The following is a 125,927-nucleotide window of genomic DNA, read 5'->3' as shown; positions in this document are numbered from 1 at the left end:
ACTAAAATCATCTTTTGTGACCAGTAGTGGAAGTTACAAGTCATATGGTTTGATGTGGGACATTTTGGTGCCATTCCAAAAAAAGGGGAACCATCGATCATTTGATTTAGGATAGGACAGAAAAAAATGTCAAATCTACTCTCCACACTAGCATTTCTTTTCTAATTTTGCATTGGTCTTGCCCATGCAACCATCTATTTTCAAGGGATCCTATTTTCTGGAGCCTTCACAGCTGACCTTGGATGAGAGGCAGGGCAAAACCAGGATCACATCACATGCTTGCTTGCATCTCATTGCCTCCTTATCATCCCAGACTGGAGTGCCACGAAAGACTGGAAACAATCGCAGCAGCAGGAAAGTGCTTCGGAGGGAGAGGTGGTCTGGAATGATGAAGAAAAAAAGCAGGACAGCCAGCAGAGCAGACAAGAGAGCCAAATCACCAGCGCCCAACACCGGCCGTCTCAGACAGGAAAGGGGAGGGAGAGGTGGGAGGAAGGCAGCCATTGCAGAAATAGGGGGACGGACGGGGCTGCCTGCACAAATACTTTTCAGGGCTAGACATCTGGCTTTGATTAGCAGGAGCGGAGTGGAGCGGAGCGGGACAAGCCGGCCTTTGCCGCTTGTTTTGACTGGACCTTTCAGGAGAAGCTGATGTTGTTTGTTTTTTAATAAGTGCCTCGTTAATTGATGAACATGCGCTGCGGCCACAAGATTGGGAGCGTCTGTGTACGGCAAGGGCGCTTTTTGCAGAACCGCTAATCAACACATAGCAGCCGCCCTCCCTTCGTTTAAATCATGTACTTACTTCCATCCCTTTGACATGTATGTCATCATCAGTGTGATCTGGAGCCTGGCAGGGTTAGCCCTGGACTGGACAAAGATTCCGTCCATCCATTTCATATAGCTTCTTATCGAAATTTAGTGTCGGGGTTGATCTGAAGACAATCCAATAATGGGCCAGAGAAAGGTGGTATTGCATAAGCGCAATCGTCACCATAGGACATAGACAAATGACCCGTTATGCCCAATTTAGCGTCTGATGAATCGAACGTATATATTTTTGGAATGTGCGAGGAATCCAGAAAAAAACCCACGCAAGCCCCAGGAGAACACTCCACTCCACTCCACGAAGGAAGGTCTTCTCGACTGTGAGGCCGACACGCTAACCACTACTCCACTGTGTTGCCTGGTATTGTAATTAACTTGAAAAATGCTTTAGTAGACAAGAAAATTCGAAGACAGTAATGGGTGCAAGTGAAGGAAAAAAAAAAAAAAAGAGTGGAAAATTGATGACACGTCTAAATGAAAAGTAGAAGCCAATTAAAACAAACTCTGTTAGCGCCTTTTTTCGGGGAGCGGCTTTATTTCTTTTTCTCAAACTGCGGTGTTGGCCCGCTTTGAAAACGGCCTCGGGACCGGGAACCTCTTTGCTGTCACGACGGCGCAGACATATTGAGTGCGAGAGGAACCTCATGGCACATCATCCGCCGCCACCGCTTAATATGCATAAACCATCAAGTGCGGCCACGCCGGCCAAGCCAAACTCAGTGTGCAGAAGATGAGAGCAACAGAAGCGGGCCCGGCCGGCCCGGGAGCTCTAACTGACTCCCCTTGTATTCCCAAAGTCAATTGCCCATCAAAAACAAGCCAGAAACAAAAGAAAAAAAAAAAAAAAAAAAAACACGATCCCCTGCCCTTGCCGGCCCTCGCTTGCCCTCGCCTGCCCTCGCCCTCTGATTTGAGAAGTTGCGAGGGTAGGAAGCCTTTGCATTCCAGCAGAAGGAGAAGACCAAAACACACAAGTTAATGAGAATCAGAGGGAGCTCCACCAAGAAGTGAAACCGGAGAGCGGGAAGTGACGATGATTGGAAGCGACCGATGCCTGGTAGCCGCCGATTCCGCTCGCCGCCAATGTCAGGGGGTTCGGAATCCTCTAAGGCCCACCTTAGCGTCGCTCCCCACGTCGAGAGAGTGAGTGATGTTTGTTAACCGCTGGCATCCCGGCCCATTTAATAATGCAATAGATTGATTTGAGCAACCGACGGAAACAAAAAGCAGAATCAACTTTTTTCTGCTGAAGGACAATTTTTAGGTGCGCCTGCAATACTGACTAGAATTGTTTGCATTTTATATGCGCGGGGTCAATTGATATGCATGTGAAAATACAAAGCATGCCATTTGTAACTGGAGTTATCAGAGTCATTAGCAGCCTTCATTCGACTGTCAGGGTCCCATCATCCAATCATAGGTGCTGACTGCAGCTAAGAGCCATGGCTGTGCGAGCGTGCGTGCGTCATTATCTCATCAAGGCATCACTGACAGTCGGCGCGACGCCCCCAGGGGAGGCTTTGCCAATGGGCGCACAGGTGAAGCCTTAAATCAGCTTTAATTGGGCTGCTGAGTCACAAGGAAGGTGTGGGAAAGAAAGGCAGCCCAGCCAGCGCCGAGATGGATGCCTTTACGAGCCTACAAAAAGACATTGCTCCTCATTTTGGCTTGTTCACGTCAAATACTTTTGATGCATGATTGATATTTATATACGATTCCACTTTAGACTGGCGTTTGTGCACGATAGCACCTTTTTTGTTTGCGATCCATTTTCATTTCAAAGACAATTTACAAGCGAAGCGAGCCGCTACCTCCGTAAAGTCGGGCCTGCCTCAGTTCCCAGAAGGAACATTTGATGCAAGGCCAGGCGCAAAGAGCCTGATCATAAACACGTGTCTCTTCCAAAGGGCCCTCAGAGAGACATCAACGGGCCACTGAATAAATGTGATGCCTAATTTTCCGTGTGTCATTTTTAAAAGATGGTCTTTAAGATAAACCAACAAGTTTGACTTTGAGCTCTACAATGTTCAGTGACAAATAGTGAGAAAAAACGGACAATTTTTAGCAACATGTTTAACATCAAGGGTAATTCTGAAGCAAGGCTTCTCAAAGTCCCACGGCTGACAACCCATACGCTCAGTGATTGGCCAGTGAAGTCCAATTCAACCATTCGGTAAATCAAGTGCGTGCCTTTCTTGTCTTTAGAGGGACACCATATTTGAGTTGCATTGGCCCTGTAGAAGAGCATGAGCCCGGAGTAGGATTCCTGATCTCCTTTGAAGCATCACACATCAATTATTAGTACAAATGAGAGGAATGAAGTACATTGCGAGTGTTTTCTTTTTGCTGACTACATACATGTCGGGTGAGTCGGCGGCTGGCAAACCGCAAGCGCAAGCTGCCTCTTCCAGGCTTCGGCTGCTGCTGCTTGTTTGCTTAATGGTCACCACGTGCCCCCGCCGAGTACACAAGGCAGCCACAGGTATGTCGCCGTCACCCGGGGCCACAGCAGCCCATGCCAACATGCTGTCAGAACCTCTCGGCTGTCCGATCACACTAACAAAATGTGAGCCAGTCTGCAGCCAGCCAGCCAGCCAATAAACATTTGTTCCGTGCATATAGCATGCACTGGTGTATGGTGACTGTACCTCCATTTATCTGTCAGTGGCTTTGAGGCTGCAGGCTGCGTCTGCCTCGCCCGCCGCAGTGGAAAAGAGCATCGCAAACTGGCTGATGCTTGGGGGAAAGAAAAAAAATGGCCACCTGGACACATTTCACCACTCTGTGCGGGTGGGTCGGCAGTAAATGAATCAATGTTGTATACATTTAGCAGAGTAGCTGCTGACAAGCTTGTGGAACAAATTAAGAAAAAAAAGTCTGCAACTTAAGTCCGGGTGACGGAGTCGGACCAATTGCTCGACTTCTTGACTTTACCTCTAGGAATCGTTTGGACCATCTCGTGTTCCAATCGGCCAATTTATGCTGCCGTTGCCGGACATACAACATACTATCGTAATGGGTGGAGCAGCGACATCTTCATACGTATACGCAGGTCTGAGAATATTTTTTTAAAAAACTGTTGGATGAGAAAAATGCTCAGTCATGGCGATTTTTGCTACACGTGTTGGGAATGTAATAGGATCGATCGGTGGTTTTTGAAAATAAAAATCCTTCGTTGTCCTCATTTAGTTTTGTGATCGCAAAGGCACAAGTTATGTGTGAAAATGGACCCGACAACAAAGATCCTCGGGACAGAACGATTGACTGCACCCGCCGCTTCCAACTGACACAATTGGGTGTAAACAGGAGAAGGAATGAGAAGAGAAAATAATTACTGTGCGTCTGTGTGTGTGTGTTTTCAATGTGCTGTAATTTTTCCATGGTTTTGGATTTCATGTTATGCAAGAGGTGCACAGAGCTGGGGCGAGAGGTACGCTCGCAACAACTGGGCAAGTTTACCTCGAAAAGGCTTCTGACACGTCATATGAATTGACCAGTAAAGCGCTCAAAACAACGGCCGAGCTTTTTCTTGGTTCAAAGGAAGTCTAGCTTGGGTTTCTTCCTCCATGGTGCTTTAGTGTGACTGTCTGGAGGGGTCCATCTCTGGCAACCAGCGCCAACATAAACACAGAAATTCCGCCCCAATTAGAAACGCTAAATGCATTGGACTCGGTGCGCTACAAGGCCCAGCCCGGCCCGGCAATTAACGCAGCAGCGTGCGTTCCCTCCCGCCGGCCGGCTTCCTCGGATGGTAAAAATGTATACGGTTTCAGTTCAAGGCCAGTCGGTGCTCTGATTGGGCAGGTTGGACTCATCATGGAAATATAAACACAAGGGCTTGCGGTTCCGAGGTTTCCTTTCGGCCGGTCCTGTGGAGTTTGAGCCGGAGGAGAGATTTGCCAGGTGAGGAACAACAAGCAACGGCCTCTTCACATTCGACAACACGAGGGAGGGAGGGACGGAGGACGTGCGCTCTGAAAAGTCAAGCCACGCTAGAGGGCAGGGGAGTCCAACTTGGCTGTTGTTATGCTTGCCCTCAGGCAAAGGAGGGCAAAAGTCACACTTATTTGGTGCAACAACAACAACAACAACAACAACAAACAGAGCTCAATAAACAAGACTCTACAACAAATGACGCATGAAAGGAAAACAGGCTTCCATCTCATTTCTTCTTTCAAAAAGCCTTCACTGAAGCTAGCCTGTTGGGTGCGTCGGGGATTTGATGGAAAGAATACGCAAAACTCTTTCAAAATGTGCTTTCAAGGAGGAGGAAGCACAATTGAAGGCCATTGTCCTCTTGTACAGTGGCCATTGTGCATTGTTTGCTCCTCACTTGTAAGCTCCCTCTCAGCCCTTCCTCATCCCTCAGAAAGTTTGCTCACTCCATGGCCTCTGATGAAAGAAAATCCATACAAAACATTTAGCGTCGTGTGAGAAAGCGTGGAAATTCAATAAGATGCTTAACGTGATTAAGGAATGACAGGAAGAGCCAATCGAACCTGGATGCAAAAAAAAAAAGATCGTTTTTTGTGCCTAAATGTATTCTTTTGGCTCGACTCTGCTGACTGAGCAGGCATTATGGCGGAAAACGTTGTCCGTGGGCCAAAGTACAGTATTTTCCTTTTCCCACCCTCACTCAGGCCGTCCGTCAACAGAGCGAGGTATCCCCCAAACTAATGCTTTGTGTTGGACGTCGATAGTAAAGCAATCGGCAGGCACAGGAAGCCCATCACATTAGCGCTCATTGGACTGTCTTCCGAGGAAACTTTCTTCTTGAGACAGTGGGCCCGAAAGCCGCCCTAATGCCACTTACTCGCTCCGGCTTTAATGGTCCACTACCTAATGTCCAATGGAAGAATGAGCCGTGAACGAGGGAGTGAGGTCACCGGGAGTTTCATGCGTGCACGCGTGGGCGACTGCAACTTTCTGAGACCTTGTTGATGATGGCATCATTCAAATCAGCATGCAGACATTGCCCACAAACAAGAAAAACACATTGGACTCCTGAGCCATTTCGCCAAAGTGGCTTTGGCTTGCCAGGCTACCATTGATAAATAAGCCGAAAAGTCGTCGAGCAATACACTCACTACTATTTGTACTTTGGTAATTCACCCACTGGCTTGTGCAGAAAAACAGGAGCATAGGCCTCAGGTATCATCGGTCGTTTTTGGCCAAACAGTGCCACCTTGTGGTTTGTTAAACCTACTTGACCTACTGAGCAAAACCAAATGACTGAGGTGTTTGTTTGGTAACAACAATGAGTGACAGTGAAAGTGGTAAAGGCAATTAAGGTATAAGTTTAATCATTTTAAGAATGCATCATACAAAGAATAAAGACCTTTGACAAAAGCATTTGGTTTTTCACCAAAACAACAGGTTATAGTAATGATACTGACATGGGCTGGATGGATTTCAACCCAACTCAAAGCCACCAACCAAAAGGGCAAAACCAAGCAGTGAAGGAATGCCAGGTATAATGTTTATTATATTACTTACAAGTGAAACAATAGGTCGGGCAGGGGTGGCAGACAAAATGTGTGCTATTAACAAAAGGGGTGAAAAGAAAATATCGGCCTACAAATGGAACGTGCGGCATCTCACGGCCACTTTACAGGCTTGAGCATGGTCCGTTTGGCGTGGGGCTTAAGCTCATCGGACTCTGGACTGGCTACGAATCAAATGTGACTATTCACACATGCGGGCGGGCAATTTAGTCTTCAATTCACCTTTGTGTTTTGGAATGTTGGAGACAAAATAGCAAATGCCACACCGGAAGGAAGGTAAGCAGACACTCGACAAGCCGGCCGCATCTTCAAGAGTGAGGTGACAGTTACAGCGCCCGCCCTGGGCGAAAGCTCTCGCTGCACTCTACAATGCAGGAGGAGCACCTTTCATAACAGTTCAAGTTCCCTGCATTTAAGGACAAATATTCATGTGGGAATATTTCAACCAGTTGTCTCCTCGCCGTAAACAAGTCAAGATAAATAAAGTGAATAATGTCAGATAACATTGTTGAATTCAACGGACTACTAACTGTATTGCCGACAGTTCCCTTAGTGGTTAAATGTGTGGAACAAGTAATAAATATTAGTCAAACTATCAAGTGGGGGGGCGTTGGCAAACAAAAACAAAACAACCAGTAAACGCAGAGGGAATACCAAGGAGAGCCTTTTTCTTTTTTTTTCCGGTGGTGCCGAGACAATTAGGAAGGGACTCCACCATGGCTGAAGACAACTAGCGGAACGCGTTTGGGCAGGGCATTTAATAGCGAGCATCACTGATTGCATTTGAAAGCTCAATAATCCTATACGTACATAAGCTGGCTATCTGAATCCCCATCGATCTGTGCAAAGCCTGCATAAGCTGCTACCCCCAAATCGGACCACTTAGGGGTGAAGCTCCTTATTGCAAAGACAGTTAAACTTGGGTCGGCTGGAATCATTCTAGTCGTGCCATTGGAGGTCTATCGGCCTTAGCAGAGTCGTGGTAATGTGGTTGGGCTCGGGTGTCGGGTGGACAATATGTATGATGCAAAAGTACGTGTTAGACATGTATGCTTTGAAAAAGATGGGCTTCTCATAGCAGCACACATTTGCGCTTCTTCTTGGGCTCTGGGGGCTCCAATGCAGCCAATATCGCCTCATCAAACACATTCTTTAGGCCTTTCTGTGAACAAAAACAAATACACAGGCTAAATAAGGGGGAAGTGCAAACATGCAGAGGACAAACAAAGGAAAATGAAGTGGGCTAAAACATCCTGGCATTTTTCTTTATTCAAAACTAAGACTAGACAATAAGGTGACTCAGTGAAAAGGGAAGAAAAGCCATGTCAAAAACATTTGAAGAAAGGTGATGTTGGTTGGATCTCAACTTATCTTTTCATGACTGTGTCAGGGCAACAGCACAAAGAGGGCAAATCAAATTGAACACAAGAAAGTGGAGGGGGGGGGCGGAGGAACAGCATGTGTTCTATTTTGGCCAAGTCACGCCATCACAGACCGTCGAACCATCTTCCGCTTGTTGATTAGCCATATATGGAATCCAAGTTCAATTTCATTTGCACAATAAACAGATACTTGACACCATAAAACGTGCCATTGGATTTATTACGTTTTGATAAACTCCAGAAAAAGATGGGAGCAGAGAAAGTGTAGATCATTTGTATTTTATTATATGTTGGATTTTTCTTTTTTCGTTCCACACAACTGTAATAACATCTTTACGTTACAACAAAAAGCAATGCAAAGGTTTGAAGAATAGTTTCAAATGGTCCTGGTCAAACGTTGACATACATTCACCATGGCATGGACATAGTGTCACTGTCAATGCTTTCTTTGCATTGTTTCGTTTTTCTGTCTGGGGCATAACAATAAAAATAAGTCATTGAGGGGTTTCTATCAATATGTTTGGTTAGGTATATTTGTCGGAGTTTCCAAAATACCATCATATCCCACTGATTTAAGAAAAAAAATGTCTCGTGATGACAATGTCAAGTATTATATAAGAAATACAAGTAGGGCTGCCATTGTTAACATTTTGTAGTTGATTATTCGATCCAATAATTGGACGTCAGTTACAAGTTATTGGTACTATGACTGAAAATAGATCTTTTAGATGTACTTTTTGCATGACTTAATTAGACAGTTACTGGTTTGGTCTGGAACGGAAGGGGAAAATGTCCATCAATGTGTTCCTCTATTTGAATCAAACACAACATTTACCTGTGAGCGGCTGAAATCAAATGATTAAATAGGTGTCTATTATTTTACTGATCAGTGTTTTGCGCTATTGCACATTTTGTTATACATGCTGGTGAAATATTTTTAGAACTGACTATGCTATTGATTATTCCATCCATTTTATTTTGCACTTAACCTGTCCATCATTTGCCAAAGCAAAAATGTCTTCTTATAATCCGTCTGCTTACAATAAGAACGAGAGAAATTCAAGAATAATGACCGTTTTGAAGCTGACATCAGGTTTTGGACAATTGTAATCATTTGATGACTCTATGAAATTGTCAATAGTTTGAGAATGCAGAAATGGGTTCTTTCTTGTTTTCATTTGCAAACAGTGAAAGAAAGGCTCCTTCCTATCCCTTTGTTTCCAGCGCCTGTTTGCAAATGCGGCTAGTGTCCGAAGCACTTTCTTTCTCTTGGCTGTGGATGTCAACAGATATTTTGGAAGCCACAGACAGTGGACAGTTAACATCCACACATAATGATAGATTGTGTTCAGTGCCTTTGCTTTGTTGCTTCTGATGTGGCGACCAAACTATTTGATTGTCACCAGTTACAGACGGGGAGTGTCGGTTACCTCTCGAGGTTACATTGTTCTGCCCCTACTAGGTATGTGTTTAAAACAAGTCAAAAGGAAACACATAATAGACCGGATCAATATGATAGCGTGCATATCATTTCCCTACTCTTGTACTAAAAGAAAACTACATAACGTCCCCTTGCGCTCAAGATAGCTTTTTTTTTTTATGCTTTCGTACATTTTTCAAGGATTGAATGAAGTACAAAGTCATGCCAAGTTTAGTCCACGACGTCATTGTGTCAACTACTAGGGGGAAAGAATGCATCCCAAATTCCTGCTATACTTTCACTTGAATAAAAGCCAGACTGAATCATCGTTCTCTTGTCAAAACAATAATGGACATCTGGTCAAATTTGGCTAATGACATGTTCTACTAGTCTCTCATAAAAGAGGACATGCATGCTGAGTGTTGCAGAATGGTGTGCTGACACAAGTGTGGGACTTGATTTAGCCTAGCCCTCAGTACTACCACAAACTACAGCCAGGCCCGTTTACAAGAGTGGGCTGCTGCTGCTGCCGCTGAGCGGCGCGAGCAGTACGTTTGGGACTCCCCGCGTCTCCCGTTTTAGTTGAATTTAAAGTGAGTAAGCTGCCGCTAACAGGGAATGACAACTTTTGGAACATAAACAAACCAGTGACCAAAGACAGAAAGAATGACCGTTAGCAGTGAAGCATTGTCAATACAGCCTTTTGAACTGGATAGTAAATATGAATGTGCAAATGGGTTGAAAGAAGTTTCTAGAGGAGAAATTCCTACAATTAGCAGTCAACACAAGTCGTAGCACTTGCACATTGTTTAAAATATGCAGCATTTTCTTTGTCTCTGCAGCTCAGGAGGTTCTAGGGCGGCTAGGATAGCTTCATCAAATACATTCTTCAGCCCTCGCTACAGTGGCAAGAGAGGGAAGACAACAATATCTCAGTTAGCACACAAAGGTGTGGAAAGAGAGGACAGGCAGGATGAACATGACAAAAGAAGGAATTGGAGGTAACGCTTGACCACTTAGGTACATGCACAAACCCAAAAAGTTGAACTCTACTCCTACCACTCATTCAAGGAGGAGGACTACAGGAAAAAGGAAATTACATCAGCAAATTAGCAAATGGTGATAGGAAGGAGGGAAGGAAGGAAGGAAGCAGTGTGGCAGGGCCAAAATGGATGTCGCTGTATTGTTGGTGTGAGGTTGTTGGAAATCACAATACCTCTGGCCCTTTCCTTCTTAAACTATACCATCAGAAGATGTGTGAGTAGAACAAGAGTCCTTCTCAAATTGGGGGGACAGATGTGTACTTAGCACAACTTCATAGGCAAATGATCCCATTTATGGTCACAAAGGACAGTTGGGGGGGTGTCAAATATTTATTTTCTTTCTTGAAGGAGGCCAGGACACATAAGAGAAACCACCAACAAGGATTCAGTAGTCCAGGAGTGAACTCCTTTCCATCAATCAATTTCAGTCATAACTTTAAACCAAATATTGACAATATCCATGTACAATTCCTCAAATACTCAGTGTTTAAAATGCAGTAAAGAGGCATAGTGACAAAGGTCGTGCCAAAAAGGATTTCATGATTTTTTTTTCCCCTTGCGGAGCAGTTTAGCAAATCAATGGCTTCATTTGAGCAGCAACAATTTAACAGTGTTGGCAACCTTTTTTTTTCCCCAGGGACCCAAAGTTAGGATCAATTAAAAGTTTCCTCCCTCCCTCCCTCCCTCCCTCCCTCCCTCCCTCCCTCCCTCCCTCCCTCCCTCACTCACTCACTCACTCACTCACTCACTCACTCACTCACTCACTCACTCACTCACTCACTCACTCACTCACAAAGTTTGTATTTTCCTACAACTATTTTCTCCTACGGCTCCGTTTGATTTGATGCACTCGCATTTTGATTTAATACTGATTCTTTTTGTTCAAATAGTTTTTTGTTAACCCTCTATCTAAATATGACGATACGCAGACACAGGGACAAAGTCTGAACATCAGCTATCGTCATCTTTGGTGGCTAAAAAAAAACACATTGTAGACATCTAATCTATTCTGCTGTTTGCTGCACTGAGGAAGAAATGTTTTTGCTGAATGTGGAAGAAGGTTGTGCATATATCAGATTAATAATAGCTCAGATCCAAAGACCAGATCTAAGCCCTCTACTCATTGATACTAAGTACACAATGAAAAGGTCCCACAACAGTCATAGGCTATATTTTCAAGCCACTGTCCTTCAAACCTTGTGAGCCTACATTTACGAATCTTTTTTCTTTTCTTTTTGTCAATAAAATTTGACAAAACCTCAAGAGACGAGTACTGATTCTATTTCAATAAAACCGGCGAGGGGGGATCAGAATGTCAGAAAAAGCGTTTCAGGCATTGTGTGCAAACGCCGGGCTGGGATTTCCACATGCACTTTTCTTTTCCCCCTCCATTTTCTTGCCAAGTGCGGATTATGAATGTTGAAAAGTGTACGTACGTATGTATCAAGAATACATTACCTGTGTGAGGGCTGAGCACTCCACATATTTCACAGCCTTGAGGTCTCTGGCAAGCTTCTCTGCTGTCTCCGGAGTAATAGGTTTTTGCTTGTTCTTTGCCAGCTTCTCTATAGTTGAGGGGTCATCTCGTAAATCAATCTGGGTGCCGACTAGCAGGAAGGGGGTCTTTGGACAATGGTGTGTGATCTCTGGAACCCACTGCATACACAAAGGCAATTGTGGCAACAACACAAAATCTCATTTGGATCCCATTCGGACTTGAAACTGGATGGCTCTTTTGGTCGTATGAACAAGACATTCTTAGCTAATTCAGGTTGACACACGATCAATATAGCCATAAGAAGACGGCGGAAGGAACTTGCCTTTTCTTTTACGTTTTCAAATGATGAGGGGGACACAACGGAGAAACACACAAGGAACACATCTGTCTGGGGATAACTCAGAGGTCTTAACCTGTCATAGTCTTCCTGACCTGGAAAAAGCACATCAAATATGTATATTTTCAGAGGTCGGTAGGGAGCCAATATCGGACTACATTTGTGTGAAGCGGTTTGAGTGAACCACACACAGGAAACAGGCAAATATAATGTTTGTGTTCATTGATGTACTGTACTGTATGCATTACTTTCCTGACCTTTGCCCCCGAACTACCTCAACAGCTGCCATCATTACAAATTTTACATGTAAGCAGATAACGTGCGACTCTTGCAACATGCCGTACACATTGCACTAGACTAAACACAAAGGAATGAAATTCATGTAAATTCTCTGGATGAACAAATGTGAATTAAATGCGTACCTGCGGTATCAAATAAGCCCAGTGTGTAGGGCTCGCCTCCGATCATTACAGTCACAGCATAATTATCAAACACCTACAAAACAAACATGGGGGGGGGGGAGAAATTTACCCATTTGTGTCCCACATCCTAAAGTATATGAATACTTTATAACCACAGATTCACCAAGAAATCAACTGTTATGATCGAGCAGAATTTTGATCAGGTGTTGTTAATTCAATCATTGACTTTTCAGATTCCCAAATACTTACTGTGGGGACATATTCGGAGGGAAATTTGTTTGTGGTGTACGAGATGAGCAGGCAGGTTTTACCCACTGCACCATCCCCAACGACAACACACTTGATGGTCTGCATTCTTCACAAATCATTCAATACCTAGAAGAGCAAAAAAAAAAAAAGGAATAGTTCATGTGCAATTGTAATAGTAACAAACTGAAGGCAGTACGTCATGTGCATTAGCGCATGCCAGACAGAGCAAACGCCATTTGGGAAGGGGACCGAGCCCCGGTACTAAACTAGCACCAGAACTAAGACTGGATTCCTTTTACATTTTTATCTGGCTATTCTGTACGGGGGGGAGATGCAACCGAGCACCCTGAGAGCAGACCATCCTAAGGATTTGATTTCTCAATTTTATACTCCTAAATAATCCATAATCAAGGAATAGAAATGTGCACCACAGGCGATCTGTGGCGTATTCGGGGAAGAAACAGTGTGTCTGTCCCATGTTTACGACAAGCGAAAGATCACAGAGAACGCTTAGTTTAGCCTAGTTTAGCTTAGCTTGTGTGGCCTCAATCTGCCCCCACCCCCACTCCCCATCGGCTGATATCCATCCAATCGAAGAAGCATCGCAATGATGAACCGATCAGTGGCCGATCATTTTCAACGCCCTGTTTCTGCAAGTTTTCCGATGAAATCTTTCAAACGTTTCACAACGACGACATCCTAGGCTAGCGTCGGCTGATAAAACGGCTTCATAGGCTTGTGTCCAAATGGCCGCTTTCCTGTCAAGATGTATATTCGAAAAGAATCAAGCCTAATCGAAACTCCGTATTCAAGCACACGCGTAAAGTCGTTCTAATGCCGTTGCAGTAGTTGAAAGTCTAAACGGATGTCTTAAAGCGTCTTACTTCGCTAGCGAGTGGTCACGTAAATTAGCTTGCTAGCAAATGCAAGGGGCTAATCTTAAAGCGATGCAACGGACATTTCCCACCGCTTCATTTCACGTCAACACAAGAATTCAAAGAATATCAAGCTAATCCAAGGAGAGAATCAAATATATATACATTGGTGTCTTTTTCCTTACCGTATCTCCCGATGGTGTTTTTGCGTCGGGCGTTGGCAGCTCCACTCACTCACTCACTTAGTCAGTCAGTACTTGGGGCTTCCCAGGCAACCGAACAGGGACACGCACTGCACTGCACTGCACTAGAGCAAATGAAAGAAAGCCGTATTCAATTTGGGGGGAAAGAAAGAACGCCGTATTCAATTTGGGAAGACTCCACTCCACTTTGGACAGTCTACTTGTATTTCAATAATAAAAATGAATAAAACAGGTCAGATAATATCACCAATTATCTGCCAGATCAGCAAATTGAAATAATCCCCGGAGTAGTAGAAAAGGGTGTAGTCATTCAAGTCCAAATAACACCTCAAACGCCACTCACCAGTTTCAGAGCAGACAATGCAATTCCTCCAAAGTTATTTGGACTGGATTAGCTGGCTGGCCTGCTCGCTCATCTAGTGGGTTGACCTACATACTAGATGGATTACGGTTGTCTGCCACAAGATGGCAATCTAAGCCAATGACCCTAATGATTAGGGTACGTCTAAAAATTCCGAGATAATTATGACAAACTTTATTTTCAAAATGAACATTTGCTGTAGAAATGGACAATTTCCATAAACACGTCACAATAAAGGAAACAAAAACATGTTATTCATCATGAATGGTTGGGATTTGCTGATGTCACTTGGACACACTCTGCAGCAAGGTTATGTTATCTCCTTTCAACATGATCCTTCCTGGAAGAGGCAGAAAGAAAGACGGATGCGGATCAGAAAAGTAAAGTAAAGTGAGGTTCATAATGCAATACTAAAACTTACAATTTCATTGTCGTCATGTTACAATATCAAAAGCAGCAAAAGAAAACTTTGGGCCCGGTTCAGTCCAACACGACATTGTGAACTGAATTGATGATGACACTGCACTGCTGAGCAGGAACACGTGATGTAATAATTGACCAAACACATCATAATATGTGGTAATATTGTATTTTTGAAGTTCAGATTATGGTTAATACTTCCCTACTCTGATAGTGCAACAAAACAACGTACTTATGCAAACCTTGATCGCTCGGTGCGATACCCCCTTCAGACAATAAAGTAACCTCTTACCCAGTGGCTTCCTGTTCCTTGTCTTCATATGGACCTCCTCAGAATCCTCAAGAACCAAGTTCATGTACTCATCAAAACCCTAAACATATCAAACAGAACAGTCAAAAACTGCAGACAAAAATAGAGTCTTTTGTTGGCAACTGTTGCATTTCTTCTACATTTTAAATAAAACTCAATTTACATTGGTACTTTATTTTACGAAGCAAAATATTGGCCATGACAAATACAGTTGAAGCTTGATTTGATGCGACTATTCTGTCCAATGTTTTTCCGTTTTCAAATAGCATTTCGTTACTGTGATGATGAAAAATAAATATATGAACTATGACTTGAAATCATTTCCCTTGCAGATAAAATGAACAGTGCAGAGCCCCAATTCTTGCAGCAGAGCAGTACTGTATATGAAGTTGGCTTACGATGATACAGCCCTCTATTCTGATGTTGACCTGCTCATACAACCACACCTGGATCCGCGAGCGCTGTGAGTGAGTGAATGAAAGAAAGAAAACAAATTGTAATCTCACACAAAGCATCAACAGACGAGCAAGAAAACGGTTAAGTACTTACATTTTGGAGATATCGGAAGATTAAGTTCTGATTGTTGTGGTCAAAGAATATATGGACGAGTAGAGTGATGCAAATGAATCACAGAGAGCAGAACAATCGAATATATTCAAAACATGTATTTCATTTGTGTACAATCTATTCAGTCAGGTTCCAGTTCACACGTACCGATTAGCATTTTGGCGCTACATTCAATTTGAATACATACAAATAGACGGATTTATTTGAGCATACAATTTTAGTTGTCGGCGATCCGAAATATGTATACCAAATACACTACAAGAGCTGAATGTTTAAACAACAACCGGCTTGAAATATGCAGCAAAATAATAGAATGGCTAACATCTCCTACGAAAGCGTTAGCTTAATTGCTAAAGCTAAAAGAGGGAGTTCTGTGTCGTTCACCCCAAAAAAGAGAAGGGGAAAGGATACAATGGGCTGAACCATAACCTTCTGAACCTTCTGTCCTTGGCCTCGGTACGCCATTCTTCTAAATCGTTTCGTTAGACGAAGATTACTGGCCTTGCTCCTTATTCGAATCACACGCGTTTTGGTCAATGGCGGGCTTGAACTTCCGTTGGTTATCGAGAGACAGCTCAGTTTCACAACAGCGCCACTCCTTGTAGGAGGTCATTACTACATTGAACCCAATAAAGAAAGAGTTCCGTGCTAGTAAACCATTTTAACGAGCAGGATTTTCAATGAACATTTATTTTCTATGCACACATAGTATGTTTCAGTCAATGCTCTCAATGATGATCAGATTCTGAAATAGCAACAGATGTATAAAAAGCCTGCCTGACATTGATGAATGGGTGATAGGCTGGCTGCTCATTTAGGAGGAAAGGGAACGTTTGGTTTCAAATTATACATTGGTTGTACAAGCCCAATTGGGATCTTGCGTTCAATGTAAATAAGAACAGAATGCAATGATTTTCAAACTATATTCAATAGAACACACTACAAGGACAAGGGATTTAATGTTCAAACTGATTAACTTGATTGTTGTTGTTATTTTAGCAAATAATCATTAACAGAATCTTTGGGCTGCAACACGTTCCCAAAAAGTTGGAACAGGGTCATGTGTTACATCATCTTTTCTTTAAACAACATTCGATAAACGATTGTTTAAGCTTTGAAAGTGAATTCTTTCCCATTCTTGCTTTACAGTGACAGCTGTTGTGAAAGGGCTATATAAAGAATGATCTATTGTATTGTATTGTATTGTATTGTATTGTATTGTATTGTATTATCGTTGGAATTATTGCAATAACGTTATCATATAAAAACACATGCTTGCTGTAAACACTATTTAAAGCAAAGCAGCATACTGGCCTATCAGTGTTGCAGTGCCCGCACGCACGCACATATCATTGAAAATTTCGTTTGCAATTCTGAACAAAAAAAATCAGCAGAGCCACGCCAGCATCATCAAGTGAAGTTGTCACTGTTCTTGTTTTTGCAGATGCAGACCTCACATTTGTGCCAAGACTGTCCCTTATGAATCAATGGACTGTTTAAGATCTATGTAGGTCATATGAATGTTGTTCATTGCGCATAACAGTTGCATTTTGATAGGTTTACACGCCGCTGATCAATTCACAAACACTGATGAATGTTTTCACTCTCATTTACACTTTACACATGACATGGTGAAGTGTGTCAGGGAGGTCATCCATGAGTGGAGCTGATTAATAACTTACAACACAAGCCTAACAACACACACACGGTTGTCAAAAGCAACACTGTGATCGAAATAAGCTAGCGTGGACAGACAAGAGTCTGCAAGTGCAAGGAAAGAAAAGAAGCAAGGAGGCCATGGTGTCTCCTTTCAGGCTTTCTGCTGCAGCAACTTATGGAAGCTGGCGTCCCTCATCGGGCATGGTTGTCAAGCGCCAGATGCTCGGCTTTGTGCTGCTACGGATGGCTGAGCGACTCTCAATGCTCACGAGAAGACTCGGAAAAGGTGACGCAAGCCCTGGAGCCAAAAAGCAAGGAAGCAGGTTTGAACATGCACAGGGTGGTGCCTTTACAGCCATCATGGCTGGTAATCGTCTTCATTATGGGCCCAATTGTCCATTATGTATGTCATCAAAGAGAAACCTGCTATTAATTGCCCCAACCCACAGCAGGACAAAATCTGACGAATGAAAAGGTATGGCCCAGCCCTTGCCGCTGAGTTTGTGTTTTTTGTAAGCAAAGCCACAATTGAATGGGATCATGTCATAATCATCACATGGAGAGTGGAGAGAGAGAGAGCAAAACATGACCTACATCATGCTGTTGTGAATATATTGGATATAGATTGATGTTATTCTTTGTAAGACATTATAAAACAGTATCAGTATCCGTTTTAGAATCAAATCAAATATTATATCTCAATATTTTGTTTTCAGTCTCATGGCCACACCTGTCTTTCCCACCTTTACTTGGCTCATGGACCCGTCCGTCCAAAGGAATTGTGCCCGAGTTAGCTGAACCTCCTTTCTGCATCACTTCCCGTTCCTGTTCCTGTTGGTGATTGTTCAGTGAAATGGGGAAGGCAGACGGGATGGGGAAGGGGGCAGGCTGCGTGTGTGTGTGTGTGTGTGTGTGTGTGTGTGTGTGTGTGTGTGTGTGTTCTAAACTCTTTGTTCCCTTGTCTGTCTCACCTGCTTGACCTTCACCTGACAAACCTGACCCGTGGCGTGGCCCTGGCAGACAACCAACGCAGTGACTGTCTGTTTCCTGTCCCATTGGCGGACAGGACAGGATATGATATTCAGAGTCAGGAACATGCTCTATGGCAATATTCTTTTTGGAGTGAAAATGCACAAAAACCAAGCGGCAGAAAGACAAATGGTTATTTCACTGCTTGGGTCTGGTCCTGTTGTGCTTTATGGCAGAAGATTGTTTCTAAATATTGAGCGTGTGTTAGCATTATTGCACCGTTAGTGTGGGTGGGCTGGCCGGCTGGCTGTGGAGAGGCTTCCCATTTTAGTGTGCTTTTGTACCAAAGTTGCTTGGAACATTCCGTCCATTGTGACTTGTTGTGGGCTCTAAAAGTCAAGGTTTGAATCCTGCATTGAATGAAAAAAAAATTGCTTCCAAGCAACTGTCATGGTGCCCTTGAGCAAGGCAACACACACACACACACACACACACACACACACACACACACACACACACACACACACACACACACACACACACACACACACACACACACACACACACACACACACACACACACACACACACACACACTCTTTCTCTCTTTGTCTGGGATCAATTCAACAAGTTGAAAAAATGTGTTTTTTATATTGCAGAGCCTCATTTGCAAAAGCTACCAATTGTGTGTACTGTATATCAAAGAGGCGTCGGGCATTATATGAACTGACTAACTTGGTCTTGTTTTGTTTTGTATAGTAGTATGATGTGAATTTTTTTCTTTGTTTTGGTGTCCTCTATGTGATATTGCTGGCTGAGTTGACAGCAGGCATTAAAAGCATTAGAAGCAAGCAAAAGCAAAGAATTAAACAAACATCCTTGATTCAAAGTCGACAGTCTGACTTGCCACAGTGTGACTCATTATTTTCTTAACCTTTGCTGGAGGAAACAAGCCAACATCATTCTAGTTAGACTGTTTCTGTCACCACTTTGCCAAAAAAGGGACATTATTCACATGACTCATCAACTAGTATTTCTTTGAAAATGTGTTTGTCTATTGCTATTTGGATACACAGAAGTTGCAAAATCAGATTGGTGCCAGTCGTATATACAGAAGGTGTCAAATCAGGATAGAAAATTGAAGGAGGGATGGATACATAATCCAACTCTGCAGCAATACAATACAATACAATACAATACAATACAATACAATGCAATACAATACAATACAATACAATGCAATGCAATGCAATGCAATGCAATGCAATGCAACGTTATTTCTAAAGCGCATTTGACAACAATAATAACAAATTTGCTCAAATGACTTGTAATAATGTTTTGTTCTTAGTGATGAATGATATACAGACAGATATGCAACAATTTATTCCAAGCATATATGGCAAGTGCCTACCTAGCAAGTGACGGAATCAGGCTTATGACACAATGAAATAAGAAAAGGACAAAGCATAAAGGATCAGCAAGTTCATGGAGAAAGGACGAGTCGCCGACGGGTCACGACACTTTACACAAAGGGATCAAACAAAATGCTCAAGGTGTGACAAACGGCGGTGCCGGCCGGATCTCCAGCTGATGATGCCTTTTGGTACTACTGCTGTTCCCTTCAAAAGCGAGCTGGGGTTGTTGCTATTATTTGTGTTGTGCCCATTATTGTCTTTTGTTATTGCTTTTCCTTCCTTTTGTTTCTGTCAAAAGCATGCACTGGATTATTTGGGCTTGTTGTTGTTGCTGCTGCTGCTGCTGCTATTTGAGCTTTCTTTTTTCTCTTTTGTGTTGGTCCTGCCACAGAAAATGTAGTCTGGCTCAATAAGGCATCGAGATCACGACAAAGTTGGAAAACAAAATGTCGAAAAAGAGTCACGATTGATGAATGACACCCACCTCGGTCGGTCGGTCGGTCGGGGTGATCAGGTTAGTCATATCGGCAATGGTATGATTTAGCAGGAGCAGAAATGGAAAAACACCTTTGTAAACAATTGTTCTGTCTGATTTGCTCATGCAGGTTCTTATCTTGTTTTAACAGCAGCGGCGAGATGCACAATACATGTATTTTTTTCTGTGTCCAATTAACACCTTCCATAATACACAGGTCTGATAAGAGCTTTTTCTTTCAAACAGTGTTTGTGAAACGAAGGAAATGTAGAGGCATTTTTCATTGTGAGCTTGTTTGGCTGCAGTAACGTGACGATCTGATCAACATGTCGGCCAAATTTGTTCCAAAAGGGTCGGCAGGGAGGTCAGCCAGTATGAAGAACAAGACGTAAGTGAAAGCTGCTTGGCCACATAACTGTCCTCAGACTCATCCGTGCACAATGATGTGTGCAAATGTTCAAATGTACCCAATGACCAATTGACTTGAATGAATTATGAAATATGATGCATTGTTAACAAGCAAGTAGGAAAAAAATGGAAAAACAATCATATGCTTGATCAATTCTATTGCTTCCTCTCAACCAATGATTGATCATCCAGGTTGTCTTATCAGTAAGGACAGATTGTCACGGTAGTATCCCTTCTTTATCACTTCTGAGATCGATTTCCAAAATGGTTGACCTCAGAGAAGCATTTTGCCGTGTTTCCTGTTTGGATCTACTTTTGAAACCGACACCTGCTCAGACACACTCCGGCGGACACGCACACTGGCACTAGGTCCAAATGAAGTGGTGAACAAAAGGTTTGATGGGGAGTGAAAGGAGAAGCGGAACAAAAAAAAAAAACAAGTAATGAAATTATAACAATACAGCGAGAGGGGCAGATAGAGAGACAAAGCAAGAGAGTACGGCTGCCGCCACAATGGCAAGGAACAATCATGCCGCGTCAATGGGAAAAAAAGGAGGCCGGGTGGGTGAGGGCTATCTGGACAATGGAGCTGGTGACAGGAGCACAATGGCTCCAGTGTTTTCAATTAGACATTATCTGATAGACAGAGTGGCAGGTCTCATTGTGAGAGGGGGCTATTTCAGGGCTGCCTTTGTGTGTGTGTGTGTGTGGGGGGGGGGGCAGTGGCAGACTTGCCCGCCCCCTTCTCACTCCTCAACTAACTCTATGAATCGGAGGCCTCTGTTATCCTGCGTGTTTATGTGTGGCTTGCTTGTTATTTTGCTTTCTATTAGTGAAGGGCAGGCAACGGTGCAAAAGATGACGACCCATCCACTCGCAGTATGGTGCTAAAACTGACCGACACTGATCACAACAATCTCTGCAACTATCTGAGAAACTTTGCGCACAACACTGTGAAGGTGGCAATCAGCTCAATCACTTTTTTGTGGTCAGCGTGTCGCTATAGGGTGATGTTGTTGAAGAAAAATCTTCTCACCTTTGGGCAAACATGCTTCCGTTGTGGCTCAGAATGGAAGATACTGCAATGTGCTTGTTTCTGAGAAATAATATCAGCTTCTTTTTATTTTTTTTTATCGTCGAGGAGGATCTGACGCTGACACACAAAACGCACGTGTCATTGAGTCGCCTGTGTGCGGCGTGCCGGCGGGTGGACGCTAACTGGTAAAGAGACGTTACACCTGATCAGATTGCAAAGATATTGAAGGAGGGCAAATCTCATGAGGTTTTTCAAACCGATGGTGTTTCATCTCACAGCCACTTTCAAAATGAAGCCGAAATGCTTGTATTGTTACTACTCACCAAAGAAGCACTCCAAAATCAATCCACACGACTGGGGTCCCTCATTTGCTAGCGGGACGTACTTGCGTTATTTGCGTTTTAGACATCTGAACGATCTTTCATTTTGAGAAATGGACCGGATTCGACGTAACATGACTCCTGTTCTGAGAACGCTGCGAGTAAACCTGCATCCACAATTCCCCCACGGAACAAAGGGTTGAATGGTGTGTCGGGACGGACCATGGTGTTGGTGCGGTACCGCACTTGCGTCCTTCTTTCTACTCCTCGTTTTATGAGTATGTTCATAAGATTCTTTTTGCGACACACCTTCTGCGTGCATCTCCTTTCCTTTCCTTTCCTTTCCTTTCCTCGATGACACTTTAGTCATGGCGTTTGATTGGCTGGAAGGTCAGTCCAGGCTCGCCAGAAGAGCTTCCAAATGCGAAGCAAGCGGTCGACTCGGCCAACTTTGGATCAGACAGTAACGTCGGGCTTGCGGCATGACGTATGACGCAGCGTGTGCGTAGCCACCAGAGAGAAAGAAAAGATAAAGAAAGGTTAGAGGGAAGGGGAAAGAAAAGCAAGGTGGCAAAGAGGCTTTTGTAATGGCCGTATGGCGGTGGTGTGCCGTCTCCATGGTGACTGGCACAAAGGCTCATGGTTGGCCATTGATGGCCAATTGTATTCTTCACAGCTCTTTTGTTAATTGTTGTCTGCCCAGCTCCCACTTCCTGCTGGGCCCCAGCACAAAGCAAGAAGCAGGAGGGATTAGGAATGGCACATCAACTCTCCCCAAGTGCAATCACCCTCTCTCTCTCTCTCTCTCTACCTTTTGCAATTCTGCCACCATTGAGCCGCATCCTTTTCGATCTTATCCTCCACGCTCCCGTGACCGACCCATCGCGTGTTGACGATTTGCACAGAAAATGCATTTTTCAGTGATCGACGTTGCTTTTCAAAATGACATAGGAAACAGCTTTTAAGCGTGTACAATTTTTTTGTAATTGCCTGCCCTCCCGTCAAGAAACCAAAGCAAGCAAGTCATCTTTTGTCTTCCCAGTTGGACAAATGTGTCTGAGCGGTCTGTTTTCAAATAAGGCCAAAGGCTCACAAATCGGTTCCATCAACAAGGTATCGACGGATGCTGGACTTCTCAGAATCATGTCAAAGCTAAAGGGTAAGCAGAGCTGCAGCCTAAGCTAACAAACTTCCAATAACAAGCACAAACACGTATTTTCACAAACAAATCTCGTCTCCTTTGTCAACAAGAACAAAGACGCATTGCCGAATAAAACGACAGGGTTGTTTTTTTTTCCATCTGTAACATTCTTTTATCGACTCTGTCGATAGCTTACGTTGTTTCCGAGTTGTATGATGTGACTGGAAACCATTTACACTGCCATACCATCGATACGCGCGCTTGTGGAGAGTGGAAACAAACCGGTTTAAAGTTAGTCCTTCCAAATTGTATGGACATTCTTCTAAAACCTCATGAAATGTTCTAGCAAGAGTGTGGCGCTGTGAAACCATTGAGAGGTAAACGGGTCGGCCCAGTGCTCCACCAGATTTAAAAGAACTGTTATCGGGAGAAAGTATCAAACTTTTTTCACCGACGGACAAGTAGGTAGGTAGGTAGGTAGGTAGGTAGGTAGGTAGGTAGGTAGGTAGGTAGGTAGGTAGGTAGGTAGGTAGGTAGGTAGGTAGGTAGGTAGGTAGGTAGGTAGGTAGGTAGGTAGGTATCATTACCTGGTAGAAATCTCTAGCATTTACAGCTGTTGCTGCTGCAACCCTATGATAAGTGAAATTTTACGGAGGCATCTGAACTGAAGTGTAAAGGGCCACCCACCGATGGTTTGGTTGCTCTCGAGCCATCCCAAACTCGGGTTCTTGTCAGAATCACCTCAATGTGGAGGCTCTCGCCCTTTAAGTGGGAGGTGAGCTGTGGGCGGTCGCGGACTGACTGGCTGCGAAGCCAGGTTGGCTGGGCTAAGGATGACAGGACGGAGGGAGGGAGGACGGCACCGCCGCCGCCACAGCCACAGCCACCGCCGCCAACAACATTTACGTGCGTTCGTGCCGTGACGTTGCGAGCACGAAACCGACAACAAGATCCTCTGCGCTCAACAACTTGGATGCTTCATCAGCTTGCCACATAACCAATAAAGAGGTCGACGGAACTTTTGCTTGCTTTTCTTCAGGAGTTTACAACGCGCACGGACGAACGGACTGCTAAGGGTGAGTTTCGCGTTGCGCTCTCTCTCCTCCCCCCCCCTCCCCATTTAAACAGCAATTATAAACATCAATCAAAATGATCGGCTTAAAATGTTAATAATGACCTGTATAATTTCTATTTTGCACGTTTGTTTTTTGCATAATATTCGTGGCACTATTGCGTCAACACGTGCACAAGTATTGGCACTATTCGTGGTATATGTTTAAACGTGTGTATGAAGTATATGGTTGTCTTGTCACGTTTTGAGTTTTGCTTGTGAATTTGGCAGAAATATGAGGCTGACAACTTGGCCACCTAGAATTTTGGATGATGATGATCATCATGATGATCAGATAGTTGGCAGACGTCCACCAAAATCAAGTTGCATTGAAAAACCTCTGCTTAGTTTCCTTTAGTTGAGTTGAAAAATGATACTTGTCTTATTCTACGCATATTGTGTGTTTTTCTAGCTTTATAAACTTTGTTCAGCGTCATCTAATCCGCGTATGTCACAAGTCCCTGGTTCAGGGGCGCATCAATCAATTCTGTGTATCGACCCCCTGCAACCACTTTTTGACTTTTTAAAAAGGTTTTTTCCCCGAATTTAGCAACAACAGCAATGTCATCAGTAATAACTCATATGCAAAGCATGTTGGAAAGTCATTTCGAACGTATTTAATAATGTACTTGAATACATTTCAAATTCAATGATTTCAATTCAAATAATTACTTTTTATTGAATTGTCGTCTGTCCATAAATGTCCCAGAAATTGCACAAGTCCGTCCAATCAACAGATGAAACAAATCAGAGTGATCACAAATAATAAGAAATGTTTTCGATATGTTATCCACGATGTGAACCGCTTTGACGGTCTCGGCTATACTGGTGCCTAGCCCGACTGACTCCGAGCGCCCTAAATTGGTTAGCGGCCAATTATAGACATTTGAACTGATTTTCTTTTTTTCAATTCTTGAATTCTACAATGTTTTTGCCCTTGTGATATTACACCCAGCTGAGCGCATGCAGCTACCTGATGACTCATTTGAAAATTGCATTTCCTAATTTGAACACTCAAAGAAGAAGAGGTGCTGCAAAGCTTCCCATTTTCCTTCATGTGTACCTGGATAGTGGATGCCTGGAGCATAGTACCTCCATTTTGTCTCTGTGACTCTGCTTCATCATAAAGGTCTTGCATTGTGTGTTGTGGTTTGTTTTTGCATAAAAATAACAAAATCCATCAAAAATAGCTCCACGTGTTTGTCCATTATGTCTCCTTCTGAACCTGAACAACTACTAAGCACTGCCTCTGCATTTGACGCATTATGCGTCTATTAAAAAAAACCAAACCGCATTTGGACAATCCACGAGTACTTTCACCGATAATGCAATTCATTGCCTTGAATGACTGGCAGTATTGAATTTTGGAGCATGAAGTGGTTTTGTCGTAGCTTTTGAGAGTTCATAATCAATCCGCAAATGAGCTGGCGATTGCTTCCTCATGTCTTTCTTTCTTTCTTTCTTTCTTTCTTTCTTTCTTTCTTTCTTTCTTTCTTTCTTTCTTTCTTCACACACAAAATGACCAAAGAAGAGGTAGGTATTTCACCCTTGACCGCTGCTCCCCCCCGTGCATTGTGAAGTTTTGTCTTCTCAGGTGGACGGGTTCAAACTGGTTGAAAGGTAAGCGACTAATAGCCCCGCCTCTTTACCACCCATACTCGCTCATTAAATGAAAATATGGGTGGTTTAATTGGCGACAAGGGAATGAAAGAAGATCCGTTTGCAAACAAATTTGCTCCTCAATGTCATTCACGGGCTAACGCTATCTGCGCTACGTCAAACTGGATGAATAATATACAGTAGCAGTAAGAGCTTGCCTGGCTTCATCACGGAACATACACTTGTGTCACCACTTACTCGATTGCTGGGCGTGAATGATGTCATCATCATCATGCAAATGACAAATCCATCATGAAATCTAACAACACTTTGAAATAGTCAGCCTGAATGAAGATACACAAAATATCAGGCAAGATCACACATGTCAATCATATCAATTGATTTGATAGTTATTTACACTCTTTTCCAAAACTTTGTGCAATGTGTGTGCATATACGTAAGTACCATTTGTGATACACTGAACACCGACGGCCATGATGGCATTAGAGCAGACTCTCCCCCCTCGCCCCCCCCCCCCCCCCTCCCATCTCTCATCCTGACCTCCTATATCCTTTGGACATTGTTCTCTGAATCCTATTGAACCGGGAGTCCACAGAGAACACCACAATAGAGTATAATTGTGTGTCCGTGTGTGTGTGGCTTAGTCCTTGAGCACAGTGTGAGGCCGGCCCAGCCAATCAAAGAGAACAATGGCTTTTGCGCGGAAACCTTGTGATCTCTTGAAATAAAAGCCTCTGGCGGCATTGTCTCTTTGAAAGAATCACAAGGAATGTGGACGTTGAAACTGAAGTGCTTGACTGAGTGATCAGCGCGGTGACATTTGACAACTTTACCCACATTGAGTGAAAAAGCCTCAACCCTTATCTTGTAGCCGCTGATTTTGCTCTTTGCGGAATTGCTTGTGAGCATGACTGTGTGCAAGTGTGCATGGTCAAAATACCTACAAGCTTCTACAGGACTAAGGTGTGTTTCATGAAAGACTATTGAAAAGAAAACTTTTGTAGGGAACTCTTTGGCGGTTGCTGTCGTTTCTTAATGAAGCTTAACTGCTTTCTCTTCTGACGCACTTCCCATAGTGCTCATCACTTCTATTATTTGTATCATAGACACGTCTGTGCACGTTGATGTGCTTCAAACACTCGGTGGCCGTAGCATTTGTTACACCCTTGATAAGCAGAGATGGGCAATAACCAAATAGCCAAATCATCTATTTTGCGCCATATACTAGAAATGACCAAAAACGTGATTGCGCTAATACTAATCCATTGGTTGGTGGAGTGCAGTTTTTTGGAGATTTAAAAATAGTAACTGCAGAAGACGTCTAGTGCTTGTGTGGCAACTGCAAGCAACTTCAGGCATGATTTCTGTCTTATTGGTGCTGGTTAAGAACTGTGCCACCAAGTTGTTTGCAGCATATATCTAGTTCTATGAACCCGCACACACAAAGACTAATGGCCTCCTGTCATTCCTCACCGTGGAGATGAACAGGCCCGCCGCAGTTGAATCACCTGTTGTGCTCAAAGGCGTTTCCATAGTAACGCCTCACAGCCTTGGCCCCTTGCCCCGTAAGACCCTCAACAAACACTTATTTGGAATGCCATAAAATGCGCGCACACACACACACACACGCACGGTTTGTGCACACGTGGCTGCTCTTCAGAAGAAAGGGTGAATGTAGTGAGGATGGATATAAAGTGTGCCGGGAGCACATTGTGAGAGTCCGGCTTTCTTTGTGTGTGCTACCCTCAAGGAGCCCAGGGTGGGTGGGATGGTTGAGGAGGTGGGGGGCCTTTTGTAAAGTAAGTAAAAAAAAAAAAGTGGCCTTCATACACATCCATTCTTCCCTTTCTCTTTATTGGGAGCGTGTTTTGTCTCCTCCCAGGTCCGGCCGTCTTCCTCCTCAACCCTTCTTCTATAAATGCCACAGTAACGTCTTGCTAGCTACCACAATAGACGACCCATTTTATGGACGGTGTGTGTGAGTGTGTTTGGAGGGGCTTCACGGAGAGAAAGCAGGATGCATCTGAAAAGAAGCCTAAGTGAGTGATGATGTCTCAATGATGGAGGGGCCTATTTTGACTATATACAGTATACGCTCTCCTTTTCAGCCAGACATTCAACTTGGCTCTACAGCATTTGATGGACATGTTGACATCATTATTTTTTTCGGACGGATGCCCAGAGGCTGGAGGATGAGAATTTCTTGCAAAAAGGACGGGCCAAGCAAAGATGGTAGTAGCTTTTCCTCTGTCTCTGGTGTGGACGGACGGATGGACGGACGGATGGACGGACGGGGCCCTCAGCCAAAGGCTCCATCCATCCATCCATCCATCCATCCATCCATCCATCCATCCATCCATCCATCCATCCATCCATCCATCCATCCATCCATCCTGGCTTGGCGTGCTCAACCGTGCCAAGATTGAGCTGAATGATTATTATTAGGGTAGGTGGCACCTGGACCCGGAGAGGGAAGTCCCCATCACTAGTTGTTTTTGTTGGATCCAGGCGGATTATCAAGGTTTGATATTTTCTCCATGCACACAAATTGAACTAGTGAGCATCTGTTGTTGAGGACTTGATTCTTTGGACTGTCCTCAATGTTTCAGTACCCTTGACATCAAAAGGCCAGGAGAACAGAGGAAGAGGGGGAATGGAAGAGTGAAGAGTGAGAGGCTTTTGTGTCTCCAGCCTGGAGAGCTCATTTTCTAATGAGAGGGCGGGCTGTGCATGCCAGCTTTTTACTCACCATTTTCTAACATCCATCCATCCATCCATCCATTTTTGTCCCAAAAGCAAATTGGTCCAGAGGTCCGTAGGCTATAATTCAATTTGTTTACCACCACGAGCACCTAGCTACCGCATCAACAGTTGAATCTGCCACTTGGCTCTCTCTCACTTTCCATTGTGCTTTTCCGCCTCAGGCACTTGAAAGGAGACAATGTAATTCCAACAAGTTGCATCGCTGTGTGCGGGGGAAAAAAACTCCAAAATGTACAAGAAAGGAAGGAAGGGCAAGTGCCGGTCGGGATGACTCCCAGGCGTTTGACGCGTTGCGACTCGTAACTTGTAAAAGTGTTTCTTGTGACACGGGCGGACGCTTTCCACGGCTGGAGTTTGCGTTGCCGAATGCTGGTTCCGTCCCCAGTTCATCTGTAGCCCAACAACAAGCTTTTTAAAACTTCAAATCCTGATCTCGTGTATGTTTACACACAAAGCTGTAGATTGATATCGGCGTCACTGCCTTAATGACCGCATGTACGTATAAACAAGTGTTGAGTGTTTATACAACCCTGGACCTTTTGGTGTGCTGCCACATTGGGATTGGAAATTTTTAAGCACATCAAATTAAAAGGTAGTGTGAGAGGCTCCCCCCTTTCAGGACTTCCAGACTGCAATGGATATGGAGTGGGCAACGTATGAAACAATATGAAATCCGTGGAATCAATTGAGGGTGTCCAAAATAAATTGCTTCATATTTCTATATCACCACTTGATTGGATCCATTCAGCTCATATTGCTGACTGTCCTTTGGCATTGCTCATTCTGTCATTTTATAAGAAGTCCGCTTTGTGTCTTCTTTGAAGCACACATCTCTTTTGTGTCAGGAAGTGAAAAACAACAAATCATGTTCAATCAAAATGAAAGGTGGAAGATGGCAACTCTATTTATAATGGTGCCAAACGCACTGTATGTATATGTCAAGCTCAGGTTCCACTCGGGTGTGCTCAGCTGCAGATAGCTAGCTATCTGTCTGTCTGTCTGTCTGTCTGTCTGTCTGTCAATGTTTCAAGCCACGTGGAAGTAACCTTGGCTTGCATTGTTGCAGTTGAAGGCATTGTTTTCCAAATTCACCTTGACACATTCCTGGCTGTCAACAAGTGAAATTGTGCGCATAGCATTGCGGCGCCGGATGACACAGTCGCTCGCTCGCTCGGTCGCTCGCTCGCTCTCCCTCCCGGGGAGCGTGTGAACACCACGTGTGACAGCTCTACTCGTCTGACTTTGTGAAGACCCGGGAATAAGTATCAGCGTGTGTTAGCACGCCCTTCATTCACCAAATTGCACAATCAATACATCATCTTAAGCACAAAAGGCTGACGTGTATTTCTTGGCTAAACATTGTTTTCATCGTCAACGCTCTTTACTTAGTGAGAACAATGCTTACAACCAGAGTAGACAAGCAGGTGCATCTGTATTGCGGCTCTTTTTATTATTTGTTCTGTCAAGCTTTCGTTGCTTGAATGATTTCATGGTTTAGTTTCACAACACACACACACACACACAGATCTGCTATGCATACTGATACTCAATTTCCACGTTTGGAACAATTACAGTAGGTGAAGCGACTTTTTGAAGAAATGCGGCTAACAGGACAAGACAAACGATAAGACGTATGCTATAATTGCTGAAAATCCAGTCCAGTCCATTCTACAATTTGTACAAACATTCCAGAAAACATTTTATTTTCCTTTTGTGGGCTGTCAAGAAATGATTGAATCGCCAAGATAGTGGGGCTTTTACACCATTAAAACTAAAAAGGAAAAGTAGCAGCACACACACACACACACACACACACACACACACACACACACACACACACACACACACACACACACACACACACACACACACACACACACACACACACACACACACACACAAAAACATATATACACGCACACCGTCATTTCTGGACTATAAGGCGCACCTGAATATAAGCCGCACCAACAGATCCCTTTTATCATTTGTGTGAAGAAAGAGTCATTCTGACGATTTTTTTTCTTTTGATCTCAAATGAATGCAGTTCTTTGCTTTCAACAATAAACAGCAAACTCATTTTGAAGTTCTCATCAATAGAAGGAAACCACTCATGAGTAATTGATATCCTATACGTGCTGCTTTAGTTCATATCGTGTTGTTGACAAAGAATAGTTAGAGTATTGATACTAGTCTGAAATGCAGGCAGGCAGGCAGACAGGCAGACAGGCAGCCACGCAGGCAGACAGGCAAACAGGTGGCTTTGTTGAAAATCACAATGCTGTTTTGGAGAAGGAGGGGCTCTAATCATCATTGTGTTTCTGCAGAACGCTTTGCATTTTTTGTCGTGTTCCCGAGTCGGTCGGCACATTCCGCTGGCATTGTTATCCGGCCCGTTTCCTACGGCCGGCGGCTTTTGTCTGTCCCCCCCCCATTGTCCTTGCTTCCTTTGTTCCGCAGCTCCAACAATGTCTTTTTTTCTGCCTCTTTATATATATATATGTGCACTTTTTGCCCTTGTGTGTTCACTTTGTTTTTGTTCTGCTGTCTGCTCTGTTTTTCTTTCACCCAGTTGCAGAAGTGGCAATTGTAAACATACGGCTGTAAATGGACACACCAGTTGAAATGTTCTCACTCAATGGTTGATTGCAAGCCCCACACCGAGGTGTGTTCTCTTCTCTTTTGTCTCTTATTATGACGCAGACTCTCAGTGGTTTTGCAACAAAACCGTCAATTAACCCTCAAGCGTGAGTTGCCATGCTTGAGAGTGGCGTACTTCTAAACACGTACTTGGAGATGTGGAAGTGATCTAGAAATGGCCACAATGACCAAAACCTCCCAGGTGCAAAATGTATTTGGCAAGTTACTTTGAAGACTAAGTGCATAAATGAATCATAAGGCCATTCATTCAGTCACACCCAGTGACAGTTAATGGTGTGTTATTGTTTCAAAGGAATGGTTGAGCCCAGCCCTCCGGCGCTAGCGCTGCGCCTCCTCTCCGACGTGGACGGCAGCATGACATGTGTCAAAGTGGAACAAGAGGAGATCGCCCGAGAAAGCGGGCTCAACAACACTCCAGCTACTCTCAAAATGTCTCCCTCTCGCGACTGGCTGGGGAATCAGCCTCTGGTGGCCCGTCAGCTTACGCCGCCGCTCTCCTGTTCGCCTTTGGTAAGTAAGCGCACTCCAAATGCAACTTGGCAATTTCATTGATCATAGCAAAATGTCGAATCGATAGCACGTTTGTACAAACGTTTATTTTGAAGCAACTTTTCGTGTCTGTTTGTGTTATGAAGTCCACACGTTCATTCATGGAACTTAAAACACATGTTAAGTGTTGAGCAGGCGCAAATTTGCTCAGCAACATTGCACTTACTGTGTACACAGTTGTTCCACGTGTTGCTAGGCAGAATACTATGTGGTACACGCATGCAATCCAACCGGCAAATGTCAGTCACACCCACTAAGGGCAAGGCTGGAGCGAGGGCAAGCCGATTGCCTTTGTCGGGACGGGACCAGGGCATTGATTTCAAAATGTTGATTTATAAACAAGAATTGAGCAGATTGACTGTATATTTGTTGAAAATGTGTGTGTCCTCTTGTCAGGAGGATTCTCCAGGTAAGGACTTGCCACACATACAAAGCCCAGTGACAGTCAAGATGCAGGATCTGCCAAAAGGACAATCTAAGGAAGGTGGGTCCAAACTCTTTCAAAGTCCCCACGAAGCCATTTGATCAGTCCACGAGTGATTCTATACAGCTTGTGTGCAGACATGTCCGACCCAGGTCCAGAAAGGTAAATGAGCTCCCGACCCCGCCTCTTTTGCAGGGAACCCAGACTCTCTGGCCGAGAAGGAGCTTCAGTTGTTGATGATGATCAACCAGCTGAGTGGACTGAGGGAACAACTCCTGGGTGCCCACTCTGAGCAGAGGAACATGGCTGCCTTGCTTCTGGAAAAACAGCAGCAGCAAATGGAGCTGGCCCGGCAACAGCAAGAACAGGTAGGGATGCTGACTGGCGCACTTTGAGCACCGGATGCCATAGGTGTGTTTCAATCACACGGATTGTGTCTCAGATTGCTAAACAACAACAGCAGCTGATCCAGCAGCAGCACAAGATCAACCTTCTTCAGCAGCAGATTCAGGTCAGCTGACATTTCTACTGCCACTAAACAACACCCACAAAAACCAAGGCCTGTCATGTAAGTAGCAATTGTGAGTTGATTTTGTCCTCCCTCCCCTCCAGCAGGTTAACATGCCCTACGTGATGATCCCCGCTTTCCACCCCAACGCCCAGAACCTTTCAGTGCCCTCTGAGCCACAGATAAGCTTGCCGTTGCAGCCCATCCCATGCAAGCCAAGTTAGTCAATGCTGTCTACACGTTACAAAACATTTCAGATGAAATACGGTTTACTTCACCATATTTCGCCATTTTGGGAAGTGAGAGATGGCGGGAGACTGCTAAATAAGTCATGTGTCACAAAACGCAAATCCTCTTTGGCAAACACGCCCATGACACGGCCAATATGTACCCCCCCCCACACTCTAAATGTGAATCTGTTTTTTCTTTCTTTTTCAGCTGTAGACTTTCCCATGCAGCTGCTGTCCGCACCTGCCAAGAGGAGCGCTGGTTCCTTCCGACAGGTATCATCATGTTCAAATTGCTGCTCTTTCTCTTCATTTCAATTCTACTTTTATTATTTGGAAATCGTTTCTTTTCATCAGAAATGTAAGGTCGAAATAGCATTGAGGAATGATTAAAAGTCAGCGTTATCATACTTTACATCCAGATAGTGACTCTCAAGGTCTCGCACACCGCACCGCACCGCACCCCACCGCACCGCACCGCACCGCACCGCACCCTGTTTTCAAAGGCTGCTGTCTTTTGTTCATTTGCGTTTGTGGGGATGACATGTTCTCAAGTCAAAGATGCTCCAAAGGGCGTGACAGATACGCTCAGACCTGCTTGCTTGTCACCCACCGAGCAGGCGGGGCGACGGATCTTTATTTAGGAAAAGGAGGAGAGCAAGCAGGTGCGTCCCGGTGGCAAAGCAAGCTCGTGGAGGACGTGCCTGCGTGCCTGCGACCATTTGCTTTTGACATACCTGCGACATATCTGACACCTTTGACTCAGTCCGTCTCTTCCGTTTTAGGAAGCCGGTCAGCCCTTGAACCTGACGTCCAAGGCTGGGAAAGCCCCCAGTCCAAAATGTATGGAGATGGCATTTGTGGGGATGCAGAGCGTGTACAAACACAGGGATCTGCCAAAGGACGCATCAAGCAGCCCACCACAGTCCACCCTCAGTGAGTTGCACTTATTTCACATTGGAGCAAAACTCATGAGTAGGTTGAAGTCTTTTAAGGAAAACATTCTCGCTCCCAGCTTTACTCCGAGACAGTGACGTGGTCACCCAGGCCATTCATGATGCCCAGCAGCTACTGAGGACTCACAACGCTGGAGGGCACGAGCGAGAGAAAGAAACAGACACCAGCAGAAAAGTGGTCAGCCAATCTCCAAATCCAATCCTCTTTTTCTTGACATCAGCATCAAACTGCAACCTATAAAATCTTGTTTTGTTTTTTTCAACACGACTTCATTGACGTAGCCACCTGCCTCCTCCTTTGTCTACTGTAACATTGTAGTCTTCCTCCAAAAGATCCAGCTCCACCTTTTTACTGCGTCGTCCTGCAACGGGAATCAAATTCCCAACACCCTGGTCTCCTTCAGCCACCTCTCTTCCCTCCCTCCGACAATAACCACCATTTCTTTGTCCCATCTTCTCTTTCTTGTCATTCCCAGCTCTGCTTTTGAACAGCTGCCGATGTCGTACTCGTCTGCTGTACATTCTGTACGCCAAAATAGCTGGCCGGCCGGCCTCGACCTTCTCCTAACCTTTCGAGCAGCTACTTCCCCTTTTTTCTTGGGTGCCATTACGATTGAACTTTGTGCCTTTTCTCTACAGGAGTGCAAATATCCTCCTTGCGTTCACTCCGAGCAAGGCGACGAGCGCCACGCGTCGCCGTCCGCTGACGACCACCTCAGCAGTGACTCCGAGAGTAAGTGGAACCAAACGGGCACGACAGGACATCGTCAGTGTGACGATGACAGAACCATTTCTGACAAATCCAAAATAGTTTCAATTTTGTATTGGATGAACTCAATTTGTCTACGCTGTAGGTGCCATGCAGGTCGCAGGCAGTTACTCTGAAGCCCGCCCCCTTCCGTCCTCAGGCCACATCAAGAGACCCATGAATGCCTTCATGGTTTGGGCCAAGGATGAGCGCAGGAGAATCTTGCAGGCCTTTCCCGATATGCACAACTCCTCCATTAGCAAGATCCTGGGTGAGGATCGAATCTTTGCGTTCATTGAAAAGTCGAAACTTGAAACTTCTTCACTCCTGCCCACTCTAGGCTCCAGGTGGAAGTCCATGTCCAACCAGGAGAAACAGCCCTACTATGAAGAGCAGGCCAGACTGAGCAGGCAGCACCTGGAGCGCTACCCAGACTACAAGTATAAACCCCGGCCCAAGCGCACCTGTATCGTGGAGGGGAGGAGGCTGCGGGTGGGTGAATACAAAGCCATGATGAAGAGCCGGCGACAGGAACAGAGAACAACCTACACCAGGAGGTAGCAATACCACCCGCACTTCATTTGAGTTGTCACTGGTATACTCAGGACAGAGTGAGATGGAAACGATTGGTCTGCTGTGGCGCCCCTTAATGGTAGCAGCCGAAAAAAGAAGGATCATTGAAAAAAAAACAAAAAACCACTATCTGGCCCATAGCGGGAAGGAAGACATTGGTCAGGCGGTTAACACATATTCACCTCACAATTTGAAACCGGGCGATGTATGTGTGACGGGTTTTTTTTTTTGCTCCAGGTAGCAGCATTTAGTTTCGCATTTTAGGGACTTTGGTGTTTGCGCTGCAGATTGCTGCCGTGGATTTGGGTGTGGGCTCGCTCACACAATGCCAAGGAGGAAATGACCTTAAGAGAAACAATCAGTGCCACACACCAATTTGCTCATTAGTGTCATTTCTTCATTTACGTCACTGGAGAAAAAATCTTCCTTCACCTTCATCTTCTTCCGCTTATCCGGGGTCGGGTCGCGGGGGCAGCAGCTTTAGGAGGGACTCCCAGACCTCCCTCTCCCCAGCCACTTCCTCCAGCTCATCCCGGGGGATCCCAAGGCGTTCCCAGGCCAGCCGAGAGACGTAGTCTCTCCAGCGCATCCTGGGTCGACCCCGGGGTCTCCTACCGGTGGGACATGCCCGGAACACCTCCCCAGGGAGGCGTCCAGGAGGCATCCTGATGAGATGCCCGAGCCACCTCATCTGGCTCCTCTCAACGTGGAGGAGCAGCGGCTCTACTCCGAGTCTCTCCCGGATGACCGAGCTTCTCACCCTATCTCTAAGGGAGAGCCCGGACACCCTGCGGAGGAAACTCATTTCAGCCGCTTGTATCCTGGATCTCGTTCTTTCGGTCATGACCCATAGCTCGTGACCATAGGTGAGGGTAGGAGCGTAGATCGACCGGTAAATCGAGAGCTTTGCCTTTTGGCTCAGCTCTCTCTTCACCACGACGGACCGGTACAGAGTCCGCATTACTGCCGACGCTGCACCGATCCGCCTGTCGATCTCGCGCTCCATCCTGCCCTCACTCGTGAACAAGACCCCAAGATACTTGAACTCCTCCACTTGGGGCAGGATCTCATCCCCGATCCGGAGAGGGCATTCCACCCTTTTCCGACCGAGGACCATGGACTCGGATTTGGAGGTGCTGACCCTCATCCCGACCGCTTCACACTCGGCTGCGAACCGCTCCAGTGAGAGCTGGAGATCACGGACTGAAGAAGCCAACAGCACCACGTCATCTGCAAAAAGCAGTGACGCGATGCTGAGGTCCCCAAACCGGACCCCCTCAACGCCTCGGCTGCGCCTAGAAATTCTGTCCATAAAAATTATGAACAGAATCGGTGACAAAGGGCAGCCTTGGCGTAGTCCAACCCTCACTGGGAACGAATCCGACTTACTGCCGGAAATGCGGACCAAACTCTGGCATCGGTGATACAGGGACCGAACCGCCCTTATCAGTTGGCTCGGCACCCCATACTCCCGAAGCACCCCCCAGAGAACCTCCCGAGGGACACGGTCGAACGCCTTCTCCAAGTCCACAAAACACATGTGGACTGGTTGGGCGAACTCCCATGCACCCTCGAGGATCCTGCCGAGGGTGTAGAGCTGGTCCACTGTTCCACGGCCAGGACGAAAGCCACACTGCTCCTCCTGAATCCGAGGTTCGACCTCCCGACGGATCCTCCTCTCCAGCATCCCTGAATAGACCTTACCAGGGAGGCTGAGGAGTGTGATTCCCCTGTAATTGGAACACACCCTCCGGTCCCCCTTCTTAAAGAGGGGAACCACCACCCCAGTCTGCCAATCCAGAGGCACTGTCCCCGATGTCCACGCAATGCTGTAGAGGCGTGTCAGCCATGACAGCCCCACAACATCCAGAGCCTTTAAGAACTCCGGGCGGATCTCATCCACCCCCGGGGCCTTGCCACCGAGGAGTTTTTTAACTACCTCAGTGACTTCGACCTCCGAGACTGGAGAGTCCGCCTCAGAGTCCCCAGGCCCTGCTTCCACAATGGAAGGCGTGTCGGTGGAATTGAGGAGGTCTTCGAAGTATTCCCCCCACCGACTCACGACATCCCGAGTCGAGGTCAGCAGCACACCATCTCCACTGTAAACAGTGTTGACCGTGCACTGCTTCCCCCTCCTGAGACGCCGGATGGTGGACCAGAATTTCCTCGAAGCCGTCCGGAAGTCATTCTCCATGGCCTCGCCAAACTCCTCCCACGCCCGAGTTTTTGCCTCAGCAACCGCCGAAGCCGCGTTCCGCTTGGCCATCCGGTACCTGTCAGCTGCCTCCGGAGTCCCGCAGGCCAAAAAGGCCCTATAGGACTCCTTCTTCAGCTTGACGGCATCCCTTACCGCCGGTGTCCACCACCGGGTTCGGGGATTGCCGCCACGACAGGCACCAACAACCTTACGGCCACAGCTCCGGTCGGCTGCCTCAACAATGGAGGCGCGGAACAAGGTCCACTCGGACTCAATGTCCCCCGCCTCCCCCGGGACGTGGAAAAAGCTCTGCCGGAGGTGGGAGTTGAAGCTCTTCCTGACAGGGGATTCTGACAGACGTTCCCAGCAGACCCTCACAGAGCGTTTGGGCCTGCCAGGTCGGACCGGCATCTTCCCCCACCATCGGAGCCAACCCACCACCAGGTGGTGATCAGTTGACAGCTCCGCCCCTCTCTTCACCCGAGTGTCCAAAACATGCGGCCGCAAATCCGATGACACGACTACAAGGTCGATCAACGAACTGCGGCCTAGGGTGTCCTGGTGCCAAGTGCACACATGGACACCCTTATGCTTGAACATGGTGTTCATTATAGAAAATCCGTGTCGAGCACAGAATTCCAATAATAGAACACCGCTCGGGTTCAGATCGGGGGGGCCGTTCCTCCCAATCACGCCCTTCCAGGTCTCACTGTCATTGCCCACGTGAGCATTGAAGTCACCCAGTAGAACGATGGAGTCCCCAGAAGGAGCGCTCTCCAGCACTTCCTCCAGGGACTCTAAGAAGGGTGGGTACTCTGAGCTGCCGTTCGGTGCATAGACACAAACAACAGTCAGGACCCGTCCCCCCACCCGAAGGCGGAGGGAGGCTACCCTCTCGCTCACCGGGGTGAACCCCAATGTGCAGGCGCCCAGCCGGGGGGCAATAAGTATGCCAACACCTGCTCGACGCCTCTCACCGTGGGCAACTCCAGAGTGGAAGAGAGTCCAGCCCCTCTCGAGAGGACTTGTACCAGAGCCCAAACTATGTGTGGAGGCAAGTCCGACTATGTCTAGTCGGAACCTTTCTGCCTCACACACCAGCTCGGGCTCCTTTCCAGCCAGAGAGGTGACATTCCATGTCCCTAGAGCCAGCCTCTGCAGCCGGGGATCGGACCGCCAAGGTCCCCGCCTTTGGCCGCCGCCCAGCTCACTATGCACCCGACCCCTTTGGCCCCTCCTATAGTTGGTGAGCCCATTGGAAGGGGGACCCACGTTTTCTTTTCGGGCTATGCCCGACCGGACCCCATGAGCGAAGGCCCGGCCACCAGGCGCTCGCCTTCGAGCCCCACCTCCAGGCCTGGCTCCAGAGAGGGGCCCCGGTGACCCGCGTCCGGGCGAGGGAAAACGACGTCCATTTATTGTAATCATCATCAGGGGTCTTTGGAGACGATGAGAAAAAATCTTTCACATGCAAAACATTTGACTCTTCTTTTTTATTTGCAAAGAAGTAATTTTTTTTTCTTTTTTTTTGGGATCTATTTAGTCCAACAGAACCACAGAGCATCCACTACTCTCACAATGATGCCTTGTACCCGGCCGGCGGCGGCGGCGGCGGCGGCAGCTCCGTCTCCGTGTCGTCCATGTCCTTCCACTCCTCCCTCCTGGATCATTACTTGCCGCAACCTCCGGCGGCGTCCCATCGAGTAGAGGGCCCGCCCACAGCCGCACCTCTGAGACAGACTGACAGACAACGACAGCAGGCACCATACAGCGAAGGGGAGGAAAGTGACAGAGGGGATCTGAGTGAGAGGGAACTTTTGCTCCTGACCGATTGAATTCCAAAGGAACTGGAAATAAAAGATGTCACTGAAGCCACATTAGCTTTATTCCCCAGTGACACACATCCAGTGGACATAAAGGCAAGCTCTTATCTCACTCATTTCACGTCAACAAAGACTTTCATTGATATAGACAAGTTGCATTCTTGTCTTGCTCCCATGTTGTTGGTCGAGGAAGGCTGTGGATGGATGGATGGATGGATGGATGGATGGATGGATGGATGGATGGATGGATGGATGGATGGATGGATGGATGGATGGATGGATGGATGGATGGATGGTCCAGGGAAAAGACACGCCATGCGCTTTTGTTAAGACGTGACTCATTTCTACACCAGCACTGCCTCCTGCTGATTAGGCCCGGTTGGCACAACACAGACAAAGCCTTCTTGCTGGCGTTTCTTTCAAATGATTTGGTCTGTCGCTCCATGCATAGCGTGCAGAACTTGGCCTGGTGTATTTTTGTTTTACCTCTGTGTTGACTTTTATGACTGTTTGCTGTGTATATTCTGGATGTCTGTCTTTGGTCAGAGACTTCACGAAAGACCTATATTACGGCTGCGGAAAGCATGAAAACACCACCTTTTTGCTTCACTTCCTTGTATTTCAAATGGCAAACTGATAGAAAATAAAATGTGCCTTAAAGCACCAGCTTGGCAAGCTACTTTATCAAAAAGAAAAAATGCAAAATGTCTCTATCAGTCTGTCAGGAGCTGTTTTTTTTTCTTTGTCCCAAAAAAAAGTACCTTTAGCTGTGCAATGCTTTTAAAATGAACCGAAGAAACAAGGGTGGGCTCTTCATATTTTGTTCGCGGCTGTACATATGTGGAATTATGATATTCTGGTGCAATCATTTGCCATTTTCTCAGACATTTACTAGTCAAAGTTTTGTTCAGTGACAGATTCAGTCTTATTTGTTTGTAATTCCTTTTTGGTAGGATTCCATATTGGTGTTACTCCCACATTTTGTTCATAGACAGACAAGTGTCCAAAGATGTCACGTTTGGCCGGCGTCTGTTTGACTATCATGAGGTTCTTTGTTTCAGACCTCCTGCGTCTTGTCCAGATCATCTGGCTTCTTCGCACACTCCCAAACACGTGTTAGCTCAATTGAAGCCTCTAAATTGCTGTGATTATGAGAGGGAAGGGTTTTTGTCCAATTGTGCCCCAAGTCGACTGGGATAGGCTCCAGCTCAATAGATGGATGGATGGTTATGAAATCCCATTGGAAGTGTCGCTATGGTTGCATCTCAGTGCTCACTTTACAGAGTAAAATGATACTGTTGACTTATGCTGGAAACCAAATGTGGACTTTTTATATTCATGCCATTTTTCTGTATTCTGTCTTTGCTGTTTTTCAAGTTTCTGATGGTCCATAATTAGTTGCTGTGAATGTGATGGAAAACCAACACAGCTGCTCCATTTTAAACAGAGTGGCTGGAGACGTGCATTACTTTGCATCTTCTATTGAATTTCCCTTTGGCCAAATTCCATCTTGACTCATGAAAATGGTGAAACCTCTGATTTGAGGATGCTGCACTGAGAAGAGCCGGCCGGACATCCCCACTCTTATTTACCTACAGACATGTTGATAAGGCACTGATCTTTACCCCTGCTGATGTAAATACAGAAAGATACTTTTATAATAATATTAATAATAATAATTTTGTTTTACAAAAGGTTGTGTAATTTAAAAGTGTACATTTCTGTTTTGTCAGGTTTTATCCTCTTCGAAAATAAAAAGGAAATAAAAAATGCCTTTTGCTCTGTGTGTGCACTAGTGGAACTTATCCTAGTCGAGTTTGCACTAGAGACGAGGTAACGCCTGCCAATCACAAATTGTTGTGTAACAATTATAGAATGTGGCGTACACCAATCTGTGCATTCAAGCTGGCAGAGTTCCAGATGAAAATCTTCCCACAAGAACTTGTCGAACCAGACACACACGTGCACACACACCTCTAGATGAGGAATGAGAGAATAACCGTAGGGCACTGCTGGCTCTTTGTAATTTGACATTTTCCAGTACAGCTGATCGTATTAGGCTTTCAAACTAGGGTTAGGGTTTCAAACTGGTCTTTCAAACTAGGCTTAGGGTTTTAATTGCTCAAGGATGCGATCAAAATGATTCCACTTGTGACGACTATATTTTGCTGTCCACACCACTGCATCATTGACACCAGTGGTCCCCAACAATTTTTGCGCCACGGACCGGTTAGGTGTCACAAATATTTTTGCGGACCGGCCTTTATACAAATAAATAATACATTTATAATCAATACGATGAAATAAAAGGATACGACTGGCATAAAACCAAATATAAACCACATAAAAAAAAAAAACCCTCAGCATTACATTGAATTAGTGGGGGCACTCAGCTTGTTTCCCATCTCGGCGTAATCGGACACAATGTTACGTTTTTTTTCTTTCCAAAAATTCCAACGGTTTGTCTTTTAATGCAGGATGCTTGCTCTCCATGTGTCAAAGCAGTTTTGAAGGCTTCATCGCCTCGTTAGCTAGCCTGTCGCCACATAATGTGCAGCGGGCTAGCCGCGTCAGTCACATGTGGCGATAAATCCCTATTTTAAGTAGGACTCCTGCAATGTTCTTTTCAATGCAGCATTCCTTTTCTTAGAAGTCGTAGCCTCTCTTTATTTATTATATACGTCTCTGTTTCTTGCTCTTTTTTGCTAGCTTCGCGGGCTCGACTGGGGTGACGCCACGTGCGCGCGGGACGAGCTTCTTGACCGGAATGAAGCTGTCAAGAGACACAGATGCACCGACGGATGTAATTGGGAGACAATCGCCAATTATTTGAAAAAACAAAACAAAAACACATTTCAAAGTAAAATCTTTTTGCTAGTTTTGCGCGCTCGACAGGGGGAACATGCCACGTGACCCGGACGAGCGTCTTGACCTGAATTAATTGATCGTCGATGATAAAAACAATATCGAATTTTTTTTCTGTGCGGCTTGGCGGCCGGGTACCAAGTGATCCACGGACCGGTATCGGTGCGCGGCCCGGTGGTTTGGAACCACTGATTTCCGCCTCACTGCCAATGTCACCTCACTAGGGCATCTCCCATTGCGTCATGTTTTTCTCTAGGTGGCCAAGCAAGATTTGGTGCTTTCTTCCTCAGCCCGGTGGCAGGAACAGACAGAAGTATGTGTGTGGAGTTTGTCGAAATGTAATCAATGACACAATCAACCGGCATGCCGTTTTTAATTCTATGCATTTTATGAAGCAACAGCCAAGAAATGTTAAATAGATCTTGCAACTCCCACAAAAGTGTAATGAATCAATCAATCAATGTACACAAAGATTTTACAGTATAAGACTGTTTACACCCTTCATCTTTACGTTCTTCATTTGTCACAGTCAATGAACCATTCAGAAAAAAGAAAAATAAATAATCCTTCATGTGTATAGTGATTCTTTAATGATGTCAAGTCTGACATCACATGTGAACCTCAAATGAAGCTTTTGCAAGCACACCAAGCGTTTCAGTAGGATTTCAACACCATGAATAAGACAAATCAAATGCACACGTTAACAGTATTTCACTTTTTCAATTTGTCCCCTGAGTCAGCACTCAAAAGAACAAGTGTTTGATTCATTGTCAGTTGCTAATTTAGCTGGCTTAGCAATGTTAACTTGCTTTAGTATGTGTGGGAAACATGTTGAACACCAAAAGTAAATCACTATCAGTGCACAAACCTCAACTTCCCTTGCCAACTGCATAAGTTGACAACACAGTAGTTCTTTTAAAAGAGGGGGGAGGGGGGATAAGAGCAGATCTCAGTGTAAAATTGAAAGCCCTCCCTGCATCTAGTCATTTACAACTAACACCAGGTCCCTTGCTTGCTCTTTGTGGTCCATATGCAGGCAGTGCAACATGAATGCCTTTAAAAATGCTGACTTAGCACACATATTGTGCGTTAAAAATAAAGCTGAAACGGTTTGCATCAAGGACCTTTGCAGTGTTGCGGGGGAGCCGAGGCGGTGATTTTCCATGGTCTGGAAAGTTCCGAAGGAATGTTCAACCAAGCGGCTCAGTGTGACCATAAAAGTCAAGATGGTGGAGAGAGAGAAGAGGGGGAAAAAAATAAAGCGCTTTAAGGTCAAATCCCATCTAACTTCATACAGCAGCGTCATTGCACAGTCCACGCAGTTGCTTGACCAGAGATGTTACACGAGTCTTCCAATAAATAAGCAGATGCGCATACACTGCTTTTCCCTCCTCGATCACTCCGAGGCATCGGAAAGCTTTTCCATTTTGCACATCTCCAAACATTGCACGTTCACATTCGGTACATCGACAAGTAGCGGTGGTGGATTGGCGGAATTTTAGCACCAGAAAAGGAAAGAATGGTGTCAAATGCACACTCCACTTTCTGAGAAATGTTGATTGGTCCACCTAAGCACTTCTTCTTAATGGCTGCTGAGGCACTCATTCTGAGGAGTTAAGTCAAAAGATCACGCAAGAGCTCAGCTGCCTGGATGCAAGACCTCCAGTGTTTGTTTGTAAGACAAATAAGAGAGACAAACATTGAGAGCTACATTTGGGGAGGAATCAAGTCTTTAGGGCAAAGTGCCATGAGGAAAAATCTGTGGTCCAAATCATCCATCGTTGGCCCCAACTGAATGAACAAGTGCCATTGTTGTTGTGGCTGCCTTGGTTTTCGCTCACTCTGGAATCTGCAAGGCCATCACCGCGGGCTTGATCTTGAAGTATTGGTTGAAACGCAACACAGCGTACCTGTGAGAAGCAAATAGCTTCAAGTTACCTTCCTTTTGATAGTGTACATTTGGTGAACTTACCCGAGGAAGTCAAAGTCGATGGAGGAGTATTTAGCTTGAATGAGGGCCCAGAAACCCCAAAAGAAGTGGGAAGCCTTCAAAGAGACAAGGTCGAGTTGAGTGACATCACAGTGCCTTTAACCAAGCCAATGTCGATTTGCTTCCTTACCAGAGCAAACTTGTTGACCTGCACATAGAGCGTCTCCAGTTCTTTTGCGCTGACCTCTTCTGTTTTCTTGGTGATAAGCTTAAAGGCTTGCAGGTAGAATCGGAGCCAGTCCATCTGCATCTCCCGACTCGGGTACAGCCCATAGTCCAGATCTGCCATGCCTAGTCACAAAATCAGAGCAGACTCTTATCATGCGCTTAAAGGCTTGCAGGTAGAATCGGAGCCAGTCCATCTGCATCTCCCGACTCGGGTACAGCCCATAGTCCAGATCTGCCATGCCTAGTCACAAAATCAGAGCAGACTCTTATCATGCACCGCTGGTCGCGATCTATGTCGTTCGTCGTTTGAAAAGGCAAAGGCAGGCTTAAACGAGTGGATTTGAATTGGGCCAAATATTTCCACCTGCGTGACGCCCGGCAACCGCACAGCCGCCCGGCTAACTCTAAACCGAACATTTGTGACGAGCATAGAGATTCAGCCACGCAGACAGTGGCAGCGGCATCAAATGAGGAGATGGAGGCGGAGCGTGTGCCCAAAAGATTTCGACCCCCTCCTGCCTGCCTGTCTGTCTGTCTGTCAGCGGCATCAGACATCTTCGTGAAATGAGGAGTTGGGGGCAGAGCGTATGCCCAAAAGATTTCGACCCCCTCCTGCCTGCCTGTCTGTCTGTCTCTCCATTGAACCTGGATGGAAAAGGTCACCAACCTGCAAATTCGTTAAAGTGGTTGCCAATGTCGAACGCCTGGTAATTGTAACTGGAGTATTCATAGTCTATGAAGCGAACATGAGCTGAAAGACACAGGAAGAAGAAGAGGAAGGCTGTCAGTGCATGAGTTCAGGTTAACTTGAAGTTAAGTGGGTGAGATCAGTACAGTAATTAATAGACATACTTCAACTAGAAGTTGGTGGGTTTATTGCAAAGCACCATCCGTCTTCAATAGAAACGCATATCAAATACGTTCATCAAATGACACAAGTACACAAATGTACCCTCTTTGCTGTTGTGTATGATGTTCTTGCAGAGCAGGTCATTGTGGCAGAGCACCACAGGCGATCCCAGGGTGGAGAGATGCTCCTTCATCCACACCATCTCCTGCTCCAGCACTTCCTTGCTGGGCACTTCTTTTTGGATTCTAAATTGATGAGAAGAAATTCAGACTTGCCACTTGAGCTACTATTCAAAACGAGTTGACAATGTCACAGCAATGGAGGACGACCAAAGTCCAATGAAAAAACGAGGATAGAGTACAGGAGGTCTTTGGTTTACGACGACGTGCCGGTGCTTACATAACCTAAACCTTTATGCACAGTAAAAGTCTGCTGGTCTAATATTGACCTAGGCTAATGCTCGAGTTGAAATCACAGTCAATATTTGCATGTAGAAAGCCATAAAGCAAGCAAGTCATTGGGTCAATTTAGGACTTCATTAGAACTTCAGCCAAGCCAATGACATTGATGTGATGAGGAGTTAATCAGGCAGTCCTCCTCGCTGCTTCTTTCTTGCCATCAGTGGAAGCTCCCAGACAAGTCCTTCTCATTTACCCAAACTATTGGGCACCGGTTGTTTATTTTTTATCTCACGAGTACAAAAAAGAAAGAAAGAAAGAAAGAAAGAAAGATTGGTTTAGCAATTACTGCATTGTAACATCTGACAAGACTCCAGAACGTTAAAACCTATTGTCTGAATGAAACTCGAGACTATAGTGGTGCTCAAACCATCTCCAAGCAAAATCCTTCAAGTAATATCGACTAAGCAAAGCAACATGTCACCTGATGTTTGAAGCTTGTTCTGTGAACTCCGTGGCCACAAGGGAGAAATATTTTTGCATCTTAATCCAGAGGTTGGGTTTGGGGATACAGCCGTTATGCGCATGAATGGCGTGGATATGAGCCATCTCTCTGGCTATCAGTCTGCGGGAGCGAGGCCAAATATTCACATTGACAAGTGAAAGCAGACTTTGACAATTGCGCTGTCAACATTGCGGCTATGGTTCCAACCTGAGCAAGGAAGGATCCCTGACATCTTGAGGCCCAAGCGCTTCCCCCTGCATGTATTCGTAACATATGCCATTTTGAAATGTGCAGTACAGGCGGGGAGCGCATCCGTTGGCATGCAGCACCTGAAGGAGAAAAAGAAAACATCATGCGAGACAATACCCATGCTAACTGCTTTGACGTGGATGCATGTACCTGAAAGCTTTTCAGCTCATTGTCTCTGTCCACTATTAGCTCCGTCTTGTTCCCATAGATGCGCACCAAGACCACATGTTCGGGACTTTCCTCCACATAGCAGCCCACCAGTTTGTTGGTTGTCCCTTCAGTGAAGAACTGAAGAAAGAAAGCAAGAAAATGTGGGTTCTTTTTCCAGACTCTCAAAAGTTGTTTTCATCACACAAAGTCATTCAACTGCAGTCAACACAATCACCCAGACACGGTCGGTCGGTATGTCACATGTCAGGTTGTCAATGAGGCATATCTGGCATTCCACGCGTGGTCCATCACAAAGGTGGGCGTGCGGCCATCCTTGTTATGACTGCCCTCAGGCCCGACGCACTGGCAAAAACACTGTTGTCTGTCTACTACATGACTGATCCTTTCCACCTGCTGCCACACAATACGCCGCTAACACCGCCCATACGTCCATAGACAGCAACTTTGGAAGCAGACAGACGTAAACATTGGGCCAAGCTTGGTTCACGTGAGGAGGGACGGACGCTGTTGGAGCAACTTTGGAAGCAAACATTGAACAGTGTGTTGCAGCTCATGTGTGCCCTGTCAAACAGTGCGGGGCGCCTGGTCTACCTTCCACAAAATGATCGACGGACTTTGGCTTGTAAAAAGGGTTTGACGTGGACATGTCACTGGCCTATTTTCATTTTGAAGTGTGTGAAGGGACAATTAGCTCCCACAGTGATACACAAGCTACTTATAAAACCAGCAAACAATCGTTCTTTATAAATATACTCATTCTTTATAAGTACAAGACATTTTGATGAACTCTCATTGTGCACTTGTTTTCTCTCGACTTACTTTGATGACTTGTGCTGCCAGGAATGTAGTTTGGACAGTAGACGCTAGCACACTTTTCAACCAACATCAATCACGTTGGAATGATATTTGAACATAATGTTTGGACTAATTGCTGCTCCCTATTTTTCTTCATGGCATAAGTGGTAGGTGGGGTGGCTCTTGGACTGTGGAGGAGTTGCAATCCATGATACAAATAACGCAGATCCGCTTTGGAAGCTAGATCGCTCCACTATAGTACAAATTGAATTCCCTGCCTGCATTGCAAGAGTTTCTCAAGACGAGCCTTTGCATTGAATTGTTCAACCCTTTCAGTCAAATGTCTTTTGCATAAAATGTAGTTAGTCGAGAATGTGCCCAAATACATTTCGGTTCCCTTTTTGAGAAACAACCGTCAATTTTGTCCATTTTCGGTGTATTGCACCCAAATGTTCACTAGAAATACTTTCGAGTCTCCCAGCGAGATCATTTGTTGGTAGAGTCGCGTGGGAAGAAAATAGCCCAAAGTCTTTTTTTCCCGTTTGTCCCTCGCGATGCACAAACACGGTAGTGAGTGTACTGTCAATATTAGTTTTCGCCTAGCTTACAGGGAGACAGGCGGCAGGCAGCCCATTGCTAGCTTGCTTCTCAGTTGACATTTTGTACCTTGGTCTTGACACGGTTCGTGTTCCACGCCGGTCTCAGCTCTTTAATGATCTTCAATGCTCCTTCCGTCACGTTGTGCTCGTCTACAAAAACGTGAATCTTTGGTAGAACCGGCGAACCGACAGGCACATGGATCTGCGTTTCCATCCCACCGTCTCCGAGTTGTTGTGAGCGATTGGGAGGTAGTGTTGCCAAGTCAACGAGATGTGCAAGTCAACGCGTTAAACGAGATGTGCCGTCCGTCCGTCCGTCCGGCCGTCCGTCCGTCTTCTTTGAAAGTGGGAAAGTGTTGTCGCTGTGAGGACGTGGGATGAAAGCCGTCTTTGGCGAGAAGATATACGACGCCGGGCGGGCGGCCGTCAGCAGCAGGAACAGCAACAGCGGCAGCAGCAGGGTTAATGGCGCTTCCTCCTTAATGTCTCCGCCCATTCGGCATCATCCGATTGTACCGCCATTTGAGACGGACGGGTGACACGGCCGACGCGCCCATTATGTCCGAGTTTTGACGTAGCTGGCCGAAGTTTGACGAATGGAAATACACTGCAGTATATTTTCTTCCCGTTAGAGGTCGCCACAGCTTCCGTATTGTACTTCCAACTGGCGAACAGATGGAGGCAGTCAAGTTGCATCATCGGGTTTGGAATGACCAAACTCAAATGACTGACATCGCAGCAATTTCAAAAGTAGACATTTTGAATTAGAAACGTGAAATGGATATTTGCATTATGTATAGCAATCTGGTCATCACTTCAAATAGGTGGATGCTTTCATGCGACACACTGTACAATAAGACTTGTAGTGCAGAGAGAGAGAGAGAAAAAAAGAAGCTGTTAAAAAAATAAATTGCAAGTGAGGATTTTTATCAAGACAACTCATGCTAAGTTGAGTGAGTCGCTTGGTTTCAGTATTTATGGTAGTACTGTAGTATTTCAATGTGGGGATTGCTGAGGGCTCAAGTCCATGTACATGAGTTGTTGATTTTGTGATTGTGTGTGAAGACAGACACACGTTAGAAGCCATGTTACTCAGCAGGTTGTCAAGGAGTCAGCTGAAGCTTTTGGGGGCCCGGTGCCCCCCCTATTCTTGCTTTCACTCGTTTGCACAGCTTTATTTATATTATACAAGTAGGGTGCCAGATGCTGCTTTGTCCTATAGCAGCCAAACTCTGACAAACTGTATTGATTGTAGTGACTGTATTTGTATATGCATGTTGGCCAGATTGCACGCTTGCAGAATGTCTGTCCGCTGAGAAATGGCCATCTGTAACCAAGATGGATGTGAAGAATGACTGGAGTATACTTTTAACTTCAAAGTCGCTGAAATGCATGTTTTTGTTGACCGAGTCTTCTTTTATTGCATCTGAAACCTCTTTTCCTTTTTTCATTGCTTGGAATGTTGGAAAAAATCTTCACATTCCAAGTTTTAAGGAAGATCATTTCTGGAACATCAGAGTATTTTCATAATTCTCATATTTGGAAAGTATCACTTGCCCGCCCTCCCTTCTCTTGAACATACCTAATCACATTTTTTAGTGACAAAGTGGAATGCATGTGATGCAACATGCATGGCGCGGCCTAGTCATGCCCAGGTGAGTGTCTCAAGGCAATCTTTACTTTGGCTGTCAAACAAATGACAAGTGGTGAGGTCAGGTATTTCCACAAAGAGTTCACCCACATTTACTTTGACAGGGAGGGAGGGAGGGAGCCTGCTGATGCCAATCCAAGTTTCTCTTCCACCTCAGCTACTGAACAAGCAAGTGTTCATTTGTGTGTCATTGCCACAATTGAATTCATGAAAGTTCAAGACACAACTTTCAAAACTGGTACAGTTGTCCCCCCCCCCCTTGCTGAGGGCTCAAGTCTATGTACATGAGTTGTTGATTTTGTGATTGTGTGTGAAGACAGACACGTTAGAAGCCATGTTACTCAGCAGGTTGTCAAGGAGTCAGCTGAAGCTTTTGGGGGCCCGGTGCCCCCCCTATTCTTGCTTTCACTCGTTTGCACAGCTTTATTTATATTATACAAGTAGGGTGCCAGATGCTGCTTTGTCCTATAGCAGCCAAACTCTGACAAACTGTATTGATTGTAGTGACTGTATTATTTTCAACATGAAGATTGTTTTCATCGGCCGCACCATGAAGAGGATTGCCAATGTGAAACTAGTTGCAGAATTGCAGAGAAGCATCGTTCCTCTGCGACGTACATTGCTATTTTGTGATGAAAAGGTCATTGAGAGACAAAAAAGTCAATTAGAAAAAATGTTCGCTGAACATACTGTTTGTTGATTGAGTTTTTCACTGACGGTAGGTAGGGGAAATTAAATCATTCTTTTGGGACTGCAACAACCACATTCTTGCCTTGATGACGATTATTACTACGAAACAGAATCTTTCGAAGTGAGCAGATACTGCTATGAAAAACAACTTGGACCAACAATTTAGCCCCTGATGCAAACACTAGAATTGTCCAAAATTGACAAATATGGAAAGACACAGAGACAGACATATATTAGTGTTTAGTCACACCCAGGCAGGCTCAATGTGGGAGCTCGCTACATGTAGCCACATGCCTCATCTGCTCTCCGTAAACTTCACCCAGGCTCTGCTCGCTCGTCTCGTGGAAATATTAGCGAGAGGGCAAATATTTCAAATGGAATGTACATTGATGCAGCTTTTCAGGTACGCATCCTGGACAGCTGAGAGGTCGACGTGTTTATCTGGCTATCTCAGGAATGAGGAAATTTGCATCATCACAGCAGATCATAAATCACATCTCCGTTGACGCGCTGAACTCTTACTAGCCTACTTCCATTCCAGCCTAATTTGTCACGTCAAAAGTCCTGTTGACACGCTCCTCATCTATCACTGATTGCATGATGAGTGTGTCGGAAGACTCGTGAAGAGTGATTATTTTCACACACACACACACACACACACACACACACACACACACACACACACACACACACACACACACACACACACACACACACACACACACACACACACACACACACACACGGACACACCCAAACTTATTCAATCAGGGACTACATAAGGAAGCATGAAATACGAATGAAAGGGTGGAAATCCATTCCCTGTGTATTTCATAAGTTACAACAGAGGCAAGTTCCACCCACATACTGAAACTTGAAGACTCATTTTGAGCAGATCTGAAAAGTATTATTTCCGTTTCATGTCCAAAGGGGATTCCATTATTCCTGGTGGGTGGATGAGGTTTTGTATATGCATGTTGGCCAGATTGCACGCTTGCAGAATGTCTGTCCGCTGAGAAATGGCCATCTGTAACCAAGATGGATGTGAAGAATGACTGGAGTATACTTTTAACTTCAAAGTCGCTGAAATGCATGTTTTTGTTGACCGAGTCTTCTTTTATTGCATCTGAAACCTCTTTTCCTTTTTTCATTGCTTGGAATGTTGGAAAAAATCTTCACATTCCAAGTTTTAAGGAAGATCATTTCTGGAACATCAGAGTATTTTCATAATTCTCATATTTGGAAAGTATCACTTGCCCGCCCTCCCTTCTCTTGAACATACCTAATCACATTTTTTAGTGACAAAGTGGAATGCATGTGATGCAACATGCATGGCGCGGCCTAGTCATGCCCAGGTGAGTGTCTCAAGGCAATCTTTACTTTGGCTATCAAACAAATGACAAGTGGTGAGGTCAGGTATTTCCACAAAGAGTTCACCCACATTTACTTTGAAAGGGAGGGAGGGAGGGAGGGAGCCTGCTGATGCCAATCCAAGTTTCTCTTCCACCTCAGCTACTGAACAAGCAAGTGTTCATTTGTGTGTCATTGCCACAATTGAATTCATGAAAGTTCAAGACACAACTTTCAAAACTGGTACAGTTGTCCCCAGTCCCCCCCCCCCCCCCCCCCCACACTACTAGTAACGCAATATACATATGTCTATCTTACTGTGATAGACATGCATGTACAGAAAACAATTCAGCGCACATGAAATGAATGCTCAGAGGGCTCTCAGGATCAAACCAAAATCCATCAGCCTGAATGAAACAGCCCCCCCCCGCACGGGGGGCATAGGCACCAACCTCCAGCCCATCGCAGAGAATTTGCATTGGAGGGTGGAGTCAGGCTTGAATGGGACTTTGTTTTCTCTCGTAGGGAGCAGATCTGGATTTGCTAGACTGGGAAAGACCTAAAGATTGTGCGAACTAGTCAAAGTGCGATCATGGAGCGCACAGCTTTTGCTTGGAAGTACGTCCAGCCTTGGCCGAAAGCAGCGCGGAGGAGCGAGTGGCTCCGGAGCGCCTTGGCCCACCATCACTGCCCCGATCCCGGCGTGGAGAACGAGATCGTCGTTCTGGCCACCGGAATAGACCAGTACTTGCAAGAGGTCTTCCACCATCTTGCCTACCCCAACCGGGACGATTGTGTGTCGGCGGAGGACTTCAGCACCCTCTGCGCCGTGCTCGGTGTCGCCGGAGCCCAGAAGAGCATTCAAGGAACCGGGGCTGCAGAAGGCGACGAAGACGAGGAAGACTTCATCGACGTATGCGCCGGGCTGCCTCGTCAGATGACTTTTAAGGACTTTCACTCGCGGCTGTGCGGCTTCTTTCGCGTGCGCTCTGCGCCAAGAGGCTCCGGGGAATGTGTGTGGCGACTGCCCGTTACCGAGGAGACGGAGCTGGTGGAGAGACACATCAGGCTTCGGTGGCCTCGTGTGAGAAGGAGGAAATTGGTCACTTTTGATCTAACGAGGAATCACAACAGATCCGCAGCTGGTCGAACTGCAGAGGAGACTTCTTCGGGTACGTACGCGGACGGAGTTGTGCACGTTGAGCCCCCCCCCTTCTTTGTTCTTTTGACATTCTGTTAAATCGACCAAGCCACAAACGGCATCTTCTATTTCAGGGCCGTAGATCTGAGGGCATGTTGAGGGACCGGTGATTCCCCCCCCCCCCGCACAAACATAGACCTACAGTTTTTGGGCTAGGTCAAATATCTGGTCTCACCCAGACTAGTTCTTCTTTGGATGATAATACTGTGTCATTTCACACAATGTCGCTCCTGCAATGGATCGCTATGAAACTTAGTGTTGACGACAAAAGAATAACGCTTCTTCATGTTCTCGCGACTTAGTCCTGAATGGACGTATTAAGGTCACATTCTAAGGTGATTTTCAGCAAGGGCCTATGCTCATCAGTTCCCTTGCTCTCTTTTCTCTTCCTTCATTTCCTCAGACGAGTTAACGGCGCTGAGGGAGTTGGTGGAGGACCTCCGATCGGCCCTGCAAGGCAGCGACGCTCGCTGCTTGGCCCTGGAAGTGGCTCTGAGACGAGAGAGGGGACGCTCACAGTCTGCGGCTCCCGTCGGCGTTTCGGCGCGCACGACTTCCATTTCCCTCATCCAAGGCAAATTGGTCCCCACGCGGCGGATTAAAGGACAGCTCAACGTCGCTGGGAGGAGGTTTGGGAGAAAATGGGACACGAGGGACCCGCTTTTAAGAGAGTTGCAGCTGATCCGCTCCTCACGTGACGGACAGCTGGAGGAGGCCATCAAGTTCAACCAACGTCTGGAGGAAGAGCTGCGATGGGCATACCGGGAAGTGAGCAAGCTTCAAGGGGTGGAGTCTACGCTCAGGAGGGAGAACGTCCAAATTAGGTTGGGTTTGGCTTCAATCAAATGCTCGCTCGCTCATCTGATAGACTCGAATGGCATCGTTTTCGTGACCTCCAACCAGGCGGCGAGCGGAGGAAGCCAGGGAGGCTTTGAGCTTGGGCCTGGAGCGGGTGCGATGGATTCAGGAACAAGCCCAATCTGTGCCACAACTCCAGTCCAAGATCAGCCAGCTGGAGAGTGAACTGCAGCAGTACCGGTATGTTCACATCTTGGTTGTCACGCCAGCGGAAGGGTCCTTGGCCCGAGGGCGTTTTCTTTTACACATGACAAGTCGGTGGCTGAACCTAGACTAAATATTCCAGCAGCTCAAAACGGCTCCAAGTTTTGACACATTTGGGTGGACATCTTTGGCAGGCCAAGATACTGCCAGCTTTGTGGGTGTGCTAGATGTCATCGTCAAAGTGACCGGCGGCTAACTTTCAGCGTTAAACTTGAGCGTGATCCAAAATATCAAGTGTTTTTCTCTTTCTCCTTCAGATCCGGCTGCAGTTGTCTTCCAAAAGGAGAAGAATTATGCAGTAAGACAGGTGAGGGAGGGACTGACAGAAATAGATCTGACATTTGTCATCAAACAACATGTAAAAACCAGTGTGATATACTGTATTCAGTCACAAATTTGGACTTGCCATCTTTTTTGTCCAAATCTGAGACACGTTCATTCTAACTTCCGAGGTTTCACTTGTTGCATTGCACATTGCTCCACGTCAGTCGGTGTGTTTGCAGATGCCGAGTGTCTGCAGAGAGCAGTGGAGGGAAGAGCTGCCTCTGATGAAGAGGAGGCAGCTGACGAAGGACAACGCTGCCTATCTGAGGTGAAGAAGCACATCAGGCCCAAAGGGTTAGCTCATTCTTAGCGTCCAAAGCAAACATTCTTCTTATCATTGCTGTGGTTCCAAAAACGTTCCTCTTCTGCTAGGTTTTCGTCCAGTCACGTGGTCTTGTTGAAGGGCCACCTGCACGACGGCACTGATTCGAAAGGCAACATCAGATGCTGCAGCTGGAAGGGACAAAAGCAAGCGGCAAGCAACAACGTGGGTGAAGTCGACGAGAAAAACGGGCTCATTGTGGCCATTCCAAAAGCTGTTATTGTGGAAACCTTTCAAGGAAGAAAATGGTGTCATCTGCATATTGGTCATCCCAGCCAAAGAATGGATTTTTTTGCAATATTGCTCCTTTTTAGAGGCCGGATCAAAAGGAGGAAAGGGCAGAGAGAAGGGAGAGTGTGTCTTTGACAGAAGGCAAGTTCAGAGATGCCCTTATGTTACTTCTGGAGTTACGCAATAAGGTGAATCTCACCGCCCCATCTCCATTTGCTATGATTTGTGCCAAACTTAATCATATTTCTTGTCTGTGTAGAATTTATCCCGCCGGGAGCTGGGAAGCATCATGATGGATACTCTGGATATGTGCACTCATGGAGATGGTACACAATGTTCCGCCAAGATTCTTTTCTTTCTTTTTGTCATTTGTCTTTTTTCCTCTGTCTAGGTCCATCCCAGGTATTGCAGGTCGCTGATGCCCTCTATGTGCAGTTATCCTCCACTGATCATATTAGGGAAGAAGGCGAGGCCGAAGGAGGCGAGAGGGAAGGCAAATCGTCAGGGCGTCAAACTAGCAGCGGCAGCAGCAGCAGCCCGCTGGTCATCTCCTGCTAATCAAGCTGAACTTTTTTTCTCTCGTCTACTTTTGCAGCAACGTAAATGTTATCAAATCAATGTACAATGTTGAGTTTTCTTGCCATCAGCATTTTCTTGTCCATTTTCTAGCAGTATGTAACGCGTAAGAACAGTGAATGAGTGGACGACAGAAAAGTGTTTTTGAACGCTGCTATATTTGTGATACTTTCCCAACATAAAATCACTGGGACTAATAAATGTTCAACTTCATTCAAAACACAGGTCGTGGCTAAATCATACAACACTAGGAGTTTTGGGCCTTATAAAAAAGTTAAAAAAGTGAAGAATATTTGAATTCTTACCAGATAATTGCAATTATTTTTCTAGTTCTTCACCCATTTATTTTTTATTTTTTTACCTTTCTGAATGGTTCAGTTGTCTGTGATGAAATCTATAAGAAAAGACAAAACAGTTGACACAGTTGACTGGTATGAAACAATACAGTCGTTTATTCCCAGCAAGTCAGGAAAGAACCCACAGGAAAGCCACAAGCTTTAGCCCTGGTGTGAATATACATGCCACCCCCAAATCTCTTATTTGTATTTTTTTTTTTTTTTTTTTACAATTTCGCCTCGTACGCTGCAAAGATGTGGATAGCAAGAGCCCGGGAGCCCATCTGGTTCCTTGTGAGTTCAACAGGGTTGCGCCGCTGAGGTTAAAAAGGCAGTACGTGGGTTTTGGTTGGCTCTTTTACATTGCACGACATGCAACACTGCACTTTTTTAGGCTTCCTGGTGTTTGACAGACAAAATCTTTCCCATGTTTATCCCAGGCCCTTGAGAAAATGCATAGCCAAACTGCTGAGGTGTTTGTGCATGGCGTGTAAGCAATGCTTCCAGTCCTCCACTACGGCTAAGTTAGCGTATTACGTTACAATGCATGTCACAATCAAGGAATTGTAAATCATTGACTAATTTAAGGCGCTAAGCTTTTGATTGGTTACTCTTAGTCGAGCTTGGCTCTCATAGAAGTTAAGGCCATTTGGGGTCATTATTAGGCACTATGCAAACGTTTCACCACGACTGTGGCAAGCAGCCAAACAAACAAACAAACAAACAAACAAACAAACAAACAAACAAACAAACAAACCTAATGGGCATTTGCCAAAAAAAAATTAAAAAGAAAGGAAAAACAGGTGACACCAAGGTGACAAAGTAACAGAGCCACAATGACAGGACAAAATAAACAATCTTATATATAGAATAAATATTGTATGTACAAATTGCTTTGTGTGCTTCTAATAATAAATAGACAAAAGCATTATCTGCCCTCTTATAGAAGTATTCACAACTCTCCATTAACATAGACTAGAAGAATAGGCTGGCACCTGCTCAGTAAGATGGGTTAGGAAAATGAAAAAAAAAAGGGAAGTGAACAAATGTATGGATCAACCAAATGCAGTTCAACCCTCCAAATAATGTTCCTCAAGGTCATTTTGAACCAGGGGGACGGGGGGATCTCTAGCGCTCTCTAGTGTCAAATTAGCAAGTGACAGTACTTTGTGTTGTGGCCCAGCTTTTGAGAAATTGCATCTTTAAAGAGGTTTCTTTGCTTCAAAATCTCATTTATGACAGAAATCACCAAGGAGAGTTGATTATGTTAAAAGAAAAAACAAATAACATGCACTTTCTCCCCAAACAAAAGATTGACAGTGTATATATTTTCACATTCATAGGATGTATTCTTCTGGCCCCTTTGACGTAACACAGAAGTCTGAGAAGTGGCAAATAATTCAAGCATCTCATGCGCGTTTTAGCCAAGACATCTGGACTTTTTGCAATTGGTCAAAATGCCACTTTACTTTCTCATGATAAACTGAATTTCTTTCATTCTTCATATTCAGTATCACCAAAACAAAGAGAATGAGATGGAAATTGGGGCACTAATACGGTAGGAGCTCAATTTGATTCATTTCAGGCCTCCAAATTTTTGGCAACAGTTGTGGCTGCACATTATTCTTCAAAGCGACTTCTTCATTCCAGTTTGAGAACATCCAACACGTTATTTAGTGTAAGCAGAGGAACAACTAGTAACTTGTTAACACTTCAGTGACATCCATTAAATGTTTTGCTCATCTTGAAAAACCTCCTGACTTCATGTACCGCAACGTTTGTCAAGACATAAGAGAAGCTATATTGGGATGTGAACTTCCTGGAAACAGCCACTTCAAGTTGGCTCTATGAGGACTGATGGTGAGTCTTTGGTGCTGTTTTAGCTAATGGACCAGGCCCCCCAGTAACAATGAAGACTGGCCTTATACGTAAATGAAGCGGGGAGCCAAAATACAAAGAATAAGAAACCAAATGGATTCTTACAAGCACAGCCATGACAATGTGTGAGGGAGGACATGAAGGTTTCGTGAGCTAAGCTCTACAAGTTTTTTTAGTGTCTTGTTTATGGCTGAAAGTGTGACAACCGGCTGGCCTGCTTTAGGGCACAATTGGCAAATTGTTTTGCTCTTTCTCTTCACAATACCTGTGTTGTCTTTATGTATGTCCAATACGAATCAAAAGAGAATTATGAGCCGCCTTGTTTGGAGAACAGCCAATGAACAAACATTACCATCCTATGGACTGACGTTCTACTTTTTACAAAACGGAATTAAACCGCAATTTATTTTGCTGTGGAAAGAAATATGAATGACAGTTACATGGCTAATTCTGTCTCAATCTGCTGTCATAAAATGAAGCTAAAACAGAAAAAAGTGTAGCCAGCCATATGCACTCTGCTAAAGCACTAGGATACGTACATTTGCATTTCAATGATTTCACAGAATTTCAAGACAAAGCACTTGGTGATTAAGGAATATTGGCTTGTTAGTTTTTTTTTTTTTTTAATATATATATATATATATATATATATATAATTATTTTTTTGCTTATTTTCTTTTGCAGATAATCATGTAAAACTGATTTCTTGGCATGATTCCCCATTTAAAATAATGAGGAAAAGCCTTTCAAAATAGAATTGATATCAATTTACATCAAGCTGATTTTTTCCCCCCCATAATAACAATAATAATAATAATCTTTTACAATCGTACAGTAATATAAGAGTCAGGGGACTCTTATCAGTCTGTGGGGCTGAGAGAGACAAAACGAGTTTCCCACGTGTCCACAGTGCACACGGTCATTATTGTAAACCGGAGCACTATAGTATCTTTAATCAGAACCCTCCAAGGGATTAGCCCTTTCATTGGAAACATCCAGTTTTCCATCATTAGTGTTGGTGCGTCCAAGGAAGGGAACCTAATCAGTTTCCCAAATCGGAGTCTCGGTCCCCAATGAAAAAGCGCATGTGGAAGCAGAGGGCGAGGAAGCCGGTTCCCAGCAGGTCACCCAGAGCGGTCAGGTAGGGAATAGAGAAGTTGTCGGGGTCCATCCCTCTGCCCCACATCCAGTGGACCATCCAGTCGGCTAGATAGAGCAGGATCATCACCTGCCACAAAACAAACACTAGTCAACACGCAAAGGCTGACTAGAAAATCCACTGGCAGTCCTTATGGATTTTGGCACATCCAACATTTCTGTCATCCAGGCAGTCTTTATGGATTTTGGCACATCCAACTGAATCCTCCCTAAATGAATCAATCATTCTTGAGTAACATGAGTTTTGTTGTTGTTGTTGTTTTTACCTGCAGCAGTGCAGCACCCATGTAGAAGGTGATAAAGACGGGGGTTAGTGTGGTGTGTCCCCCCCTCAGTGAGTTGATGGTGTAGAGGAAAACCAGGTGACCCGGGGCCACCAGGAGGAAGAGCACACGTGCTGAACGGGAGTTCACAGCTAGGGAGCCAGTTACATTCAGTTAGGTACCGGACGAAATTGCACCATTTGCTTTGCGCTTCAAATGATCATTCATCTTTTTGAACTCGAGAACTGACAACCTACTGGAGGTGAAGAAAGCGGAGCAGGGTGTGGGGCACTTCCTGTTCCGGGGAGTAGGGTTGGGATCCCCCATGGGGATACCGTTCATGTGCAGGTAGGTGGAGATTCGACTGGCCTGAACCGCAACCAGATTACCTCCCACACCTGACAAACAAACAAACAAACAAACAAACAAACAAACAAACAAACAAACAAACATGAAGCTTGTAAAGGCTTACTGAAGGGAAAGGGCTAGTGGAGAACAGGTCAGGCAACTGACAGGTAGCATGCCAGCCTGACAACACAACATGACCGACACAGAGGGCGGGGTGGGCTAGGTGTGCCGGTTTATAAAGGGCGGCTAACGAGCCGAGCGCAGGTGCGGGCATTAAGGGAGTCGCTTTGATTGGGCGAGCCTGAAATCGGCCACTCCCACAGCGACGCAGACCTCCCCCTCTCCTGACCTTTTGCTCATTTGTAAAGAGGTCATAGTCACGACATTGCTTTTTCAGATCATTTATGAAGACCTAAAATGCAACAAGCATAGACTCCTCACCGTTGATGACTGGAGTGAAGACAGCCATGCCAGCAAAATTTGGGTTGGTAACGGTCTTGTCAAGAATAAGACCACCGACACTAAAAGACAGACAGTTGATACGATTAAGGATCGTGGGTTTTGGAAGTAGAACGAACGTAGTAACGATGAAAGCTAAAACAAAAGAAAAGCTAATGAGCTGGGTAGAGTATTTATGATTATTTGACGCGTATTTACGTCGCAGGCGAGCTCGCACAAAGTAAAGCAGAGAAGGACATACCTGCTAATGGCCATAGCGATGATGACTGGCTCCCATCCGGAGTAGAGGACTTCCCTAGTAGATGGGATCTTCCTGGCTATCAGCACCCATATCGGACACAAGGCCACAAACACGGCACACACCAGAGGATTGGCGTAGTTGTTGTAGTCTGCATCAGAGGAGCGCATTCTGTCATTTACATCCATTTCATTTGGTTTGTGCTTCCTATTCCAAAGTCAAACGTTTGAAAGAAATGTGAACTGGGACAGCAGTGTCGTAATACTTTCAAACCGGGATGTGTCAACTTTGACTTATGCGCGTCACAATGCAAGTCAGACCGTGTGTAAACACAAAAGGTATGATGAGGTGACACCTCGGTCGAGTCACAATGTTTTCAATTGTTCTAAGAGGTGTGCTGTGTTTGCCCTGTCTGTCCGTCTATCCGCCGACAGCAGACGATGGAAGAGGAGATAACGTCACGAGGCCGGGTGTGGCGACAATGAAGGCAAACAGTTGTCACATCTTTTGTCCTGTTCTTTCACGCATCGTTCAACATTTGAAACATAGCTGTACAATTCAGCTCAGCGCAGTATTGTTAGCAAATAAAAACTTGCCCTTAAGGCCCCAACACGTGACAGTGTTACATCGTGTCATGCCATTTAATGCAACCAAATGGAGTCATGTGACATGCAATTGAAGACATCCACCATTTCATGTTCTAGTGTCGTGGCTTTTATAAGAACGTGTCTCGTTTGATGCGACAGTCAACCCAAAAAGTAATGCGAAATAACATCAAGCCTTCTTTAGTACTCCCAAAGCTTTGAATTTTCCTAGCAGCATTTTCTGCAATGGCGGCGCGACCAAAACAAAATGTATTGGGTGCATTGTCGAAGCAATTGGCTCCAAGTCAGCCCTAACATCATTCAGAGGTTCTAAAAGCGCATCGCTGAGCGGACTCCCCGGTTCGGTGACGCCCAAGTGGCTGTCTGGTTTCCACACCAACCAGATCTGAGGAAGACCACCTCCTTGCAGGCACGACACAAACCCAATCGCGGCGTATTACGTATATAGTCCTCTGATTGGTTTACCGCCTCGTTCTACGTATTTACATTTATAGATTTTGCGCACCTTATTAAAAGGCGCACCTTTTTTTTTTTTTTACAAACGAAAGGCTCTTAAGTGCGCCTTATGGTGTGGAAAATACGGTAAATACATTTGACTGGACTTGATGATGAAGTGTTTCCAAAATGTTTGCAGTTCTCCCCCCGCAGCCTCTCTTTGTACCTTGTTTGTTCAGGCATGAAAATTCACATTGCTTGTGCTTAATTTATTCATTCATTGCTTAATTTATTAATTCATTCATCTTCCAAACGGTTTTTCCGCGGGCCTTCTGGAGCTTGTCTCCGCTATCCTAGGGCTGTGGGTAGGTTATACCCCAAACTGGTCGCCAGCCAGCCAGCCAGCCAGCCAGCCGACCAACCGACCAACCGCAGGGCCAGATTCAAAGGTTTGTATAAACGTCTTCACGTAATACAGAAAAATGCGCGGGACTGTTAAAGCTGTCAACAAAGTCAGCAGTTAGCAATAACAACCAAAGTGTTCAAACTTTTTTTTTTTTTTCTGTCATTGGAGAAAGAGGAGCTCCTCTTTCCCTGTGTAGTTCTACGCAAACAAAAACATGTGAGAACCGCAAGGCCACGCAGAAGTCAGCCCTTTTTATATGCATCGCGATTGTAAAGGTCTTAATGGCATGACAGGAATGTCTTTCAAGTTTTGTTTTTGTTACCAAGTTCCTTGTACAGCCCCGTGGAGATGCCAGCCAGCAGGGACAGGGTGATCAGGTCTCCTAGGCTGGCAGCAATAGGTGTGGCTACATTATCTGGGTTGATGCCAACCTTTCTGGATGCAATGATCACGCCAATCATGATGAGTCCTGCGGGCCAAAGCACGGAGACACTCACGTTTGCTTATTGATGTGACTTCCACGTTCCCCTCAAAAAGAAGCGAGAGAAACCAACAACATTTCGGATTGATCACGGCGGCAACTGCAAATTTAAAGACATCTGTATTTGTGAAAGAGCACTCATTTGAGACTTCAAATCAATGAGCATAAACAATCAAAAGTCCTGGTTTTACAAGCTTTTGTCACACACACCCTCTTTCAGTCACAATTTGATTTGGGGTGGGAGGGTCAGACTCTATTCCAAGTCCTCTTTAGCAGAAGCCGTGAAAATACGCTAATTGCACACCTCCAATGCGTTTCAAAGGCAAAACTCACGTGTGAAAGTGAATGTGGCGATTCATTGTTGCAAACTCATCAATACTGTCCGTCATATGGTGGAATAGTTTCGCTCTCATGGAAAATAGCAAGGTGATATTTTCGAAGCCGTGTCCAAATGTCAATACATACAATGATGACCCGTGACGTGAAATTAAACTGTTATTAGGCCAAAGATGGGGAAAAAACAACAACATTTCACTGTTTGTATACCTACCGAGTAGCAGAGAGGCAATAAAGGCCGTGGCGACACTGGAGGCACAAAGCAGCACTGCATGGCCCAGCCTTAAGTGGCCCTCTGGAATCCAACCAAAGATGACCGCAGCAATGGAGGCCAGGAACCCTACCACTGTGGCCTGGACCTGAACACATGCACGCAATCCGCAACATTTTTGGACCTACGTTTGACAGCGTCCGTGTCACCCAACCAACAACGGTCTCTTTGTTAAAGCCCTTATTCCAAAAGGACACATGTATCATACATACACGTACAGGTGCACGTCTGTCTGATATTCAATCTGCATCAGATTGCAGCGAAAATTCAATGCGCTACAATGAACGCAGGCAAAAACAAATACGTGTTGTTCGGTATCTCTGGCCTTGGCAACTTCCAAGAAGCATAACATTCTATACCTGGATGAGAGCCAGGTTGCCCATGATCATGTTCCACATGTCCTTGTTGGTGTCCATTAGACCAATATTTGCCTGAAAGACAAAACAAAAGACAGCCAGTTAGTTGTCACTTGCACACATGAATCTGCTTGTGCCTCTTGGCCCCATCAGAACAATGCCAGATCAGTTTTCCAGACAAAGATGCTCTGATCTCTGATCCCCAGCCAGGCCCAATCCACGATTTATCTCATCTCCTCTCTTGCACACAGAAATGGTGGTCACAGTGGTCCACTGTGCAAGAGCCACACTCAGCCATGACTTTTCAGCGCAAGTGGATTTAGTGGGTCACCCCGCCCCCTATCCTTCACCTCCATGCGTCTGGATGACATGACTGCTCTGACCTTTTGGTTGTTGTGTCATCTAGCAAACAAAAATGGCATCGCTTCCTCCTGCTCACATTTGATCAAGTCAAACTACAAAGGAGTTGACGCTTTCTGCATTTTGAGACAAACTCCAAAGGCCCCGCCCACACAGAAATGGAGCTTGTCTATTTTTATGATTTCAAGGTTTTAAGAAATGCGCGTCCACACAGAAACTAAAAAAAAGTCTGCATTTCATAAGACGCTGCCTGAACAATGCCACAATAAATCACCGAAGCCCAAGTGTTGTAAATCTACTCACAACAATGGCAGCCACCGAGAAAGGAGCATAAAGCAACATCAAGTCAAACCAACCTGTAAAAACTTGCATGTTTTTGGTCTGTGGGAGAAAGAGCGAACCCATGCAGGCACATTGAGAACATGTAAACTCCACTCTGAAAGGCCCCAGCGGGCAGGTTTGAACCCAAAACCTTCCTGCTGTGAGGGGACAGTACTAACCATCGCACTACGCCAATAGACAGCAGGAGAAAAATGTGTACAAGCAGCAGAGCTTGTGTTACGTCAAAGACGCAATGCGCCGTCGCAATGCTGCTATGCAACTCAAAGTGGACTGCATGTGAGTTGAACTTAGAGTACACGAGGCTATCAGGGCCATGTGCACGGAGCCCTCCCTCCCTCAAAGAGGCCAAACGACCAGGGATGTAGATAAGAAAGTTTAGGGAGAACAGATAAGAAAATAGAAGGCAAATATCGCCACAGAGCACTGAGAACTTTCAATCAACTCCAAACACAAAGAGGCAGACGGAACATTTCTTTTTGTAGCCTTTTCCTTCTCGTGAATTCAGTTCTTCATGAATATGTTACACGAATGCAAAAACGCAAAGCAAAATCGTCTCAACTGTGGGAGAAGGGGAACAAAAAGCTTCATGGAAACCTTTCAAAAGGACTTCAAGCACAGAAAAAGCTCATGTTTTTAAAACATATCAAGGAAAGTTACAGTCGTTTTAATCTCTTAATCAGCAGTGACGTGGAAAGAAACCAAGTCCCACTGGAGCCAACCCATAAAAAGCTGACACTAATGTATCAAGACAAGCTCCAAATTCTGGCCCAATTTGTGAGGCTTGACGCACTTAAACCTTGAAACAGGTTTTAAGAGCAAGACTTGGATTTCATGCACCTGATCGCATGTCTGGATTGTTTTGCTTTTGCTGATTAAACAACAGCATGAGATGTATTTGTTGGCCATTGTTAACAATTTGTTGGTTTGAGCAAATGTTGTCTCAATAGCTTGACAATAGCTTCTAGAACATTTCTCCAATGCTCCTACTGTGCATCAAGGATTTGATAAGAAGCTTGAAATCCCAATTTGTTACAATGTCTACTTGGTCAGTTGCGCCCAGAGGTAATCAGCATTGTCACTTGTTTCCCACACATGAGTGGAAAGAATGTGAGGATTGCTCTGCTCTAATTCTCTTTAAGGAGGTGGTGTGCAATCGCCAAAGGTCGCTGACCCCTCAGCATGTCAAATGGACAAGCATGTTTCTCTGTTGCAAGCTCAAAAACTTGTCTTGGTCATGAGATCCACTGATGAACACACTTCTCAGTTGACTTTTTGGGTTCTACGAAAAGCTTTAAGGTGATATGAAAATAGAAAGAAAGAATTGCTATTCACTATTTGCATCGTAAGAAACGACCGACCCTGGTCAGGGTGCATGTGTACAAACAATAAGGGCAGTTTGTGGAATGTTTTATAATACTTGAAAAGTATTTTAGTCAATATTGTAGAAGTGCTCAGAGGGAAGCCAGCTGATGAAACATCCAGCCCAAAGGCAAGTACTCCAGCAGACTTTTGAGTTTCATCACGCAAGATGTGACAAACAATCAGGTTGTAACTTCAGTTATTATTAGCGTGCACATTTGAGATAAAAGAAACAACAAGTAGAACAGGTTGAATGGAAACAGACAAGCAAGAGGAATGTTGCTATCAGCTGCTCTCAAACTACTTTGTCAATATGACCTGTGATCCCATTTACAATTTTGCCTAAATGATTGTCACAGTTTTGGGATTGCCGGAATAAGGCAACTCTTGGGAAAAAAAACAAAAAAAACAAAACCCCAGCAACAATAGAATGAAAGAAATATGGAAAATAAAGCCAATAGGCAAACATGACTTACTGCTGTGGAAAGTCTGGAGGCTAGCGTCATCTCCAGATTGCCTTTTAGCCCCAGTAGCGCAGGAACCAGGATGAACACCTCGGAGACCTCCGTAAACACCGTCCAGTGCTGAAATGATCACAATGACATCAGATGAGTCAACCGACTTGACAAATTGCTTTCCTCTGTGTGTCTCTTGACTTGCCACTGGTGAGGCTGTGCTTTTAGACCCCTTCATGGCCAACCTCTAATGACCAGGTAAAGTGAAGCTTCAGACCAACCATTTGTCATCTTTGAAATGGTTTTTACCTCCTCTTTTCTCTGTAGTACTATCTACCTACACACCTCGTACACATATTACATGCAGTGTATAAATATTGTGCATATGTGTATGTAGCAGACCAACGGATGGACGGATAGATATACCTAGATAGATCCGTAGATGGATACATACCGAGATAGATACCTAGATGGATAGATACATAGCAGGATACTACGTGGATAGCTACGTAGATTACGTGGATAGATACGTAGATAGAGACTTTTAGGTGTGCCAGTGAAAGACTAGCAGTTCCACTACTCATGACTTTGCTTTTGCTGGCTCCATCCAACTAGGCAAGTCCCTTGGCTTGGCTCCCACCTCTGTGAGCACTCCTTCCTCTTTCACAGCCACATGCTTTTAGGCCAACTCCATCTCACTCTACTTCTGTCTCACAAGCTGGCTCTCAGTCCTCCCGTGGCGATATATGTTGTTGTCTCCATTCAAAACGGGCTCTTTGCCAAAGAAGCTCTCTCTCTCTCTCCTCAAGGCCATCCCTTCAGTTCTAGGAAGTTGACAGGACAAGCCCAGTATCACTGTGTCCGGACCTATAGGAGTTCTGGAATGTGATCCTTTCAAGGGTCAAGTAGCATGACTGAATTGCACTTGCGATCACTTGCTGTAGCAGCAATTGGGCAGCTGAAGCCCAAGGCACGCAATGTTGACGCAACATGGTGGGCTCAGTTTCAGTTCGGGAAGATACACTTTCCATATGACCGCACTGATAAGTTTCTAGAAAGTTCATGATACAAATGCACAAAATATATTCAAACGCTCTTAGCAAGATGAAACATAACATCTAGAGTTGCAATGATTAATCCATTAATAATAAAGGAAATCAGAGATTAATAATAGTAAATTGTCCATCCCGTCAATAGCTAATATTCTCTCATCTCCATGAAAGTGGATGAATGAGACGATTTTGCTCTATTTCCATACCTTGGACAACAAGAATCTGCACGTTATGAACTGAAATGACTGAAGAATCATCATCATTTGTAGAGAAAAAGTAAACTATGTTTTTGAATAAAGAGATGGAACGGGAAACCTGTTTTTTCATGTAATTCATCGATTGGTCGAATGAACCACTCAACACGACTTGTGATTCATCCACTGCCAAATGATGACACGTATTGCAACCGTTGACTGCCCATGGGGATACGCTTCCATTTGCATCCATTTCTCCAATCCAACAGCTAACGTTGAAAGTAAACACACGCCTCGTTGCCTTCGGGGCCCCATTGCCTTAACTAAATAATCCATTTGGCAAATATGGATATTTTATGACAACACGCTAACTTTTGTCACTCCTTAATCTCCCTTGTTCTTTCTACTTGTGGGCTGGCTAATCCCGTAAATAGGGGTAACGTAGGCCGCGAGTGGATGCAAAAACCACCCGCAGGCTTTGACTCCAAAACAACTGGCAGCGCCTGTAGAGCTCCGCTCCTACCGATGCCTCTGTGTGGCCAACACCTTCCACACAAAATCCTGGCCACATCCTGGCTGGCACCAGCAGCAGCTTGACATGATCATGTGCTTCTCACACGCACTTGTCACAGCTCAGAATCATTCAGCGGTAGGTACGCTGCGAGATTCACCTGCTCCCAAAGCAACTCCATCGCTCCAAACAGCGACACTACCAAGACTTGGCAACTTGGTCCAGCTCATCCCGAGGGATCCCAAGGCCTTCCCAGGCCAGCTGAGAGACATAGTCTCTCCAGCGCGTCCTGGGTGGTCCCCGGGGTCTCCTGACGGCAACGTAATCAGATGCCCGAGCCACCTCATTTGGCTCCTCTCAACGTGGAAGAGAAGGGGCTCGACTCCGAGTCCCTCACGGATGAGCTTCCCACCCTATGAAATATAATATGAAGGCAATCCGTTTGAGGAAAGGTATTTTGAGCAACATAGAGCTCAATAGAAGTCTTCCGCAATGACTATTTAGCGTGAAATACGCACAAAACCCCGGAAAGGACAAATCTACTCCAGAGTCGTTCTCTAACGTGGCCAGATCGGTTTGCATTCAAGTTGCCACAGCTGAAGCAAAAATGAAAGCTTTTAGTAAATGTTGAGGAGGCTTTCAAGATTTCCATTCCCACCATTTATACCACGCAACCTTTAAAAGCCATATATAACCCTGTATAACCTCAGTCTGGAGTTTCTCGCCATGGCAGTGAGAGACTGACGCTTTTCGGCCATTCAACTGCCAAGTCACTGAGCAGAGCTACGCAGACATCTCCAGACCACTCCGAACAGTCTTTCTTTTCTGGGCCAGGCTCAAGTGGGAAGGATGCCAAAAACGCTGCATGTGTGTGAGTGAGTGCTGTAGGAAATCAAAGTGACTTACAGTAAAAGGTCACATTTCTCAAAGGCCTGCTGAAAGGCAAAGTCGGAATGTACCAGGGAGCGAGAGAGCTAGTTAGAAATGGCCCTGCCACAAGGACATAGGGGATTAGCTGAGTTAGCACTTGACAATGTTATGGAGGGATAAGGCAAGAGACTACAGGGACTAGTACTCGTATGATGGCAGGCAGGCAGGCAGGCAGGCAGGCAGGCAGGCAGGCAGGCAGGCAGGCAGGCAGGCAGGCAGGCAGGCAGGCAGGCAGGCAGGCAGGCAGGCAGGCAGGCAGGCAGGCAGGCAGGCAGGCAGGCAGGCAGGCAGGCAGGCAGGCAGGCAGGCAGGCAGGCAGAGGGGAAAGAAGCAGCCCTTAAGCAATGGCGCCTGTTTTGGAAAACAGAGACACCACGGCAGCATGGGGCCTAACATGGGACAGCGTGAAAAATGCTTGACCTCAGAATTCCACAATTGTCGGGATACCCTACTTCAGCTTTTCACACATTTACGCATTTTTCTTATCTGACTAGGTTCTTAAGAGAACATGCAGGATTCCGTACGGGAATTCTTCCAGCCTGACATGCTTTCTCTTATACCCATTCCATGTTGCGCAAATACACGTCGCGTTTGCTACTTGCTCATTACGCTGAAGAAAAGACAGGTCTTTCTGCACTCAAAAGACCAAGATGCCTTGCGTACAACACAAAAGAAAGTTCCTGACAATCGTTTATGTGAGCAAATATTCGTGTTGTAAAAGAGTAACCCGGGGGAATTAGTCCGGGGGAATAGAAGCATATCTTACGGGTGTTTGCTTGATCAACCGGAAGATTATCAATATTCTAGTTTTGAGACGGATATTGACTGCGTGTAAACAAGAGTCGTAATTTCCATACTTAAGGCTGGCCTGATCATCACTGCAAGGTAGCAGGCACTCTCCAAATCACATCGTTAACAGAACCCATTCCTCCATTCGTTCAAATCCTTGAGCAACAGGCCCGGTCGACCCACTGCAATACCTGTGGTCTGCTTGCACAACCAGTTCTGCTTCGAGCTAACTCCGTCCGACCTATGATTATTTTGACGTTTGAGAGGAACCCGCACTTACGAGACATACGTATGTGAGAGTAGCAAAGAAAATCAAGTTGCGCTATCTGCTGTACGGGTTGGCTGGACCCTGTGACAGCTATTTAGATGAGTATGTGACAATTCCAGACGATTAAAAATGGCCTTTCCGCAGATGGCTACACTGCCACAACATTTGCTTTGCTATGAACACAGAGCGGACGGGCGGTGAGCGCCGGCCGCATCGGCGTAAGGTGTCGTCGCTCACCTGGACTATGTCGAGCACCATTCCCGCTGCCACTGTCCCAAACCCGGCCAGCAGGAAGGGAAAAACCACCTGCAGCCCAATGGAGAAGGAGGTTTCTTTGAGGGGTGCCGGCGGTTCGGGGCTCTGGTCATTGCTGGTGTCATCGCTCTCGTTCTGGCTGGCATTCTCCAAGAGTGCGTCCTCCTCACGCTGACCTTTGGCATTTGCCCGACAGTCCATCACGACAATCTCCAGCCGTTCTCCATTCTCCGGGGTTTCGTTGGCTATTTGCGTGACCTCTTTCAGCTCAAACTCACTCCCGCTTTCTGGGTTCCTTTCCTCAGTACCCTGAGTGAAGATCACCGGGTGGACGGTGGAGTTGGAGTTGAGGAAGGCCGGCGGAAGGGCCCCCCCCTCCTTCTTCATCTCAACGGCCCCGGAGGACATTTTGTCGGGCAGTTTGTCTTGTTCTTTCGACCAAAGTACCATGCGGAAGCCTTTGGAAGACAACGGGCTTAGCGAGAAACTGTAGACTATGTCTGTCTCAAGTCGCCGGACCGCCACCTGACCTGCGTTTGATCCTGATCGCTCCAAGTAATTTAGCCCATTAAAAATGCCGTCTTATCGTTCTCCAAAGCCCAAATGGAAATTGCTCTGTTGGGGAAAATAAATTGGAGCAAAGCACGTGCATCCGTTTGTCTGCACACCCTGTGTTCCTGACGGTGTTTTGGGAGCAGGACCAGTATGTTCTCCATTCAATGCGAGCAGCTCTCTGTGGGCTGGCAAGAAAAACAACAAAGCATACCAGTTTAACGACTTGGCCGAGGGACTCACCGCAATAACCTCCGTTGGTCAAGAGTGAGTCCCGGCGTTAAGTTCAATGTGAAAGGTCAGATGTCTGAAGCGCGGGCTGGTCTGATTGCAGTCGCCGAGTCGATATAACCAACGGGCTGGCAATGTCTCACCTTACACCACGTGGCTGCTGGAAAGGTCTTTTCACTGAAGATATTTAAAGGTCTGCAGCATTGAATTACCAGCCACGGAAAGGGACTCCTCCAAACAGAGTGGACCAGAAGCTGAGAGAGGAAATATGTACATCAATTGATTAGGCATTAAGCATCTAATTCAAACGGCTGCCGGTCCGAGACCGTCGTCATCTGCAATAGCCAGAATGATTCTGACGCATGAGCCTTAATCACAATATGTACGTCAAGTCAAGTCAAGTCAAGTAGGGCTACTCGTAATATTTCTTGAATTATTTGGTCTTCCTTCACAACTATTTCGTAAAGTATGAAAAAGACTTGTCAGTTCATAGGTCGGTCCATAGACATAGTATAAATGAAGAAAGCTTTTGTTTAAGGCCAATTGAAAGATGTGCTTTCTTTTCTGACTCACTCACATATGTGTCCCTTTCATGAGGTAGATAGAGAGCGTCCACCACTAAATACTGCCCAGCAAAAATGTGGCAGGCAACTTGCAGGCGCTCGCTCATTCCACCTGACATGAACGTATTGTGCTGGCGACACATGAAGAAAACAACAACAACAACAAGTTTGGCTTTCAAAGTCGAGTCAGCTTTGCTTCCAGTCTTGACATAACGCAGCTTTCCTCCGCAGCGCAGCGCACCGCAGCGCAACGCACCGCATGCATGTTGCGACATCGCGTTTATCCCTGCTGAAACCATCCTGTTTAGTAGTCACGACCAACACCAGGCGAACCCAACATGGCAAAGGCGTAAATTAGTGCTCCCTGCTCAGGACTGAATAGAGCAAGCCTCCCTCTTCTATTCTTTGCCTCAAGGCCAGGAGGCTTTCTGTTCCAAACCCGGCTTGCTTGCTCGCTTAGGAGAGACAAAGTCAGCGTTACAATCGAAGCATGCCCATTTAACGGCTTTACGCGGCGGCGTTGGAATAAAACGCTGATACGGTGGGTGGGCGATGGGCGAACATACTTTGCAGCCAGCCGGCCGGCCGGCCAGCCAGCCAGCCGGCCCGCCAGCCAGCCGGCCAGCCGGCCAGCCAGCCAGCCACTCGTGACACATTCCGCCAGAGTGAATGTTGCGCGACTGTCAACGGTTCAAACACAAGAGAAAAAGCGCACATTGCTTTGCACGCTGTTTTGTGGCTCACGTCACGTCACGTATGTGCAGTGGTTACCTTTGCGTGTCCGGACCCGGGTTGGAGTCCAGCGAAGTGTCTGGCTGCATGTATGTATATCCTTCCTTCTTTCCTTCCTTCCTTCTTTCCTCCCTTCCTTCCTTCCTTGCACGCTCGGGCTGGGCTGAGCCGAGCTGAGGCGCGTGCCGTCGTGCACCCCTTAAGTATGGTGTAGCCAGCGCGTACGATTACATGGATGGTTAATCGTTAAACTCTGTCAACTTGGCTTGATCCCGACCTCTCGGCGTACCGCACCCGTCCGTCCGTCTGTGCGTGCGTCCGTCTGTGCGTGCGTGCACTGGCCCCAGCTACCCGGCCGCTCAGATGCGCATCTGCAATACAGCCGTCCGATGCAGGGGGCCAGGAAGCCACAAGGCGAGCCCTCCCTCCGCACTTTTAGCTGACGGGACGGGCCGAGCAACCCTCCACTCCACTCTGCTCCACTCTGCTCCGCTCAAGCAGCCACCCATGTGGCTCAGCTGCTGCTAGGCGAAAAGAAAGCTGCTTGGGCATTGATTGCACAGCGCTGCTGAAATCCTGCTTAATGGCCTCTCAAGTGGGTCATTCCAGACTTGGAATCAATATTGGATCATGCAACACATATATTGTAGAGGCATGTAGTCTGCCTTCAAATTTGCTCCATAAACCACTTCATTTTTGTCTTTTATTTTTTATTTTTTACTTTGGTTAATATTGGACTGACTTCGCATTTCTTAAAGCCCTTTGTTGAACCAACAGTGCCATCTAGAGGAGTCAAACAATACAACTGCTTCATAAAGCGAATTTGAAGCTTCATTTCCCCCATCAGTACAAATATGGCATTCTGTTTGTCTCACAAGAGTATAAATCTTACAGTAATCTCAGTGGCTCACCAGCAATGAACACCACTGCATGGTTAGGAAATAAATGCTTAAACGCCTTGCTGACTTGGCACGTAACTAAATGAACTGTCAGTGGAAGAGATTGAAATGCTACTTCAGAGACATTTCGGAATCTTTGGGTACCTACCTACGTGCGCTGGACTGAATGGATCCTTGTTAATAATCAACCAATTCGCAGACTAAATACAAACTTCTTACATAAGCGATCAAGGCACGCAGCCCTTTGTCTGTTTCCATATTCTGTGTGGAAGGAAAGCAGAGGAAAGTGTCAAAAGACTACTACAAAATGTTGGCTGAGAATATCCATGACATCTATTTGCTCCCCTAACATTGGTTTGTTAAAATGCATTTTTATTCATCCCTCGTGAAATAATGGATTTCTTTCCAATCATAAATACATATTGAAAAGATTCCATTTGTGCAGGCATTTTTCTCACCATGTCAGTATCTGAAACTGTTTTGAAGAGAAAACTATTCATCTTTGGCCACATCTAATTCAATTCTCAATATTCTTTTTGATCACAATGTATAAAACTAGGCAATCAGAGAGCCAAGGCGTGACCCGCGGATGCATCATTCATTTGCTCACGAGCGCCGCAGAGGAAATCATTATAGTTTCTTGGCCAGTAATTTAACTCTGGTTAGCAACAAAAGTTAAAGCCAAATGAAGGGAAAGCTCTCTACTTCATGTCACATGACAATATCATGTGACTTTGCCCCGGTGGCAATTAGATCCCATTTTTCCGTGGAAAAATCCATGTACTCTAAGAATCAATTCATGTTTAACCCAGCAAAGGTTAAAGTGTGCCACAGAGGTCACGTAATGACATGGCCGCAGGAAGCTGCTTATTGTAAGGGCTGCTTCTTCTGGTTAATGATCAGCCGCAAACCAGGAAGTGAGGTGAGGTGAGACTCGGGACAAAAAAAGCGCTGGGCCCGCTCACCATCTTAGAGGCAGCTTGCACTCGGTTCCTGGCAACACAGCGGCAGTCGCTGCCAGCTTTGGGCCACTTCTGTCCTGGCGATTCTTTGAGCCCGCAAGAATGTCGAGGGGGGGGGGGGGATTTGGAATCCTTCCCTCTCTCTGTTCAAGATGAATGGCTGCTACCCAAAAAAAGAGAGTGGAAAAGTGATCTCCTCGAACCTTCCTCTTAGAGTTTGAGAATATGAGCAATCTGTTCTCCTCCTCTTGGTCGTCCTGAGCGTCATGATTTCATCTTTCAAACGCAGTTCTGGACGAGGAACACACTGTCGCCACCTACTGGAGCGCTTGTGCCATAATCTTGTATGTGAAAAAGTGTTTCTCTTTTGTAATTGTGAAAGTGCCGTGAGACACAGCTTATTGCCAGTGGAAAAAAAGAAAGATGTTAGAAAGTAACAAAGAGTTTTACAAATTAACTCGCTTGTTCAACTATGTGATACTGTAAGACTTCCATTCATTCATGGGTGACTAAAGAGTAACATCTCGCAGATTACACATAGCTCATCCATTGAACGGGCAAAGTCATCGCAGCGTGGAGAAAAAGATCATCAAGTTGTTCTTGTATGTTTTGTACTCTCAAGCCTCAAGCATGGGTGGATGCATAGCAAATGAATAAAGTGCGTGATTCAAAATCCATTTGAACAAGCCATGCTCATTGATTAAACAAACATTTCCCCAACAACTAGGCGACCCTTTTTGTCAAATGGTGCTTGTGGCTTGGCAGCAGCAAATGAAACACTTGGGTCGCTAGTTCGATTTCCAACTTAAAGAAGAAATATAGCAAGCGAGATGCACGTAACATCGGACGAGACAAATACACCTTGCGACAAGTTATGTAAGTGGTGAATTGGAAAGCGTTGGTCCAGTTCAAATAAGACCTTTTGGCAAACATTCACAGCAGAGCAATGATGCAATACACTCTTTTCAATCTCAAAGACACTCTAGAGTGAACTGTACAAAAGTCTAAGCTCACCCAAACTTGCCATTGCTATGCACAATTGCAAAGGCATGTTCAAATGACCCTTCCAATGAAATATAATACGTTTGTTTTATTTGGACCAGGGCTCACCAAGTCCGGTCCCTTATCCAGCCCGTTTTGGATGCAAGCCACCTGATTCAGTTCATTCGGATGCTTATCTGGCTTAATAGAGCTTCAGGTGTGTCGGAGCAGGGCGCCACCCAAAACAGGCCAGAGTTGCCGAGCCCTGATCCGGACAGATGATCTGATTCGGGTGGCTAAAGCGGGGCCGGCCTTTGACAAGAAGAAGTGCATGCTTTGCTTTTGCTTTGCTTTGCTTTCCTTTCCTTTCGCTTTGGCTGGGCCCCAAATCCACGGAGCCGCCGACAGACAAACATTTGACTTACATTTCATCGACAGCAATCTCTCCAAAAGCCGACACCAAATCGGTGACATAACCCGAGAGGATTGCTAATATGGACACCACGAGTCAACAAGCTGCTCCACCAGAAAATAAAAATACAGCTGTATTGCTTCAGTGCTAAGTGTACAATCACTTTACTGTATATGCCCTTCTCCTATTGCCTTGTATCTAAATGCAAAATCAGATTTCTTACACAACTTATGAAAACCTTCTTCCATTGCTTCAGCATAGAGAGGTGCATGTGGGAAGAACAGCATGTTTTGTACATCTGTGGAGAGAATCAAAATATTGACCACAATTTTTAGCTTCAATGCAAATGCACAGTTCACGGAACATTTGAAGCAGTCGACTGTAAGGTGTCACTCATACTATCCGACTTTAAAATGTGGATTTTGTACAAACTACATGACCAAAAACATAACGCTGCAAAAATGTCAGCTTCTTCTATGGAAAAATCTCGACAATACAAGGCATAAGCAACAAGACGTGCACTACAACGTACAATTCAGAAACAGATACCAAGACTTCCCCAGAAAGCTCATTTTGCAGGTCAAAAGCGTCATCTGCATGACTCTACCTAGTTGCTCAACGTGGCCTGCAGTATTCCTACAGCCCAGCAAAGGGCAGTGTTGTCTCGTACAGTGGCTGTGTGATTTCTGCTGATGACTACAAATACTCCTCTTCTTTGACATATAGTATCTCATGGGCTGAACTGGGCACCTAGAAACAACACATCAAGACAGATGCTCAAATACAGCAGGAGTGGACTCATACCTTATCACTTCATCTCTGCACTGAGGAGGATATTTTGTCCAAAAATAAATGCTCCATAGGTTAGGTTCTTTCTTTTGAAAAGGATGCTGTCTGACACTTTTTGTTATCCAAATGACCAATCAAGAATTTCAATCGGAATTCATGTCTTGGAGAACATTACAGAAGTACTTTACATGTAGAAGTATATTCAGCGCACCTGGTTGACTCCACCCACGACTAGAAGTCGATCTCTGATGACGATAGAGGAGGCAGAGCAGCGGGGGAACATCATGGAAGCCAACGGCTCCCACTTTTTCTTCAGAGGATGAAAAGCCTCCACTGTGTCCAGTGCAGAGGGCTGGTGACCTCATCACATGACAACACACGTTCACTCACTTAAAATGCATGGCGGTAGATGATCGGAATAATGTGGTCAATGTTGGAATTAAGAAATGTCATGAGAAAATAATCCCCCAAGCTAAATTCCTTCCCCAAAACATTTGGAGTGGCTTTGATCTTACCTAAGCCACCCGCTACCACCATGCGTCCACGCAGCAAAGCGGTGACAAAGTCAGCTCTCTTTTTCTTCAAGGACACACTCTCATCTGACTTGAGCCACATTCCTGAAGCGGGGACATTCAGCATAAACAAGGTGGGGGAGGCTGGCATTGATTGGAGGTCATGCCTACCTTGTTTACAGTCAAAGATGTGCACATTGTTGGTAAACCTGGAGGTCTGATGTCCCGCTCCCTGGCGCAGACCTCCCAGCAAACACAGCCTCCCGCCATCGTCCCACAACACACCCGCATAGGAGCGCTTACACGACAGCATGGGAAGCGTCGTCCACGAGCGCGTCTCCGTGTCGTACATCTCAAAAGCTTTCACGGGCCGCTTACACTGCCGGCCGCCTAAAAAGAAGACAATGGCTGAATAATCATCTCGGTATTGGTGATCAAGCGCTCTGCCTTCATAATCCCTAGTATGAGCAAGTACCTGCCACATAGAGTTTGTTATCCAATAAATGCGTGTCGGCATCATAGCGCGGGGTCGGCATGGCGGGAAGTAGAGCCCACACATCCTTACGAAAGTCGTACTGTTGAAGGATGTTACGAGGGAGCAAGTCGCCACCCATTCCGCCCACTGCAAGAGCACGGCCATCTACACAGACGCGTACAATTTTGGCTCAGAGAGTCATCAAAAGAGCGCACAATGTCCTATCATTACATCATAGCAGAAGAGCTATTTTTTTTGTTCTTGCGAGATTGAGCCTACATTATTTCTTTTTATTGCGGGTTTCCTCCGGGTGCTTTGCTTTCCAAAAACACGCACATTGGACCACTGAGCAATCTCTTCAATCCATCATACCTTTTACAGTTACGGACAAGCCCATCAGGGCCTCTCGCAGGGTGCTCCTCTTCCTCCACCTCCCTTCATCTGTGTTATACATTTCCACCACCTTGACCGGTCTCTGGTGTTGTCCCACTCCCCCCACCACGAGGATCTGTTTTCCAAAGACTGCCACGGCAGCTCCGGCACGTGGGGTGGGCATCGAGGGTAGGCCTATCCAGCGGTCGCCCTAAAAACGCCAACGGCCCTTCTCTCAAGCACTCGCATGAAGAATACCTGGAGTCAAGTTTTGTACCTCTGGGGAGTAGAGTTCCAAGGTGGCGCATGGCCTCCCTGCAGCGTCGCAGCCCCCCAGCATGTACATCTGGCCTCCCACCTCGGAGAGAGTGTGGTAGACGCGGCCGCTGGGCAATCGGGCCAGGCTCTGCCAATGAAACTCGTGAGCTGAAGGCACCGCCATGGCTTCACCGTGAATGGCGTCGGTCAGTAGGAAGCAAAAAGGTGCTCGGACGCTGACGGGGAAACAAAAGCCAGGGGACCGCGAGGAGTGGGAGTGGAGACAAGACTCCCACCCCCAGGGTGACGTCCGTCACTGCTTCAAATCGGGCCCTGCAAAAATAGATACAGGAAAAAAAATGAATGAAGAAGTACTAGCGACAAAGATCAATTGAACGGTTCAGTCATATTGCTTGGCTTTGATTTCCGTGTGGGTCATATTTTCAATCTTTTTGATTTTGTGAATTCGAAGGTTGCTTTCTTATTTCTGGTTGGGCAAGGTGCTTTCTGGAGTGGAGCACTTTGAGGCTAGAGATTTTCCAGCTAACTTGGCCAGAGAGCAATCTCATTTGGACTTTTCTTCAGCCCGGTAGATCATCACACCGGTGTGGATTTTCCGCAAGCAACCATCATGGGAGCACCTCAGTGAGGATGATGCAGGGCCATTTGTGGCTGCTTCATCAGCAGGTAGCTCCTCCTCCCTTGCCTATTAGGGATGCAAATAATTGCAGAGCAAGCAGATGAGGAAATTGCAAGCACTCACAAAAACCCAGAGCAGAACAACCAACCAACAGTGGCATAACGTGTTTTGTGCAGCTCCTGTATCTGTGAAATTGCAAGAGATGAAAACGATCGTCCCCACACTTTGATTGCATGCCTTTATTGGCACATCTACATTGGGGATTAAAGCTTTACTGTTCTCGATGACAGTTTTAAGAATAGTGAATGCAAAAAATACTTTTATTTACTGACTAAGTTCAACTCTTACTTGACTAAGTCTACTTACCTCTGTCATAGAATTCCAACTATTTGTAACCTTTTAATTTGTTAGCTCGAAGCCAGTTAGTTACCTTGGATGGACCTTCTGCTGCAAAGTGACTTTCTCTCCATGTGACGTGGGACGTTAGATTTTTTCCCTTGTCTTCTGCTCTATTTTGGGATGTACCATAAAAGAAAACCAGATGGCATTGTCAAGTACTCCAATATTTTCGATAGCACGCCAAAGCATCAAGCAATATGAACTGTAATGTATCCATTCCCGCTGAAGAGCGCTTCTGCTATTTCTGTCATGATTATGTGAAATTGTTGCTGTTGTTGTAAATGATAGGAATCAAGTGGCTTCACAGTGCACGAAGTTGACTCATTAACTTTGTGTATTGTGCATCTTTTCTTTTGCCCGTCACCGGTGCAGAAACGCAACGATCTCCCGAATCATATCTCACTATATATATTGGGGCGACCGGCGGCCAGAGCCATATGCCCCCCCCCCCTCCCCCGGGTTTGCTGTCAGACGCTACTCACACTTGCCGTCCGTCCGCGTCCGTTTGCGTCCGTTTGCCTCGCCTCTCCCTCGGTGCGTGCTGCTTGCTGGCCGTCTCCGCCGCCGCCGCTCCCCTTCCCTGCTGCTCTCTCATTCCATGGCGACCAATAAATGGAGATGGGGAAAAGGAAGCTGCTCCAGGCGCAGGAAGATGGCTTGACAGCTCCACTTGGACGAGGGATTGCTCAGCTCAGCGCAACTCAGCGCAGCGCAGCTCAGCTCAGCGCAGCGCAGCTCAGCGCAGTGTGACAAGACGCAGAGCTCCCTTCCTCCCTTCCTCCTTTCCTCCCTCCCTCCGCCCGGAATGTCGCGATTATGTGGGTCACAGATGAAGTATTTATCTTGGCTTGCAAATTGAAATTCATCCCGGGAGCAGGCGCTTTCTGTTGATGAGGCTGCGCTACAAGCAATGGACGTTGTAATCCTTTAGTTTTGATTCTCATTTTTCACCCAGACTTTGTGAAGTATACTGCATAAGACTATGGTCACTCATCTTCTGAAATATGTTGTGCTAAGTTTAAAGTTATCGTTTAATGATCAAAACCGATAAATGTACACTTGTCTTCAACAACCATCCACCTCTATTAATACTTATCATGTTGGGGAGATGGCCACATTTGAATCTCCCATCTGATTCAAGAGTTACAGACGAGTCGAAAATGCTACCGTGCCCATGTTTGCAAAACGATCAAATGTCGTGAGACCCAGAGGGAGCTACAAAATTCCGCAGATAGGAATTTCCATCATACATGCTTAGGGCATTGACAAGGCGCCTCCTGCTCTTTCCATCCTTATAGATGCCCCCAAAAGGATGGGAATATAGTGAGCCTCATTTACAGAGGAGTTGAGGAGATCAGCAACAGCAGACAGTGGTACTATGGCCCAGAAATCCTTGCTCGAAAAAGTCACTACTCACTTGCTGTCAGCTCTGCTTTGTCCTCCGGGGACCTAGCCTGATTAGAGCGCCATCATTCACCCTCTTATGCCGCTCGCCACAAATACACACAGAAACACACACGGCCCAAGACCAAGTGGAACGATGTTATTTCGGGCCTGAAATCTCCCGCAACCTCAATGACGGGCTCTCTTTGCCCGAGATGTCTGGGATGCAATCGCCGCGCTAGCCGTTCAAGTAAGAAAAACACTATAGTCTGAAGCAAAGGGAGCACAGTATAATACGTATGTAGTATTTGTCACCCAAATTATCCATGGCCTCAAAACATCTATCTCATTGTATTGAAGAAATATTGTGCCTCATCAAATAATCATGTCCTATTTGTTGATGTGCCTTGACTTGCCACACTTGACTCTTTGAGTAGTCCCCACCAAGAAATGCTCAAATGGAGTTATTGCTCAGTGATGTCTTGACAATGGCTACGAGAGTCATCTGTGAAGGAGTCCTTGAAGTCTGCAGATACAAGGATGATCAAGATCTGAATATACGCAGCGTAACGGTGATGTCCCAGCAAGGCAACAATGAATGCATTCGTGGTATGACCTTCAAGACAGTATTCGTTTTTCTTCCTTAGAAAATAAAGCCTACAGCCGTTTTCAGAGAACTTTAATGACTACACAGCTGCTGGAGCGAGCGAGCAAAAAGTAGAGAATAATAGAATCAAAACAAAACACAAAGTCAACTTTTGCCGATAAAAACACCTCATCTCGTCTTCGTAATGGCGAGAGGATCCTATCATAGGATTTGCTGCTCTCTCATTCCCCACCTTGTTCACTTAGCAGAGCCACCTCTGACCTTCCCAGTTTGTTGAAGGCAGGCGAATTGCCAAAACAAGTGAAAAGGTGAAGAGAGTGCATCGCCATCAGTTTACCGCGGAGCTCCACTATACTGTATTTCCACATGCAAGGTTACGGAGGTTATTCTGAGCAGACCACTCTGATGACTTGCTTGGCATCTCATCTCATATCAACAGGAATCTCTTGAAGAAGGGCCACACTTTCCCTGACCTCATTTCCTCTGCCTAAACACACACACACACACACACACACACACACACACACACACACACACACACACACACACACACACACACACACACACACACACACACACACACACACACACGCGCACGTCTTTCCAGTGAGCTATGGGCTTTTGATTATGGAGTGCAGCTGCTGCCATTGTATGTGTGGCCGCCCCCCCCCCCCCCCCCTACTTGTCCAGTTAATTTGCTCAGACCATGCTTCCAGCCTCTGATTACAATCTGAGCATAAATACTGATTCATATGTAAAATAGGCTTGTTTGGGATGACAGATACATTTGGAACCAAGGTTGCATGTCTAAAAACGGATGCACGATGAATTATGAGAGAAATGCAGCATTTCTTGCTAAGTGGCCACCGGGAAGGAGCTCACGATACCTTTGAACATCTTAGCGGCCGATGAGATTTGAAGGTAGCGTTGCAACAATTCACAGCATCTTTTATTACTTTTGTCGGCACTCTAGTTCCCATAGCAACCTTTCTGAGCCGAAAGATAAGAAGCTGGGGAGTCAGCCTCCCACATTGTTTGGAAAACACGTACACATTAAAACAAAAGGCACATCAACACGTAATTGTGTCTGGGGAGGCCGGGGCGCCTTGTTTCCAATAAAGCGGGCATCCGTGGCCGCTGAAATGCTGCTGCAAACAAACAGGCCATTATAGAAAATGGGACTAGTGTTGAGTTATGTCTGTCACTTCTGTGGGCTTCGATGATCATTATTATTATGGGGTACACACATTTATTTGTCTGTCTGTCGGTCTGCCTGCCTGCCTGCCTGCCTGCCTGCCTGTCTGTCTGTCTGTCTGTCTGTCTGTCTATCTGTTCAGAGACAAAGCTGAAAGACAAAAAGATGGAAACCACCAGAGAATGGCCTACACTGACGCACAGACTCCTGCTACTCTCAAAGAATCATCTACTGTATAATAACTGGAAAACAGAAGCAGCACAATTGTCTTTTGTGGCACAATCTAGCATCGATGGAGCACACATAGTAGGACTTCTACTTGATCTTGGCATTGATCCCATACTGTCATATCTCTTGCAATCTGAATCCCATGAACCCAAAGTAATTATCTCTGACAATGAATCACTATTTCCCGACATCTGTTGCTTGCCTTTAATGACCTGAATTGACGCTGTAGCTGGTGCAGTACTGTCATTTCCCTTTAGATGCCGCTGCAACACCAGTATCAAAGAAGTTTGTCTTGAGACCCGACAAAGCTTTTCCAACCGAGCTTTACAGATAAAATGACTTCTTTCAAAAAGTGGTCCATATTTATATGCTATCATAAATATTAGACTACAAGGAGAAATCATATTCAGGGATTAACAGAATGTGTAAATACCGCAGATCGTTAATCCTTAAATCGGCTTTATGTTCCGATCATATGCTAAAGCCCTCAAGTGACCAAAGCTTCATGTAATTGTGTTAGGAGCAATGGAAGAACATCCACCGAGCAGCATACCACATTGGTCCTAGCTGTGAAGGGAAAACCAACAGCAACATCATTCCAAACAAATGAATCAATCAATGGTGGATTTGAAACAAATCATTTTGTGGCTTCTGCTCGCGGTGCCGATCTTAAACGAGATAAGCAACCGTTGAGCCGAGTCCACGTTTTCTTTGACAGTAAGAGTAAAGTCCTTATTCTCTTTTGTAAACCTTGGAATGAATTGCAGCTGCAAAGAATGTGCCTGAACAGTGTCAGCGTTGAGTGGAGACAGGCTATTCTTTTCTTCTGCTTGGAGGAAAAGTTTGCTTCTCATTGAAAAAGTTGCTGTCAGGTACAGACTTACCAATATGTGGCCACACAAAAACAAAGCTGCAGCGTCACTCCAGGCCACCATAAGGACGGCCATACTTTTTTTATCCATCCATCCGTCCGTCCATCAGAGACCTTTTTTTCAGCATGACCCTCTTTGGATATTAAATGGAGACATTGAGCATTTCCATGATTTCATTATTGGAGTTCATCTTATGGAGACGAATGCTTTTAATTCATTCGAATTTTTAGTTTGCATCCAGGTCCTAGATTAGCTCACACTTCTGTGACTAAACTGAGGGTGATGACTATCGCTAGATGCGAGTATGTTTGCCAGCATAAGCTACTTTGTGATTGGTTGATGTTTTAATCGGATATTTTTGTGGAAGCATTAGGTCGCGTGCAGTTGCGATTGATCTTCAAAAACGTCAGAGTATGCCGTCTTTGTACCTGTTCACAAGGCCATTCAGAGCAAGTTGAAAGATTTATTGATTTATTTTTTGACTCCCAGAAGCTTGTGTATTGCGTAACAAGGAAGACTATTTCTCAATAGGTGAATTGAATTCTACAGCCACAAAGGCGACCCCCCAAGAGTCTTTATGGAAAAATGCCCGGCTTTGTGCGTGCCAAGCCTTTCTAAAGCTCCACACTTTGCATGGCGATACTTTTTTCTTCTCTACCTTTGTGGGGAAATGAATGTACAAGAAAAAAGGATTCATATGTTCCGAGTTGCGTCTTCCATGAGACAGCGTAACTTTCCAAAGCCTTTTGGCATGGACAGATCAAAAAGGTGTTTGTTCTCTTTGTCACTTTGTCTTCTCTAATAATAGAAGCCATTTTGGTCTTGACGCAACAGTCAGCGCCCACTGAAGACAAACAACCCACTCTTACTGCCATAATGCTGTTGGAATTCATCCATTTAAATTGAGCACAGTCTCGCTTGACTTTGCTGCTCAGCAACCATCGTGTGCATGCGTCTTTGTGGAACGAAGACACTTGTGCATTTGGGTTCCCCGCTCCATCACGAGGTGATTGATGAGCTGGCGTGTGGACAGCGCAAACGCTCAACAGAATCCTGCTTGCAGTGTGATTAGGATGATTTGCTGTTCTTACCACTGACGTTCGGGGAGCCTCTTCAACATTTCATCTGCAGCACAACAAATCTTGGTTTGACTCTTGTGACACGTTCAAATGAAGTAAAGGACACCGGCTTTGTGCCCCCAGTTGCCATCATTGAGCATCCAGCCATGGTTGCCTGGGTTACCGTATCCCATCGGATGGGCAGCTCTGCGTTCATACGCTAATGAGAACATACCAAAGCCACATGATGCGAATAAAGCATTTACTGTGGATTTGTATGGAAGTGTGTGTGCGTATACATTTTGTTAGATGGCCGACTCGGAGGTTCAGTGTGGGGATAGGTCACAATAATAAACAATTAGTGGAATGAGTGACATTAAAGATATTAGAGATGCTGATGTTCTATTTCTGTGCTGTGCTGTGCCTGGTCTCCCATCCCACCCCACCCCACCCCACCCCACCCCACCCCACCCCACCCCACCCCACCCCATCCCATCCCATCCCATCCCATCCACCCCCTCTCTATCTCCATCTCACCTCTCCCACAGACTTTCAGCTTAACGCTCTCCTATTACATTATTTACATCTCCTTCTCCCCCTCATTTTGGTGCAGTTTATCAGTTTAATCAGCCTGTGCTGGCTGGGTGAGGAGTAGGAGGAAGGGAAGGGAGTCGGGATCTGCATCACGCCGCTTGGTGATGCATCTTTTTTCGACTCCAAACATCAGCAGCCGCCTGTGAGATGCATTCCCTGCCAATTAGGAGGAAAGACACTTGAGGAAAACGCCATTCATCTCTCCATCGCCCGCCATCTTCAAACAACCGCACGGCCACACAAATGCATAGAAAGAGACTTTATTCAAATATGGAAAAATGTACATGGAATCAGTCATCAGGCAATATAAGGTGCAGCATCAGCAGAGCTGGTGATTTCATTTCAAAAGGGAAAATGGAGTGGGCACACTTTTATTCCAAAGTGGGACAGATACGTATTACATGATCATTTCATCATGGCTTTCTGGCTATATGGCTTTTTCAATCATTGCTTTGCTGCTGACATTATTTATTCAGCGATGCATTTTAAGAGGCACACGAGATACAGCAGAGACAACCAAAACAGCAGAAACCAAGGAAAAAGTCACTGAGTGTGCTTGCTTGCTTGCTTGGTGGTTTGGGGAAACATTGCAATGCAAAACAAAACAAAAGGGAATTTCTGTGGAGGCACTTTAGTCACTCTCTGAGCGAGATTTGTCCAATCTTGCCTCTACATGAGCATCACTTTTAGCTTGCTCCCATGAATATCCACTTTTTGCGTGTGTGTGTGTGTGTGTGTGTGTGTGTGTGTGGTCTGGCAGCACATCCTTGCTTTAAGGCAAGTGTTTCTTTAATGAGGCTTTTTTCTTATGACTCTTGGTGTGCAATGCATTTTAAACACATTCCTCTTTGGATGCATACACACACACACGCGCGCGCCCTGACACGCTGATTGGAGCTTGTCAATGAAGTGACCTGATTGGCGGATTTCCTGAACACAGGAAAAGCTTGTCGATAGTATTTGTATTTTCTTCCCATTTCAATGTCTCACTGTGACACTCTCTGACCTCATGTTTATGTATCTCATTACGGCACATTGTTTTTTCGCTCTGTCAAACACCTCTTGGATGAATCTCAATTCACTTCGATTGAGCTACGAAGATAGTCAAATTATGAGTAAGACACACAATTCTGTGTATTCATGGAATATTATATTGAAAAGTGGTTTCCAGCTTCAGGTTCCATTGTATCCATTCTAGATCGTTCATGCTCACAAGGAGCATTGACTTAATACATGTCAGTATAGCTTTAGTATAAATATACAAATTGACAGAAATGTAAACGTGCTCAAATGATGGCTTTGCTTTTCGATGAGAAGATCAACTCATTAGTGGCCTGGATGAAGCCTTCTTATTGAACGCTGTTGACCTTGTATTGTTCTTGGACAAAACAAAATCAAATGGTGTTTAAAGCTTGGGCTACATCAATGAATGATTGGTGAAGTGCTCTCTGGGGACTGAGTAGACACTCGTAAAACACCAGCAGAGAAATCAGTCTCATTCAGACCACAGCCACTGCTCGATAGCTGCTCTGGTATCGACCACTGTTTGTGTGGAGGTGGGAGGCCCATGGGCCCGTGCATTGTCTTGGGATTGGAAGGAGGTAAAAGGGTCAGAAACTTAAGAGCCATTGGTAGTGGTGGTGGTGGTGGTGGTGGTTATGGTGATCTGACATTAGCAAAGATCTGTTTACACATCTGTTTCTCCTGAAAAGGCAAAATGAATTATATGAAATATACAGCAGCTTTCTCTGCATATTCTTCAATTCATCTTAATCTGCCCTCTTGCTTTCTTCACTGCTGCTGCTTGGGGAAACTCTCTATCAGTGCTCTAGCGCCTATGAATTGGCCAGAGAGACCATCATCTTTATTAGCTAGAAAGGAGGGTGCAGCAAGCAGACGGGAAGGGAAGATGGAAGGAAGGAAGGAAGGCTAAATTCAGTGAGCTATTATTATTTTTACTGTTGGAAAATCTACTATAGCATGATATCAAATATGTGAGATTGTTTGTCCCCAGCACTTGCATTAATAAGCATGGGCTGAAGCTTCCTTGAGGAAAAGCGCTCCAGTTTTCACAGCACGTTAAACACACACATCATCATTTGGGCTGTAGTCTAACTGGAATTCAAATTCTCTCATTATACAGCAAAAATCCAGGGATGGAATTGCATACATGAATATAATAGCTAAAGTGAGCTTTGGCCTGCCTTTCTCCCCCATTCTCTCTTCTGCTTTTCCTTCCCTGCTGCTGGTTCTTTTGTGTTTACAGCCGTTTTTTTTTCTTCGCCCTAATACCTCATCCTCTTCCTGTGGTGCATGTGAGTAACTGTGTGAAGAAAAAAAAAAGTGATCAAGTCCCATAGGAGAGAGACAGAGGGTGAATCTCCCTCCCTCCCTCCCCCTCCCTCCCTCCATCCCTCCCTCCCTCCCCAGCAGCTTCTGTAATAATGGCCTCCTCCTCTGGTTCATCTCCCACATTCTTGACCCAAATCTAATGCGACAGGACTCATTTTCACTGTAACCTCCCTCTCACACATGTCCACACCTCCTCCCGTCCCGTCCCCTCCCGTCCCGTCCCGTCCCGTCCCGTCCCGTCCCGTCCCATGCCGTCCCGTCCCACTACAGCACGAGTCGTGCACCACCCTTCTATTTTTATCTTTTTGTCCTTGAATTACAATCCCTGAGCATCGCTGCGATCCATGAAGGAGGAGGGGGGAAATCTCCCCCGTGCAAACATGTGTGCGTGTGTGTGTGCACGGTTATCAATTTCAAGTCAGTCACCATGACTGAAGCCAACATTTCTCTCATTAATGAGGTGAAATGGAGTGAGCGTTAAACCAATGTCATTGTGACAGATCAGCCTGTTCCTTCCAGTATGCCTCACTTTGAAAAGTTATCCACTGTAGCCAATTAGCATGACTGCTCGGTCTACAATTGGACTCTTTCCGTCTTCGTTCCTCCCTCTCATCTTTTCTGTCTTTCAACTCATCTTTCTTAATAGGTGTTCCGCACTGTGAAATAGCTTTCAAAGTGTGCAGTGAGAGTCATCGTAAACAATCTGCCATCATTATTACCATCATATTTTAATAGGCTACAAGAAATAGAAGAGGCCGAGTGCAGACAGCAGCAGCGCTGAGCCTAAATGTGATATGCAAGGGGGCGGGGCGGGCGGGGCGAGGCGGGGGATTATCGCAGAGTGCCAGGCTCTGCTTTTTGGGACTTTGTTTCCGTGACATCGTGACGTTGGCTTTTTTTCCCTGACAGCGGCCGTGTGTGTGTGTCATCGTGTACGTCTATGTGTGTGCGACATTCAGGCATCTGTTTCCTGCTGGAAAAGGTTAATTACATCTCCAATGCCTGACTGGACGTGTGATGCATAATCACAAACACTAATGAGACCGAGGAATATGCGGCGCGTGTGTGTGTGTGTGTGTGTGTGTGTGTGTGTGTGTGTGTGTCTCCATGCAGATTTTGAAAGGGCATTGTTATAGTGGCTAAAGGCATATCTTATCCACTTGTTTCAGGCTGGAGCATGTATTGTGGCAGCCGCCGCCGTCGCCGCCGCCATGCACGCATAAAAATTCAAGTGCCGCATTCTAACAGGTGATAGCTGTGCTGGTATTTACGGGCGAGCTGACACTCCCACTGGAGGACTTTTTCTAATTACTCGTCTCTCTATTAATGAGAGCGAGATGTGGAGCTGTCTGAGGAGGGAATTGTCAAAGCCTGTTGCTCATTGTGACCCCTGACTCCTATCTTTACACTCCAGCGACGCCGCTGATTGGACAGCTGCTCACTTTTCGATCGTGCCCAGCTCAGTGTGAAAATCGAGATGAGCACCGGCGCACCGCGGGTGACTTTGGAAAATGGCTGTCGAGTTTCTCGCCGAGTTGGAATTCTCACTAAGTTGAACTGACGTCGACGGGAGATGCCGGAGGTGCGGCGGCGCTTTGCGCGGCGGCTTTGGTTCCAGTTCAGCGTGGAGTGGAGATTAAGGATGAGAAAAGAGCAACGGGGTATCGCCGAGAGGTGTGAAGAGAGCAATAATGGATTTCTGGAGCCCACTGACTTCATGTCACCAAATAGTACGCTGGTAAATACGAGAAAGGATCGGTACAAAATTGGAAAAATACAGAAAGAAATAGTAACAGAAAGCAAAGAATGGCAAAAAGTCACACCTTTGGGCTTGCTGCTTAAACCTAGCAAGTCTGAAATGAGCCAGGAGGTCGATCAAAAAAGGCTTAGTACCTTGCCATCTGCTTGTTTAACATTCTTTTTAACATTGTAATGCTTGTTACACGTTTGTCTCCCGATCTTTCCATTCCTCTACCTTCTGACTTTCCTCTTCTTGTAACTGTTGCTTTTTCTTCAACTTGAGTCTGTTGCAGAGGCTGTTTAGGCCGCAAAAGCAGAGACAGGTGAAGGGCATCTCCAAATTAATTTGCCGCCGCTGTCACGTAGACCTGGATGGGAAGATAGAAGAAAATATCATATAAAAACATTCCAGCTTTGACATCAAGTGAATAGCACAAAAATCATGAAATAGATGAGCCGCAAAGCTTGTGCAAAACCTAGCGTCCGGAAAGTACGGTAGATTCTATTTTTTCCCGGAAACAAAGGCTGACCTCAAATTAAAGGAGAGAAAATAGGTTGTCAATGATTTTGGACCTCACGAAAGCAAGGGGTGGATGTCCTCACTTGTTATCAAAGTGCCGTTTCATTTCAATCATTGAAGAAAAAAATACAAATAAAGCACAGTTTGTCATGTAAAAGTCATGATCAAATCATTTCTTCTTTTGATTTTCTTTGTATGATAAAAGCTTTATTTACCTACTTGCGTGCGTGCAATTTTCATTGATTTGTTTGGATAGCATACTTTGGTTCATTACTGCCATTTTTCCTCAAGTATTCAACACTCAACTGAAGAATCGTGCCATAGTGGTTGATTCAAATTCTTTATTTTCTCTGTTACTTAACATTTTCCGCATCCAGTTGTCCCTTTATTGCATGCTTTGTTTTTCAGCCCCGGGGAGCGTTAAGGCTCACTAAAGTCCCAACGTTAACACTTTTTATGAGCGTGCAAACGGCAAATCCCAAACAAGCAGCGAGATTAGAAGACACAAGGTGAAATTGAGAGCTTCATTAAATACCAACCTGAGTCAGCAGCATCGGCAACCCGAGCTGGGGAAGGGAATGTACCCCGTGTGCGGAGGAAAGTGAGTGACCGGACCGAACACAACGTGTGCATGCATGTGACTTTAGGGACGTTTGGATGGAGGCAATTAGCTGACATGGGCTTTGGCCAGCCCATGAGCAGTGACCAAAAGGTCCCAGGCCGTGCATGTTCTACAACACGCTTGGCCACATCTGGCCCACTCGCAGTCTCAACTCAAAGTAAAATGGTGAAATATGCTCGGCTTTTATTTGGAAACTTGTGATTTGAGTTTATGTACGCAAGTGTGTACTCTAGTAAGTACATATATATATATATATATATATATATATATATATATATATATATATATATATATATATATATATATATATATATATATATATATATATATATATATATATATATATATATATATATATATATATATATATATATATATATATATATATATATATATATACTGTATCTACGTATATAGCTCTTCCTGCTCTCGCGTAGTCATTTGTGTGAAGAGTTCCCACTCCGTAGCCAATGGCTTTAGACCCTATGTGACATGCCAGAGTAAATCACATAGGAATAGAAAGCCATAAAACACAGCAGCGAGACAGGCAGTGCGGTGCGGTGCGGTGCGGTGCGGTGCGGTGCGGTGCGGTGCGGTGCGGTGCGGTGCGGTGCGGTGCGGTGCGGTGCGGTGCGGTGCGGTGGTAGCACAAGTCAACTTTTAACCGACCGAGCCAACTTGTCTGACAGTTTACAGAGGATTTCCAAAACACGCTGTCTGTCCCTCTTTTCTCCCGTGTATGTCCCTAAACACCGGATGGAGAGGCTCACTTCAGTTGCTGTGTTTTTACTTGCGGGCGGGCATGCAGAGATACAGCAAATGAAAACAACAGCCTGCAGAGCTTCTGTATTATTAATTGGGTGAAAATTGATGAGTCAACATTAACACACAGGGGCAACGAGAGGCAGGCAAAGCAGCAACAAATTAGTGGAAGGCAAGTTACCCGCAAAACATAGCATGCTGAGCTACATTTTATTGCCATGGAAGAAATGTAATATGACAAATAAATAGTCCAAATGAAATGTTGTCATTTGAACATTTCAGTCTATATGAAATGCCGAACTTTTTTTTTTTTCGATGAGTTATTTGCGAGTACAATTGCGTCACACAAAGTTGTAGAACGACACGGATATACTCATTAAAAGTTCCATATGCACACTCAGTCCTTGCGTAATCAAAATGTTTTGGGCACGGTGGAGTGGTAAATTCGCCCGTCCGCCCACAGTCAATAACGTTCTTGAGTGAACGTGTGTGTGGCCAGGAGTCATCTGCCTCTTTTGACCCTTTTCTACCATGTATCAATTTGAAATGGTGTGACTGACTGCCCGGCTGGGTTTTTTGGGTGAGATGCAGTCATTTGTGCTTACATTGGCTCGCTGAAAAAAGTGTCACGTGACGGCCCTCCACACGGATGTCTTTCTTTCCACACTTTGCCACACGAACACTTGAAATCCAGGAACCGTTTCCATAGGCATAATAATAATTCCAAAAGAGTGGAGAGATACCCGCAGACTTTCTTCTCCTCACAAGGCCAGGTTTGCTGTTTCAGCACCAATCTTATCTCAGCCTCAATACGAGGCCAGTTACTAATCAAGAAAATGTATCATCTCCTCTTGTTCTTGTCTTTTTTTAGACATCCACAGTTCCATAACGCTATTCCCATCTTCCGAACTGGTTTCAGGTACCTGCACAAAAGCTGAAACATTCTTATCTGGGCCCCCTTCAGCCCTCCCCCTGATGGTTCCCCAATCTTCTTCTACTCCCTCGTTAGAAACAAAACGTCCTTTGTCATGGTTTGAAATGAAACAAACCCTAGCCTCCGCCCACCCAAACTAGATAAGGCTGAAGAAAACCCAGAGCTATAGCCAAACGTAAAGAATGAAATATGTGCACTGTAAAGATGAGCTCGGCCCATAGTGACGGCTTGCTAATTGATGCGTGCCGGGACGGGAGACAAAGATGATCTCGGGGTTCAGGTATACCTTGGCGTCTGATGGACTCTCAGTCTGTGTGGCAAAATGCACTCCATGCAGGGGGAACAAAGAAGCTATTGACTTAACAAACAGGAGCATTCTGTCTTCTCCACAGGCTCAGGCTTTGTGCTAGCCACTCACCCAAAGATAACCCCCACCGTCTCTCAAGCATAGAAAACGTACACCTGTGCTGGCACAAAACATATGCAATACTATCCGACGAGCCGAGGATGATTAGCGTGTATGAAATCCACAAACGGACATGAAATATTGTGCCACAAAGTCATGTGCCAATGAAATAAATGTGACACTGGACGGTGCTGCATGCATCTGTAAAAACGTTCGTTCTTCCATTGTCACTTAAACATCTTTGGGTGAGGAGCATCCCCACAGAAAGGCAAAGCTGGAATAGAGCTTGGTGTGTTAATAAGCAGCAGAAAGTGACCTTAGGGACTGAGGTTATACGAGGGCCAGACAGGGAGCGGAGGGATTACAGCAGCGCTCTGAATTTGATGACTGATAATGATTCCAGAAGGCGATCAACTGGCAGCCATACAAATACGGAAAGCCACCAACTGAATACGTGACCTGATATCTTCTGATTCAAATTGATCAGTCAAGTCAAACATTTTCTTGTCTAGAGAATATGCGGGCTTTTTTGTTGATGAAAGAACAAATGATAAACAACAATTTTAAACGATAAACAATGGGAGGAAACCTTTGAAAGTGTGCTTTGCTGGAAATCAGAATGGAAACACACTGTGATTTGTCCCTCATGCCGTGAGACAAAGAAACTGTCTGAGGACCTCCAAAATGTCTCAAATGTGTCAGTCTCAGTGACAGGTCATATGTAGATCAAGAGATACTCAAAATACTAATTAAGCCATCCAACAATAGCAAGACAGCATCTTCAGAAAATTCCTGCTTCCCAGAAAATACAAAACATTGTTGAGTGAAGGAAGCAAGGGATCAGGTATCTCCTGCAGTGATGATGATGTGGAGACTTTAAGCACTCACGTCTAATCAGGGAATACTCCTCGGCATTCTCAGTGTGAATGCATGTTCATTACAAAAACACAAACACGCACACACACACACACACACACACACACACACACACACACACACACACACACACACACACACACACACACACACACACACACACACACACACACACACACACACACACACAAATCTCCTCTTGATCTCTAATAGCCAATTATTAGAATGTTATATTCCATAGCGTTCCACTCACTGACTTGACTGGCCGATGAGGTCATCTATCGCTATGCACACGCACGCACGCACGCACGCACGCACGCACGCACGCACGCACACGCGCGCACACACACACACACACACACACACACACACACACACACACACACACACACACACACACACACACACACACTTGTTTGTAAAGCTTGCGCATGGGGATTGGTGTAATTGAGAGGCAGGAGGCGAGGAGAGGATAGTGATAGCGTGAAGCATGGGGAGAACAAACAAACTGAGGAACAGCAGGGAGGCAATGAAAGCAAAAGATGACCTGGGAAAGAAAAAAAAAACACAACACAAGGGAAACAACACTAACACATGAGTGCAAACTAAGTAAGTAAGTACACACATATATCTATATCCTTTGAAGATAAAATCATATCTGCAGGCTGAGTGAGTGCTTAAGTCTGACCGTTGCAAACACCAAAAATAGGCAATTTACCATTTCTGCCTCATCAATAAAATAACCCTATCCAATCAAAATATTCCTGTTGAGTACGCACCAAGCCTTCAATCCATAAGACGATATGAGTTGCTGCTACAATTTCCATCCGATGCACATTTTTTGATGATCATTTCAGTCAGTATGCACAAATTAGCCATGCAAGATACCAAAACATAGCCCAGGGGCAGGGCTTCAATGTTGACTTGATCCAGTAAACAAAGGTCACTAGGTCATATCAGCCAATCAACAACTTGTGCGTAAAAAGTACTCTCCCCTCCTCGGGCGCAGACGGTCCGTAAAGAGCAGCACCCGGCCGGGTTCTGATGCTTCGTCCCAATCACGGGTGGCGAAATAAGTACGCCCGCACCCGCTCAGCGCTTCCAACCGCTCTGGAGGGGAGCCAGAGCCATGTCTGGAGGCTAGTCGCAATTGTTTTGCCTGGCGCACCGGCTCGGGCTCCTTCCCTGCCAGAGAGAAGTGACATCCCGTGTCCCAAGAGATACTTTCTCAAAGCACTCAACCTCTTTGGCCCCTCCCACAGGCGGCCAACCAGCAGGCGCTCGCCCCGCCTCCAGGCCTGGCCCCAATTTTGGGATGGGTGAGGTGGTTCAGAAAACGACTTCTTCAGTTGCCATGTGACGTCATCAAATGTGATGAACGGCATTTTGAATTTGGCATTTGAATAGGATGCTTGGATATCTGCTCCTACCTCCGAGCAGTCATTGTTGAAACAGCTCCTTTTTTCTTTCCCTCTTTTCTATACTTGTCTTTCACAGCCTCCCGAAATGAGAGCACATGGTCCTCTCTTTCTCTGTGAGCCACTTTTGCGTGTATTTCAGCGGCTGTTGGAGGCAGCTGGTGTGCCATAATGTGTTTTATCACCACATTTGATAGCACCATGCTTTATAAGACTATTTTTATCATTTGAAGAATCCAAATTGTCATCAGTTACAGGCAGCTGTAGTGAGTAGAAAATGACGGCACTAAGACAAACATGTCGACAGAAAATGTTTCACCATCATCTCACTGGGATTTATTCCTTTTGCCCCAATTTTTCAAACACAAATGAAGCTTTTTATTAAAATCCCTTTTTGTGGACTGGAATTGTGGAGGCTTCTGCCTGTTAAAGGAAAGTGGTGAGCCAATTTGAGTTGAGCTTGGGGTCCTGATTTAGAATGAGATCTATTTCGGCTCACTCTTAAACCCCACTGGGAAATACTTAAATCCGAGATGGAATGTGTATATGTGAGCGCGCCGGGGAGAGAGAACATGGAAAAGAGCAAACAGTTTAAGCAGAAGAAAACATTTGACATCAGAAACAGTACAGGAGTACCTGTAATAATAATAATAATCATAATCATCATCATAAAAAAACCTATATAAAATAATCTGAAACTAATCTTTCACGCTAGAGAATACAAACGCCTTTGTATGAACTAGCTGAGAATAAGCGCGACAGTTAGTCATTCTGAAGCAGAGCACGTAGCGAGCAATTCAAGCACACCCTCTGGCTACACGCACACATGCATACACACACACGTTGGACAAAGCACAATTGTGTCACTAATTCAACATCTAGAAAATAGCCACTTTTAAGCCCTTTGACCTTTGTTTTTGCAAACATGTCATCGACATAGTGTTCAAGAAAAAATCAAGTTGACACTGTGTTGATAATAAAAGAGCCAGGATGCACACTTGAAGTCAAACTTAAATGAAAGTAAAATGGTGAAGAATGTTGAATCCAGAAGGAAATCACTCACCGCAGAAGCGAGCATGGCGCTCCCTCCGCAAGACGGACGCGTTGAAAACGACGACTGTCCTCACACAGGCACATGCACAAACGGTAGCGATGTACATGTGTGAGGAAGGACCATGACTGGAATGGACTGGAAGGAGGTGAGCAGCTGGAGGAGGAGGAGGAAAGGAGAGCAGGAGGAAAGGGAGAGGAGGGGGGCGGGCGGGAAGGTGAAGAGCAGAAGAGAGAGAATAATGAGGCACAACAGAAAGTAAGAGCACAAAAGGCTGAGAGGGCGGGCATCCATCCCTTTATAGATACTGCGAGCCTTTTATTTTCTCACCTACTGTACGACCAGAAAGAGCATCTGTTCAACTCGTGTTGCCTCTGAGTTCTCTATTCCATCACTTTTCTTCGTACTCTCCCATATTATCGCACATTTCATGTTCTCTGCTAGTTCTGCATCTCTCTTACGCTCTCTCTCTCTCGTCTGGGGAAATACCTCAGCCTTCTATTCAAAGGCCTCTCTCTCTCTCTCTCTCTCTCTCTCTCTCTCTCTCTCTCTCTCTCTCTCTCTCTCTCTCTCTCTCTCTCTCTCTCTCTCTCTCTCTCTCTCTCTCTCTCTCTCTCTCTCTCTCACTCTCTCAGTCGCCGGTAGCGGAATACGACATTTTCAAGTTCCGAATGTGAACTAGTTTGCACAGATGCGCAAGACCAAGCCAAGAATACAAAGTGCTAGTCATTTGAATAGTTGCTGTCATTTTGACTTGACGTGCATTAGCAAATCCATTCTGACTTGCATATTAAGTTGTGGAAAACATGCAAACCAAACACTGGAAAAGTGAAGCGGCGATTGGAAACCTGGATCTCAGCAGAACTTCTTTCGTCCTTTGTCCAACAGTGTGTGTCGATAATTTACAACAATGGATTAGAGAGGATATTAGATTGGTGGACAGTTTTCAGTTCAGCACTTTCTTGTGCATAAAAAAAGTCTCTCTCTCGGACACGCACGCCAACACACGGACACACCGTGAGTTCCAGGTGTGTGTGTTTCCATGTGTGACGACAAGTGGCTTCTTTGCTGAAGCATAGAGCAGCCAATCTCCACATCCAATTATTTGCTTCTCAAAGGAAGACAGATGGGGAGAGTGGAAAACATGTATGGGACCCAGAGAGACGGACGGAGCCAGCGAGGGAAAGACAAGCTCTTTGAGAATCTGCACTGCGGGGAATTAATTAGAATGAAGAAGAAAGAAAAAAATGGAGAGAAAAGAGAGCCGCTCTTACTTGAGTCCAGAAAAGACGTGAGCCTGCAGTCACAAGCGAGCAGCATGAGTGAATAAGAAGCAGCTCGAGATCAAAAACAAAAGTAGGAGAACCACATGCACACCGTTTTATTGCACTTCATGTTCTTTTGAGTTTTTAATGCGCGTGTGCATACCCTCCTCAGGCATCTTTTGCTTTCCAATCCTTCTCCATCTTCTCCCTCTTGCTTACCTTCCTCTTCTGAGATATTCCACCCCAAAAAATCAGACCGCTGGGCTTTAGAAGTACAACTCCCTCCAGTTTGGGCTCTTCTTTCGGAGTCGTTCGGAGTACGCCGCTCCTTTCCTCTTCTTATCTGCCGTAACATTTTTCTTTCGAACTTGTGTTGATGACACAGCGTGCGTGCGGAGGGGGAGGAGGAGGTAGGGTGGAGAGAAAGAATGACAAAAAAAGGATGGGGGAGGCAAGTGTCGGTAGGGAGGTAGGTAGGTAGGTAGGTAGGTAGCAGGCGGGGAATGATGGAAGCATAGTGACACATCCACACGGAGGCAGGCGCGTGTGTCAGATGATCTACGTTGCTACAGCTTGCTAGAGAAAGGTGGACGGTGATTCAACAAGCATGGTGCCACCTCCTCCACTCACACATGCAAGAACTTTTTGGGTTGCTTATCATTCATGAATTTGGTTTCCCCACGCATGGCTAACCGACTCATGCAAATGGGAAAGTGCCCTGAACAGAATTCTAATAGAGGGGAGGGATGTGAGTGTGTACGTGTGTGTGTGTGTGTGTGTGTGGCGTCCGGAATTTGGGTGTGTGTTTGCGTGTGTGTGTGCATTTCTTTATGTGCTCTGGAAAAAAAGGAGGAGGCTTCCCTGCGACCGGGGTAAAAGGCAAAGAGGATTGAAAGGCAGCTTTTCTGTTCCGAGGCTGGAGAGAGAGCTATTGGCAACCACGCTGTGATCAAGTACAAGGATCCACACATTGCAGGCAGCATCCAGACACCAAAACAAAAATGCTGTTTACTGTAGTTGCGCTATCTAGGCGATGATGTCTTTGTGTGGTGTCTGCGGCCCAACCAACACTTTTGATTGTATTGGAAAACAGTTTTGCATGGGCACAGGGACAAAAAAAAAAAGTTTGGGAAATGGAGGCCTGCTGTATCTTAAATCCCCAGAACGACTTTTTTAGGTTGCCTCGTCTTTACATATTTGAATTCTTGGATGGTTAGTGTTTGCTCTCTTCTCAGGAACTGTTCAACATAGTTCCATCTCTCCAAAGCCATGCTCAGCCAGGGCATGATCTTGTTGAGGGATCTCATTTGAGTTCGATAGTGCACTAAGCAAAACCAGACTCTTTGTGCTATTTGCTTGTATGTGTTGTGTAATGTGTCTAGTCCCCGTGGGACGGTGGGAAAGGTAATTTCGATCTCTTTGTGTGTCTTAACATGTGAAGAAATTGACAATAAAGCAGACTTTGACTTTTTCCTGAATTTAGTTTGATAGTGTACTGAGCAAAACCAGCTTCTGTGAGAATATTGTGTAGATAGTCCAGGTCCACAGCGGGATACTCAAGCGAACGGGATTGTCTGTTGTGGAGAAATGACCAACGACAGTAAATGATTCAGCAGCAGCTCCCAGAGAGGAAATAAATGAAAGAATAACTGGTGACGTGTCCCAATTTGCCTCTCACCTAGCTGAGTCAGCACCAGGATAACAGATGGATGGATGCATGGATGGATGTTGTGATTCCGTTGTCGAATTCAGCCTAGGTGTGAGTGTGTGCTGGAGAGCAAGTTTCATTGCGGGCGGCTATGCTTGTGTATACAGTACACATGTTTGTAGCATGCTTGAGATCCTGATGGGTCCCTAGACAGATAGAAGGAGGTAGGCCTGGTTTCCATGGCAGCTGCAGGCTTTATTACTCTCACAGTCACACACACCTTATTGTATACTGTCAGGGCTTCATTGGCATCTCACCCTCAGGCTTGTTTTGGAGCAGTTCAAAAACTTGTCAAGAATGAGAGATGGCTGATGTGTGACTAAATGAAGCGCAATGGACAAACCATCACACAATTTCACACTTGAGTAGCCTCTGGCTCTTCTACTGCCTCACACACACACATTTAGGCATACACGCATGCACGCACAAACAAACAAAGGAGCATGTTGGAATGAGAACCCCCAGTCAACGTTGAGACAGACTTCCTTCCATCCGCGCAGATCAAAATGATGCAGGCCAAAATGGAAGTCGGGAAGTCATTTTCCACGGCCCCGCTGAATTCCCCCCACGCCCGGCGTGCCGGCTTATACCTCAGATAATATTGCAATATTGGATTATCGAATTGTGTGCTAGGAACTTTTGACTTGATGTATAGTTGATATTGTACTGCGGTGTTGTGAATTAGCCCAACTGGTGACTGGAGTTGAGAATTAACACTAGCACTATAAAAAAATCCATATGCTACCCATTAGCTGCAAGTATTTATTGTGGCCTCCCTGGAAAGAATAAAAGAGATACATGAAAATCCACTGACACGGCTGTTTATCGGAAGAATTTACTTTTTTGTAATACTTTCTTGAAATGATTCAATTCAGAAAATGGATGGATGGATAACACATACTGTCAAAGTAACATATTATTTCCTCTCCTGCAAAGCAGCACATTGCGATGAACTGCCAATGCAATGCAGATCAAATAACATGACCGTACTAAATAATCCAAGTTGATGTTAATGCATCTGTTTATTCAAAGCCCTTCTCACACCATTAAACATTTGTATTCTCATCTGAAATAGGAGAATAGAGGGGAAAAGAACAGAGGATGAAAGAGATGCAAGGACACGGTGGAAAGAATACTAAATACCGATGGGTGTTTAAAACAATAAAGACACTATAAAGCCACGCTCGCTCGCTCGCTCGCTCGCTCACTCGCTCTCTCGCTGGCTGGCTGGCTGGCTGGCTTGCACGGGCACCTATGCACACACATGCACACTCTGAAACGCACAAACACCGTGTTGTGCTTTAGTGGCCCCTCTGGAGCACTTTGAATAGAATCTATTTGTACCCCAGGCCCAAGGAGTGAGCATTATTGGGCTACGAGGGGAATGTTAAAGCCTGGAGGGAGACCATTAACCTTGGAGGAAGACTTTAAGAGTTGCCACATCACTCAAAGGTTTGCTTTATCCGGCCGGGGAACGCGCGTTCACCACAATTACGATTAAGCTATCATTCGGAATTAAATTAGGACTGTTGTCATCTTACATGTAGAAGGATTGTTTTCATAATTTATGCATCATAGAGAGGGAAGAATGGATGGGGGAGAAAGAGAGGGAGAAACCTAGGATGTCATTTCTGCAAGTACTATTAAGAGAAGAGGCTGACACAATTTGATGATCCTCACAGTGCTCCCATAGCAACTTTGAATGTGTATAACTAAGATATATTTTAATAGAATATATTATAAGAAATAATAATAATAATATATTTCGATATATTTCTTTTTTTTTATACTGGTATTAAAATAACCATGCACAAAATTGGCCATTCCTCGGGTGAGTTTCCAAACACTTTGCACATGCACGTACGTATACTTGTGCATCCTCATTTACCTGCAGTGCCACTCTTCTCTCCCTCCCTTCACTATTAGGAACGCAAGCGTTGCCTCTTAGCTTCTTAATGAAGATGTATGAGTCACAGTGGCTGTGTGACAGACGTGTGTGTGTGTGTGTGTGTGTGTGTGTGTGTGTGTGTGTGTGTGTGTGTGTGAGAGAGACATGTCATCCCTGTCTAGCACACATGAACGCTGTTGTCTGCATCGTGTTTGATTGGTTGGAGCAGTCGGCAAATGACGGTTGAAGGAGCGCACGCACACACCGAGTGGTTTTTGCAATAAAACATTTTGATGGATAGCCAGTAAGGTGGAGGTGCATCCAAATGTCAAGCAAGCAAGCAAGCAAGCAACTATCAGCAGAGCATTTTCAATCATTATTCATTCATCATACATAATGCTCGAGTTTGCCACTTGTTATTCTTCCCGACGTTTGTCATTTGAAGTCTTGTTGAGACAAAACATATTCCAGGGCTAAAAAGAGGATATAATGTCATGCCTTGATTATTTCTGCCCTGATCAAATTGCACCGTGGTCCCATCGTGAAAGGCCAAATGTATTGCTCACCTAGAAAATGTCACTGCCAACAGAGAATTACAAGAGGAAGCCGATAATGATTTTCACAGATACATTACAAAGTCACATCCCCACATAGCACCACTACTTTTGGATATTGCCACCAAACAGAGTAACGGCCCCGTCAATTAGTGATCGGATCAACATTTTTAGTCTCTATCCGATTATAATTGGAATCCAAACTCTGATGGGAATTTTGTCCATGTAAACGGAGCCCTTGTGCTTTGGCTACGTTCACGTGGACAACATTTCGAAAGAAGCTATGTTCACAGCAGATCTTTTTTTTCATTTTGATACTCTTCTTTGGTACTACTTTTGACAGGTAGGTCCTGCACCTGCTGTGTTTGTCTTAGAATGGACATGTCCTTTTTTGGCTTTGGTTTGCAAATGGGCTCAAGGGCTGCAGCGTTGCCATCAGAATTGTCCAAAGTGCTGCCATGAAACTTATTGCACCACGGTTAAATTCCAGTCATGATTGCACGAGTTGAGAAATGTTGTGTTTGTGTGGATGAGCTGTAATGATGAGCAAAAATATGGACACTCTTTGGGGGCCACTCAGTTTCTATTCTAATATGATGACATCATTCCAACTACCTTTGATTACTTCTGTAATTACAATCAAGCAGGCTCCACGTTGCCCAGTCTGAACTTTAACAATGGCCTTGAAGAAATGTGAAAAGTGTTTTGATAGCTTATAATCTGCCGCGACATATGCAGCACGACACTGACAAGTGAATATTTTCAACATGGAATCTTGCAGTAAAGATAAGATTTGGACGATGACTAAGTAAGCAAGTCCGCAGAAAATGGTGCCACGTTGAAGGCTTCGGCCTAAAATGACAAACATCTGTGGTGTTTTTGGAACTTCTTACTTAGCAGCCTAACCTACTGCGTGTGCCTCATTTGCCAGCTGTACAATAGCAGGGCATTAATATGGCCCAGCAGGTGGCCTTTGCTTTTCGCTGCCTCAGTAAGGTGCAAAAGAAATTCCGAGAGCCATTCTACCTGTTTGAAGTTCTGCCGTCGAGCAGACATGACACGAGTGGAAAAACAAAAGTGTACATCATTTGAGCGTTTATTGGATGGTTTTACAAACACCTTTGGTGGGCTTAACCAAAAGTATTTCTTTGTTATCCACTGTAAGAAGCACTTTCAGTTTGGTTCTTTCATTACAATTGAAATAAATACATTCAATGCCATTCAGGCCAATTCTCCAAATGAAAGCCCAACGAATACTGTCTGACCATTTTTACACGTGATCATTTCCTGAAGCAGCCTTGTCTTCAACTGCTCGCTCACCTTAGCTTTCTTTTGGCTACGTATATCACGACTGCTCTCTAGTGGAATTCCGGCATTATCACACGAGCCTCCGCCACTTTGTATTGTCGTTGAAACTGCGCCTTTATTGAGCGAGTCGCTTGTGCTGTTAAGTAGAACCACAGATGTCATTTTGTCATCTCATGATGTGTCACAGCTGTCCAGCCCGGGGGTTTGAGCTTGAATGGGATGGGTCCGTTTTGCCATCTTTCTGGACCCCTTAGACACCAGACGGCTAGAAGAGGCCCTGAACAAACTGCACTTATCCGAAGCACACAACCTCAACTAATAAAGTTGTTTTGAAAACAACAACAAAGGGGACTTTAAATTCAAGTCACAGTGGTCACTACTCAATTCTAATTGCCCAAGGAAAGGCCTTTTTCACTTTCTGACAGCTTTGTACATCCACTACAGGCCAGATATAAATAAATTAAACACAAAGGATGCTGCCATTGCAACAAGTTGCTTCACTTTCAAAACTGCTTTTTAATTTGCTGAATGTGGCTCATTTCTCCCAGCTGTTTCTGTAAAAAGAAGTGTGAAAGTGAGGTTAAAAAGAAAACAGAAAACAGAAAAAAAGAACCAAAACTCATGATGCAGCACAATTCATTCTGAAGTGTCCCAGGCAATATCTGCTCATATTTAGCCAAATGCTTCTGAAGCTTTTGGATGGCTCTTTACAGTTCAGATGGACAATGAGTCAAACGAAAGCAATCCAAGAGTCAGTCATTTGGCCGGAACTCGATTAAGCGTGCAATCATTTTGTTGCTGGTGGGGTTTTTTTTTAATGCAAAAAATGGTGCTCTGCTGCAAAATTCAAACTCACGCAAGGCTAGCATGCACTGAATCCATACCTTTCGAGTTATCGTTTGTGATCCCTTCTGCCATTTGCAGTGGCCGTTGACTTGTAACCTGGTTGCCGCTGGTCATATCAGTCTCCATGGCAAAGGGATCAGAATGGTTTCCAAAAAGACCGCCTTGCCTCTGTTTTGAAAATATTTGCCAAGTCATTGTCGCATTGATTTACAATAAGTCACAACTGCCACAAATAGCTCATTGGAAAAACAGCTAAGTATTTGACATTGAAATTGAAACGTTCATACGTATTTGCAACGATTTCATCAGATTGTGTATTGTATAGAATTTGTCAAAGACTTACAGATTTACACAGCCACACACACACACACACACACACACACACACACACACACACACACACACACACACACACACACACACACACACACACTTGAACACTTACCCTGAAGATTTCTTCGACAGCTTCGTCAGTAACTCTGTCCATCTCATCTTCATTTAGTAGATCACCAGAGATGGCCCGATGGAGCTCCGGAGCAGCCTCCTCCTCAATGTTTCGAAGTCCTGCCTGAAGGATATAGTCTCTGGAGTTACGGCATCAGGATATGAAATCGTCACCATTGTCCTATGTCAGAAACATACAATTAACTATACTTGCCTGAATCTCGTTTGTCGCGTTTTTCTTTGTCGGACGGTAACCGTAATATTCCTCCTGTCGTTTTTTCATTTTCCTGAAATAATCCTGGATTAAAAATGTCGCATAGAATTTTCCCACAGTCACTTCATCATCTGACAGAAAAGAGAAGAGAACGCAAGAAATGAGTTCTTCATTCTTACTTCTTAGTACTGTAGTCAACTCAAAGGTGATGTAAATACCAACATTTCTTTTTTTTTTTTTGCTGAATAGTGACCATCTCTATTTGTAATTATTACCATTCAACCTCGTTTTTCTGTACTGTAGTACATAATGTGAAATGTACTGTGATACATGAGGCTTCGGTCTTCACGCTAACCTCCAATCGGTGGAATGACTTGGTCCAGCAGTTTCATACTAGTACGCTTCCAGATCTTCTTAATAATTGCTCTCAGCTCCTCGTTGGCTTGTTCAAAATTACCTGGAAAACGAGAGTCAATCGGAAGAAGAATCAATATATACAAGTTGTGTAAAAAAAAAAGAAATGAAAGAATAGAAATCCCAGACCTTCCGTCTTTATTTTCAGTGCAGTTCTAACCAGGGCAAAGAGCGTTGCGTTGAAGGTGACTGTTCCATCACTGTTGAGCGGCATGTTCATGGAGACGAGCCTCTGCGTCATAAGGAAAAAGAAAAAACTATATCCGGCATGCTTTCAATTTATTTTGGTTTGTCTTTCATTTGGACATTTAAATTGAAAAGTAGAAAATGCTTCTCCTTTTTATTTTTCATCTGTTGTGTCACAACCAGAGCTGGCAAATCCAGATCACTCTCAGCCACGCCCCTGCAACCACACTGTCACCTGTTCCCAGCAAGTTAACTTCCCTATTTAAAGCCTGATTGACCAGGTCAGTCAAGCGCCGCATGTGCAAAGTGTGCCGCGAGCAGTACCCCAACTCCCTGGACTTGTACTCCAAAGAACCAGTGGCCAGCCAGATACGCACTCATTCGTCCAACCACTCCAGTTGTATCACGAGTGGCTTTTTGCAAAAAAGATATTTTCCTTCTTTGAAAAATGTAACCAATATATTTGTTGGCGCGCCGGTTGAGTTGGACAAAGCTTCCTTGTCAGTGGTACAACACGAGCATTATTTGTACGGAATTCCTGTGACTGTAGTCGCTATACAGCTCTTGGCAACCATCTGACCAGTTTTCCTTATCTTCATTTTGAGGTTTCATCAAGTTGTTTTCACGGCCACTATTGGACCAAATTATTCCCCATTTAATGTTGGGTATGCCCCCCAAAAACATGCGATTGCTTTTGCATTTAAACTCAATCCAAAAGTGCAAAGTGCTCTTTCAGTGGCTATTTCAACACACTTTTTTCATCCATCTTGCTCTCTTTGTAAGGAAGTAATGCAGCTTCCTAATTCATTCCTGACTTCCTAACTAATGTCAATGCACTGCAAATATCCTAATGGATAAGCTACATGTATGGACATGCATGTCCTAGCAAATGTCACTTTTTTTGTGAGTTTGGTCGGTCCCAAAAAAATGTCAATTTGTGTGCATTTTGAAAAAATACCCACTACGTTGCCTCAGAGCGAGCATGCTTGGCAAGCCAGCAATTTCTTCAGCAACATTGCATTGAGCATTGAAAAGTCCCAAATTGCTACACACTGATGTCCGGACACTCGTCATTCATCCCTGAAACGCACACGTACAACACTAGGGCTCTAGAAAGTGGAGTTTATACAAGACAGTGCTGCACAGAGAAAATAAATAAAAAATGAGGCTATTAACAGATGAATGGTACCGTTATTCGTTTTTCTGGGTAATGTTCATTTGATACATATATGTAAGAGTATACTGAGTTCTGATCTTGAGTTAAGATAATAAATCAAGGAACCGGTCTAGATGTATACTAAACAAGCACATCTGACGCCTGGTTGTTTTTGTAGGTTAAATGGAGTCTCTCGCAGCGGACTTTGGACGGCCAATGGTTGTGTCTGCCTCTTCAATGCGTGTGTACCTTGCAGGCAATACGATGGGGACAAAACTTGCCAAAACCCAGAGGCGGGGGGATTCTCCGTAGAAGGGTCACTACATCCAGATGCTTGATACGCCCTCTAGGGGGGAAAACAAAAATACCAGTTGAACTAGGAATCAACCTATCGATGCATTTTTGACGTCACCCAATCGCAAGGCACGTGTGTCCAATCCAATCAAGCATTCACAACTTAAAGTGTTGCGTGTTTTGCAATGTGTGAGGAAGTCTGCTTTGACAGATAAAACAAGCAATCCAGTCAAATGAACCAAATGTGTCACCCACCCCACGTGTCTGACGTACGTAACGCAATGACATCAAGTCGGCCACCTCGAGTGTCCTGAAAGGCGCCTTATAAATAAAATGTTTATTTATTCTTATTTATTGCTGAAGTCATCGGCCACCGTTTTGCTCTCGGGATGTACACATCTCATCAGTTAGCAAGGACACTTACGTGGCCTCTGGGTCATATTCTGCCCATATTTTCTTGAACTCATCCAAGTGTTGGGGCCCCAGAATGGACCAATCCCGGGTCAGATAGTCAAAGTTATCCATAATGACAGCCACAAACAGGTTTATAATCTGTTAATGAGATGAGCAATATTGCCATTAGACAAAATGACGGACGGTTAAAGTGAGCTTTAAGCGCTGTTCTACCTAGTACTCAGAGACATGGCTGAATAATGTGTGGATGATTGAACTGTTTTTTTCCTCCATCTCACCAGAAAAGCACAGAGCATGTAGAAACTCAAGAAGTAGATGATGGCAAAGTTGGATCCACAGGTGAACTCTTCTCCAGGTAGGTAATCTGATTTGGCGTCACATTTCTTGCCATACATACTTGCGAGCATCACTTCATGCCATGCTTCACCTGTTGCACATCTGCAAAGCAAAAAATGTTCACAGCGGACCCGGTGGCAATGCATAGGTCAGCGTCTGAATAATATACGTAAAAATCTAACTCAATATGAATTCATCTATTTCGTGGAGCTATGAAGTGAAGCTGTATACTGCGGTGTGCCTTCTTGGTGTAGCCTCCATTTCCATCATGTAATTGTTTGCAAATGGGAAAGGCATCATCACGTTCCATCCTTTGATCGTCTACTGCTATCTGGGGTTGGCTCATCTGGCAGAAGCCAAAGCAGAAAGGCTCACACTCTCCTCTCCAGCTAAATGGCCGGCTGTGTCTGTGGACTCCCCCAGCTCTTTGTGGTGCACGTCTTATTGTTACTTGATAAAAGAACAGTCCGTTTTTTTCTCCGCTTTGAATTCTAGCACCAACCTGAATAAGAGCAGCACAGCCTGTGGAAAGGTCTGGAAGTTATTGTTCCTGTTGATGTACGTACCATCAACTAAAGCAATTTTACCAAATATCTGGAGAGAAGAAATGCAATCAAAGTCAGTTCAGTCTTACCAAATAAATCTTGTCAAACCAAATGGCAAGCGCACGTACCTGCATTCCAACAACAGCATATATAAAGAACAGCATTAGAATTAGCAGGGCCACGTAGGGAAGAGCCTACAACCAAAAGAGCAATCAAACAAAACAGTGAGAGCCTGACAAATTCAATTCAACCTCATGTCATATGTTGGTTAACATGGCTGGTTGAGAGCTATACCTACTGCTACACCACTTTTCTGTGGAGTCTGGGGATTACAGTCAGGTTGCTTCACCTGACTAAATCCAAACAGTTACTGAGTCAAGTGCATTCCAGCTCGAGCCTTACAAATCAATGCTAAAACAATATGCTGCATTCCTTTTGCCATAAGAATGCATTGTGCAGATGTTTCCCTTCTACTTGTATCAACTTATTTGTGCTTCGAGGAATGGTACACCGCCACTGTTTTTCCTTTTCAATGAGGTTTTTGATTAGCCTCTCTACACAAAAGCTTCAGAGTGCTTTTCACGATGTTATCCAGATGCCCTCTTGATCTTGTCAGTTTCTCAAGATGGATGCTTGGAGTTTTCGAAGGGCTTACGCTCGAGGAAAAAATGAAGTTACTAACCTGAAGGGATTTAATGAAGGTCCATAGGAGATTCCTTATTCCTTCAGAGCGATTCAAAAGTTTCACAAGACGCATCACACGAAACAGTCTGAAGAACGTGATTGACACACTCATATTCTCCGAAGACTAAAACAAGAGAAATAGTAAGAGCAGTCCACAACACTCCTTGGTGACCACTCAATTGGATTCCAACTCACCGCAATTGCTTGCATAGGATCCACTGCCTGCAAAGAAAATGTTTTTTTTTTTTTGTGCACTATAGAATCTACAATGTATGCATTTGACAGTCGACATGCATTGAGATAGTTACATCGCAGCCATGGAGACAGTAGAGTCCTCCAGAGGACACCAGAGCTGCCTGTATGGCGGGGGGCAAAAATCAAGTCAAAAGAAATTGGATTTTGTTCTTCATACGGTTTGTCCCAGAACGCAAAAACCACAACAAATTGATGAATAACAAAACAAACCAAAGTGAGTAAAAAACGATGGCATTCGGGAATATAAGATGAAACACTCACATCGATTTCACTCAGAATCACATCCACGACACTTCCAATGACGATGACAAAGTCAAAAACATTCCAGGGGTCTCCAAAGTAACCCTAAAACAAAACCATAATGTGGGATTATTAGCATTCATTTGTATTGTGCAAAAGGGAAATCAAAGAGTTCCTTCAACCTTTCTTGACTTCTAAATCATTATGAAGTCATGTGTTGATATGCAAGGTGACAGATTTTTCCTAACCTTAGCTTTGAAGGCCATCAGTTTGAGAATCATCTCCACAGTGAACAGCACGGTAAAAATGACATTTAGCATGTCAGATAGATGGGAAACATGGTCTGACTGATTACAGTGCTGCGGGTCAAAGTACAAAGACACGTTTGTAAATGTACGTTAGGAGCTTCATTTTGTAAAAAAGATTTGCACTCATACAGTCCGGTGAATCACAACTATTCACGAGGGAATGGAACTTTTATACTATAATGTGTTATTATAGTTTCTTATTCGAAGAAATATGAAAGAAAAATGGATAAATCGAATTCATTGAGTCTAAATTGTAGTGATGTATGTATCATAATAGTTGCCTTGGATAGAGTAAAGGCAAAAGGAGCAATGCAGAGATATCGCAAGAACTTGTGTTTCCCAATGTCTAATGTGTCCATACCTGCATTCCCAGGCACATGGTGTTGAGCATGATAAGAAGGAACATAAGGTATTCAAAGTAGCAGGAAGTGACAATGTACCACACTTGATATTGGTATGGGTTCTTGGGAATATAACACCGCAGCGGTCGGGCCTTGAGAGCATACTGCACGCACTGGCGCTGGAGAATTGGTTCAAGTTAATACATCCAGCATCATGTCATTGAACTATTTGAAGCGTACACATTTCCAAATCAAACATCAGTGGAAATTGGAAAAACTAATTTAGTTTGGGAAACATACCTGGTTTTTGTCAAGCTCACAGTTTTTATACTCTTGCTCTCCTTGTTCCTGGAAGGTGACGATGACGAAACCGACAAATATGTTCATCATGAAAAAGGCAATAAGGATGAGGTAGATGATAAAGAAAATTGAGATGGCAACGCGGTTGTTGTACACTGGCCCTTGATTCTCCATATTTGAGTCGATGGCTTTGTGAAGGATCCTGAAGGTAAACGCACGGAAAAAAGAAAGAAGGAAAGAAAGAAAGAAAGAAAGAAAGAAAGAAAGAAAGAAAGAAAGAAAGAAAGAAAGAAAGAAAGAAAGAAAGAAAGAAAGAAAGAAAGAAAGAAAGAAAGAAAGAAAGAAAGAAAAGATATTTCAGTGGTCATTATGTGCATTTGTCACCTTATGATGGTGACTTACTTGGGCCATCCTTCAAATGTGGAAATGGTGAAGAGCGCCAGCATCCCGTTGAATATGTTATCAAAGTTGAGTTCTGAGTTGGTCCATTCCCTCTTGCGGACCTCCATCTCGTGAAGTGCTCCTTCCTGATACTTTATATACCAACCTCTGAGTAACAAAGGTAAAAGGACTTGGGAATTTTGAACACAAGATATTGCACTCTGCTTCTGAGTTCTGCTTCCGTTTCATTTTCAGCGCTATTATCCAAGATCCATCAGCAGCAGCACAAGCCAATCTCATTTCACCGTGCTTTAAATTGACATCATTGTGCTTACTTGCATCCTTCTTCAGTCATTTTGTCTGGGTCTGTGCAGGAATAGAACTTTCCCTGATCAAGTGTTGTACAAAAGATTTTCAGCAATTACAAGTCGTATCAAGTTAAACCAATGCTATGCTTCATTGCAGTATGATTACCTTGAAAAGCTGAACTCCGATGCAGGCAAACATGAAGTCAAGTAGCATGGTCACCAGAACAATGTTCCCGATGGTCTTGACAGCAACAAACACGCACTGGACCACATGCTGGACATCAAATGAAATGACAAATACTCGAAGAGCTCATGAAGCCAGAACCCAAACCTCGCCGTGCCATCATTTACAGCAGCCCCTTACCTTCAGGCCCTTTGCTCGATTAATGGCTCTCAGTGGTCGAAGTACCCTCAACACCCTCAGAATCTTAACCACGGAGATGGCGCTGGATCTAGGTCGAACATGAAAACAGAAGTTTGAATTGGAAGAATTGAAGAAGAGTTTTCGGAATCCACTTACTCCATTCCCATGGAGAGTAATGATACACTGACGACCAGTAGATCCAAAATGTTGAATGAGTTCCGGCAGAAAGAGCCTTTGTGCAGAAATGCACCATACGTTGTCATCTGAAAAGCAGTCAACACAAGAAATCGGCGTTTTGGCTTTGTCACGAGATTGAATCGGGTGGGATCTTTTTACTACCTTGAGTACAATCTCTGCCGTAAACACTGAAGTGAAGACGATATCAGCATACGCCAACACCTGTTTGACGTGAATTGCAATTGTGTGAATGAAACTTTTGGAATTGCCTGCACATGCATACGGTTTGTCACCTGATTTCTGAAGGACATGGGGTCTATGGGATCCTCAGCCGCTAAAGAAACGGATGACAGAAGGATGAAAAGGAGGATGATGTTGGTGAATGTGGTTGCATTTATGATGCGATGGCACAGTTTGCGGAACCTAAAAAAGGGTTTGGAAATACAGAAAGTTTCATCAATGATCAACATGATGGAATTCTATTTGACTTAAACCACATATTTGTACCAATGACAGTCAAAAGAACCAATGTGAGTGCTTTAAGCGAAGCTGAGCAAGCTTTTTTGCCCATTTCCTATTATTATTATTATTATTATTATTATCGATTTGATTTTTATTCGCTATTTGTGAAAGACACCTATCAACAATATCATACTTGTTTTGTGGTCCAAAGATGAAAAATGAACTGGCTTCTGGCATCGGTACCGCTTCTTCCTTTAACTGAAGATCAGCCATCGGACGGGGTCTCGGACTTTCGGGGATCTCGGGGTCCTCTTCTTCATCGTCACCTAAGTAACATGGAAACGAGGATTAGCATGTATTTTTTCGATGCAAATACTGAAGCATTGTTTACCAGGAAAGTCAGCTGGAGGGAAAGGGTCTTTAATTTCATTCACGTTTGACTCAAACTCATCAATTTTGAGCTGAAAGTTAAGAATCTGATTAAAGCAGTGAAATCATTTCCTTTTTTTTTTTTGATAGGTTTGCCTAAAAAGAATCTCTTACTCTAGCAGTGGTGGGGAAGCCCTCAACACCCTTGGCTTTCTGCTCAGCTAATTTCTTTGCAAGATTTGCTTTTTCCTCAGCAGTCCTGTTGGGCAAGTTGGTCCTATGGAGCAGGAGATTCAGAGGATGCCTTAGTCGTTTGTATCAGCGTTGGGCAGTCCAAGTCGCTCACTCAGTAACATTTGTCTTTTGTCGTTATTGTGCATGCGTGCATGAAGGTAGATGAACCTGAGTACTTTCTTTCTCTTCTTATCCTCTGCTTTCTCCTTCTGTGCCAAAGTCAAAGACTCGGCCTCCGCCAAATTATCGACCGCGATGGCCAGGAAGACGTTTAAAAGAATGACTGAATTATTTCCTAGTCAAAGAATATCATTTGATGATTGGGTAATGTGCATGCAGGCAAACGCAGAGGATACAATTTCCACAAACAAACAGGATGATGAAGTAAATGCTGACGAGGATTCCGGGCATGCTGGGTCCCCCGTGCGCCATGATACCGTCATACATGACGGCGTTCCAATCCTCACCTGTAAGAATCTGAAACACGTAGGTGGCACTAAGGTGCTATGTGCTGTCAGCAATTATCAGCCATAGAGGTCAGAGCCCTCAAAGCAAAAACAACATGTACCTGGAAAACAGTAATGAGGGCTTGAGGGAAGCTATCAAAAGTGCTGCGGGGTTTCGGTTGGTCTGAAAAGTTGAACTTTCCTCCAAACACCTGCATACCCAGCAGGGAGAAGATGACGATAAAGAGGAAAAGCAGTAGCAGCAAGCAAGCGATGGAACGGACTGAGTTCAAGAGGGAAGCCACCAGATTACTGAGAGAGGTCCAGTATCTAAAAAGTAGACCAACCATCTATAGATTAGGTCATGATTCTACTGGAATGTGTTCTACGTCGTACGTGAGATCATTTACCTGGTGACTTTGAGCAAGCGTAGCAGGCGTATGCAGCGCAGCACTGAGATACCCATGACCGACATAATGTTCATTTGGACCAGGATGAGCTCCATAATGCCGGTGGACACCACAAAGCAGTCGAAACGATTGAAGAGTGACATGAAGTACGACGACAAGCCAAGCGCGTACATCTTCATAAACATCTCCAGGGAAAACATGGCCAGCAGTAGAGTATTGGTGTTGTCTGCGCAGCCCGCAATGTCAAGGAATGCCCAGGGGGAAAACATGACAAGATCAGAATTTCAAGAGTTTTCGAATTATACATTGAAAAAAAAAAATATATATATGGTTGAAATGATTTTCATCCAAATCAACAATGAAAACATCGCATTTTGGAATGAATCACATTGTCTGCTTATTATTTTACACTTGATGTCTAGGAAATAGATAATGCCAAATGAAAATCAATGATAATAATAGAAAAAATATATTGATTGATCCCGTTTAGGCAAATATTGAAAGGGGTTGGTCACAAAAACAGATTGAATATAGTTTCAAGTCGGTGAGTAACTAGATACAAGCCCAAAGTTAAAAAACAAAAACAAAAAACCCAAAGATATTCAAAGGCAATAGTATTGTTTTATAACCCATCTGCAAGTGATTGTGGTTTTGGAACGCAAATGATGAACAAGAGTGTGTGGTAAATCGCCCGAATGGAAGCGTTGCTCTGACCTTGCCAGTTTGTGAGCCTTTCAGACTGCTTGTGGTGTTCTGTCGCAATAGCAAGTGTATTGAAGAAGACCAGCATAATCACCCACCAGTAGAAAAGTTTGGACTTAACATACACCAGGCATTTACGGCGTAACCAGCGGTTCCACTTGCGAGCCTGTTTACTGTGCAAATGAGAAGAAGAAAGAAAATGCATCCATTGAACTTGTATTGTAAATACGTTCAAAACAGCTATGGACACAGTGGCAGCTGGTCAATAAGGAGGGCCTCCGCTTAGCTTCGCTTCGTTTAGCCGAGTGAATAAGACCAAGTCGTCAATCTGTGAACAAAATAGCAGTGGCTTTGAAATCCTCGTCAAAACCTTGTTGCAAGACTTGATCAAAATTTGCTGTATTTTATTGAAACTTTTTGAGATGTAATTAAGAACAGCTCTGCATTCACAGATTTTCATTCATTCTTTTGCATATATATATTTGCGTTATTTCAGAAGTATATAATGTCTGCCTGCCCTGGAGAAAATTCCACTCATAGGAACCCAAAACTTACTAGTAATACATGATCAACTGCATTGTGTCCATTTTACCGGCACTTCCTGCCTCTGATCCTCCATTTTCAGTGGGGAGCAAACCTGAATAGAGTAATACATTTCCATACAGTTAGCGTTGACATTGTGACCACCAAATATGGCCGAATAAGTATACGCAGCGCTATTGCTTCCTTTCTGAGTGTGGAGCAGACTTTGTTGTGTATTCATTTCTTCCGCTTACTCTGGCCTTCATTGTCATTATCCATGACTTCAGCTTGGGTGATCCACTCCATATAACCCTTCAAGTCCTCATCCAGCTGCTGGGTCTCCCTCAGCTTCTGAAACTCACCCCGGGACTTGGCTTTCTCTCGTTCTTTGGTGAACTCACTAGCGAGAAAGAAGACAAGACATGCATCATTAGTGGGTGTACGATCCCAAAATAAAATCATCATTTATAAGCTTCAAAGGCTTAAAAGGTTCCTACCCACTAAGGACACCAAGAACCAAGTTGAGCACAAAGTAAGAACCGACCAGGATGAGTGTGGTGAAAAAGATCCAGGGCCATTCCATTCCAATCGCATCATTCACCTGTTAGTAAATGCTTTGTGTCATATTTGAGCCCAAAATGTTTCCACAGCACGCATACTGATATCTTACCCAGTAGAGAACATCCGTCCACCCTTGTGTAGTAATACATTGGTACACAGTCAGCATGGAAAATCCCAAATTGTCAAAGTGAGTGATGCCATGGTTTGGGCCAGGCCAGCCGGCTCGACACTCGGTGCCGTTGATGGAGCACCGACGGCCGTTCCCTGCTTGGGCGCATGGGGCGGGCTTTTCGTTCTCCACTGTTGCAATGATGTCTGAGTGAGGACAAAATTGCAAGAAGCTCAGTGGGCGTGCCCCTCATATTTAAATATGTACGCAGTAAATACAACTAAATGACCTCTGACAAGCCTACAATAGACGATTGTCATATGTACGGTATATATATATATATATATATATATATATATATATATATATATATATATATATATATATATATATATGTATATGTATATATAAAATAAAATAAAAAGGTCCAGCATACCAGTGCCTGTATAGTAGCATGTTTTATGCATTTTACATTTGAATAGCTCAAGAGCCATTATAGAGTAGATGGTGACCATGAAAAAGACCAGTAGGGTTATGTGAAACAAGGGCAGCATGGACTTCAGGATGGAGTTCATGACCACTTGCAGGCCTAAGGAGGAACACATTTCATCAATCTTTCAGCCTTTACCTCTTTTCAAGGTTATCAACTGTTGTGGATGACTGTTGACTTACTTGGGACGCCAGACACCAGCCTGAGTGGGCGAAGGACTCTGAAAGCCCTGAGAGCTTTCATATCAAAACCACCACCTTTTTCGCCAACTACAGGCTCAACTCCACTGATATGATTAATAGCATCAACCGCCACAGTAAAGAGTCTGAAATGAAGTACGGCTTTCACAATTGGAACATCAACGGGTACTTTTGACTGACAAACGCAATAAAAGCTAGCAAATAATATGCATGTATTTCATGACAATTTTCAAACCATTAACAAACAAATCAAATGTAACAATTCCAAAGGATACTTTTCCTATGATTTAGAACTGGAACCAACAAAACTTACCCAACTGACACACAAACAAAGTCTAAAATATTCCAGCAGTTTCTTAAGTAAGCATCGGCATGAAAAAGAAATCCGTAGGCAATTATCTTCAGGAAACATTCTACAGAGAAGATGATGAGGAAAATGTATTCCAGGCTTTCCTGTAAGACAACAACCATGACATACTTGCTAAGTGACATGACTGACAACAACCGGAAGCATATGTACAAATGATCATTTGATTTCATTCACAAAGTATTAGTCTGTATACATCTGTTAAAGACCACGCACCATGGCAACGCTGCACAAAAAGTATGGTCAATACAACATTCAAAATAAAAAACAAAAATCAAAAACAGGTCTCCCTCCAGACTAGTATTTGTTACACAATCAGTTTGTTTGTACATTTCATCACCTGACCAGGCAAAATGGGGAACGGGTTGAAGCTTTTTCACTCCTACTACATATTGGAGTGATTATATGAATGTTACTTTCACTCTACCTGTCATCTGCCTTGGACCTGGCACTGGTGTGCCCCTCTATACCTAACTTGTGTAGGCATGTATGCACTTCTAAAGTTGGGAATGTTTTTTATGGCCTCTCCCATTTCAGCGCGAGGCATGCGCTCTGCTTTTACGCGGCGAGCATGGTCGCAGTCTATTTTGGATACACAACACACTGACGGACTTATCCCGCTGCCCTTCGTGGGGATAAAGCAGTTACATGAGCCCATCCGTGTCCTTGTCGACTTGTTCTCGCAACTTGCAAGTAATCATGCATTATATTGGAAAATGTATAGTTCTGATTCTGTTTGAATCAAACTTTGCGTATTACTAGTGATTCCTAGGATTTCTTTATCATCACGCCACCCTAAGGCGAGCAAGTGGTACTGGAGAGATGGATGGATTTTTGGTTGGAGCGAGGGTTCAATTCCACCTCCGGCCCTCCCTGTGTGGAGTTTGCATGTTCTCCGCCTGCCTGTGTGTACGTATTTCCTCCGGGTCCTTTCTCCAAAGACACGCATGGTAGGCCATACCAGTTTGTCCGTAGATGTGATGGTGAGTATGAATAGTTGTCTGCACGTGCCCTGCGAATGGCTGGCAACCAGTTCAGGGTATGGACTAATGGAATAGGCTCCTGCACGCCCTCTACCCTCGTAAGGATAAGCGGTTTGGAAAATGAATGTTGAAATGTGGGACCAAATCATTTGCATAAGAAATGCAAACGGTATGCTCGGATTGTGATTTTGCTTTTATCCTGCCTCAGCAGCATCTTAGACGCCACTGAAGATATTTCTGCTTTGCTGGTTCGACTGCAAATTGCAGTCACGTTATTTTCTCATCTGCGTCCTTTACAACATTCTCCCCCCTATGTTTGCGAGTTGCTGAAAACTGAAAATGGCATCGCAGCAAAACAAGTGGCGGTGGCATAACGGGCTTGTGACTCTGCCACTCTGCTGGTCGCACAACAACGATTCAACATAAACAGTGCTGTGCTGCTCTTTCCAGGTGACCAACATGTGACACAGTAGCCATTTTATTCTTTTCTTTTATGGATAAGCTCAAGGGACAATTTGAAATTTACAGTAACTCAGTGCTTACAATTCTGTTCTGTACTGAGATTTTATCCACTTAGTAGTCATTTTCTCCTTGTTCTATTCAGGGTCACGGGGAAGCCGAGGCCAGTACCAGCTGACGTAGAGCAAGGGGCAGAGTAGACGTTGGAATGATCACCAGCCACAGGGCACATTCCACCAACAGTCATTTCATGTCTTTAGGCAAATATGAGCACAGGGTGAACATGTAAACACTGCGCATGAAGCCCCGGCTCCAATCCAAGATAAGCACCCTGTGAGGCGGCCCACCAGTGGCATTCTTTTGAATGGTTCATAAGAACATGTTGGTCACACAAATGGAGAAAAAGAAACTAGTCTGATGTTTTTGCAGACTTCCTGTTCAGAGCAGCGCCAAGTCTGGCATTTTGACTCCTTTTCACTGATGCGAGCATCCCTGATTCTACATGGTGTTTTTTCAACTCCTCAAAGCAAAAGATTGAAGTTGTTTGAAAAATGTGTAAAAAGACAACACGGCAAGGCCAAAAATACACACAATCATGCTGACGCACCAGATTGCTGTTGGTGATGTTGCTGTCTTCCTCAGGCATGGGTAAGTACACAGCGAGGGCTACACAGTTGGCAAAAATGGCCAGGAGGATGATAATTTCAAATGGCCTGAATGTCATTTATAGGAACATGCAGACCTTGATTGAACCTGAATCCGATATTAGAAACATTGTTTTGGTGTCTCCACATTTTTCAAAATGAAGCCCTCTTCCAAACTCCCGCTCACTCAAAAATCAACGAGTCGCGTTTAAAACTAACAAAGTGTACTCATCCAAACAGATGCCTTGAAATGAGGATACTTCCACTCCACGATACTGATGCAAGCCCGACGGAAGGGGTTCTTGAGTGTCAAGAAGAGGAGAGAACGAGCAGGCCTGGGATTGCCACCGGTAGCCATCAGTTTCTTTAACTTCTCCTTCTGTTTTCTCTTCAGCGTTTCTTCATCCATGATGAAGGACGACAACGGGGGACTGTTGCTGTCTGCCATTGTAGCAATACTTTCTTTTTTTTTTTCTTTACATAAAACTAATAGTGTTCATGCTGCGCTCCCGCTCATCTTTATGCGTCTGGGGAATAGCTGTCCCCTTTACATGTAGACGACTGCTTGACTGAACAGCTGCTTGCTCCAGAGAATAAATATAGACAATGAACTTGGCAGTGGTAGCGTGAGGTGGCTGGCTGACATGACGTATGGCCACAGATAGTCTGGAGCGAGGGAGGGAGGGAGCGAGGGAGGGAGGTTTTTGTCTACGACAGAGGTGAAAGTGTGTACAGAGAGACGGAGATACTAGAACAGACATAGATAGACAGAAAGATAGAAAGATAGATCGAAAGACAGATAGAAAGAGCGAATCAGTTGAGGTTATTCAAGCACAATTCTTTTTGGTATGCTCCTTCCACTTCCCTTAGGTGTGTGAAAGCATAGGTAGGACGCAGCTAGTAGGTAAGGAGGCAACAAATCATGGGCCGTGTGCTAATCAAACAAAATGGACTAGACATAAGGCTGACAATTTAGCTGAGCCATCAACACACATTACGCCTGTCTCCGGCCTCTCTTTGGCGCTGTCGGATGGATGCTTGCACCAGAGGCGTTAGTCTTCAGACAGCTGCGGCTCAGTAATGTGACACTCAAAGTGCTGTAGCTCGGGAGCTACAAACTTGTCGTCGAAATAGATTTCAAGTACAACTGCATTCTTAAGAAACTCCATACGTGTCGTTTTGCACCATGACAAAATGAATGTTGACGCATTTTTATTCATTTCAAACCACAAAATGCTGTTACAGATTTGCAACTTGGGCATCAATACGCCTGGCTTGGTGTACTTTTATTTGAAACAAATAATGATGCTTATGTATCCATCTACAAGCATTTATATACATGTCCGTCCGTCTCCCTTTCTCTATGTACGATATGTTATGAGGAGAGCAATGTGCTATACAAAGTGATGGAAGTTCACACTGAATTGTGAAAGGGGTTTCGAGATATAGTGTTCTAAAAGACAATTTCCTAATGCCTGGGGACTTGACTCACATGGTACATTGTTAGCTGCAAAAGACAGGGAAGTTTTCAGCACATTCTTGGGCCGTCAATAAACAACTGTACCCACAGCTAAGTGTATAAACAAAGAAGTGTTCTGATACAAAAGTCACCATTATTTTTCTTTTTAACATTCACTACGTATTAACGGCTCCCCACAGGCAGACGTGGCAGACACACATAGGCCTGAGGAAACAAATTCATGTTCAAAGGATTGTCGTCCAGACGGATGTCCTCTAGGTTGCGGCGAATGAAGTAACGGTCATGGCTGTCACAGAAGGTGTCTTCATGCAGCGACTGGATGTTGTTGCCCTAATTGCAAATGACAAAGAGAAGTTCTTATGGTTTCCACACATTTCAAAGTCAAGTTGAAACGGTGCCATCTCTTTGAGCTCGCCGTGATGCCACTTTGAATGCACATATTGAGAGCCTCAGGCCCATTGTTGTGCCATTCATCCAAAAACATCACCCCACGTTGCAGCTTTCAATGAATGGCCCCAAGTTGCAAGATTCCACAATTCCTGCAAGTTGGAGACATCCCACCTCTTGCATGGCCAACATGGATATGGATGGATGGATGGATGGATGGATGGATGGATGGATGGATGGATGGATGGATGGATGGATGGATGGATGGATGGATGATGGATGGATGGATGGATGGATGAATGGAAATGCTCACTACCACGGATCTAGACCAAGTTTTGAACAATATTTGTGGGTGATGGCCTTTTGTGTATGGAGGAAATGTTTGAGTGCAGCTTGTGAAAAATGGCAAGTCAGATTTATTTACATAGCCATTCATCACAAAAAAAACACATCACATGGCCAGCAAATGAAACAAAAGCGTTTCTTCCTTCTTTCCGTGTGCTTACTTGCAGGTGTAATACTCTGAGACTCAATGGCAGCGGTGTTGGAATGTAATCCAGGTTATTATTTGATAGGTAGAGGAGCTCCAGCTGGCTCATATCCTATGTGAAGGAGAAATAGCAACAATACGTTTGAATACGGTACCCGAACATTCCACCCCTATTTGACTTGTTTCTACCTTGAAGGACTCTGAATGGATCCCTTGGCTGTTGAGTCTGTTGTTTCGCAGATCAATGTGCGTCAGGGTAACTGGTAGTTCTGGCAAGGACTGTAGGTCGTTCTCAGCTAATAACAAGTCACGCAGCTGCTCCAGTGAGCCAAATACATCTTGATCCATTTCGGAAATCTGGTTTCCAGTAAGATCAATAGATTGAAGCTTACCTGTAAATCAATGCAAGGCAGATTTCACGTGTCATTGTATTAGCATTACAATCGATTTGGTTGCTTTCCCACCGAGGTTTCTAAAGTCAGTGTTCTTAATGTGTCGTATGCTGTTGAAGCGTCCGTAAAAATGGCTGGTGTCCTTGGGCAGGGGCGGTATTTGTTTCAAGCCTGTGTCATCACAGTACACGCTTCCTCCAATGCATACGCACAGAAGGCAGGTAGGCATTCCTGCACACATACGTACACACACCACTCTTATGGCTGAGTGCAGTTAAATACGAAGCACAATGAGAGTGTTTACGAACCCAGTCCAGTTTCAAGTCCAAATAGGCCGGATCCTTTGAAATCCAGAGTAGGCAGAGTTACTTTTTCATCACGGTGGTTAACTTTTGCTTTGCTGCCCAACCGCTCGACGCTTGCCGCTTCAGTCTCCTCGTCGATCTGTCAATCGAGTGTCATTGAGTTGAGCGATCTGTTGGTAATTATTGGTTAAAATATCCCAATAAGGGCTCATATAAGAAGGGTACCCCATTTTGTCGAACCCCTGGTCAAAACTATCTCTTTTGATAACACCCACTTACTTCTTGGTCCAAGTCCTCATAATCGTAAGTGTCACCATAAATGTTGGCTTCTAGGTTGTCCCAGTCCGTTACGCTGTTCAGGTCATAGTTGTCCAGGTCAAAACTATCATCATCTGATTCGTGGAGGGGGGCCGTCAAGCAAGTGTAGGGCCCCGAGAAGAGCAGGGCCATCAAAATTACAGAGAACACCCTCATCACCTGCATACATAACAAAGAGGTTTGTTTCCATAGTTAGGTTAGGAACGGTGGCGGGGAGAGCCACCAAGGGCAGGCACCTCAGCTGTCAACCTTACTGTTGGCTAAGAGTCTATCAATAGTATAGCAATCATTTCAAAGTTGGATTCTAAATGTTCCAGTCTATAAGGGGAATATTGTCTGGTGTCTTTGTAGTGTTTTCAATTGCTATGTATAGATATATAGATTTCATTTTCAAATTCTGTTTTCATGTTTAACACAAAGTCCCAATTATATAGATTTATATAGTGGAGTCATTTCCATTTGAATCCATTAGTGGGCTATTGATGATGTTTACCCGTTGAGCCGAGTCAAAGGGGTATTTTTAACTGTTTGGTCAGAATGCTTAAAGAATGTTTACTTTGAAAGTGACATGAGCCTGTGAATGTTGTTGGACTGCAGGAGTAAAACAAACCAATCTGCCTAACTGTCAGAACCCATGACTGTTAGCCTGACTGGACATCACGAACGGCACATCTTGTGAGATCCAATACAAGAGCTCTACCCAACAATATTTTCCTGCATACGCTCAGCAAACAATGAACTTCAGATGTACATCAAAAACGGAAACGTAATTTCGATCTCTTTGTGTGTCTTAACATGTGGAGAAATTGACAATAAAGCAGACTTTAACTTTGAAAACAATCATTTTGAAAACCTATTTTATCATCATTATTACTTTGAAATCAGCTACACAATGATTTGTCAAAGTAATTCTTGCGGCCAAATACATCAAAAGTTGGCCAGGATTTATGATGAACATGCCAACACAACTGGGGAAAAGACATCAAACACCAATATCCGTATGGCGTATCATTCTTATTATATCTTGAAACCTTCAAGTTTTCATGCGGTTTAATTTACTCATCGTGAAGTAAGAAACTTACTGGTTTTGTTCTCCTCTTTGTGATCTTGATGAGTCTAAGACCTTCAGTTCAACTTGTATTTCCTTTTCGGACTCCCAGACTGGTCCCAGAATTCGGACGTGCCCTGCTCTACCCTTGGCCTCAGCTGTGTTTCTGAACAATGCTTCATTATGAAGGAAGCGGGGTGGCTGGGGGGAGGGGGGGGGGGGGGAGTTGTGTTGATGACTTAACAAAATGAAAAGGGGGCTGGCCAGGTCATTGCAGTAAATGTGTACTCAGCAATCAACATGCTCCTGACAACAAACATGGAAGAAGAATTTGTGAAATTCTACTGAAATATTTATAACATGATGCACTCTGCCATATCAGCTTGAAGCGAAGCAATGAAAGATGTTTGACCGTTGTTATTTTGATTTGAGGCTTCTAAATGGAGCTTATGTTGGGTTAGTTTCTTGGCCAATTTATGGTTTGATTTATTGTGTTTGAAGCTTGATTTAATGTTGAGAAAAGTTGAAGGTCAATGGGTGACGATGTTGATGCATGATAGCAAAGTGGTTTCCATTTGGAACAATGTTCCACGATATGGTTTCTATGAAACACAAAATAGGGATGAGTTTTAACAGTAGAGCCGCAGGAAGATGCCCTCAGTTGTCACGGCAGCGTCTGCGAGGGGGTAATCTGAGGCCTCGGCTCAGATAGCCATTTTCAGTTTGGGTGTCATCAGCCGGGGCAAAACGGTCCAAAGTCTGTCAAAAGCCAAGAAATACCTTTTGAGAATGGACAGAGAGGGAGCTCGCCTAACATTTAAGGGGAGGCCTTTCCAGAAGGAAGGACCGGCAGCAGAAGTATCATCAAATGCATGGGAGCCAGTGAAGGGAGGCCAGAATTGGGGTTATGTGCTCCCTCTTACAAGCACCGTCAGCATGTTGGACCAACTGGAGACGCTTGACGGAGGACTGGTACATTACAGTAGTCCAAGCGAGATGTAGTGAAGGAAGGCACCAATTATTGTTTCCGAGTGCTGTTGAGAAAGGAAAGGAAAGGAAAGGAAAGGAAAGGAAAGGCAGCAGCTGGATTAAACAACACAACTGATTTGGCACTCCAATTTAAAATCACTGTCCAATCTAAACGGCAAGTTTGACACTGTAGGCTTGAGATAATGAGAGATGAAGAGATAAGAGAGCTGTTCGTTGACACTTTGAAGATACAACGCAGTAGGTGTGGATGCAAAAATGAAATTGAAAGATTTCTTATCATGTGATAACGTGAAAAGAAAAGCCATTTTATCCAGATAATGTTAGCTATCCTGAGGGTCTTTGCTGGTATGAGACTGCTCGATAAGACTTAACAATCTTTGGAGATATCATGTGCTCAATCCAATATGAAAACAAAGTGGCTATGCTTGTCGGGCAATAATGCAAGAATTGAAGAAATGTCTTGGAGCATGCATAGCTTCATACAACGCTTGGGAAGATTTGATACATATCTTGATACACAGGTTGCGATTCCATTAAAAAGGGTCAATACGGCGTCATTAAATTTGAGAGCGACAACATTTGATGCAATACAATACATCCAAAAAATATAAATGACAATCTTATATTATTTTCATTCGCAAACTACCACTGATCCCTAAGCATTGTTGCTTTTTGACATGTGAAAAATAGATACAATATCTTTTGTATGCTCTGCTATATTATTAAATATTGAAATAGACCACAACATAAAGTTGGGCTAAAAGCGCAAAAAATATGCTCGTATTGCAAAGTATTTTCAGATATGGAAATCACAATAAATATGAGGTTGTCAGAACGTTTGTTAAGCTGCCTCATCTGTGACTAAGTGGGAGGACGTTCAACAAAGCCAGAGGCAGGCGGTGAAGACTTGTGATCCAGCCTCCCACCCATGTCATCTGTATGCATGGATTGATGTGGCTCAGTGAGTCTTCAGATCTCAGATCTCAGATCTCAAGACACTCGGAGTGTCAAGCACCGAGGCTGAGATTCGACGGGGTTGTACGACATCCGGGGCTCCATTTTGGGGCAACTGACGCTGGAACTTGTTTGGCTTTTCATCTCAGCCAGATGAACACACACGCGCTAGACTTTATAATCAAGGTAAGAGTCATGTCAAAATGTTGCCTCAATATAGTGGGTGAAATCATTTGCTTCTTGCTCCCTTGTGTTCTTTAAAGCAATATGCTTTACTTTGATACAGATCAAGATAAGGGAAGCAAGCATCTCACGTCACCTAACAATGAGAGACTTCCTTTCAATATTATTGGCTATTTCTAATGAATGTCCAACATACTTTTTGAACTTGGTGTTCAAAAGGATGACTTGCAAAGTATCCAGTTTAGCAGTTCCCTCCCAGTTCCTTGTCAGATATCTCTCATCCGTGACTTGCTTTGGTGAGTCATTTGGCCTCACATGTTCATTGTGAGCATGCGTATTCTTAAGGTTGAGTTGAGACAAATATCTACATTAAGATAGATTCATCATTTTACTATTCTGTATTTTGGTCACCAGAGATTTTTTTTCTATTGCTTTGTGTTGTTGTTGTTGTTGGGTAACTTTGTGCCTCTCCTAACTTATGACTGCACCTATCTGGCAACAGCAGGTGCAACAGAATTGCGACATTGCCAAAGTGAGACAACTTTTTTCAGTGCTTGCTTCAGTGCTTGCTTTGGCGGCAGGTGGGATGCCAAAAATGACAACAATCGCAAATCCACTGTGTCTTTTTCGGTACCTTTGCGAGCAGCTCCGACATCATAACGTGACAACACTTTAATATGGTCGCAATGCTAAGGTGCGACATCACCGGACAAGTGCGTGAATGATACGAGCAACGGGAAAAAAACGGGCTATTTTGTAGATCAATCAATGTAGGGTGGCCCAGTGGGCAGGGGTTACCATGTCTGCCTCACACACAGTACAACGGTCGGTGGGTCGGTGGCCCGAGTCTGACTCCGGCCTGACCGTTTGCATGGTTTCCCCATGCCTATCTTATTATAGAAAACAGACCGAGGTGAGAGAAATGGCACCGACTCATGTCTTGCTCTTTTAGGTCAACCATGAAAGGCTAATCATTTTGGAATGTTTTCAGAGGTTGAAGTGAGACAAAGTTGTGGTGTTCATTTTGTGGCTGGTTGATCCCTGTCATGGCCAGCTTCCTCATTTAAAATGGTCATTTGTCAAGGCATCAGTCACTCCATTATTCCATCGAAAGGAATGGATAGAAAAGAAGAAAACAAAGAAGACCTAAAGTGTGCTTGTCAGTGAAAAACGCACCATGGATGATCGATCCCTTTAATGTGTGAACTTAGTCGTCAGCATGCACACAGCTACGTATGTTGAGTGGAGTCGCGGCGCACGGCCGCATTGCTCAGCGCAATGGCTCTCACTCTTCCTTCTGCTCTTGATAGATTTATTTTTTACTCTTGGGTCAAAGTGACCTATTCCCCAGCACTATGTGCAATTTATTAGCCAACAAATGTTTGGAATTGGAAGTAGAATTGCAAGACCGCGGCTTTATTTGTTAACTGTTCTCTTCCGTGGTTTGTGGTTTATTATGACTTTCGTATGCATGTTTGGCACGGAAGTTGCTGTACGCTATTCATCCGTGCGTCGGATTCGGCCTCGGTCTTAATAAAGCCTGCTACTATGTGCAGGCACCTCTTTGCTCAGCAGCTTCTTCTAGTACCTGCTCGGATGCTGGTATGATCATGACTTGCTCTTCCAGGCTTTGTCTAACCACTGACGGAGTGAGTATCCGTCTTTATTGATAGGCATCGTATGCATAGCAATGCTTTCTAGGAATTTCTATTTCTACTGCGACCCTTCAAGGGCTGGCTCTGAAAACTATCGTTCATCAGCTTGCCTTGGTCACAGCATTATCAGTGGCTGATCTTAAACCACGCTCGCGACAGAAAGTACTCTGTGTGGAGGAATGGACGCATACGTGCCGTCTAAGACTCCCAAGCCAGAGGTCAATGGGCTTTCACTTCCATAGCGCTTTTCTACCTTTGATACGTCAACACCATTTCCTAATTCACCTAGTGGTGAAGGCACCGCTGATTAGCATCAGGAGCAACTTGGAGTTCAGTACCTTGCTTGAGGATGCTTCAGCATGGTCACAGTGGCAGGGCATGGAACTGCCAACCTCTGCGTTGGGAGATGACCATGCTACCCCAATCTATTTTTCTTCTGATCTGTCCTTTCCTTTAGGCTTGGCATCCGTGCTTGTTTCTCATCGTATGCTTCCACCTGGTATTGGGTGGTGTTCCTGGTCCATGCCGACACTCAATAACACAGGAGCACCTGCGGAGCCTCAATCGCCTGGTGAGAATCAGCCATCAATATGTGCCAGACCTATTGAAGAATAGGCCATTGAGAGACATCGTGTTGTCTTCAAGTAGTACACGGAGCCATTTCTTGAAAATTGAAAATTCATGAACACATGGACACATTTATTCAGACTAAACGCTTGATTGAAAAATACCATATATCAGGTTGCTTTTGTCTTTCAAAGAAAACTAACCCTCTTTTATCCCTTTGTAGATTGACAATCAATTGGACCATGGATGTTTAATAATTTATCAGTTGACTGAACATTTGAATTTGGTAAGTGGATATTAACACATGACTTTTTCTGACTTTTGCCCAATTCCCATTCATTTGAATACATTTTTGACAATTTGTAAGAGATACGGTCATGTTTTTATCACCATGACATACAATGGATTGTTGGGTGTTGTATCGACCTGAATTGCAATGTAAAAATGAAAATTGTACAAAATCAATTAAAAGGGCTGCCCGATGACTGAAAAAAGGCAAAAGGATTTTGCGCTGTGTTAGCTTTGGTGGTTTGCCGGGATACATGATTTAAAAAAGGATGTTGCGCTGTGTTAGCTTTGGTGCTTTTCTTCATGAGAAATTTGTTCCAGCACCGCACACGCAAAATTAGTATGAAATGGGAGAATTGGAAGTGCCGAGTGTGTGCCATTTGCTTTGCATTCAGGTGACAAACTGGGAGGGGGGCAGCACCGACTGTCGCAGAAATGACCCAGGCGAAATGAGATGCAGTGTAGGAAGGAGTGTTGTCATAAGTGCTATCACATGCCTCCCTCTTA

The 125,927-nt window shown here is 44.8% G+C and overlaps 10 protein-coding genes across 19 annotated transcripts in view; 3 read left to right on the top strand and 7 right to left on the bottom strand.

The window, feature by feature from the left end:
* Positions 1–6,105: 6,105 nt before the first annotated feature.
* LOC147048682 (cell division control protein 42 homolog) lies at positions 6,106–14,248 on the bottom strand. 3 transcript variants are annotated; one of them, XM_085924696.1, is made up of 7 exons: positions 14,105–14,248; positions 13,744–13,865; positions 12,684–12,809; positions 12,435–12,507; positions 11,998–12,107; positions 11,636–11,833; positions 6,106–7,494 (listed from the first exon to the last, which is right to left on the bottom strand). In XM_085924696.1, the coding sequence occupies exons 3-7, from the start codon at positions 12,786–12,788 to the stop codon at positions 7,405–7,407; spliced, it is 576 nt and encodes a 191-aa protein (XP_085780822.1). In that variant the 5' UTR covers positions 12,789–12,809; positions 13,744–13,865; positions 14,105–14,248; the 3' UTR covers positions 6,106–7,404. The 3 variants fall into 3 exon arrangements, with proteins under 3 accessions (XP_085780822.1, XP_085780821.1, XP_085780823.1); XM_085924695.1 differs by having other exon boundaries at positions 13,744–14,129; XM_085924697.1 differs by lacking the exon at positions 6,106–7,494 and adding an exon at positions 7,975–10,033 and having other exon boundaries at positions 13,744–14,129.
* Positions 14,249–14,281: 33 nt separating this feature from the next.
* On the bottom strand, positions 14,282–16,008 carry snrpe (small nuclear ribonucleoprotein polypeptide E). The gene is made up of 5 exons (XM_085924698.1): positions 15,831–16,008; positions 15,402–15,428; positions 15,251–15,313; positions 14,835–14,913; positions 14,282–14,462 (listed from the first exon to the last, which is right to left on the bottom strand). The coding sequence occupies exons 1-5, from the start codon at positions 15,882–15,884 to the stop codon at positions 14,407–14,409; spliced, it is 279 nt and encodes a 92-aa protein (XP_085780824.1). The 5' UTR covers positions 15,885–16,008; the 3' UTR covers positions 14,282–14,406.
* Positions 16,009–23,357: 7,349 nt separating this feature from the next.
* On the top strand, positions 23,358–40,745 carry sox13 (SRY-box transcription factor 13). 3 transcript variants are annotated; one of them, XM_085924692.1, is made up of 14 exons: positions 23,358–23,918; positions 30,906–30,998; positions 31,287–31,504; positions 31,940–32,027; positions 32,163–32,335; positions 32,410–32,478; positions 32,583–32,694; positions 32,914–32,978; positions 33,488–33,638; positions 33,718–33,836; positions 34,298–34,391; positions 34,513–34,677; positions 34,747–34,963; positions 38,720–40,745. In XM_085924692.1, exons 3-14 carry the CDS (start codon positions 31,289–31,291, stop codon positions 39,009–39,011), a joined length of 1,761 nt encoding a protein of 586 aa, XP_085780818.1. In that variant the 5' UTR covers positions 23,358–23,918; positions 30,906–30,998; positions 31,287–31,288; the 3' UTR covers positions 39,012–40,745. The 3 variants fall into 3 exon arrangements, with proteins under 3 accessions (XP_085780818.1, XP_085780819.1, XP_085780817.1); XM_085924693.1 differs by having other exon boundaries at positions 32,580–32,694; positions 34,567–34,677; XM_085924691.1 differs by having other exon boundaries at positions 23,360–23,918; positions 32,580–32,694.
* Positions 40,746–42,227: 1,482 nt separating this feature from the next.
* etnk2 (ethanolamine kinase 2) lies at positions 42,228–48,154 on the bottom strand. 2 transcript variants are annotated; one of them, XM_085924694.1, is made up of 9 exons: positions 47,657–48,150; positions 46,175–46,312; positions 45,983–46,104; positions 45,755–45,895; positions 44,975–45,117; positions 44,690–44,773; positions 43,985–44,145; positions 43,837–43,910; positions 42,228–43,774 (listed from the first exon to the last, which is right to left on the bottom strand). In XM_085924694.1, the coding sequence occupies exons 1-9, from the start codon at positions 47,801–47,803 to the stop codon at positions 43,702–43,704; spliced, it is 1,083 nt and encodes a 360-aa protein (XP_085780820.1). In that variant the 5' UTR covers positions 47,804–48,150; the 3' UTR covers positions 42,228–43,701. The 2 variants fall into 2 exon arrangements, 1 of the variants encoding a protein (XP_085780820.1); XR_015067606.1 differs by lacking the exon at positions 42,228–43,774 and having other exon boundaries at positions 43,985–44,263; positions 47,657–48,154.
* Positions 48,155–50,273: 2,119 nt separating this feature from the next.
* LOC147048678 (EF-hand and coiled-coil domain-containing protein 1) lies at positions 50,274–55,357 on the top strand. Of its 2 annotated transcripts, XM_085924063.1 has the most exons (10): positions 50,274–50,333; positions 51,806–52,452; positions 52,885–53,305; positions 53,385–53,519; positions 53,801–53,850; positions 54,047–54,161; positions 54,240–54,354; positions 54,504–54,608; positions 54,680–54,746; positions 54,812–55,357. In XM_085924063.1, exons 2-10 carry the CDS (start codon positions 51,873–51,875, stop codon positions 54,976–54,978), a joined length of 1,755 nt encoding a protein of 584 aa, XP_085780189.1. In that variant the 5' UTR covers positions 50,274–50,333; positions 51,806–51,872; the 3' UTR covers positions 54,979–55,357. The 2 variants fall into 2 exon arrangements, with proteins under 2 accessions (XP_085780189.1, XP_085780188.1); XM_085924062.1 differs by lacking the exon at positions 50,274–50,333 and having other exon boundaries at positions 51,777–52,452.
* A 2,221-nt stretch (positions 55,358–57,578) lies between these two features.
* On the bottom strand, positions 57,579–74,266 carry slc41a1 (solute carrier family 41 member 1). 3 transcript variants are annotated; one of them, XM_085924064.1, is made up of 14 exons: positions 74,130–74,266; positions 71,198–71,679; positions 70,007–70,117; positions 69,611–69,820; positions 69,063–69,538; positions 65,103–65,210; positions 62,569–62,640; positions 62,153–62,297; positions 61,444–61,590; positions 59,679–59,826; positions 59,420–59,499; positions 58,888–59,028; positions 58,634–58,782; positions 57,579–58,437 (listed from the first exon to the last, which is right to left on the bottom strand). In XM_085924064.1, the coding sequence occupies exons 5-14, from the start codon at positions 69,528–69,530 to the stop codon at positions 58,252–58,254; spliced, it is 1,644 nt and encodes a 547-aa protein (XP_085780190.1). In that variant the 5' UTR covers positions 69,531–69,538; positions 69,611–69,820; positions 70,007–70,117; positions 71,198–71,679; positions 74,130–74,266; the 3' UTR covers positions 57,579–58,251. The 3 variants fall into 3 exon arrangements, with proteins under 3 accessions (XP_085780190.1, XP_085780191.1, XP_085780192.1); XM_085924065.1 differs by having other exon boundaries at positions 69,063–69,820; positions 71,198–71,356; positions 71,436–71,679; XM_085924066.1 differs by lacking the exon at positions 71,198–71,679 and having other exon boundaries at positions 69,063–69,820; positions 74,130–74,171.
* Positions 74,267–74,522: 256 nt separating this feature from the next.
* On the bottom strand, positions 74,523–77,923 carry klhdc8a (kelch domain containing 8A). Of its 2 annotated transcripts, XR_015067604.1 has the most exons (9): positions 77,889–77,923; positions 76,838–77,151; positions 76,561–76,771; positions 76,189–76,353; positions 75,885–76,103; positions 75,717–75,818; positions 75,413–75,561; positions 75,020–75,162; positions 74,523–74,710 (listed from the first exon to the last, which is right to left on the bottom strand). XR_015067604.1 is itself a non-coding variant. In XM_085924670.1 (8 exons), the coding sequence occupies exons 2-8, from the start codon at positions 77,000–77,002 to the stop codon at positions 75,109–75,111; spliced, it is 1,065 nt and encodes a 354-aa protein (XP_085780796.1). In that variant the 5' UTR covers positions 77,003–77,151; positions 77,889–77,923; the 3' UTR covers positions 74,523–75,108. The 2 variants fall into 2 exon arrangements, 1 of the variants encoding a protein (XP_085780796.1); XM_085924670.1 differs by having other exon boundaries at positions 74,523–75,162.
* Positions 77,924–101,551: 23,628 nt separating this feature from the next.
* Positions 101,552–116,811, bottom strand: LOC147048675 (dihydropyridine-sensitive L-type skeletal muscle calcium channel subunit alpha-1-like). Its single transcript, XM_085923133.1, has 42 exons — positions 116,624–116,811; positions 116,327–116,432; positions 114,224–114,363; positions 113,893–114,035; positions 113,657–113,809; positions 113,221–113,426; positions 113,048–113,151; positions 112,805–112,950; positions 112,584–112,665; positions 112,041–112,201; positions 111,327–111,552; positions 111,039–111,246; positions 110,827–110,947; positions 110,639–110,753; positions 110,411–110,513; positions 110,259–110,328; positions 110,061–110,193; positions 109,699–109,828; positions 109,568–109,627; positions 109,385–109,491; positions 109,229–109,316; positions 109,031–109,138; positions 108,892–108,944; positions 108,578–108,724; positions 108,176–108,377; positions 107,896–108,054; positions 107,475–107,585; positions 107,248–107,331; positions 107,040–107,087; positions 106,927–106,953; positions 106,730–106,855; positions 106,176–106,241; positions 106,005–106,096; positions 105,445–105,604; positions 105,177–105,304; positions 104,708–104,804; positions 103,246–103,348; positions 103,058–103,159; positions 102,703–102,833; positions 102,490–102,612; positions 102,083–102,212; positions 101,552–101,752 (listed from the first exon to the last, which is right to left on the bottom strand). Exons 1-42 carry the CDS (start codon positions 116,809–116,811, stop codon positions 101,715–101,717), a joined length of 5,025 nt encoding a protein of 1,674 aa, XP_085779259.1. The 3' UTR covers positions 101,552–101,714.
* Positions 116,812–117,558: 747 nt separating this feature from the next.
* On the bottom strand, positions 117,559–120,945 carry optc (opticin). The gene is made up of 7 exons (XM_085924384.1): positions 120,818–120,945; positions 119,697–119,894; positions 119,421–119,556; positions 119,185–119,343; positions 118,910–119,112; positions 118,737–118,832; positions 117,559–118,173 (listed from the first exon to the last, which is right to left on the bottom strand). Exons 2-7 carry the CDS (start codon positions 119,889–119,891, stop codon positions 118,006–118,008), a joined length of 957 nt encoding a protein of 318 aa, XP_085780510.1. The 5' UTR covers positions 119,892–119,894; positions 120,818–120,945; the 3' UTR covers positions 117,559–118,005.
* Positions 120,946–122,850: 1,905 nt separating this feature from the next.
* csf1a (colony stimulating factor 1a (macrophage)) overlaps positions 122,851–125,927 on the top strand; it is a 5,449-nt gene continuing 2,372 nt past the window's right edge. Inside the window, exons 1-3 of the mRNA XM_085925007.1 lie at positions 122,851–122,913; positions 125,023–125,136; positions 125,356–125,418. Coding sequence (XP_085781133.1) covers positions 122,881–122,913; positions 125,023–125,136; positions 125,356–125,418 — 210 coding nt within the window. The 5' untranslated portion in view covers positions 122,851–122,880. The remainder of the gene's footprint in view (positions 122,914–125,022; positions 125,137–125,355; positions 125,419–125,927) is intronic.

The sequence above is a fragment of the Syngnathus leptorhynchus genome, chromosome 11 (genome assembly GCF_054491065.1).
Source record: "Syngnathus leptorhynchus isolate UIUO chromosome 11, UIUO_Slep, whole genome shotgun sequence".
NCBI classification, from domain to species: domain Eukaryota; kingdom Metazoa; phylum Chordata; class Actinopteri; order Syngnathiformes; family Syngnathidae; genus Syngnathus; species Syngnathus leptorhynchus.
The sequence above is the reverse complement of the archived record's forward strand: the minus strand, read 5'-3'. Positions and strand labels throughout refer to the sequence as shown.

Bases quoted from the DNA above. Each gene is read 5' to 3' on its own strand.
- optc (XM_085924384.1), bottom strand. From the start codon at position 119,891: ATGAGGGTGTTCTCTGTAATTTTGATGGCCCTGCTCTTCTCGGGGCCC. The intron at 119,557-119,696 runs GTAAGTGGGTGT...CTCGATTGACAG, and splicing joins ATGAGGACTTGGACCAAGAA to ATCGACGAGGAGACTGAAGC. The intron at 119,113-119,184 runs GTGGGAAAGCAA...ATTGATTTACAG, and splicing joins CACTGACTTTAGAAACCTCG to GTAAGCTTCAATCTATTGAT.
- slc41a1 (XM_085924064.1), bottom strand. From the start codon at position 69,530: ATGGTACTTTGGTCGAAAGAACAAGACAAACTGCCCGACAAAATGTCC. The intron at 61,591-62,152 runs GTAGGTATACAA...TTTGGCCCGCAG, and splicing joins TATTGCCTCTCTGCTACTCG to GACTCATCATGATTGGCGTG. The intron at 58,783-58,887 runs GTAGGTTGTCAG...CTGGCTCCCTAG, and splicing joins CTCCGCTTTCTTCACCTCCA to CTGTGAACTCCCGTTCAGCA.
- sox13 (XM_085924691.1), top strand. From the start codon at position 31,289: ATGGTTGAGCCCAGCCCTCCGGCGCTAGCGCTGCGCCTCCTCTCCGAC. The intron at 31,505-31,939 runs GTAAGTAAGCGC...TCCTCTTGTCAG, and splicing joins CGCTCTCCTGTTCGCCTTTG to GAGGATTCTCCAGGTAAGGA. The intron at 34,964-38,719 runs GTAGCAATACCA...GGATCTATTTAG, and splicing joins AGAACAACCTACACCAGGAG to TCCAACAGAACCACAGAGCA.
- LOC147048678 (XM_085924063.1), top strand. From the start codon at position 51,873: ATGGAGCGCACAGCTTTTGCTTGGAAGTACGTCCAGCCTTGGCCGAAA. The intron at 53,520-53,800 runs GTATGTTCACAT...TTTCTCCTTCAG, and splicing joins AGTGAACTGCAGCAGTACCG to ATCCGGCTGCAGTTGTCTTC. The intron at 54,355-54,503 runs GTGGGTGAAGTC...GCTCCTTTTTAG, and splicing joins AGCAAGCGGCAAGCAACAAC to AGGCCGGATCAAAAGGAGGA.
- LOC147048675 (XM_085923133.1), bottom strand. From the start codon at position 116,811: ATGGCAGACAGCAACAGTCCCCCGTTGTCGTCCTTCATCATGGATGAA. The intron at 109,829-110,060 runs GTATGATATTGT...ACCCTTTTTTAG, and splicing joins ATCTTTGGACCACAAAACAA to GTTCCGCAAACTGTGCCATC. The intron at 108,725-108,891 runs GTAAGCACAATG...TTTGTTACTCAG, and splicing joins ATGACTGAAGAAGGATGCAA to AGGTTGGTATATAAAGTATC.
- snrpe (XM_085924698.1), bottom strand. From the start codon at position 15,884: ATGGCGTACCGAGGCCAAGGACAGAAGGTTCAGAAGGTTATGGTTCAG. The intron at 15,429-15,830 runs GTATCCTTTCCC...CACAACAATCAG, and splicing joins AGGTTATGGTTCAGCCCATT to AACTTAATCTTCCGATATCT. The intron at 14,914-15,250 runs GTAAGCCAACTT...TGATATGTTTAG, and splicing joins GAATAGAGGGCTGTATCATC to GGTTTTGATGAGTACATGAA.
- etnk2 (XM_085924694.1), bottom strand. From the start codon at position 47,803: ATGGAAACGCAGATCCATGTGCCTGTCGGTTCGCCGGTTCTACCAAAG. The intron at 46,105-46,174 runs GTACATGCATCC...TTTCTCCTTCAG, and splicing joins ATGAGCTGAAAAGCTTTCAG to GTGCTGCATGCCAACGGATG. The intron at 45,896-45,982 runs GTTGGAACCATA...TCGCTCCCGCAG, and splicing joins AGGGATCCTTCCTTGCTCAG to ACTGATAGCCAGAGAGATGG.
- klhdc8a (XM_085924670.1), bottom strand. From the start codon at position 77,002: ATGGCGGTGCCTTCAGCTCACGAGTTTCATTGGCAGAGCCTGGCCCGA. The intron at 75,562-75,716 runs GTAAGATCAAAG...TCATGTGATGAG, and splicing joins GGTGGTAGCGGGTGGCTTAG to GTCACCAGCCCTCTGCACTG. The intron at 75,163-75,412 runs GTGCGCTGAATA...TGTTGTTTCTAG, and splicing joins TCGTGGGTGGAGTCAACCAG to GTGCCCAGTTCAGCCCATGA.
- LOC147048682 (XM_085924696.1), bottom strand. From the start codon at position 12,788: ATGCAGACCATCAAGTGTGTTGTCGTTGGGGATGGTGCAGTGGGTAAA. The intron at 12,108-12,434 runs GTACGCATTTAA...TGCTTTTTCCAG, and splicing joins GGGCTTATTTGATACCGCAG to GTCAGGAAGACTATGACAGG. The intron at 7,495-11,635 runs GTAATGTATTCT...TTTTGTTCACAG, and splicing joins AGTGCTCAGCCCTCACACAG to AAAGGCCTAAAGAATGTGTT.